Source organism: Misgurnus anguillicaudatus, chromosome 17 (assembly GCF_027580225.2).
Source record: "Misgurnus anguillicaudatus chromosome 17, ASM2758022v2, whole genome shotgun sequence".
Lineage (NCBI taxonomy): Eukaryota > Metazoa > Chordata > Actinopteri > Cypriniformes > Cobitidae > Misgurnus > Misgurnus anguillicaudatus.
In genome coordinates this window covers 36,141,614-36,285,792 of record NC_073353.2, presented here as the reverse complement: position 1 = coordinate 36,285,792, position 144,179 = coordinate 36,141,614, and the positions used below count along the sequence as shown (strand labels likewise).

General features: G+C 36.5%; 5 protein-coding genes across 9 annotated transcripts; 1 reads left to right on the top strand and 4 right to left on the bottom strand.

Annotated features, from left to right (window-relative positions):
- Positions 1–2,754: 2,754 nt before the first annotated feature.
- On the bottom strand, positions 2,755–6,041 carry twist2. The gene is made up of 2 exons (XM_055216035.2): positions 5,237–6,041; positions 2,755–3,240 (listed from the first exon to the last, which is right to left on the bottom strand). Exon 1 carries the CDS (start codon positions 5,757–5,759, stop codon positions 5,268–5,270), a length of 492 nt encoding a protein of 163 aa, XP_055072010.1. The 5' UTR covers positions 5,760–6,041; the 3' UTR covers positions 2,755–3,240; positions 5,237–5,267.
- A 12,887-nt stretch (positions 6,042–18,928) lies between these two features.
- Positions 18,929–21,656, bottom strand: LOC129452278 (uncharacterized). The gene is made up of 2 exons (XM_055216034.2): positions 20,348–21,656; positions 18,929–19,479 (listed from the first exon to the last, which is right to left on the bottom strand). Exons 1-2 carry the CDS (start codon positions 20,937–20,939, stop codon positions 19,442–19,444), a joined length of 630 nt encoding a protein of 209 aa, XP_055072009.2. The 5' UTR covers positions 20,940–21,656; the 3' UTR covers positions 18,929–19,441.
- Positions 21,657–69,947: 48,291 nt separating this feature from the next.
- Positions 69,948–90,209, bottom strand: asb1 (ankyrin repeat and SOCS box containing 1). 2 transcript variants are annotated; one of them, XR_008646955.2, is made up of 6 exons: positions 89,880–90,103; positions 88,462–88,603; positions 84,335–84,637; positions 83,833–84,215; positions 82,552–82,781; positions 69,948–70,385 (listed from the first exon to the last, which is right to left on the bottom strand). XR_008646955.2 is itself a non-coding variant. In XM_055215653.2 (6 exons), the coding sequence occupies exons 2-6, from the start codon at positions 89,968–89,970 to the stop codon at positions 82,651–82,653; spliced, it is 1,050 nt and encodes a 349-aa protein (XP_055071628.2). In that variant the 5' UTR covers positions 89,971–90,007; positions 90,114–90,209; the 3' UTR covers positions 78,282–82,650. The 2 variants fall into 2 exon arrangements, 1 of the variants encoding a protein (XP_055071628.2); XM_055215653.2 differs by lacking the exon at positions 69,948–70,385 and adding an exon at positions 90,114–90,209 and having other exon boundaries at positions 78,282–82,781; positions 89,880–90,007.
- A 7,612-nt stretch (positions 90,210–97,821) lies between these two features.
- traf3ip1 (TNF receptor-associated factor 3 interacting protein 1) lies at positions 97,822–136,923 on the bottom strand. Of its 4 annotated transcripts, none has more exons than XM_055214838.2 (17): positions 136,637–136,923; positions 134,682–134,750; positions 130,332–130,493; positions 129,743–129,871; positions 128,819–129,202; positions 126,621–126,701; positions 126,423–126,443; positions 125,596–125,619; positions 124,292–124,367; positions 122,348–122,368; positions 121,874–121,949; positions 121,288–121,377; positions 121,015–121,147; positions 120,886–120,922; positions 120,114–120,181; positions 103,986–104,209; positions 97,822–99,604 (listed from the first exon to the last, which is right to left on the bottom strand). In XM_055214838.2, the coding sequence occupies exons 1-17, from the start codon at positions 136,757–136,759 to the stop codon at positions 99,439–99,441; spliced, it is 1,884 nt and encodes a 627-aa protein (XP_055070813.2). In that variant the 5' UTR covers positions 136,760–136,923; the 3' UTR covers positions 97,822–99,438. The 4 variants fall into 4 exon arrangements, with proteins under 4 accessions (XP_055070813.2, XP_055070814.2, XP_055070815.2 ...); XM_055214839.2 differs by having other exon boundaries at positions 121,288–121,374; positions 136,637–136,922; XM_055214840.2 differs by lacking the exon at positions 126,423–126,443.
- Positions 136,924–138,609: 1,686 nt separating this feature from the next.
- On the top strand, positions 138,610–142,805 carry agr1 (anterior gradient 1). Its single transcript, XM_055214843.2, has 8 exons — positions 138,610–138,736; positions 139,371–139,490; positions 139,607–139,670; positions 139,764–139,816; positions 140,811–140,887; positions 140,999–141,062; positions 142,318–142,401; positions 142,582–142,805. Exons 2-8 carry the CDS (start codon positions 139,394–139,396, stop codon positions 142,647–142,649), a joined length of 507 nt encoding a protein of 168 aa, XP_055070818.2. The 5' UTR covers positions 138,610–138,736; positions 139,371–139,393; the 3' UTR covers positions 142,650–142,805.
- The last annotated feature ends 1,374 nt before the right edge of the window (positions 142,806–144,179 follow it).

The following is a 144,179-nucleotide window of genomic DNA, read 5'->3' as shown; positions in this document are numbered from 1 at the left end:
TCACAGACAGGGTCGCATATTTGTTATTAACAAATGAGAGGTGATTCATTGGCTGTACTGATTTACAATGATTTTACCATAAATAAAGGCGGCTAAGAGCATTACAAAAGACAACAATGATCAATTATTAGAAAATAATTAAATAAATAAAGGATAATGTATACCCAGTCAGTTGTTACTGCGAAACGAAAACTGGATGTACATTATACCACTTATTACATGGCTACTTGCCATGTGAGCAAACAATTAGACACAAAATATTGCTGCAAACGATTTTATTACTTCATTTGTAACTAATTTCAACCTGGCATGAGAAAAGAGACAGCATACATTACATTAAACAAGAAACAGACCTCGAAATATCTTGACTGACCAATCAGAATCAAGTATTCAAGAGAGCCATTTAAAAATAACCAAGAATAACCGTATCCTATACATTTATACAGTAAAAATAGACAATTCTTCAATCAAATAGGTTAATATAGATTACTATATGTAATTATATTACTATTATGAATTCCTGTAGCTCCGTTGTTAGCGCACGCTTGAACTCTTTTTGCCAAGTGAGAGAGGGCAACATATTGTGTTGACCCAAGGACAACATTTTTCTAAATAAAACCTAAACCCACCCCAAAACCCTAACCAAACCCTAAAATCAGAGGGACATGATAAGTGAAAAACAATGGTCTAGAAACAGCTAATCCTGGTTGTAAGCTTAAATTGTAAACTTATTTCTGAAATCTGATTGGTTGATTGAAATGTTGGCCCAGGATGTTCCAATGTTGCCCGCACACTGTAGAAAACAAATGCAGCACGAAGTTAAAAAACTTGTTTTAGCAAGTCAATTCAACATACTATTTAAAGTTTTGACCTGTGAATAGTTGACATAACTTATAAAAACAAGTTGAAATTGTTTAACTTAATTTTAAAGTCAAAGTAGCATAAAAAATATGTTGATTTGTCAAAAATGCTGCTTTTTAACAGTGCATAATCACACACTGATGAAAAATGTATGCGCAATGCACAGTAAGTCACTTTGGATAAAAGTGTCGATGAAATCTAACTGAAGGCTGTTTAGGGAAACAGCATCTTGGTGCATTGATTTTATTCTTATAACAGGTAGCCTAGCTTATAGTATCTAAGTTTAACAGAATGTAAAGATATAAGGTGGGAAGGAAGGAAGGAAATGTGCGGCCACCCCCACACTGTAATGTAAGCTTGGCATTAGCCTAGTTTGAACATGAAATCTTTTCTCGGTCGCATGCAGCGTAAAACTTTACTTTATCCGTTTTACTGCAAATTAAAATTTTGTTGCTTTTTCCGTCTGATTTTACGGGAAACATCTGGGGCTCGCAGAGCGCGTAACTGCGGCCCGAGGCGCTTTGGCTGCGCATAATGAGACATTATCAAACGGGCTGCCGGTGGAGACGCTGAAAACCATCAACACACACTCCGAATTTGCTTTTCCCTCTCAGCTCATTAACATTTCTATGCGAAAATCCCTTTTTCATTGTGTGTGTGTGTATTTTTTGGGAGGGGGAGATGATCTTCAGCGGTCAGGTGCGCAACGTGTTTAGGAACCACTTGCCGATGGACAGAAGCATCACGCATGAACTTTATCCCTCAGATCCTTTAAAATGTTTTACTTTGTCATTTGATTTTTTTAAACTTGTCCAGTTATACTTCTAAATGTTTAACTAGAACCTAAAGTTTTAAACTTTTAACTCGAGACAAAGGTCACAGGTTGAAAACGCGTCTGGAGACGTCTGCGGTCAGCTCGTGCGTATGCGGTTTTAGATGTTCTGCAGGTGCGTAGAATAAAGGAAAGGTTTGTGTCTGAAGGATTGGTTTTCATTTTCTCCGCAGTTTACACCACTGATTTTTTTCTTTGGTTTTCCCCATCATCACAACAGATTATTTCAGAACATTTATTTATAAACGCCAGCTGTTTCCCGTAAATTCAACCCTTAATTCCAGAAATGTACGTAAAGGTTCATGCGGATTAAGGTTCTTACCTCATCGACTAAGTTCATCAGTCGATAATCTTTATTATTTTATTAGGTTAAATTATTTATTATCTAATGCTTTACATTATAATGCAGGCTACTAATAATATAATACAAGTTTAAAATGTATGTTAAAATGAAGAAATACAAAATAAACATTATAATTGCCTCAGAAAGGCACAAAAAAATTGTGACTGACATAGTTTGTAATTCCTTAGATAGTTTGAAAGAGAACAGGTTGATCCCCTGATAAAACAGTATCTGTATCCGAAACTGTTGTCTTTAAATAGGGCCTACTTTTTTCAAAGCCTAAAAAATTATTCAAGCAAATAAATATTTTGCGAGTGTTGGTGTAGATTGAAAAACAAGACAAAATGTCTAGTTAGGGGTCTGTTTTTAAAAGCTGTATAGTAATCCGCGGTTGTTAAAGAATTTGCCTCCAGGCGTCGTACCCTAAGTGATTTCTCATTATTAAAGATTTTTATAAGCTTGGGCGAAAACTGCCTGGTCTTTCTTCTCAGATAATGAATGTTCAGTGTTTAATAACAGGTTATTTATAACCAAAAAAGGAGAAAAACTAAATGCACTTTTTCCGTACAGAGAAAGTTTTCTACACCACACGTGTCCTGCGTTTCATATGCCATTTTAAATGACTTATAAAGCTTTAGTTTTACAGATAATGCATGAGTGAGCTATTGTATCACTATTGTCCCTCATCATGTTATATGAACAAAAAAAACAGAAAATTTTCAAAAATATGTTTTAATAAATAAGCAAAATGTACAATGGACAGAATTTGAGAATGTTGCATAGAAAAAAATCACATAAATGCTTTAATCCATGCAGCGTACTTCAAGAAAGTATTGCTCTAAATTGCATTGGTCCCTTTTTCTGACAACACTCACAGGTATGTACAATAGTTTTTTGTTTTTATATATATAAACTCTTCTGTTTAGAAACATAAACAAAATATAGTTTCAGATGGCCTTCCTGCACTAACACCATGGAGACATTTAAGAATAACTTGTAAAAAATGATTAAATGTATTTGTTGATACAGGAGACGTCATCTACTTTTCTCTCTAAGTTTAAGGACATAAAATCCAATCCTTCATTTGATCCTTTCAGGATGGCCGGGTCCGTGAGTGTGATCACCGAATGTCCTTTGGCCACTGAGGTTCAGAGGTTTGTCAATAAATCCTTTGGTGTCTTCAAAATGTGTGGAAGTAAACAGTCTGCAGGGGGAAAAAAACACAAAATGTTAGTTTAAAAGATACAGAAGAACAAATAAAAAACACTTCAAAGATCTCAAAAAGGCCATATAACATTCTTCGAGAGAAATTTTCTCTGCTGGCCAAAAGCTTTAGGGTTTGTCTGTGGTTAAACACACAAATTTAGTTTAAAATGTAGAGGAATGGGAAGCTATTAATGATCCCATTATTTAATTCTGAGTGGGAGCACATGCTCGCACAGGAAAAGGCTTGGTTCAAACATCTAACACAAATCCCCTGGTGGAATTACATCATTGGAAAATAACTGTGTTTTAAATAAGGTCATATGGTTTGAAATTCAAAACCATACACCTGTCTTTCCTTGGTATTCCTTTGGTATTTTTCAGTAGCACAGATTGGTTATTACAAAAAGGTTATAAAAACAAGTAATATACACATTTTAATTTTAACACTTTTGTATAGCTGTGCACTGTCTTGTCCTGTGACCTACACAGGCTTAAACAAGACCGCCTTTTCCTTCACATCTACACCCTTAAAATTAATACATGGTACAAAGATAAATGTAGGCCTACTACTGCAAAAATCTACTGTCATCTACCATCACCATAATCCTGATATTCGTCCAATTGTAATGTTAATAGAAATAATTTACTTTTTTTTTTAAAGAGGCCTAAGCCAGGTATAAAATCGTTTGCTATCTTATGACATAAAATTAATACTGATACCAATTATCAAGAATACTTAATCAATTCTGAATGGAAAAATCGTATTAATAAACACTTTGTTATGACACTTTTGCCCAAAAACCTGAAATCATCTGTGACGTCTTAAAGATGTCAGTGTTTCTTGGTTTCTTTGCAGTTATATCACGAGCTTAAACATGATGGGTGTAGTTCACTTTGACCAGAAGGTCACAGGATTTTCTTAAACGTTATTATATGAAAAAGAAGCAAGTTTCTTTTTTAAATAAAGCGCATAACGTTTACGTGTTTGTTGTATAATATATGCAATCAAATTTTTAACTATAAATGTAAAAAATTAATACCGGAGTTTGAATCTTTAATTACATCCATAATAAAATGTTGTGGGAAACCGATTTTGAGATTTATTTCTATCGCTCATGAGAGGGATAATGACTGTGAATATAAATGACCCATGGGCTTCTCATGGTTGGGTTGTTATTTATTTTTTTAGAAGACCTTGGGACTAAATGTTAATGTTTATTTATACTGCATAATAGTCGGAAATGTTTTACCGAGCTTCATTAAAACTTAACAAGATAAAAATGAAAATTCAATGTGTTTGTTAATGATGCGCGGCAGGTTTTCTTGGTCCACAATGTTTTGCATTTTAGAAGCAAATGTATTGTTTAGCAATGTGACCAGACAATTACTAAACTAATAATGCACGTTTTGATTTCATTTTAACTCTATTATTTCACTTACAGTAAAATGGGCCTATAAAAATTAGTAAGCAAAAAACTGATGTGTCCATATAAATCTGAATTCAATGTAAACGATATTGCGGTAACACACAGGTATCAAAATATAGGAAATCACTGCATTTTTATCGATTGTGCTGTTGTTTACTTTTCTGTTAATATCTGACACCCTCGTTTATCTTAAAGAAGACTTTCTGGGCTTTTCGTTGATACCAAATATGCAAAATTATTTAATGTATATATAATGCAAATATATGGGGGTGTGGCAATAATAATAATTATTATTATTATTATTATATTAAAATATGAACAACCAAATATTAGGCATCATATTTAAAAATAGAGCATCAAAAACACCTCTGTAAAATTCTTAGATTTTTGTAGCAAACACTATAATGATGCCTAAATTCGCACGGTGAGGGCTGCATTCCTCAACTGTCAGCCTCAGTGGTCCTCACGAATTTCTTTAAGCGCAAGTCACACCATATCCACAAACAGCTCTTTCGATAAAGCAATGCTGAAACACGTCTTTAATCGACTGGCCATGTCTCTACCCACCCGTTTGGCATCACATGCACGGCTCCGGCTGCTAGTGGGAGGCGGACATCGACCACGCGCCCTCCATCCTCCACACCGAGAACGCGTAACTGAGTCTCTCGTGCGCGACGTAGCTACAGCTCGACATCTTGTTATCCATCTCGTCGCTCTGCAGCACCTGGCAGAGAAAATCAATGTACCTGGAGGCGAGCTTGAGCGTCTGTATCTTGCTGAGTTTATCCGAGGGTAGCGTGGGGATGATTTTGCGTAAAGATGAGAACGCTTCGTTGAGCGACTGAGTCCTTTGCCTCTCCCGGACGTTCGCGAGGACTCGCTGGTTTTGCAGCTCTTCGTAGGACTGTGTGGTGCTCGGACTTGGCTTTTTGTTCCGCTTGGTCACTGAACTGGGACTGCTGCTGCTGTCTGACTTTTTACTGTGTCTCCTTTTCCTCCCAAACCTTTTCTGTTGCTGTCTGTCCAGCTCCTCCTCGCTGGTCACCAGGCTATCCACTGGGGAGACTGGAGAACTGGAGCTCTCTTCCATTTCTTGCTTGAAGAAATGCAAGGGTAGAGTAAACGCGCTCTCCGCCTTTGGATCCGTGGTTGGAAAGTTATATCCGACGGGCAAGAAAGATTTTAGAGGGGTTGTTGTGCGTTTTGTCCTCCTGAAGTCCCGCGCTGTTCCGTCTCGATTTAGACTGCGACTCCAAACTGGAGCTTGGCAGAGTTTTCCTCTCGCAGGAAGTTTTTTCCAATTTTTTTGGAAACTTTATCCTAGTCTCTGATGCTAAATACTGGTGTGGATGGAGGGGGTGGAAGAGCTGAACTCTGATTGGTTGAGTAATAAACAGGGAGGACCAGTTTTAAGTTACACTGTACCTCTCCACTGGTTGTCACTCAAAATGCCACACATTTGTTACTTTACATTGCAGTTTCTAATTTTACTTTCAGATGCCACTCTCTTCGGTTTTGCATAAGGGACAATTATGACAATAAGAAGAAGATAAAATGCATTTATTTAAATTTCTAATAAATTATGCATTTTTCTAAAACCTTACTTTTCAACTTTCAATTAGTTGGCCTACTGACTAATGCTGAAATAAATATACAGCCATGCATGCAACTGTGTTTATATGACGTTAAAAGACATCCATTTAAAAATATTATAATTTATGTCATATTGTATATGGACCGTTCACAAAAAAAGTTGCATTGCCTCTTTAATGTGAGGCGACCTGTTTTTTAAACCTGTATATTTTTTCTTTTTTATTCACAGTCACATTATTAAAATAAACAAAAATCACTTGATAATCACTTAATATAAATTAAATTATGGTTTAATTAATTAAAGAAATAGGCTATATAACAAATAATGATAAAAATAAAATTTCTATAGACGTCATACAACATTCTTAACGCATAACGTCATGTATTTTACGCCTTGCATCGCGCACGTGGCTCCTATTCTCATTTAAATCAAGTGCCGCAGAAGGTCTCTGATTTTTTTGTGAATGGGCTATGTTATAGGAAAGACCTGAGCTTGTGTCGCACTACACCAGGAAATATTTTAGGTAAGGTTTATTTATTTAAGTCAATTTCTGTGTAGGAAGCACATACCTTGCTGTCTTAGCTAGAATTATTATTTTTTTAAACATTTCCGCCATTATCATGAAACAAAAATACGTACACTAAACACACGCATATTGTTTTTTAAAAACATTCTCCAACAGCGAACCTGACATAGAAAATTTTCAATAATATTTAAAGCAACCAAAATCAATGAAACGGCACAAAAAATATCATAATGAGTAACTAAAATCTGTAATTTAATTTTAATGGTATAAAACGACAATATGCTTAGAAACACCTTGTCCTGAGCACAGTTTAACCTGGTCTGATTTTATGCCAGTTTTATTTTTTTCCCAAACTTATTCTAATTTAATACAGTTTTGAACTACAATAGATGTTTGAAACTTGCTTGCAATAAAAATATAAATTTAGCACATAGGACAGTTTGACTTAAAACCTTTAGGATTCATATACCTTTGGATTTACCATTGAGCTTTAAGTGGATCGAACAACTTCATTTTTTTTCACGTATAGGGTTTTGCAAGCTGTACATTTACTAAATGCACTATAAGTCCCCACCTAGTGCCACTAGTGGAGTTCATGGCCTTTTCACTTATTGGACAGTTGTCATAGTTTTTTATTGCTATATATATGCCACAAAAGGTTTAATGTGGCACACAGTAGATGAATCTCTGTGCAGGCTTTTCTTTCAAGTCAGATGAAAGATCTCTCCCTATTGTTTTCCAGAATAAGTCCAAGGTTTCACAATACCCTAAACACATGTACAAGTCAGCCTGTTTTGAGGAACTTCTGGCAAAGCCTCAGAGACTTTCTCGCTTACACGGCCATTTGAAGGCCCGGCCTGGCCTGTCTCTTTGAATAAGACAATAATAATGCATGTCAGATTTCTTTAACCATTGTCCAGCGTTCAAAAGAGACTTTGGGATGTTTTGTATAAGGCTGCAGTTTGGTCCGATTTGTAAGGTTTTCAATTGTAAATTATGCCTTATTTCAGAAAGAAGATTTGTTTTCCTTTGATTCAAATATGTAATCCACATGTGATCGGGTGACTGACACCTGGTACGAAGCCAGTATGAAAAGCCTTGAGGATGCTCTGATGATCTCGATGTCCGCTTGGATTACACTGTGGAATTACGAATTTAGCCATTCAGGATAATGAAATTTGTCTGCTTCCTCATCAAAGATTTTTTGTTTAACACGCCACACCATTTCTATAAACAAAAGCACAGAAAGCTGTCGGATATGAGACGAACCATGCAATATCCAAATATATATCCACATTTAGAAGCGCAAGTGTTTTGATCAAATTGAATTTTATGCCTCGTCTCATCTGTCTACTCTCAAAGTCTGAATTGCATTAAAGCACCTGAATATTCTGAAATGCTTTAAAGAATACAAGATCAGGTGATTTTGAGAAGAATGAATTTCATCTCGACTGTAATTCATAGAGAAAGGATAAGAGAGATGTTGACATGTACTCGACTTTGAAGAGCGTTTCCCCACGGCCTGACCTGATCCATCAACTCTGCTGCTTTAGATAGACTCCATATGGTCCAGCATCACAATGCAGCCTCTCCGGACCCGGCCAGGTATACCATAATATCATACACATTTCACCAAAGGCCCCAGCAGGGACCGGTCTGGTACCATCTGATCCAGCAGACAGGTTCTGAAGATGACCCACATCAGATCAAAGATGCGCCGGGATATATATCACACTGCTAAGCTGACGTATTTATATCTCCTCGACACATCCAAATCAGCTCCACATGGTCTGGGTCTCTTTAATAAGGTGAAGTCTGCAGATGTTAGCAGGAGCTTATTATAGATTCAGGAACAAATAGAAAAGAAGGCACAAGACAAACTGGTGGGCTTTTACAGTCGTACTGTATGAATGATAGAGACACTCATCTGGTGTGAAATGATTCATGGTAATTGGCTGTTCTATCAAAGCCGGTGGAGATGAATTGAGTATTAAAGTCTAATGGTATTTTGTTTTCGAGATGAGATTAAATGATTTCATTGAGTTCTCAGTTAAGTGATGTTTCTCTTTACAGACACATTCATAAATAGACACAAATGAGACCGTTAAAGGATTATTGAACTTTCATAAAAAATCCTGATAATTTACTCACCCCCATGTCATCCAAGATGTTCATGTCTTTCTTTCTTCAGTGGAAAAGAAATTAATTTGGAAAACATTCCAGAATTTTTCTTCATATAGTGGACTTTAGTGGACCTCATCGGTTTGCCGTTTCAATGCAGCTTCAGAGGGCTCTAAACGATAAGTGAAACGATCGTCATTTTCTCCAAAAATGTAAGTATGTACTTTTAACCATAACTTCTCATCTCGTGTGACGCACCAGTGCGACATATTATATTATATATAATGCATTATTTATGTGATACAGACACTTGCGGACCATTTTAAACAAAAAACTGACATAAAGACTTTAATTATTGTTATTCCACATACAATAACGTCAGAACGCTCCTCTTTTTCCACACTTGTAAACACTAGAGCGGTAGTTTCGTATACGTCGAATACATCTTTCGACTTGATAACGTAATACGTAAAGTCACGCTGGCGCATCACAAGGCTAGTGCAAGATGAGAAGTTGTGGTTAAAAAGTACTCTTTTTGGCAATAAATGAAGATTGTTTTGCTGGATAAGACCCTTATTTTTAAAAACATTTTTATTTTACCTTTATTTTACCAGGTAGGCACGTTGAGAACAATTTCTCATTTAAAACAGCGACCTGGCCAAGATAAAGTGCAGAGTGTAAAAAAACAAATAGTTACACGTAAATAACAAAGGACAAAGTAACAAAACAATACAATATAGAGATCTCAGATAGCATGAACCCCAGAAAATAAGTGACTGGCTACCCTTATGCCTCGATTTGGATCATTTAGATCTCTTTGAAGCTGCATTGAAACTGTAAACTGTTAAGGTTCACTAAAGTCTACTATATGGAGAAAAATCCTGGAATGTTTTCCTAAAAAAACTTAAGTTCTTCTCCACTGAACAAAGACATCTTGGATGGCATGGGGGTGAGTAAATTATCAGAATTATTTTTTGAAAGTGGAATATTCCTTTAAACAGTACATGTATATAAAGTTAATATGAATGAAATAATAAGATAATAATAATAAGATAATTTTTTTAAAAAAGTTGACGATACCAATTGACTTCCATATTATTTGTTTTTCCTACTATGGAAGTCAAAGAATACCGTAAACTGTGTGCTTACCACCATTTATCAAAATATCTTCTTTTTCTTTAAAAAAATGATCTGAACTTTTTTATTCATATTAACTTTATAGAATACACTGTAAAAAATAATAGGCTGGATTTACTTAAATATATAGTGCATAATTTTTGCATCCATTTTTTAAAGTAAACTGTACTTGAAATTTTAAGTAATTGCATAAATTGCTTAAAATTCCGTGTAATACTTACTTTAAAAAATAAATGCAAAAATTATGCACTATATTTTTAAGTAAATCCTGCCTTTATTTTTTTCAGTGTACCTTCTTTCGTGTTCAACACAATGAAGAAACTCATACAGGTTTATAAGAACTTCAGGGTGAATAAATGATGACAGAATTGTCTTTTTTTGGATGAACTATCCCTTTAAACCCAGTTGCACACATCACTCAATGCCTATATATTTGTCTATTAGAGCCAATACATTGCGAATGTGTGTAGTGCCAAGATGAACAGATAATGCCATGCTGGGAAACACATGCAGATGTTATCCACTGATATCAGTACAGCTTATTTTATGTCTTAATAATACTGGAAAATACACAGCACTTGTTAGTTTCCTGGCCCTCGCTGAAAATCCTATACATCATCTCCAAGATGATTGTCACAGATGCCAGTTTAGTGCTTTTCTATGTAACCAATGATTCCCTTTATCTTTTCAGCAAGTAGCTGAGGATCAACAGATGCCTTGTTCTTCACTCTGCATATGTGATGTGAAGCTGGCACGCCTTGGTGAACTAAGAAAGCAAACATCTTCCTGCAAACATTGCTGTTTGCGTGTATAACCTGCTCATTGGCACTTGGAGGATCATACGGTGCAGATATCTCCAAAATACCTCAGGTCACAATTTATTATCCTTATTTTGAAAATACAGATAGTACAAAAAGTTCATGAATGTAAGCTACACTGGGTGCAAATAATAATCATTATTTTAAAGAAATAGAGTGCAGGGCCACTTTACAAACATAAGTCTATGTATAGCTCAGTGGTGGAGAATTGCAATAGTGGTGCAAAGGTTGTGGGTTTAATCCCAGCGAACACACATAATGATTATGTACTGTATATGTACATTGCTGTAAAAAATATTACAAATTAAATAAAATATTTATGATGATTATTAAATGATTATTACGCCAGAATGAGAGTATAGTTCATAGCCATATCAGCCTAGAAAATCACAACTTTTAATTTTCTGTCGGCCTTAGTACACGATGTAACTACAGAAGAGTCAAGTTTTAAATAGGAAAAATATTGAAACTCTTTGGTTATTTTTTTTAGCACGATGCTAATGGTCTAATCAGATTCAATGGATTGTGCTAAGCTATGCTATGCTAAAAGTGATACCACCAGACCCAGAGATTCAAAACAATAAAAATAAAATTTTTAACTCTAGGGGAGCTGCAAAATGAGTATATTTTCAAAAAAAGTGGAGAGTCCTTTTTAACTTGCACCTTTGCATTTTTTTACAGTGTGGATAAAAGCATCCACCAAATGTGTAAATATAAAACATTTTTCAAAAAAATTGCTGAAACACTTGGTAATATATTATGTCATGTAATGCAGTTCCAAAAGAGTAAGAAATGTGGTTTATGTGACCAAAATCGATTTAGGGTTAGTGTATATTTATTCACATTTAATTTAATTTTTACTACTATGTAGAAAAATCTGTGTTGTTTCAACAAATCCAACTGCTGGTTTAAATTAAACTACAAAAAATGTCCATATTTAAAACAACCATGCAAACAAAACAGCATTTTTTAGGGTGTAACAATGCAAAAACGGAAAAAAAAAAATACTTTAATCTGTTTCAAAGGTGTCTTTTGTCTGGTAAGACAATGAATGACAAATATACAATTAAGATGTTTAAACTTGATCCCCAGCAGAACTGCCCATGTTCAGTGTAAACCAAGGGAGCGAACGCTGCACCCCTGCGGCATTAACTTACACTCTAAAGCAGTTTGGTTGCTCATTCATCCATATGACTACTCTCAAGCAACCCCGGTGACAAGGTGTTTCCAAAATTGTATTAGAGGTCCTTCATAAATGTTTCATTAGAGAGTGTGTAGCATCTTGAAGCATTTAAGTTTGTTTTAATACGATGCAGGTTTATTCCCCCACTTTTTGTTTCAGCGCAGGTTCTTCGCAGTGGCCTCGGTCTGGGGTGTCTGGTGCCTAAGATTGCTCCTGGCTTTGATTTCATCGGAGAAAAACCAAATGAAGCAAAGCACGTCTATCAAACGCAACGGCTTGGACCCTGACAGGCAAACGCTGTTTTGTTTTAGTAGCTGTTTTCAAAAATAGCTTTGGATTCACAATGCAACGAGATGCGTGTAAAAGTTGCATATGTTTTGTATAACAATGCAGAATTCCAGTGTAAACAAGACTTCGTTTCCATCTCAAAGACATTTCTGCCACATCTTTGATCCGTCTCGGGACGTGATCTGTATCTCAGGATTTGTTTTGAAAGAAGATGTGCATTCTCTGGACCATAAAATAGATTTAAGCACATTGAAATTTACCATATTCACTAATCATTTCAATTGAAATAGACAGTTTCTTTTGCTATGTTGCAGCTATTGAAAATAGTGTAGACAATTTTAGTGATTCCAGCCAATTAGGAGTTTCAGAGTTTTGGGGTAAAATCCTGCCACCCCCCAACACAAACACACACACACACACACACACACACACACACACACACAAACAAACAGTGCAGATTAATGAGAGGTGCAGTTGTGATGTTGGTGCTAAAGTTAGTTTCAGGTTCGCAGGGGTGTGTGGGCACAGGTGGCCGGTCTCAAGGCTCTGAACTTGGGCAAACATGCTCTGTTTGCCCTGTTGATTAGTGGGAGTGAAAAGTCTGAGTGATTATTGATGTAAACACAAGAAGTACATTTACAGTAAACTGCCGTTTTTCGACTTTTTCACTTCTTAAGTAACTTTTCGTAGTATGAAAGTTAAATACTTCACTGTTAGTTGGCGTGACAAAGCGATGAATAAACAAAAAAGCAAAAACACACATCTGGTTCTTCCTGTAGGTTCTTTACTGTATTGTTTACTGATTGTCTGGATTATAAAGGAATGTAATCCATTTACAGATGTTAGCTGTGATATTTAGTAACGCAATATCCACAGACTTTGGCTTTTATTTATTCGTATGACATGTTTTTGTCATGTGTTTCCACACAGATGACATTTCACTCAAAATACAAAAATATTAACAATTAATTATTGTTGTTGTAAATAAAAGTAAAAACACATTGTGTATAGTGTGTATACACACTGTGTAGACAGTAGAGACTGTATCACCTTATGGATGCAGATTTGATCATTTAAATAATCTTTTTTGACTAAAAAAAAATTAATGATGCTGCTTTAAATGCACATTGTTTAAAACACTAAAACTGGACTACAGTAAATTAATGAACTATTATGATATAAATTATACAAATAATGAATTAATTCATTCATAAACACGTTATAATAAGTTTCGCAGCACACAATATGTGACCCTGGACCCTGAAAGCCAGTCATAAGTAGCACAAGTATATGTGTAGCAATAGCCAACAATACATTGCATTTGTATGTGTTAAAATTAGCGATTTTTTAATGCAGAAAAAAATCTTTAGGAAGTAAAGATCATGTGTCATAAAGATTTTTTAAAAATTTCCTACACTGTTAATATTTTTGCAGCTGTTTGCCAGTAACTTACTGAAGATTTAAATGTGGGCTGTCAAAAGATTAATCACGATTAATCGCATACAAAATAAAAGTTTGTTTTGGCATAATATACATGTGTGCAATGTATGTAAATACATACACATGCATGTATGCATTTAAGAAACATTAACATGTGTATATATATATATATATATATATATATATATATATATATATATATATATATATATATATATATATATATATATATATATATATATATATATATATATATATATATATATATATATATACAGTGTTGGGGAAGTTACTTTTAAAAGTAATGCATTACAATATTGAGTTACTCCCCAAAAAAGTAACTAATTGCGTTACTTAGTTACTTTTCATGGAAAGTAATCTTACATTACTTTTAAGTTACTTTTGCGTTACTTTTTCTTACTTGGCTGAGGTTTGATCTCTTTCAGGCCTTGCAGGTGTTTTTTTATGATCGCAAATGTCAAGCTCTGGCCTGCCATCTTCGTTTCTGACTCAAACTGTTCCCGCTCCGGTGCACAGAATGCGTAATTCTATGTTAATATGTTCAGTTTTATTCAGTACATTATTTTATTTTTAAATTGAACTAATTAAACTGAAAAGTAACTTGCATTACTTTTTTTAAAAAAGTAACTCAAATATTAATGTGTACATTTATAAAGTAATGCGTTACTTTACTCGTTACTTCAGAAAAGTAATATTATTACGTCATGCGCGTTACTTGTAATGCGTTACCCCCAACACCGTATATATATATATATATATATATTATATATATATATATACATATGTTTTTATACTATATATAAATAAATACATTATATAAATAAAATTTTTCTTAAATGCATGTGTGTATTTATATATACATAATAAGTACACTACACACAATATATAAACAAATATATTGTGCAAACACAAACCTTTATTTTGTATGCGATTAATCGCGATTAATCTTTTGACCTAATTTAAATGTTAAACATTAACAAGTCTTAATCTTTACAGAATAAAACTATAAAATGACGCAAAGCATTCTGGGAACCAAAATCTGAAGGCTAAAAACAGAAAAAGGTGGATGAGGATTTCTGGTTCACAGAATGCTTTGCATGGGTCTGTTTTTTTGTATTTTTATTCTGGAAAGACAAAGACTTGTTAATGTTTAAAGTTCATTTAACTAACTGTTGCTAGTAAATTACATACATTTAAATCTACTGTAAGTTACTGGCAAACAGCTGCATAACTACAGCAAATGTTTTACAGTGTACACTGAAAAAAATGATTCATTCAATTTACTAAATTTTTTTAAGGTAATTGTAATAAATTTATTTAAGCTACATTTAAACAACAAAAATTGCAACCACTTACTTTAAAAAAACTATAGTAAATTGAATGAATCATTTTTTTCAGTGTACCATAAATATATTAAAAAAATGTATTTAATAATCAATATTCTGATTTTTGCCACACTGTAAAAAAACTTTGCTGCCTTAAAATTTTTGTTGAATCAACTCGGATTTACAAGTCATTTCAACTTACTATTATTTATCTTGACTATAGATGAGTTGTTATAACTACAAGTGAGTTGTTATAACTTATAAAATTAAGTTGACTTTTCGCAACTATATTTTATAAGTTGTGACAACTCATCTCTGTTGACATGACTTGTAAATCTGAGTTGATTTAACAAAAAATTTTAAGGCAGCAAAGTTTTTTTTACAGTGCACCATACATCAATGGAAAGCTTATTTTTCATCTTTTAGATTACGTATATATCTCAATAAATAATGACCCCCTTTTTGTGGTCCCAGGTCACAACACCGGCTACAAGACTTTGGAATGTTCCATTGATTCCATTGGGAATAAGGAATGCTGTGATATCGATTGAGCATGGCTTTAAATCCTAAAGGTATTGTTAAAATGGCTCATATAACTCGGTAGTAATCAAACCTTGACATTCCCCAAAAATGGGTATTTAGGAAAAAATGCCTATCTCAGTCTTTATCTTGGTGTGTACAGGCCCAGGCCTTAAGAGGCCCATGCTAATGAGTAAAGCAGGTGTATGATTTAAAATGTGTTCCACAGCTATCGAAAATCTGCTCAGGGACCCCGGCGTACTGTACATGCACACAGATCAATTTCTCAAGCATCATGGCATCTAGATGTCTGTGTGAATGAACATTCCTTCTGCATTGCAAAAACACACTGAGCTTTTAACTCGATGTGTGATGGTGTCGGTGTTTAGGTGCCTATTCATTTGGTCCATGTTGCATGTGTCAGATTTTGCGATATTGTGATGCGTTCTGTGAATACAAAAATCGTTGGATGTATATTCTATTGCAAGCGTGCTGTTTGAGGAAGTGATGTCATAATCGTGTTTAGAGAAGTACAATAAACACACCTGCCAGGAAAACACTTTACCCCCTCACACAAGTGTGACCATCAACTTAGGTCAGAGATTACAAACAAACCCCACTGCAAAAATAAACAAGACAGAACATCATGAAGTTGCCAGGATACTGCTGTTTATTGGGCTCCAGTGTGTTTTGTTTTGTTTCATTGCTGAAATAAAGCTATAGTCCAGTCTACTTGTATGTAAAGCACTGTGAATTACTTTTGCGTATGAAATGTGCTATATAAATAAACTTGCCTTAGTTTGCAAAGAGATTGATAAGTAACAGACTTATGTTCCACACAATCCACAGTCTGTTATTGAGCACTTCACAAACTTTAAAACGATATAGTCCTTTATCTGTTTTCAAATGCTGTATTTAATGTTTAAAATGCTATAATCCAGCTCTTTAAAAGATGAAGCGTGTCATTCCCGCAGGACCAGTGTCACTTGTTCAAAAGGTTTTTTTAAACACTCATTCCTTCTGCCAAACAAATAGACCCCTGTTGGTTGAGTGCTCTTCTGGATGCTTTGAGAAATATTTTAACAGAGTTGAAATGTTTATGCTTTTTGGAGAAATCAAGTAATAAATTACTTATAAATGTCAGATGTTGAACACCAGTATACGCCAGCTTTAAAGGGACAGTTCACCCAAAAATAAAAATTCTGTGATGATTTTCTCATCCTCATTTTGTTCTGTTATGAGTTTTTTTTAATGAACACAAAAGAAGATATTTAGATAAATGACGATAAGCACACAGTTTTCCATCGTATTTGTTTTTCTTATATGGAAGTCAATGGTTACAATCAGCTGTGTGCTTACCGTCATTTATTAAAATATCTTCTTTTGTGTTCATCAGAAAAATTTAATTTATACAGGTTATAGAACAACACGAGGATGAGAAAATGATAACAGAATTTTTCATTTTTGGGTGAACTATCCCTTTAGGCAAGACAGTCTGACCACTAGGGGGAGATGACAGTGAAACTGCATTACATGCCATTAGCATTTCCATGCTGAAAATATGTGGGTTCAAATATTTGATCTCTAATTTCTGTGGAAAAAAGTTCACTTCAACAGTTAAACTAAAGTGTCCTTCGCACAGTGCAGTGTGTTAAGTGTATTTATAATCAAAAGTAAGTCTCTCTTTGCACATTATGGGGCAGTTTCCCAGACAGGGATAAAACTAATCCTAGACTAAAGGATCAGTAAGAGCTGTCCAAAACAACTTGCACTGACATATCTTAAAATACATCAGTGCCCTTTGTTTTGCCTTAAAATGCACACAGGTAATGTTTTTAGTAATGCATGTTTGTTAAAACTACTTATATTTCCTAATTAAACTAAGGCCTAGTCCAGTCTTAAAATAATCCCTGTCTGGGAAACTGCCCCAAATGATGTATCAGTGTAAGCATAACAACAAAGAATATATTACAGTATAGAGTATTACATGCATGTTCGTATATAGGCCAGGCTTAAATGCAACTGTCTGTTTTATTAATTTCTTTGCACACTTAGGAACCCCTTTAGTTAGAAAATAGTTGAAAACTCCTGAGTCAATGGTAAATCAGATCTCCACCTGTACACTTGATCTGACAGACCTCTTCTGGGTCACGAAACATGTAATAAATTGAAACTCTGGTTGTGTGCACTATAATTGAAGCTCTGTATTGCATTTTGTCATAGAGATGGATGACCGGAGCTCATTCGGGGAGTCATCACACACCTGCTGCAGCCTCCAGAGATGAAGCTGGGCTCTGGTAAGAACATCGCCCTGGATGGAGTCAGCCAAATGCATAAATGAAGTCAATACCAATCTCCAAAGACCCTTACTGCAACACTTGTGCTTTAAAACGTGTTAACCCAGTCTTTGCAGGCAAATAATGACGTAACCCTGGCTTTTTTGAGGATTTGGGACGACCCTTTAGCAACTTAACCAGGCTCTTGTAGGTCATATTTGGGCAGAAGTTTAAATGTATTGGGGCTGTCAGATAGATTATGGTAATAATTAGCTTCCCATACAATGCTTCAGTTTAATTCTATCCACTGAGAGCCATTAGCAGTCGAGAAAATGCGCACGCATGAGACAGTAAGACTTATTTTACACACCGTACCTGAAAGAGAGCAGCGTTCTAGATAGATTGCCCATGCTAGATTGTCCTCCTTTGCTCAAAGAATCTGTTGTGCTCATCTATTATGTGTTTCCTCTTCACTAATGGCTCGGTTGTAAGTGAATACAGTTTGAATGTCCCCCCGAGAGGCTTTTAAACAAAGGGGAAATGTTTAAAACAAATGTGACCCCCTTAGTAGGGGACTGCTGGGAAGCCAATTTAATGTTACCATGAGCCTCTGAATACCAGGTCAAGTCGAATAAACGAACACACATTTGTGAAATTGTAAAACTTTTAACATGAAAGATACATATCTTTTTTGATAAAAATCAACAAAAATATTTTACTGAGCAATTATATAAAAATCGGTGTTTAATCTGTCTTTTTATCTTAAACAGATTCGTGATTATTCGCTTATAATAATGATTTATATTTGAGCTGTGATTTCGCGGGAAATTTCAGTTTGACGTCATTTGACTTCAATCCACCTTAAGTAGCCTACCTAAAATAATTAATCTGCTTTTTTTGAAACAGCATTTGTAAGCAAAAAATTATGGAATGCATATTGAAAAAGTCATCGAACAACGTGCACTTTGAGTTTTTAATTTATTTCCAAAAAAGTAAAAAAAAAAAGTCAAGAGCAACATTGCGATTTCTTAATATGTACATTTTTAAATAATAATATAAACTTGATCAAACAGACAACTTAAATAAATAAATAAATACAAATTACATTAACATATAAATAGTGTTCTAGTAAACTGCATGGGTTAAAGGCGGTCTTGTCTACATACAGTAAAGGTAACAAAGTGAACGTGCTCGCCAGGCACCTTGCCAGTCTTTACCCTATCGGTTTGCTCTCAAAAGTAAAGCCCATGAAAAACATCTCATGTCTCGCACAGGGACAAGTGCATGTCTTTGTCCTGATGAGACTCGAGCTTCATTGACAACAAACAACTCGCGTCTGGATGAGCAAAAGGCAGCCTGATTCTACAAGCCACAACAAATTTGAATATAAAAAGTGTCGTGAGTGTCAGGAGAGCAAGACACGGTGAGAAGTCTGCAGATGCTGAAGAGCTGTGAACCATGGTACCATTGAAGAGGAGCGTGAGAAAGACGAGAGCACAGCATCTCTCCAGCTTCAGAGCGCTGTTAATCCCACTTTATCCAAGAGAGCCGAGCTGTCAGATCTGGAGTTAGACAACACAAAGGCAGAGCAAACATGAGTCTTTAGATACATTTTAATGACCATTTAACAAGTCGCTGGTCTAAGGCTAACAAAGGCACGCGTATTTATTAAAACACTCCCTCTTTTGGAGAGGGAATCTTGGGACTTGGTTAACAGCTCCCTTTCACCTCAGGGAAAATACTTGTGTCTGTTTAAAAACGGGATTCATTGGACAGCTGGGAATAAACTGCACAGTAAATATAAACAATAGGAACTGTTTAAGCAAAACAACGACTGTTTGAGTGACATAAGCCTCATTGAGAAGAATTAGCATATTCTCTACTAATCAACAATTAATATATCTCATTCACCTCACAAATTACGTCCAAAAAATATTTTCATCTATATTTTGGTTACGTGAAATTTAAATTAATCTAATTAAATTATTTTTGCACAAAAATATTGTTCTCGTTTTTCTGTCGTTGACTAAACGACCATGTAGATAAATATAATGCATCTTTTGATTGTCATAATTTTCATGCAAATTTAAACCAATTTTTGATTAAACCAATTCATATATTGGGGAGACCTACACCCCATGGTTCAGTTTTTAATATTGGGTTTGAAAAATTTAACTTTCGATTAGGTCACTATCAAATATTATCAAATTTGCGACATTCGCGCCAAGTTACTAAGGCTTGATTTGTCCCAAGTGAAAGCAGCTTGTATCCATGCAAGCAGCTGTAATTACACATCCATATAGGCTACTACAAACATTTTCCCCTCAAATTGTACTGCCGAATTAAAATTTGTGTGCTAAATTAAGATTTGCACTGTAGTGCATTAAAACGTTTATATTATGCTGTATATATGGTGTACTGTTTTCTTACCACTTGTATTCCAGATGGCATTGGTCTGATTCTTATATCCATTTTTCATGCATTCATCGACATATGACTTCGGGTCACAGCCCGACATGAGGATTTCTCTGAGCAGGGCGATGTATGCAATGGCCAGTCTTAACGTATCTATTTTAGAGAGACGCTTTTCGTAGGGAAACGTGGGCACGTGGCAGCGCAGCTCCTCAAATGCCGAATTGATGCTCAGCATCCTTTTCCTCTCCCGGATGTTGGCGGCGTGGCGCTGCACCTTGTACGGGTGATGAGGCGTCAAGCGAAGCTGATGCGGTCTGTGCTTGTGGATCTCGTGGGGTTCGTCCACAGAGGAGCTGTCCACTTCAGCACCGGCCTCCAACTGTGAAGATTGCGAGTCCAGGTCTGTGAAGGTCAGCTGTGCCTCGGGGAACACAGCCTGACACCCAAGAGAGGACCAGGGGGACAACTGTCCGGTCATCGCGCTGCAGTCAAGCAGCAACGTGTCCAGCTGACCCTGAAACTGAAAATTGGGGTCCATTTGGCCCCAGAAGGCAAAATCTGTGGAAGCATCATGGTCGAAATCAAAAAACAGATCCTCCATTGTCATTAAAGTGTGTCTAGGGTTAGTTAACTCGGTTGTGACTGTCTGTATAACTGGTCAGCCTTATATTTACGTCCTCTAAAGTGCGTCCTGGGGATTAAATAGCTTCGGGTCTCACTGCAGGGTGCTTGTTTCTATTCAACAGGTTTGAAAAGGAGCTCATTAGGACGCGTGCCTCCTCCTAATGATTCTTTCATTGGCATTTCAAAAGCACTAGACAACATCAGCTGATACTCAGAACACGTGTCCAATCCTAAAATTATCTTAAGCCGTTTCCTTTTCGGTTCAAGCAGCGTATTAATATTTACTGCACTAACACTGCGTACTGACGTATTTGCTTGCATTTAATTGTGAGTTTAGTCGTTTGGAGCATATGAGTGATCAAATATGTAACCACCTGTCTCATCCTTTAATGCACAAATTATTCAATCACGAAGAAAAAATATATTTTTTAAAAGTCGAAAAAGAATAATTTACTTCCAAACTGATTTTAGTTGTACAAAATAGTAGATATTCCACTTCCATGATGTTGAATGTATTAAATCCATGGTGGTTTGGATGTAACATCAACTATTTTTTAATGATCTATTTATTATTGTGGTAAACATGCATCAGAAGGGACAATCAGATATTTATTATTTTCTTATTATTATTATTACTTGTTGAAATCACTGAACAAAGAACCCTAAAATTGTTGCATTTTTTCGATGCATATTTGGGATCAAGTTGTCTAAAACATTTGTCAAGATATTTGGCTAGTTAATAAAACAAACATTTATTTAATGTCACTCACAACATATACATTAAACTGGTTAAAAGCCAAAACTTTAACGTGAGTTGGACTCTGGTTTATGGTTTCTATGTCACTGAAAGAGACTTTACATTTAAGGCAAATCAATCTAATCTCTTTGCATTTCATTTTCATTTTATATCTTAATTTTTCACATTCGTTCTATTTTTCTAAACAAACATAATATAATATTTTATATTTAATTAAGCCACAGTGTACGTCTGTCTAATAATAATAATATTTTTATAGCTTGCTTATGCGTGTTTGGATTGGACCAAGCAGAACACGTTTTTTTCTCCTTCGACATTTTTATCTATTTATCATTTTTGTTTATTAGACACAAATTTGAAAAGATACGCTTCATAATAGGCTAGACTCTTATGAAAACATTGAATCAAATATTGGATGTTAGTAAGTGGCTAGTGAAGAAAGGCTTGTCAGAACCTTCTGCTCTGCAGACAGCCCTGAAGAATACTGCTGTCAAATGCAGAGACCCAGCTATTCTCCACATCTATACACTCAACTACCAACACTTGGAAAGACCATAGAGAGCTTTAGAGTGACTATAAATCTACAATCATTTGCACAAAATTAAAATGAAGGCCAACCCAGAATTTAAATCTGTACTGGTTTAATATACTGGATTGGCTCACGTGGCTCGAGTCAGTGCACTTCCGCAAGGACTGAGAACTGAGAACATAAAGCACGAAACCATCTGCTTACCATTAGCCTCTGGTTTTGAAGTCGCCTCATCTTTGTATTTTTTTTCTTAGCATGGAAAAAACCGTTGTTTTATTTGCAATTAAAAGCAAATTCTACAGTATAATTAATTAATGTAGTATTTTTTTAACTTTAACTGTATTTACTAATATAACCTGCATTAAATTAAATTCAGTTAAATTCAAGTTCAATACCCATAAAGCGTCAATCATTACGGTGTGAAGGCTAGTATCGATATGATAATTTTATAAATTTTTATAAATCTTTCGGACTTAAATGAAATAAACCAGGGTAATGTAAGATCATGTAGAACTATTATTTAGCCTATTTAAATTCACATGGCACTTAAATTGAGAGTTTTTGCGGAGATTTTTGCAGCAAAAATTTGATTTCGTTGGTTTGATTTCGATTTGTCTCTTTAATTCATCAAAGGAATATTCTGAAATAGGTTCATAAATAAAATTTCATATTTAAGACAAAACGAAAATTAAAAAACGAAAACATTTATTTTTTCTAATTTTAAAGTTTTTCAACTTACTTGTACTTGTTAGCTACTCGTTACTGGGTTAACATACGAAACATTAGCATGCAGCCAGTGACAACAATCCATCAGTAACAGGAATCAAACAAGTACATCATGTTAAGCTTCATTCCGTTAAAACATAATTTAGTCCGATCTATTAATCTCACACTTTCTCTCTGACACACATTATTTCTTATTTTGCAAAAATACTATACTGCATTTTGAGTGCAGTTTGGACGTTTTTATTTTGATCATCATGTTAAATTAAGTGTTAAATTGAAGTCTACGAGCCAATGATATTGGACACAATTTAACGCAAATCAGTTCTGGCATTTTGAGCAGATTGCCATGGGCATCGGTTTTCAGATTTCTCACACAGTCTACATTTACACCCAAACTGACGGAAATTCGTGTTATAGTCACGAAATATTTGATTAATGCATTCGTGTTATTGACACGATTTCCGCTGTTTTTGGTGCCACTGGAGCAGGAATGTCTTTTTCATGTCACTCATCACGATTTCTATCTATAAATAGTTTTTCAAGACTTTTTTATCGTGTCATTTTATATTTTGTTATCTCATTGTTTTTTCCTACTTTTTTACCATTGTCGCTTGGGGTTGGGGTGAGAATCACTTTACGAGACATCCTAACCCCAACTCCAAGAAAAACATAGAAACCAATGCATGGAATTACATCCTAACGCAAACCCAGAACCTAACTCCAAGCGAAAATGACTTAAAAATAGGAAAACACAATGAAAAAATCAAATTAAATTACATGATAAAAAAGTCGTGCCACAGACACAAAAAACTATTTATAGATTTCGTGCTGAGTGACATGAAAAATACATATATGCTCCAGCTCCACTGGTACGAAAAACAGCGGGAAAATCGTGTCAATAACACAAATAAATTAATCAAATATTTCGTGACTATAACATGACTTGCTGTTAGATAGGGTAGGCATTAACCAATCGATTAAGTCTTGTGTGATTTAAATGAGATATTTTACTCATATTTGTTGCAGATTGTCCATAGAATTTTATAACATTTTCTAAAAATTCTGAGTTGCGGCAAATTGTGCATTATTTGCTTGATTTTCCAATCTTGCTATTGCAAAATCGCAACCAAAATTATACAGGCAAACGATATTATTGGATGCCTTTCAGTGCCATTTTTCAGGATGAACAATAAACCAAACATCCAATCAAAATTCATCCGAATTTAAAGGGCGCATTTAAAATGTGAAACTGCAGCGCACGAGCTAAAGATGTTGCAACAATTTTACCATCAGATGGTGTGAATGCTAATATAGTTATATGCTAGTTATCGTTTAGTTTAGCGCTTGCCTTTGGCCATTTTAAATTAATCCTTCAGTATTCGGTTTTCTTTGTTGTTTTTTCAATGTGTTAATTGTAGTAATTCTGATTTAGCAGCAACATTACAGTTAACAAAATAATAAAATATACGAATACACACATTGTTTAGACATTACTGAAAACAAAAACCTTTGCCTCTTCTATTGAGACAGATCATTTTGAAGGCCAAACAATCAGCAAGCCTCATGTATTTTCACATACTTAATACGTTTTTATACAGGTGTTTTTTTAGTTATTTTACAAAGATAAACTGTATTTTAAAATAATATTACTGTATAAATACAAAACAATTTAATAAAATAACTAATAAAAGCCGTATATTTACAGGGATTGACCTGAAAAGTAGTTGTATTTCATGTATTTTCACATAATTTATCTGTTTTTCTACAGTTTTATAACAATTATTAACAGTAATATTCTGTAATTCAATGAACTAGGACTGTCAAAGATTCTCTGTATTTTTACAGTTTTTGTATGTAATTTTGAAAAAAAAAATTTACCGTATTTTGACGGAATTTCTCTGGCGACTTTGCTGCCAGAGATTTACCGTTTTTTACGGATTTATTTTTACAGTGTGTCTCTGAATCCATATACTGACCCATTGAATATACTTTTTATGCAGAGTGAAAATATGCCATATAGGCCTACATCAAGAATGTATATAGTCCCAGTATGTGTTTGTGTTACAATGTTTAGTTACCTTACCAGATAGCAACTGTTAAACTGTGCTGAAATAATGGCCTTCCATGGCAAAAAACCCCAAAACCACAGAATGCAATCCTTCAGATCTGATAACACCTCCAAATAACAGCTTCAATCAGATGTCAGACATGCTCTGCTGTGTTTAAAGGACATTAGATGATCATGTCTGTTGATTGTTCCACACTGTTTACCTCTACACAATTTTGTACAATTAGTTTTATCAATACAGAGTGATTATATGCTTTTGAACTTTCCTCTAGGGATGACTGAGGCCACAGTCAACTTGGATTAGTGCAATGTTTTTGTTTACTCTTTAAATTTACAGTTTTTGTTTTGATTGTATTGCTTGGCAGTATTGGGCCATTATAAGTATGCATTGTAAACATTTGAGATACAGTCATCTTGTAATCTCTGCTTGCTAATAAGCCATAGTGTTTGGATATTGCAGCAAGCTACACGGACCATAACAAGTTATTGTGAATTTGTCTACACAATTCTCTGGTCTGGTGAACATGTATTCCTTCGGTTTATAAAACAGTGTGAAGCAAGAGTAAAATGCTGATATAGTGGTGGGCGTACCGCCTTACATTTAATAGTCTTGACCTTCCAAAACAAATTGTTGTCCACTTTCCACATAGAATGACATCAATGTGTTGGACATCAAATGCTTACAGACTTAACATGATTTCTACAGGATATTACCGAACTTTGCAGCATAAACAGCCAATGGTGAACTTTAAAGGTTTTACACAAAAGCCTTAAGAATGTTTTTAAAGGACACAAAATGAACAATAGCAGTCATGTGTTCAAACTTGTGACTCATTGTGTATGTTTTCAATTAGTTCGGAGAATCCAGCATAAGAATGTAATTCATTCCGTCTCATTGTCTCGCATAGCATTAGCAGCGTTAACTAGTTGATTGCCCAAGTCATTTGTTTGTGCTACATGTGTATGTTTGGCCTGTTGGATCAGTGCCTTGTTCTGCGCAAATAAACAAAATGTCTAAACAATCAGAGCCCCCCTTAAGTTCCAGGTGCACGTTTCAGTCAGTAATTGGGTTCAGAGCGAAAAAGGAAATCAAAAGTGTGGAGAGTTTTAGAAGAGTTTGCCTTCATAAAGCATCACAGGCGCCTGCAGGATTTTTGGGGAAAGCACAAAAACCAAATACAAAATAACCTGCTTTGATGTGACAGTCAGAAGTTTTAAATATTTAAATGCAAAATGAATACAATTCAAAGTAAGAAGAAAATTATATTTTTAGACAGACGAAAACAGAAACAGGTGTCCATTAACTGTAGGCACAACACAATCGGTCTGAACGATTATTATAGGAATGATGCACAGTAGCACTGCATCTAGTATGCATGCACCTCTCTATCTCTAATAAGTAAGCAGTCAATGCATGAAATTAAGTATGAAGTGGTGAAAGGACCCGGCATCTATTTTTATACAGGGTAGCCTGTGAACACACTCTTCCTCTCATTAAAACTGTGGGACACTTTCCCCTCTTTTCCGGCCCTTTCCATCGCTCAGCCCCGTCTGGAAAAGGCATCAGGCTCATAAAATGTTCTTGCACAAACAGTCCTCCTGTGCACAGAGGATAGATAGCAAAGCATCCGTCACCATCTTAACAATCCACGTATAATATGACAACCTCTTGGGGATTCACTCTGTGTATCACATTCACACTGCCAAACTCGGTTTACAAACCAGTAATTCTCACAAAATCCATTTCTTTTTATCCAAAGCTAATAACAAATGAGAAAACATCACAAGCTAGTTCTTCTCCCTATCTGTTTATCTCTCGCCCGTCTCTCTAATTGTTCCAGAAGATCTCTGAGCTTTTGAATGGCCTCGTGGGTTTAGGGGGTCATAGCTCTCTGGTTCTTGAGTATGTGTCGCTGAAGAAAGAAACTGACCAGACATTGAGCTTTTTCCCCTTGTGCCAAAGGGCTGAGATCCTGCTGACAGGTCATATGTGAATGGTTAGATCCCTTTATTTTTATCACTCAATAGGATAAAGACCAAATGAGTTTTGGCCACAGGTGCAGCCAATATTCTGGTTGGATATTGAGCAGGTCTCAGAAGTCACCAGATTAATAATAAAGGGAAAATGTTAGTGCTTTAAAGAATGTGTTGAGTTTTGTTTCAAGTTTTGAGAAGACAATCTGCCATTTTGAGCTTTCCTGAAAGACAAATCTTAAAACAAAGGAACTTTGACAATGACATACATAGATAAAACCTTTTGATGTTTATCATTAAGACTAGACTTAGACTAGTCTGTGCCAAAAAAATCTCCAGATCGTTCCAGCCTGATCTCACGAGAATTCTTATATATATTATATGAGTTGGCTAATTCGTATGAGTTCATACGAAGTTAATCGTGCAAAAACGTATGATATTCATGAAAAAAACAATGGTGAAACTAACCCCCGCCCCTAACCCCAACGTCAAGAGGTGAAGGCAAATCGTACAAAAACCATATGAATGTGGTCGTAAAACTAAGCCAACTTATAAAATATGTTTGAATTCTCGTAAGATTGCGTTGGCCATTCGATGGTAATTTTCAAAATGGCCATTGCCCTAAATTTAGAGAGATTTAAAGAAAGCTAAAACCAGAGGTGCCAACGCTATCTCATGGCAATTAGCAGTGTTGGGGAAAGTTACTTTTAAAAGTAATGTATTACAATATTAAGTTACTCCCCAAAAAAGTTACTGATTGCGTTACTTAGTTACTTTTCATGGAAAGTAATACTTATGTTACTTTTAAGTTACTTTTAAGTTACTTTTTGTTACTTCGCTGAGGCTTGATCTCTTTCAGGACTTGCAGGTGTTTTTTATGACTGAGAAGTTCTGCATTCAGAAATTGCATATTTCGATCACAAAAATGTCAAGCTCTGGCCTGCCATCTCCGTTTCTGACTTAAACTGTTCTCACTCATTTTTGCAAGCATAGAGTGCTTAATTCTACATGACTACGTTCAGTTTAATTTAACACATTATTTTTTAAATAGAATTAATTAATTTGAAAAGTAACTCGCATTACTTAAAAAAAAGTAACTTAAATATTTATGTGTACATTTAAAAGTAATGCGTTACTTTACTCGTTACTTTAGAAAAGTAATATTATTACGTAATTATTACGTTACTTGTAATGCGTTACCCCCAACACTGGCATTAGTATGTATTTTACGAGGTGGAAAATTTGTATTAATTCATACGATCACATTCATAGATTTTTATAGGATTTCCTTTTGCCCCTGTGATGTTAAAGTAATATTCCATTTTTTAAAAATAAAAATCCAGATAATTTACTCACCACCATGTCATCCAAAATGTTGATGTCTTTCTTTGTTCAGTTGAGAAGAAATTATGTTTTTTGAGGAAAACATTCCAGGATCTTTCTCATTTTAATGGACTTAAATAGAGTCCAACATTTAATACTTAACTCACACAGAGTTTCAAAGGACTATAAACGATCCCAAACTAGGCATAAGGGTCTTGTCTAGCGAAACGATTGTCATTTTTGACAAGAAAAATAAAAAATATGCTCTTTTAAACCACATCTTTTCGTCTAGGTCCGGTCCAGCGCGACCTAACGTAAATGCGTAGTGACGTAGAGAGGTCACGTGTTACATATATAAAACGCAAATTTGCGGACTATTGTAAACAATAAACTGACACAAAGACATTAATTAGTATCAGTTGACACACAACAACGTAGGAACAGTCCTCTTTCAACACACTTGTAAACACTGGGGCGGAGTTTCGCGTTCGTCCTCTGTGACCTCTTGACGTCATGACGTATTGCGTGGGGTCACGCTGGCGCATCACGACCGGATCTAGACGACAAGTTGTGGTCCAAAAGTGCACACCTTCCATTTCTCTTGTCAAAAACGACAATCGTTTCGCTAGACAAGACCCTTATGCCTCGTTTGGGATCGTTTATAGTCCTTTGAAACTCCGCAAAAAAACTGTCAAGTGTTGAGTTGAGTGTTGAATGTTGGGCTCTATTAAGGTCCATTAAAATGAGAAAAATCCTGCAATGTTTTCCCCAAAAAACATAATTTCCTCTCGACTGAACAAAGAAAGACATCGACATTTTGGATGACATGGTGGTGAGTGGATTGTCTGGATTTTTATTTTAAGAAAATGGAATATTCCTTTAAGATTAGGGATGGGGTTTTATTATTGATAATCATATGTTTTTGTACAATTCACTTTGTACGAATTAAAGGGGACATTTTACAAGGCTTTTTTAAGATGTCAAATAAATCTTCCTGTCCCCAGAGTATGTATGTAAAGTTTAGCTCAGAATATCATATAGGTAATTTATTATAGCATGTTAAAATTGCCACTTTGTAGGTGTGAGCAAAAATGTGCAGTTTTTGGGTGTGTCCTTTAAAATGCAAATGAGCTGATCTCTGCACTAAATGGCAGTGCTGTGGTTGGAGAGTACAGGTTAAGGGGCGGTATTATCCCCTTCTGACATCACTGGTGGAGACAAATTTTATTTACCTATTTTTTCACATGCTTTCAAAGAATGGTTTAGAAAAACTAAGTTACTAGGTTGATCTTTTTCACATTTTCTAGGTTGATAGTAAGACTCACTTATAGCGCTTAAACATGAAAAAGTCAAATTTTCGTGATATGTCCCCTTTAATAGGAATTAAAATACTAATGTAATACTAATAAAATATAATGTAAAATACGTACAAATTCTCGTGAGATCAGGCTGGAAGTGCGTTTTTTTTGCCAACTATAGCGCAAACTTGAACTGCACTTTCATTTTGACAAGTAATTGTGTGTGAAATCAGATTTGTGCTTCAGTCCTAGATCTCACTCACATGGACAAATAATATTTGGCAGTCATGTGAAAACCACAGAGGATGAGAGGAAAATAACTGCACCACATTCTCAGAGCCTTAGTATCTGAATCAAGAAGCATTAATAAAATGACTGAGACTGTGAAGTACTGCTTATATGATCCCAAACACAGTGATTAAATGACTCATTTCAGCGTTTAAATTGTTTGCTTCGTTCTCATGAATAATCATTGTATGAGTAAAAAACCCTGTGCGAGTCAACTCACAGCTTGAAAGCAACTATTTTTGTTTGTCATTTTTTTCAGGCGAAGCACAAAAACATAAGCAACAAAGTTACATTATGATTGACTCGGGACACTAAAAACATGCTGTTTCTAAAATAAAACTGATAAATGGTACACTATAAAATGTGGGTCTGGCTTTTATTTTCAAGTTGGTTATTTATTTGTTTTACTTAATACATATATTATAGGTTCATTTAGGGGTAAAATACACAAAACCATGCACTGAGTAATACAACAAATATATTCAACTCCTGTCCCATGGTATGCTTTAAAAACTCTGAGGTTATGGAGTTAAGTATCAGCTGTCATCTAAGGTTTTTGGAAGAGCTTTATAAAACAGAAAGAGGACATACATCTAAAAAATGAACTACTGCTCTTCTGACTTTAACACAGATGCCAAGTACTGCATTTAATGCTGGCATGTCTTAAATTAGTTTGAAGTATACTCACTCCACTTTTTAAAAAAGTATGCTCATTTTCCAGCTCCCCTAGTGTTAAACATTTGATTTTACAGTTTTGGAATGCATTCAGCTGCCTAAACATGGCTGCAGTAGGCACAATGATATTACGCAGCAGCCGAAAGTAGTCCCTTTGGTACCTTTCAATAGCAGGGGACTATTTTTCGGGCACTGCATAATATCATTGCGTCTTCTGCAGCCATGTTTAGGCAGCAAAGTTCTTGGGCCCTATTTCAACGATCTAACGCATTGTCCAAAGCGCACGCACAACACAATGTCTAAATGGGCATGTCCGAATACACTTTTGCTAATTTAACGATGGGAAAAATGGTTTGTGCACCGAGCGCATGGTCGAAAGGGTTGGTCGTATTTTTTTAATGAGTAATGGGAGTAATTTGGGGTAACGTGCAATAAACCAATGAGAGTCTCAGCTCTCATCCCCTTTAAAAGCCAGTTGCGCTGGCACTATGTCTAATCCCTATTTAGCAGGCTTTTAATTGCTTTAAATGTATGGCTATCCAATATCATAAAAAAATTATTTACAAGCATGTTAAAAAGTTTGTATTCTAAAAATACTTTATTTGTAACAAACAGAAGATAAAGAATTTACAAATGGCTCTCCGCACGTTTCAGCACTTGGACAGCAGTTTTTTAGCAAAGAGTTTTTTTTAAGCATTACTTAAAAATGTTTCTCATCTCACCATATCCACAGGTACAGTGTCATCATATACAATAAATCCGTGAGGTAGCATTTTAAAAAAAAACATTTAAAAACAGATGTGTTTAAAGCAAAGCATTTATTTACTTACCAGGCTACATGTGAAGCAGCTCTTTGCATCTTCTAACGTCTCATAATTAGTCCTCATTTATGTCCAAGAGCCTCAATAATAATCTTTTACATTCAATCCTTCAATCTTTCATATTTAAAAGCGTTTTTGTGCTGCTGCGCATTAATGTATGTGATAAGCAAACCCGCGTAGTGGTCCCATTTATAGGCGCATATTACTAATGCGCCCTTTAAATAACAAAAAACATATTGAGTCTATTTTAGTTGCAACGCGCCAACAATGCACCTGAACACACCTCGTTTTCAGCCAGAAATCCCATGGGCACAAAAAGGGGCGCAAATGCATTTGCTATTTAAACAACGTGGCGCTAAACGTGAAAATGATAATTGCGCAGGGTGGAAACTAGCAAAAGACACTTGCGTCGCGCATTGCGCTGCATTGCGCCGGGTGTAAGATAGAGCCCCTTGATTATTACGCCAGAATGAGAGTATAGTTCCTAGAAAATCCCAACTTCCTTCGGTCTAAGTACACGATGTAACTACAGAAGAGTCAAGTTTCTAGAGGAGTTGGAAAATGAGCATATTTTCAAAAAAAGTGGAGTGTCCCTTTAAAAATTAAGCTGCTTCAGGATGCCATAGTAGAACCATTTTTGACTGAATTGTTCCATAAAGAACTTCTAACATCTGAAGAACCTTTCTGTTTCTAGTGGTTTCTTTAGATTATAAAAAGGTATGAAAGAAATGGTTTTTCTATATGGCATCGCTGAAGAACCTTTTAAGCATTTTTAAGAGTGTAAATTTTTCTGAAGGCCTAAAACGATGCCCTAAAACATACCTATACATCTATAATAAAGAAGATTCTTGCAGCATTAAATGTATGGTAATGAATAATTCAGCTCAGAGAGAAAGAAGCCACTTTTTTAAATGTGCGCCAAGCAGACATCTGAGAGCAATTTGGAGGTCTGCATGGTTTCAGTGGAAAGGATAACTGGAGGAAGTGGCAGATCTTAGAGTGGGGTCTAGAACACACAAGGCACTGTGCCAGCGTGTTTACACTGCCATGCCTGAGATAAGGGAAAGCATTTGCCTTAAAGCAACAAATGCAGTAAGGCAAAAAATACGACAAACATCAACATTTCAGAGTGTCAACCTTACAGAATTTCTGGAACTATTCTGCAAGAAATTAAGTTGCACATAAAGGGGGAAATGAGTTAAGCTGTGCAACATTTTACTTTAGTTATATTTTGGGCATAAAGAAATGAGATAGATGTCAAATTAAAGGTGTTTTGTTATGATTCACCTAAAATTATAAGGAAACATTTACATTGTGCTAACACAGCCAAATCCGACTGATCTACATATTCGAATGTTTTTTTCGTGACACTGGCACACATTTCTATAAATAGTTTCCCGTGTCCGTGGATCAACTTTCTTTTTGGTTACATGTTATATATTGTTTTCTCATAGTTTTATTCGATATTTTCTTACCATTGTCACTTGGGGTAGGGGATAGAATCACTTTCTGTTAGGGCTGTCAGGATTATGAAATTCGGCTGACGGTTAATTGTCTAATAACTTGTGATGATTATTTAAATTAAATATTTTGCAAGGTTAAGCTGGTAGTAAATATTAATACACATAACACATATTTAAAAGTAATTATTTAATGCATATATCTTTGCTGCAAAAAATTAATTCCTTTCAGATTGTTAACAATAGCATCCTTCACTTCCCTAAATTTGGAATTGCTGTTTTGGAAATGTACGTTTTACCTGACAGTTCATACTACTGATCAAAGTTTTGCAACATTTCTTTAAATGCTGTTTTTTCACTGTATTGAATACCTTTGCAATGTATCGCTTCACACTTTAAGTTAAGGAGCGCCATCTGATACTGTCTCGTTTATACAGGCACTGCAGCTCCCCCTTGTGTTTTTTAAAGAGATGTGCAATCATTGCGGTGATCTGAAATCATCGCGATGGGGTCAAACAATCGCAAAGAGACAATTATTTAATCATTGTGACATCCCTACTTTCTGCTTTTAGACATTCTAACCCAAACCCCAACTTTAACCCTAACTCCAGGCGAGAATAGTTTTAAAAGCAGAAGAAAAACATGTAAAAAACCAATACATAAAAGTACATCCAAACCCAATCCCCAAATTTAACCCCAATTCCAAGCGACAATGATTTAAAAATATGGGGGAAAATGAGAAAACAATACATAAAATGACATGAAAGTTGTGCCACGGACTTGAGAAACTATTCATAGAAATTCATGCAAGTGTCACGAAAAAGACTTTCAAAAGCTGAATTTCGTCCCATGGACAAGAATAAATTAATCAAATTTTGCGCAACTATAACACGACTTTCCGTGAGATCATGTTGCAGCATTTCCCTGGGAATCGAACCCATGACGTTTTTGCAATTAATGCAGTGCTCTTCTGAGTGAGCTACTAGAACAGGCTATATTTATATAAAGAACAACTAACCTTACTTTCCCATAAACTACATAAAAATAAATAAAACACAATCATTATCAGAAAATTGCACACTTCATTGTTAAACCAGACTACTATATAGTTCACTTCCTTGTTTGGGTCAATAATTTGGTTCAAATAATAGTCACCACACAGACATTTTTCTACGAGACTCTAAAAGAAGGTGAACAACTTTATTTACTCATGACCGCAACCCTCCAGGTCCAGAGAAAGGTAACAGTACTTTAATTTAACTGTGTTGTGTGACAAACTACAAGCAATGCTAAATAAACTTCTGTTAGATCAATGCAGTAGAATCCAACATCTCGGACAGATCGCAACAAAAGTTTTGTTTCACTCATACGTCTAGATAAAAACTGTAGACATAAGATAATATTTTTGTGCTGATTTCAAGGCAAATTTAGTGGGATGGATTTAAACATGTTCCTATAGCTCAACTGGTGGGTGGAGCATTGTGTAAGTAACAAGGTCATGGGTTAAATGTTCGGGTAACACAAAAACTGTTTCACGAGTTCGCATTAACATGTTATCGATATGAGGAAAAAGCATATTTGCCGTGCTATACGAGGGGAGGGCTCCGAGCTCAAAATTTTAGCCCGAACCCAGAGGACTATACCCATGTGACCCCATTTTAGCTGAGAGTGAGATGATGGGGTGGAGAAGGGATGCGTTCATGGGAACGAGGTGAGGGACGGCTATTAATAGACACCTCTTTACGCTGATTGGTTGAATTACATGACCATGCTCCTCCCAAATTTATTTAAATAAACTTCATATAAAAATAAAATGTGTGTAACCATATGGATCTCTGTTTAATAATACACAAATACACAAAGTCGCACGGGTATATTTGTAGCAATAGCCAACAATACTTTGTATGGGTCAAATTTATAGATTTTTTTCTGTCAAAAACCATTATGATATTAATTATTTTCCCGCCATTGACGAGTTATCTCATCAATTAAGAGAAATCTCTTCACTGCAATGGCAATCCATATTTCTGCTAGTAGGTGGCACTTTACACTACTTATAAGACACGAAAACATTGATGGATCCAAAACAGTAAAAATTCTATGTATGTTTTGATCATCGCTCTGAATCTGATCTCTAACAAAAGTCCTTTACAAAAATGTGATGAAATGGTTTTTTTTTTATTGTTTGAAAGCAGAGGTTCTGTTCTTTCATTTAATATATATATTGTATGTTTATATATTTAAAGAAGAACATTTTCCTAGAAGGCATTAAACTTTTTTTAAAAATGCTGGTGCTGCCAAAAAAAAGTAATTGCTGGCGGGAAAGAGTTAAGTAAATATCATGTTTCATGTAGTTATTTTGTACATTTCTTATCTTTCTTATCAAAAACATATTTATCATTAATAATAAGTATGTTTTGCTAAAGACTTCATTTGGTCAACTTTATAGGCGATATATTTAGATTTTTGTTTTTGTACCCTCAGATTCCAGATTTTTAAATAGTTGTATCTCAGCCAAATACTGTATTGTCCTAACCTAACAAACCATACATCATTGGAAAGTTATTTTTTTCATATTTCAGGTGATGTATAAATCTCAATTTTAAAAAATTGAATCTTATGACTGAATTTGTGGTCCACATGGTCACAATTTTCACTGTTTATAAATCTGATCTGTACAGACATACTTGCAAATATATTTGTATATATAATATATTGCAAAATATCTTAAATAACTATTTTGTTATTTAATTTCTGTTTTACTTAACTATTTATATCATACTCATGTAGAATGCCTAAAGGATTCACATCAGGCATTTCAATGTACAAATTTTCACTGACATCTAGTGAACATGACAAATGAACTTGAACTTTTGCATCGTGTAATGTTTATGCAAAGTTGGACAGTGAAAAATTGTCTGGACAACAGCAGGCTGTGTCTGCAAACTGAAAAATAATCACAATAGCTTCATCTCATAGCTCCAGTTAAAGGAATATTCCATTTTCTTAAAAGAAAAATCCAGATAATTTACTCACCACAATGTCATCCAAAATGTTGATGTCTTTCTTTGTTCAGTCGAGAAGAAATTACTTTTTTTTTTGAGGAAAACATTGCAGGATTTTTCTCATTTTAATGGACTTTAATAGAGCCAAACATTTAATACTTAACTCAACACTTAACAGTTTTTTTAAACGGAGTTTCAAAGGACTATAAACAATCCCAAACGAGGCATAAGGGTCTTATCTAGCAAAACGATTGTCATTTTTGACAAGAAAAATAACAAATATACACTTTTAAAGCACAACTTCTCATTTAGATCCGGTCGCCATGCGCCAGCGTGACCCGACGCAATACGTCATGACGTCAAGAGGTCAAAGAGAACGAACGCGAAACTCCGCCCCAGTGTTTACAAGTGCGTTGAAAGAGGACCGTTCCTACGTTGTTGTATGTCAACTGATACTAATTAATGTCTTTGTGTCAGTTTATTGTTTATAATGGTCCGCAAATGTGCGTTTTATATATGTAACACGTGACCTCCCTACGTCACTACGCATTTACGTTAGGTCGCGCTGGACCGGACCTAGACGAAAAGTTGTGCTTTAAAAGTGTATATTTGTTATTTTTCTTGTCAAAAATGACAATCGTTTTGCTAGATAAGAACCTTATGCCTCGTTTGGGATTGTTTATAGTCATTTGAAACTCCGTTGAAAAAAAATTGTAAGTGTTGAGTTAAGTATTAAATGTTGGGCTCTATTGGAGTCCATTGAAGTGGGAAAAATCCTGCAATGTTTTCCTCAAAAAAACATAATTTCTTCTCGACTGAACAAAGAAAGACATCAACATTTTGGATGACATTGTGGTGAGTAAATTATCTGGATTTTTCTTTTAAGAAAAAGGAATATTCCTTTAACCTTCTCACTTTCGCAGAAAAAACACAGCAAAAAAAAAAAAAAATGGATAGTTCACCCAAAAATAAAAATTCTGTCATCATTCACTAACTCTCAAGTTGTTACAAACTTGTATAAATATCTTTGTTCTGATGAACACAAAGGCAGATATTTTGAGAAAGTCATTTCCATAGTAAGAAAAAAGAATACTATGGAAGTAAATGGGGTCCACGAACGGTTTAGTTACAAACATTTCGTAAAATATCTTTTATTTGTGTTCATCAGAACAAAGAAATTTGTGCAGATTTGTAACGGAGAGTGAGTAAATGATGACAGAATTTTTATTTTTGGGTGAACTATTTCTTTTAAACAGTTATTAGGTTCGGGCTAGAGGAGATGAAGCTACGGCCAAATCTTGCGAGATGTTGGGTTTATAATCAGGATAAAAACAGCGCTACTGGCTCCCTTTAAGATTAGGTTTGGGGGTATATTGAAAACAGCGAGATTTCAAGTGGTTTTGGCCGTAGCTGTCTCCCTTCTAAGCACAATGCTAACGTTAACCTGGACCAAACAACTCTGTCATCAGCGGAGGGGTAACATATTTACCTTTTCATATTTTAACATATTTATGAATGTGACCATGAAATACGACAGTAACCCAATGAAAAATAAATAAATGAACAGAAAACCATGTGCTATCCCATGTGGGGCTAATGGTGAAAACATCCCAAACTTATCTTTCTGAAGTGAGGTCTGTCAGCGCTGGAAGGTGTTTCTCTGTGTCGTGTTTCAACTGTTGCCAACATTCTCAAGCTATAATCCCACTGCACAAAACAGGGTCATTTAAGTCAAAACAACAGATTATGAGAAACAGATCGCTAAAACTAAACATTAATCAAAACGAATGAGTCATCGCGTGACGCACTGGGTGTGAGCGCGTGTCCTCGGCTTGCCGCATGCCGTCGGAAGCACGATTCCAGAGGATCTGCAGGACCGAGAAAGATCCAGGATCAGACGCACGAAAAAATCTATTTCCGTTCTGTCAAATAACATGAACTCATCTGACAATCCTTCCAGTACACTCCAGTACTTTCTGTACATCTGTGGCTGATTTTGTGTGGCGTGAGATTTGATATAATGTCTTGCCAAAAGTGTTTCTTGTAGCTTATATTGCTTAAATTCACTTTAAGTTGCTTTGGATAAGGGGTCTGCCAAATGCATGAATGTAAAAGCCCCATTCCTTTTAAAGGATGAGTTTGTATAGTAACAAAATGCTCATCCTTTGCTGGTTGTAGACTCATCCGATTCATAATTTCATGACTTTTTCACTTCATGACAAGCTCTGCTGACTGGTCAGTGGAGAATGTATGTGGGTAACCTACCATTTACTTTAATGATCACAGTTATGTCTAGTCTATAATAATTCAATCTCGAGAAGTGTATCGGAAAACAAACTCTTGAAAAGAAACCATGGGAGCAAAGAATGTTGTCGAAATGAAAATATTTGCAGTTAGAATACATCACAACAGTGACAACACAACAATATAATGAAAACCAACAACAAATGGATATTGTAGTAAAATAATGCACTTTCCATCCCTCAAATATCTCTGATATCCGAGTCAGCTGGCACAGTACAAATTTGAAAATGACTCTTTAGCCTGCATTATATCAAAGAGACAGAGATTGAAATAACACTTTACGTTGACATTTTAATGCATTTGGCAGATGCATTGAGGTGGCCGGTGACTTTTTCGAGGGCGCTCGATGCAAAGTTCGTCACAACTAGGGATGCATAACGATTAATCGTGATTAATCTATAGCAGAATAAAAGTTTTTGTTTACATCATATATGTGTGTTACATCATAAATATGCACACATGCATGTATAATTTTAATATAAATTATACATAAATATACAAATGTACATACACATGTAAACATTTCTTAAATATATACATTCATTGTCACGACTGGGATGCAGGAGTGAGGAAGTGAGGACGCAAGTGCAGAGTTCTGGTTGAATAAATAACATTTAATAAATAAACAAAACACGAGGAGTAAAAACAACAGGCAAGTAAGTAACACAGGAACATCAAACGTGGAACAAGAACAGACATGAGAGTAACGACAATCATCCGGCAAGTGCACATACAACAGGCAGGGGTATATATACAAACAGACTAACGATACACAGGTGTGATGAGGCAGGTAATTAATTAACAAGAGTCCAGGTGACGACAATCGGAACAGACATAAAACATGACACGGATCACCGTGACATAACCCCTCCCTCTACGAGTGGCTACCAGACACTCACATAAACACAAAACAAAAACAAAGTCTGGTAGCGAGAGTCCAAGGGAGGGGTGGAGGGCTTGGGGACCCTGGCGAAGCCGGCAGCCGCCGGGATGAGACCAACAGAACGGTTGGCCGGACTGCGCCAGGAGAACCGGAGCGATCGCTCCGAGAACCGAGGCAGACGAATTACCCCCCTCCTGGGAATCGTCGACGATCAGATGCCCCCGGAAATCTTCTCCCATCCCCTCGCGGAAACGGAGACCCTCGCTCGGTAGCCACCCCGGGGAAATGATCGGGCGTGGTCCGTTCCGGATCCTCCTGCGAGCAGGATGGTGGTCCTCCGAGGGACCGTCGACGACGACTCAACCGTTGGGGGACCGCCTGGGCCGATCCTCCTCCCGCAGGAGCGAGCGATCGCTCACGGTGGTCCCCAAGAGACATCGGGGCTGATGGGGAATGAACCCCGATGTCACTACTCCCCCTCGACGAAACTCCTGGGGAGCCGCCCTCCGTGAACTCGCTGCGTCCAATAATGGCCGGATGATTCTGTCACGACTGGGATGCAGGAGTGAGGAAGTGAGGACGCAAGTGCAGAGTTCTGGTTGAATAAATAACATTTAATAAATAAACAAAATACGAGGAGTAAAAACAACAGGCAAGTACTGTAAGTAACACAGGAACATCAAACGTGGAACAAGAACAGACATGAGAGTAACGACAATCATCCGGCAAGTGCACATACAACAGGCAGGGGTATATATACAAACAGACTAACGATACACAGGTGTGATGAGGCAGGTAATTAATTAACAAGAGTCCAGGTGACGACAATCGGAACAGACATAAAACATGACACGGATCACCGTGACATTCATGTTTCTGCATTTTTTTTATACAAATTTATTATACACAGTTCACACACAAATATGATGTAAACAAAAACTTTTATAGATTAATCGCGATTAATCGTTATGCATCCCTATTCACAACATGTATGTAGCCCGTCGTGTGAGGTTCGTAATTTCAAAATATGTGTTCTGCGCGTCGAGTGATCCTATGTGCATCACGTGTCTTGTCAAAATAAGTGCCTGCTGCAGATGCGTCTAAAAGGTTTATGATAAAAGAGACCTTCGCGTTTGCCAGATACTTGCATAATCTCATCTGTAATCAAAGTTTACTGTTAAGGGAGTGTCTTGTGTGTATTTTATGAGTGTGAGCGTCTCTTTTATCATAAACGGTTTTGATGTATGTGCAGGAGGCACTAATTTTGATAAAACACGTGACACACATGGTTCACATGACGCAACAAACATATTTTGAAAACACAAGCAACACACATGACACTTTGAACACTTATTTTGAATTTGCGCCCCTCGGATGAGCAGTCACGAGCTGCCACTGGCATTGATTTATATTGTATTACAAGGTATACATTTTTATCTGTAGGCCTATGTGAGTTCTCTAGGTTTGAACCCATGGCCTCTCGCACTGCTAATGCAATGATCTACCACTGAGATATACTGGAACACTTAAATCTGAAGGTTAGCCTTCCCATGATCTTAAAAATAAAAATCGTTTAAAATAAAAAAATTCTGCGTAGTGTATTAAAATTGCCTAAATACTATTTTGACTATTACCTGTGTGACGTATAGCAGCTGATAACTGAATTAAACATGCTTCAGCCCATCATTTACATCACATCCCTATTCAGGACCAAAGCTATCATCTATGATTTATTTTAATGCAGGTTTAAAAGGAAAGCCCTCCTGAGGAAGCTGAGAGGAGAGGATTCTGCAGAGCACACAGCAATGGTCCTTGGCAATGCACTGCTCTTTCGGGGGCTATGAAAAATAATTTCCTCCTGAAAGAGCAGTACAAGGGAAGACTCCTGAAGACGGGGAATATGAGCCATGCTGAAAGAATGCACACATGACTGTGACCGCCTGAATTAAATGTCAAAGACAGACAGTCATACTGCACATGCATGCCATGAAATGTTTACTTAACCTTGATTAGAATATGAACGTATTCCTCCACACCGGCCGGAACAGAGATTCATTGCACTTTAAATCTCATTGGGGCTGAAGCACAGCATGAAAATATTCAAAAAACTACAATAGACTTATAAAACAAACAGAATAAAATAGCTTCTACTTAATGTAAATGTAAACAGATAAATACATAAAGCTTAAGTGACTAACAGAGATTGCAAAATTTGTGCACACATGTCTTGTGATTTTATGTCATTTTTGGTTTCATGCCCTTTAATAATAGTTCACACCTTGTTCTCTTACCCAGTGTACGTATACAGCCATAAGTCATTGTCACAATCATATTTTAGTCTACACTCTAAAAATGGCTGGGTTATTTTTGACCCATAATGGGTAAATATTGGACAGAACACACATGCTTGGCTAAAATGACCCCATGCTGGGTCAAAAATAAACCAAATTTGGGTTGTTTTTATGCAACCATGGGGTATAATAACCCAGCATTGAGTCAAAAATAACCCAGCAATTATTAGAGTGTACTTTTCCTTAAAAAAATCTTCACTGTAAAAAGTGCATGCAAGGTTTTTTGGCAAAAACCACTTCTGATAAAAACAGACTAATCTCATGGAAAGTCATTTTATAGAGACGAAAAGCAAGAATGTCTTTATCATGTCACTCCCACAAATTTCTATAAATAGTTTGACTTTCTTTTTCGTGTCATTTCATGGATTGCTCTCCCATATTTTTTTCTATTTTCTTACCACCGTCGCCTGGGTTTGCGGTTAGAATCACTTTCTGTTACATGTTTAGACATCCTAACCCAAACCCCAACTGTAACCCCAACTCCATGCGAGAAAAGTTTTATAAGCGTAAGAAAAACATGTAGAAACCAATACATTAAAGTAACCCAAACCCCAAATCTAACCACAAGCGACAATGATTTAAAAATAGGGGAAAGATTAAAAACAATACATAAAATGGCACAAAAAAGACATTTGTCCTCAAGGCACGACAAAAAGCTAAATTTCGGGCCATGGACACAAATAAAGGAATCAAATTTTTCGTGACTATAACACGACTTGCCATGAGATCATGCTGGAAAAAAATCACTTCTTTGAACAGGACAGAGTAAAGTCACTAAAGCTACAACTAGACACATTGCAAATAATGATAGTTAGAATTCAAAATGTAAAAATTAAAAAACTGAACTACACATAAGGGGGCGCTGTGATGCATATGGCTGCTACATTCGGGCTGTATTGAGGTCCATATACTCATAAGGGACCCAAGTTTGAATGTGATCCATGGTTGTTTAAACTTCTGTGCACTTTGCTGAAAAATGGGTGTGACGTTTAACGGATTCTGCCAACAAACGGGTAATTTTGAATGGCCTGAGGCCGGGATTTAAGCAGCTTTTGAAGAGAAAGTATTTAACAATGGCAGCTCGTGACTGGTCATCCGAGGTGCGCTAATAAGTGTTCGGAGTGTCATGCGTGTTGCTTGCGTTTTCAAAATATGCGTTTGTTGCGTCATGTGAACCATGTGCATCATGTGTTTTGTCAAAATAAGTGCCTGCTGCACACGCGTCAAAACCGTTTATGATAAAAGAGATGCTCACGTTCACATATTACATGCAATACATATTACTCCCTTAACAGTAAACTTTGATTACACTGTAAAAAAATTGCATAGAAATTACAATGTTATTGCAGCTGGGTTGCCGGTAATTTACCGTATATTTAAATGTATGTTATTTACTGGCAAGAGTTTGTTCAAAGTTAAATAAATGTTAAATATTAACAAGTCTTTATCTTTACAGAATAAAACTATACAATAACAGCCTCATGCAAAGCATTCTGGGAACCAGAAATCATCATGAACCTTTTTCTGTTTTTTGATTCAGATTTTGTTTCCCAGAATGTTTTGCTTGATGCAGTTTTTTTAGTTTTACTCTGTAAAGACAAAGACTTGTAAATGTTTAATGTTCATTTAACTTTGAACAAAATGTTGCCAGTAAAAAACATACATTTAAATCTACGGTAACTTACCGGCAACCCAGCTGCAATTTCTACAGAATTTTTTTACAGGGTACGCATGAGATTATGCGAGTATCTGGCAAACGCGAGCGTCTTTTTTATCATAGATCCTTTAGATGCGTCTGCAGCAGTCACTTATTTTGACAAGATAAGTGATGCACACAAGATATCTTGATGCACAAAACACATATTTTGAAAAAAGGAACCACACACATACATGTTGTGACAACCTTCGCATCAAGCGCCCTCAAAAAAGAAGTCACTGGCCGCCACTGGTATTTAATAAATGTATAATGCATGCAGATTAATATGATTATGTCATTTTTTACAGAGGTGGCGTTTAGCAACTTTTGCATCTGAGCTCTTAATTTATTCTGCTAAATAATATTTTATGAAGTAGGAGGGGTACACAATCACATACTGTAAAAATATGCCACTAAACTCCTATTTTTATTGCTTACGGTACACTGTAAAAAAATTCAGTAGAAATTACAGTGTTGCTTGCAGCTTGTTGCCGGTGGCTTGCCGTGGATTTGAATTTGTGTTATTTACTGGCAACATTTTGTTTAAAGTTAAATGAACATTAAACATTTACAATTCTTTGTCTTTTACAGAGTAAAACTAAAATAACAGCATCAAGCAAAGCATTCTGGGAAACAAAATCTGAAGCAAAAAACAGAAAAAGGTTGATGATGATTTCTGGTTCCCAGAATGCTTTGCATGAGGCTGTTATTTTATAGTTTTATACTGTAAAGATAAAGACTTGTTGTTAATATTTAATATTTATTTAACTTTGAACAAACTCTTGCCAGTAAATAACATAAATTTAAATCTATCTACGGTAAGTTACCAGCAACCAGATGCAAGTAACACTGTAATTTCAACTGAATTTTTTTTACAGTGTATTGGTTTATGTTTCTGATGTCGATTTTTGTGTTGGAGTTAACTTACATCTATCATCTATTATTACTATCCTGAAGTTTGATCAAAGACTTTCTATCTTGTCAAGACTAAAGGTTTTTGATGTGAAGCTTTGATTTTTTTTAAATCAGGTACACACACACATATACGCCACCTGAAATTGTCATTTGAGATTCCTCTGGGAACTTGGCTGCCCTCACTCATACAGAAGAATATTAAAAGCATTGACCTCTGTCTACCTTCCCCTAAACCTCTAGCAAACACAACGCTCTCATCTCCTGGGCCGGTTGGAGGGCTATATATCTAAACTAAATGATCTTGTATGGAAAATGTGTGCCTACAACAAACCTGCTTCTGATGCTTAGTGACTTTGACAGAGCAGATCTAAATGCTATAGAGTTTAGCTCCAGTTAAAGCAGATCTTTTAATCCTGCACAAACATGTAAAGATTTATTAAGCACTCATCCACACTGTAAAAAAATTCCGTAGAAATTTCAATGTTATTGCAGCTGGGTTGCCGGTAATTTACCGTAGATTTACATTTATGTTATTTACTGGCAAGAGTTTGTTCAAAGTTAAATAAATTTTAAATAATTACAAGTCTTTATCTTTACAGAATAAAACTATTCAATAACAGCCTCATGCAAAGCATTCTGGGAATCAGAAATCATCATCAACCTTTTTCTGTTTTTTGATTCAGATTTTGTTTCCCAGAATGTTTTGCTTGATGTTGTTTTTTTAGTTTTACTCTGTAAAGACAAAGACTTGTAAATGTTTAATGTTCATTTAACTTTGAACAAACTCTTGCCAGTAAATAACATAAATGTAAATCTACAGTAAATTACCGGCAACCCAGCTGCAATTTCTACGGAATTTTTTTACAGTGCATGCTTTACAGAAGGAAAGTAGTGTATGATCAGAGCATGACTCTAAAACTCCCTCTCAATGACAGCTGATCAGTCAAGGAACGCTGCGATTTCTTAACTGTGTATGAAACTTATGAAACCATCCTGGTTTGAGCCAGCAAGACCTTGGTCTGGTAAAAACCAAGCCAACGCTCATTCTCTGAACCCGTATAACCACCACGCAACATTCCCAGGCGCTCAAACCCTTATAATGTGGTAGACTTCAAAGACGACTTGAAAGGTGTAGATATCTTTCTGACTTCAGGCCTTGCCAGGCTGGGGGAAAACAAGGCAATCTGGTTCGTATTATTCGATAAGCATCCCATTTTCATAGGCATTTTAATAGCTGAAAACTATTTCTTTTCAAGGTTGGGACGTTAACTTCATACGACTCGCAAGGAACCCCAGGCACCGTTTGCAGGGGTCACCGTATCTTTTATTATGTAACGACACCAAACCAGCAGGAAGTCTGATTGACGGTTTATGCCACTGGGATGGCCAGACAGGATCAACTTGTTTCCTTTGATAATACTGCTGGGGTTCTTTCATCAGGGTTTTTTGAATGTTTTTAAAACACACACCAATTTTTACCCCCAGTATCATTTATACTGTAATTGCCAAATTCATAGTGAACTACACTATCTTGAAGCGACCAATTAGAGAAGTCGCTGTTACCAAAACAGGAATCTCATTGAATTGGTAATAGTCTCCACACTCTTAACCAGTTTTGCAGTTAAATGTATTATAACTGAAGTCATATATTTTCTTTTTTAGGGGTCTCTGCCTCTAAATTGTGACCTTAGACGACAAAACCAGTCATAGGTTGCGCGGGTATATTTTTAGTAATAGCCAGCAATACATTGTAAGGCTCAAAAATGATCGTTCTTAGGCACAAAATCATTAGGATATTCAGGAAATATCATGTTCCATGAAGATATATAAATATAATGAATATATATAAATATATATATGTATATTAAAAAATGTATTTATCACTAGTAATGTATGTTGCTTCATCTGGAAATTAGGACTTCATTTGGACAACTTTAAAGGCAATTTTTTTTCTCTTTTTTGCACCCTTACCAAATTGCCGATTTTTAAATAGTTACAGTGAGGAAAAAAAGTATTTGAACACCCTGTTATTTTGCAAGCTCTCCCACTTAGAAATCATGGAGGGGTCTGAAATTGTCATCGTAGGTGCATGTCCACTGTGAGAGACAATCTAAAAAATAGAAATCCAGAAATCACAATGTATGATTTTTTTAACTATTTATTTGTATGATACAGCTGCAAATAAGTATTTAAACACCTGAGAAAATCAATGTTAATGGTACAGTAGCCTTTGTTTGCAACTACAGAGGTTTCCTGTAGTTTTTCACCAGGTTTGCACACACTGCAGGAGGGATTTTGGCCCACTCCTCCACATAGATCTTCTCTAGATCAGTCAGGTTTTTGGCCTGTCACTGAGAAACACGAAGTTTGAGCTCCCTCCAAAGATTCTCTATTGGGTTTAGGTCTGGAGGTGGCTAGGCCATGCCAGAACCTTGATATGCTTCTTACAGAGCCACTCCTTGGTTATCCAGGCTGTGTGCTTTGGGTCATTGTCATGTTGGAAGACCCAGCCTCGACCCAACTTTAATGCTCTGACTGAGGGAAGGAGGTTGTTCCCCAAAATCTCGCAATACATGACCCCAGTCATCCTCTCCTTAATACAGTGCCCCATGTGCAGAAAAACACCACCAAAGAATGATGCTACCACCCCCATGCTTCACAGTAGGGATGGTGTTCTGGGATGGTACTTATCATTCTTCTTCCTCCAAACGCGTTTAGTTGAATTATGACCAAAAGGTTTTATTTTGGTCTCATCTGACCACATGAGTTTCTTTCATGACTCCTCTGAATCATCCAAATGGTCATTGGCAAACTGAAGATGGGCCTGGACATGTGCTGGTTTAAGCAGGGGAACCTTCCGTGCCATGCATGATTTCAAACCACGACTTCTTAGTGTATTACCAACAGTAACCTTGGAAACGGTGGTCCCAGCTCTTTTCAGGTCATGACCAGCTCCTCCCGTGTAGTTCTGGGCTGATTTCTAACCTTTCTTAGGATCATTGAGACCCCACAAGGTGAGATCTTGCATGGAGCCCCAGTCCGAGGGAGATTGACAGTCATGTTTAGCTTCTTCCATTTTCTAATGATTGCTCCAACAGTGGACCTTTTTCACCAAGCTGCTTGGTAATTTCCCCATAGCCCTTTCCAGCCTTGTGGAGGTGTACAATTTTGTCTCTAGTGTCTTTGGAAAGCTCTTTGGTCTTGGCCATGTTAGTAATTGGATTCTTACTGATTGTATGGGGTGGACAGGTGTCTTTATGCAGCTAACGACCTCAAACAGGTGCATCTAATTTAGGATAATAAATGGAGTGGAAATGGATATTTTAAAGGCAGACTAACAGGTCTTTTTATGGTCAGAATTCTAGTTGATAGACAGGTGTTCAAATACGTATTTGCAGCTGTATCATACAAATAAATAGTTTAAAAAATCATACATTGTGTAATTTATGATGACAACATTTTATCATGTTGTCATTTATATGACAACACCCCAAACCCTATACATTCTGCTGGGTCCTTTTTAACCCAATGCTTGGTAAATGTTGGACAAAACACATGTTGGGTTATAAATAAACCTATGCTGGGTTGTTATTAACTCAACTACGAGTTGAACTTTAAAAAATAACCAGGTTTATTTAATAACTCAGCATGTTCTGTCCAATATTTATATTTACCAAGCATTGGGTTAAAAATAACACTAAATTTAGAGTAAAAACAGAAACATTAAACAGCCTGTGCACGTTTTTTTTTTATATAATAATATCAGATATATATATATATATATATATATATAGCTAATTTGGCCCTTCATGACAACTGTGAGAGGAGTTAATGTTTTTGTAACTCATCCGTTTAATTTATATTAAGCCTTAAAGTTCGGCCACTTGAGCGACAGATGAACTGCCACTGCTGTCACTACTGTCGAGCTAGACAGGCATGGTATCGGCAACCAGCCACCTCAGCGTCATCCATGTCCCGCCATTTACCCATTTTTGTTTATCCGCGAGTGATGCGCGATGATGCGCGTGGCCAACTATTGGCTTAAATAAAGATTTTCACAAACCCATGGGTGACGTCACGGACACTACATCCATATTTTTTACAGTCTATGGTTAAAACTGTGACATCATGTGCATGTGTATTACATGTTAAGACGTGTCATATCCCAAAATACTGGCCTGGCATTTATAATATATATTTGCGGATCCATGTAAACGGGGATTGTTTTGACAAAATGCACACAGTCAAAAGAAACTTTTTAAAAATACAAAACAAAAACAATAGTTATCACTGTCAGAACAAAAGTCAAAAATAGTCCCAAGCTGTCACTGGGGCGGTACGATTTAGGTACAGATTTGTAAACATTAATATGAACTTCTGAGGTATATGACCTCTTTAGGTGCAAAGCTGTACTTTTTAAAATGGTACCGCCCCAGTGACAGCTAGGGACTATTTTTTTCTGACAGTATATCATTAACAGTATTGCTCTGCCAGTGGCCTATCTTCATGCCGGCTGACACGCCTGGCTTTTCTCTTTTAACAAGACACACAAAGCGTCTTTTCTGTATACTGTTGGAAAAGGTCAGAGGATCAGATCTGTCATTCTTTGGTACAGACCACAAACCAAACATGTATACGAGGCTTTTGCTCCAAATCATCAGGCTCTGGATCATTTACCGACAACAGTTTGTTTGCTGGATGAGTTATTGACTTACCCCACGGGTACGTTCTTTGTGGTAACTGCAAAGACTTCAACTTTCTGGTTGGTGGAAACTGTCGCACACTGACTCCTTTGTGTTTAGGAAAGATTCAAAGCTTGGGAAATAAACTTGTGTCAGTTTTCAAGCAAATTCCCAGGCAAGCAAGACGACGCTGGAATATGTATTTCCCATCAGACTAATCTGTTTTTGTTAAACGTAGGGTTTGAAGATTCATCGTCCTGCTTGGAAAAACTTAAGTCATTCATGCACACATAAAGAAATCTAAATATCTTGGATCTAGTGAAATCTACTTGTGTTAAATTTAAATCAATTCCTAGCTTTGCTTACTTAATCTGTTTGATCTGTGCGTATGGCACTCTGTCTTTTACACTGAAAAGCTATTGTGAAACGCTGCAGCTGAGTGTTAAATGACAGCATTTGCAAATTAAGAGCACAGATGCATCACGTTGCAAGTATGCCATGCGTGCAAAATGTGGCTCCACCTTAGGCTTTTAAGATTTACCCAGAATCCTCTGACTGTAGCCCGGATGGACGTCTGAGACAGTAACAGAGCAAGAGCTTTCGTTGTGAAAAGACCCCACCTCTCAAAACAACGTATGTGAGGTTGCGAGCATGTGCATGTTAGTGGATTAGGTCCGCTCAGCTGTGAGGCTAAATGAAGCAGGTTATGTCAGTCCCACATGTTCTCATGCAGATGAGGGGATCACATCTGCGTGGACAAATATCCGCACAATGGTCACTGCACACCAAATGTTTTAAAGCCTTGAGAGTATTACCAGCTTCCTGGTGGCCTGCACTTTATAACGGTCCGTTTTATATAAGTGCCAACATCTGCCTTCGAGACCCCCATCCATCCATACACAAATAGACGCACATAAACACCCCCAAAAATCTCGATAAGAGTTATGAGGACAGCACTCGCTCTAAAGGAAAAAGCGTGGAAGCGCGAGGCGAGGCCTGCCAGGAGAATCGCTCCATCAATCCAGCGCAGGCACGCGCTTGCCAGTGATCCGTACCATGAGATATGTAGCTGGGATGTGGGATTTCTTTTCATTTTTTTCTTTCTTATGAAAGACTCTTTAGCCAGAAGGAACGGATTTGCAGGCCTGCTTTGATCCCTCCTTTATGATTCTTTTATTTGCTTTAGCCACATCCCCTCTCTAAGCCGCACTTGGCGAAATGTGCTTTGAATTAGAGTTGGGGGGGAAACGGGCCGTGCGACATTCTCACTCCGCCACAGGAGGCGATGTGCTGGACCGGGACGCACATTATAGCTGTGCTAAACTGATAAACAGTTAATTTATTCTATCAGATAAAATTGATGCTTTCAGTGTTTGCATACAAAGTCAACGAGAATTTGTATTTTTTTATTATTTACATGGTATAGTCAACAATTTTTGTGCATCAATTCTCTCTTAGGATTATTTCCAACCTTTAAAGTTTTTTCATAGCGATGCAACTGAAGACCAACTTTTGGTTCTTCTACGAAGCATTCAGAATTCTTAGAAAACATTTCTATCCTTTTTATAATCTGAAGAAAATGTATTTACCACAAATAATCATTTGTGAAACATCTCTGGATGTTAAAGGGCCTTTATGGCAGTGGTTCTTAAACTGGGGGGCCTGGAGATGGTGCAGGCGGGCCCAGTTTAACTCTTTCACTGCCATTGACGAGTTATCTCGTCAATTAAGAGAAAATGCTTCCCTGCCAATGACGAGTATTTCCGGCTTTCCATAATATCGCTATTATTCACCACATGGTGCTCTTCCACAACTTATACAACCCAGAAATATCACCCTAGGGCAAGCAGATGTCCATATATGTTTTGAGGATTGCTCTGCATCTAATCTCTAACAAAAGTCCTTCACGAAAATTGAGTAATCTCAGCCTTTTGCTCAAAATTGTTTTTAAAGAAACCTACCCATATATGAGAGGTGATACAAAGAGAACTAATGAACGTTATTTTGTTTGTATTTTTTTTGGAGGGGGTGGGGGGGGGTTGAAAGCAGAGGGCCTGTTTTTTTATTTGATATATTGTATGTTTATATATTTTAAAAATAACATTTTATGGAAGGCATTAAATTTTTTTGAAAATCATGAAAAATTCTGGCGCTAGAGTGGCGAAAGAGTTAATGACATTTTATAAAATACATTATTTATTATAAATTCTGTGTAATTAAACCTCAGAAAAATAAGACTGCTAAACTACTACTAAATTATACACTACATTGTATAATTTTATGTTTTGTTTAATTCAAATGTTAAGAAAAATTCAAGAAATATTTTCTTACCCCATTGGGAGATTTATTGCTTGTTTTAAACAGAAATTCACTTAAATCTGACATTTTTCGTCTGAAAATGCATCTTGATTTAAGAATTTTTAGATATTTGTACTAAAAACAAGCCAAAAATGCACATTGAAATGTTTTGGTATGTTTTATGTCATACATTTTTTGGAGGGGGGCATGAAGGAATACACCGTAGACGGGGGGGGGGGGGGGGGGGCACGCCAGAAAGGTTTGAGAATGACTAAAAAATTCAGAAGATTGTCGTCATACCTGGGAAGAAGAGGTCTGTAGTCCAAACCGGCCGTTCTACAGTCCTTGAAAAACAAATTCTGTTGAAGAAAATATATCGCTTGGCATTAAACTTTGAGCTTTATAATTTAGCAAGTAGGCCTGTAACCGCAACCTTACACACTAACTAAAGTTTGAAAAATGGGATCATGAAAAACGGCACCTTTATATTCACTTGATTCACTGTGGTTTTGTGATAATGGCTCTGTCTTCTGTACAATAAAGTTGTACATTTACATGCTTTCGTTTCATACATGTGAGGTGTGTTTGTGTTTCATCCCATCTGAGGAAGCGGTCTGCCATCACAGAGAGCGGAGCGTATGTGCATCCGCTTGAAACCGTAAACACAATTATTTCTCAACGGAAGTGAATACACTACAGACCGGAGAATAAATAAACATGTATGTATACAAAAAGTAAATAAACCTAACTGAAGAAACACACAGCGCGTCATAACATCTGCCCTTCATCTCTGGCTGGAATCCATGCTGTTTAGCGAAGGTTAAAGCGAAGCACGAACGATGTGCATCGACTTGAGGCCGGGAGGTAGTCGAGGCCTCTGTCACCCGTATTCGATTTCCTCCACAATGATGTTAGAAAAAGAAGACAAATGCCATGTGATGGGTGCTTTTATTGTGGCCCGCTGAGTCTTCGGGCTTTGATGAAGTCGTGCTTTATGATCCTGTCAAACGCAAGTGTATGCCACATTCTCCAGTGACTGAAGAGCGATCTTAATTCAAGCTCTTTTACTGTAGGCAAAGCAAATAAATGTCTCCGGCGGGGTGTAAATAAAAGCTTAAGTAGGTTCTAGTATCTCAAACATTGTGTTTCTATATTCAGGGGTACACAAACAGTGGGGACCGTTTAACAGATGTCAAAGTATGGCAGGTTTGCATGATGTCATTATAATTAACAACATACTCTACACTGTTGGACAAAATATGTACCCCAGCTGTTTCTTTAAATAGGTCCTAATATGTACCATTAGGTACAGGTATGTATACATTGGGTACCAATATTTAACTTTGAGGTACTAATATGAACTCTTTAGCAAAGCTATACGTTTTGAAAGGGTACCAACCCAGTGACAGCTGGGGTACATATTTTGACAATTTTTTCGGACATTGTAACAATCTATTTTGGTCGCAGCAATTTTGCCAAGCTGTGTCCCTAGAACAACCTTTCTGTAAAAAAAATCTGCCTTTGAGACTTTATAAAATAAAGTTGAAATAGGTTAAACAATTTCAACATTATTTTAAAAGTTTCAACAACTCATCACTAGTCAAGATAAAAAAAGAATGAGTTGAAATGACCTGTAAAGTCAAGCTGATTACTTAAAAAAATACAGTGCCAGGAGGAAACAGCATAAGATTTGACAAACTTAACCTTATTTTATGCTTATTATTATTTATTATTCTTTTTTAATTTGAGGAAAAATAGTATCTATCCTGCCATTAGTCTGACTATGCTACAACACTATTGTTAACCCAGATATTAGCCTCTTTCACACAGCAATTCCAGTAAATTACCATGAATTTAAATACAAAAATGTGCTGCAGTGACGTTTCGTCTTTTTACCAGTAATACATCACATCAGTATCAAAATACTGCGCGGCTCAGTGTTGTATTTGTAAACAATCCACGTCGTTCATATCCATGGTCCGTATTTTGCTGTTTTCACGTCTGTGGTAAACGCTGCCGGTCGCGAAGTTGCTTGTGACCAAACAACATTGCATTGCGTCTTAATCAACAGTAGGCTACTGTTTGCACATAAAGCTTCACAGAGGGTGTGCTAAGGACGTCGGCAATTCGATGGTAAGCTGTTTTAAACAACTTTGGTGAAGAAATGTGGACGTACACTTCAGGTGTGCTCGACAATCAGCGTGTGTGGTCGTGGAAACGTGCGTAAACAGCACGGGGTAAATGCGTCATCTGTATTAAAAACGGCCCGAAGCTGTCAGCGCGGTCTGACGTCGTCCGTTCTAAATGCCGGTAATCGTATGGTGTTGTCCATTATAGCTTGTTGGTCACCACAATTGCATAGAAGCAATAGATTTTGCTGTAATAAAGCTAGTGGGCTTTAGTAGCTTCTGTAGCACGAACACAATCACGTAGTCCGCCGTTATTGTTGTTGCTGTTACGTGTGACGCTTTCGACACGTGATGTGATGACGTTTTCGCTTCACAAAATATACGGATTGGCTGTACAGACGAAACCGCAAGGGTGTCTTGCGGTTTCGTCTGTACAGCTAATCCGTATATTTTGTGAAGCGAAAACGTCATCACATCACGTGTCGGAAGCGTCACATGTAACAGCAACAACAATAACGGCTGACTACGTGATTGTGTTCGTGCTACAGAAAGCTACTAAAGCCTACTAGCTTTATTACAGCAAAATCTATTGCTTCTATGCAATTGTGGTGAGCAACAGGCGATAATGGACAACACCATACGTTGGTTATGCGCATGCTCAAAGTCTTCTTCTCCGTGTATAGTGTATATCTGTGGCAGAAGTACAGCGCCCCATACTGGTCCGGCATATATACTACACCGCTTTCAGTCGGTTTCAGTGGTTTCGTCTTTACGGATTATTTTTTTAGAGCAAGGAAAAAAAATGATCAGATAGGGAATGCAGCGGCTTCGTGTGGATATAGCCTAAGAAACTATAAAAAGTCTATAAAATTCGTCAAAACTTCAGGAATCACAAGCGTATTGGTGAGAACACTAATTTAAAGGCGGAGTGCACATTGTTTGAAAAACGCTTTGGAAAAGGAGACGGGCAGACTACCAAAACACACTTATAGCCAATCAGCAGTAAGGAGCGTGTCTACTAACCGACATCCTTGCCGGGTTGTGTATGTGTGGGTACTTTAAATTGTAATGCAACGCGACATTAATTAAGCCTTTTTGGTAAAAAAAGTTATTGGGCTGTCATATAGCCTACAAAAAAAAGAACATGCACACAGTGACAAGAAATATAAATGAACACAAAAAAAACGAATACTTTTATAAATAGCCTATTAAAGTGTTTATTACAAATAAATGAGGCTACTAAATGCTTAAAATTAAACTTCTAACATCATATTCTCTTATGCAAATCACTAAAAATATATTTTCGTTCTCACATATTTAAGTTAACTTACTAAATAAAGAAAGAAAGAAAAAGGGAATTGCTAGAATAATGTTAGACTCTGAGGTTAAACGAAATGACAAATAAATAAACATTTAATTCACTTTTTGATGAGCACAAGAGCAAGCGGGTAGCCTACTTGTGAAGAGCGGAGCCGAGGAGCGCGCATATCAAACGTGAACACGAAAGGAATAATGGGTTTAATTATGCTTTCACTTCATTTCCTGACAGTTTCACTTGTTAGTGAGGATAATAATGACTGACAAGATGACGGCGAATTACATACAATATAATTACCTAACTAAATCTGAGAGAATGCAAACACATTACAATATTTTTTCCTCCGCCCAATGGGCAAGGCGCAGATACATTTTTGTAGCCCGACAGGAATTCGCCATAGCCCCGGGACGTCGGGCTAGCGGTTTTGCGAGCCCTGCATAGGTTTGTTTTTTAAAAAGACTTTCTTTAAAATGAATTTCGTTTTGTATAAATTGTATCTTAATATTAATCAATGTTTAATCAAACAATTGCCTCGATTTAATAAATAAGAAGCAAACCAAGAACGTTGGGTGTGGTGTGGATTGAAGTGAACCCACTATTTCCGCAGCCTACTTCTTTCTGCTTTTAATGCATTTCTTAAATTAATGTCTCAATTACACAGTAGGCTTATAGAAAGTTAGGCTGTTTGTTGCTTAAAGGAATAGTCTACTCATTTTCAATATTAAAATATGTTATTACCTTAACTAAGAATTGTTGATACATCCCTCTATCATCTGTGTGCATGCATGTAAGTGCTGAAGCGCGCTGCGACGCTTCGATAGCATTTAGCTTAGCCTCATTCATTCAATGGTACCATTTAGAGATAAAGTTAGAAGTGACCAAACACATCAACGTTTTTTTCTATTTAAGACGAGTAGTTATACGAGCAAGCTTGGTGGTAGAAAACAAAACGCAGCGCTTTTCTAAGCAGATTTAAAAGAGGAACTATATTTTATGGCGCAATAGCACTTTTGGGAGCACTTCGACTCGCCTGAAAAGTCCGCTCCCCTTCTCACTCTCATAATGGGAGAGGGAGGGTGTTACTGCGCCGAGTTGAAGTACTCCCAAAAGTGCTATTACGCCATAAAATATAGTTCCTCTTTTAAATCCGTTTAGAAAAGCGCTGCGTTTTATTTTGTACCACCAAACTTGCTCGTATAACTACTCGTCTTAAATAGGAAAAACGTTGATGTGTTTGGTCACTTCTAACTTTATCTCTAAATGGTACCATTGAATTAATGGGGCTATGCTAAATGCTATCGAAGCGTCGCAGTGCGCTCCAGCGCTTACGTGCACGCACACAGATGATAGAGGGATGTATCAACAATTCTTAGTTAAGGTAATAACATATTTTAATATTGAAAATGAGTAGTCTATTCCTTTAAGCAATAGGCTATATTGTATAAAGTGTAGCAATAAACGTGGCGTGACTTATAGTGCTGAGTTACAGAGCTGGTAGGCTATATCAAACAACATCACTGTGATCAGATGCTTTCTTTCTATTTTTAACACTGCTGTCATATTTGTTGTGTGTTTATGTTATTGAGAGGAAAGCGTGCAGCACATATTTATAACATGTTGTTATTCAAAATACGTTTTCCACTTGCTTGCAAAAAAGTTCTCAAAGTGATCATGGCTGAAAGCTGCTCGGGAATATTTTTCTCATTAGGACCATAATGTAACGCAACATTCAATAGCTTTATAATAGTTTTTAAATAGTTATCAGGCTTACTTATAATTTTACTGTTTTTAACATAACATGCAATAAATAAAATACACCACATAAAGTAGTATCCATGTCTAACTATACAGAGTAGTATTTTTTTTATTTCCGATTGGGCGGGCCAGCTGTCAATATGGGCAGGCCCAGGCCCGCGCATAGCTCCGCGCCTGGTTCATTTCACTTTTAAAATTCATGAAACTAAAACATTAAAGTGAAATTAACTTACAATTATCAGTACATGTTGTAAGGAATAGGCCTACCCATAATCCTTTGTGTCCTGACAGGGCTCAACTGGCAGTGGTTCAGGTTTTCACTTGCCCTGCCAAAATTTTCACTGGCTCCAATAAAAAATGTCAGTGTCACATATTTAAAAATAATAATTCAAAGTCAAATATAATTGTATACATATACAACAGACATGTTACAACGAAAAAAGGCTCCCAACTTTTCTGCTTTTCCTGTAAACTGACAGCAAACTGTGCAAAATATTGCATCGTTTTTTTCATTGTTATTTACCCAAGAAGATGTTTTCCAAGATGTTAAATAATATACATTGATGAAAATATATATTAGTGACCGAGGGTGAAGCACTGGCCCGATCGGGCAAGTGACAATACTTTTTACTGGCCCAAACGTCTCTCTCCGGGCCACAGGGCAGTCCTTTATGTTGAGCCCTGCCTAATATTTTGATTATTTATGCTTTTTCACAGAATAAGAAGAACTCATAAGAACTTTATTAATTTAAATATTTGTTTTAACAATATGTCATAGAGGTGTCAGCAAGTGACTTCTCTTCCAAGGGATGCGATATCAAAATATGTGTTCGGTGCGTCATGTGAACCTATGTGCATCATGCGTGATGTCAAAATACAAACAAGGGTTTATGATAAAAGAGACGCTCACGTTCACAGAATACTCACAAGACACTAACTTAACACTAAACTCTAATTACACATGTGATTATGCGAGTATCTGGCAAACGTGAGCGTATCTTTTATCATAAACCCTTTAGATGCGTGTGCAACAGACCCATATTTTGACATGACATGTGATGCACATGAGTTTACGTGATGCGCCAAACTCATATTTTGAAATGACGAGCCACACATATGACTGGCTAAATACATGTTGTGACGAGCTTTGCATCGTGCGCCCTCGAAAAAGAAGTCACAAATTTTGAGTTAAATGTACTCTTGTTTTAGTTCACATTACGTAACGTTCCCCCTATTTTTTAAGTAAATGTTTTTTTACAGTGATTCAGGACAATCTGTTTTTGCCGTTTTCTTTCAATAAATCGGCTTTATCATCAAAATTTTGGGTCTTAAAACTTACCGTATGTCTTCGTAGCACATCAAGCTCTTTCATGTGAAAAGATCAAGGAAGATTTGATTCCTCATGATATACCAACATCAGATGGACGATGCATAGAGCATATAAATCAGAATCAGGTTTACTGTTCTGCATTAGCTCACTGGTACAGCGCTGTCTGTTTATCCTTCAAACACGCCCATACTGAACTAATGACTGAGGGCCTGTTGGAAATGATCTGTTAAAGTACTTGAGTACCACAAAGCAGGTGCACTGCACTGCTGAGGAGCAATGAGACGAGCTGATTACTGCTGTCTGCCATCAGGATGCTCTGAGAGAGAGAGAGAGAGAGAGAGAGATTGTGTAGATCCAGACCTGAGTCTACATGTGGTATGCATTTGACACTATAAACACACAAAAGCTTTCTGGCAAACCTCCCGCCCATCAAACACCAATAAAAGAATAACATTGTGGAGTGCCCCGTTGCATGCAAAGCACCCCCACTCTTACCCACCGACTTCCTTTTATCAGAGAAACATGTCGGCTGGTTGTGGAGGATGTGGAAGTGAACTGGCATAAATAAAAGGGCATCATGAGTTGAAATGTTTATACGTGGCGTTCGGGTACTTTAGTTGGACCAGGCTGTGGCCCGCTATTCACCAAACTGTCAACTTCGGACAAAAACACACACATGCAACTGAGTCTATTAAACAAATGCAAACTAAGTCCGTCCTGTTTATCGAAGAACAGCTGAAACGAAATTTAACAGTGGCTCTGTTTCAAAGTCAAGTGAGCAGCCTTGGTAGGCAGTATTCAAATAATTGTAATTTATACATTTGTAAAATTGTAATATTAGTTATAGATTTACTTTTTTATAAATAATTGCAAATTAAGTATAGAGGGTATGCATTGACGTCACTTTTCCATGTGACCACACCGGAGCACGCTCTGTTGAGTGGCAAACGTTCATCAAAATGGGTGGTTTTCATAGCGGCTGCTGCGCAAATGACAGTAAAACTGACTTATCAGCTTAAATTTAATTTAGTTGGACTTGATAGCAGATGTGGATAATACTTAGTTACACTAGTTACATTTTCCAAGCATCTGTGCTTTATTAGGGTGTTTTACTTCACTACATTCTAAAGCATATTATCATACTGTGTATTGGTTTATATTGCATATTAAAATTTATTTAATACCTAATTACAATAAAATTTTATACTTTTACTTGAGTAAAAGTCAATTGTGCAAAAATTCCCATATAACACAAAAAGTTTTTACGCTCGCATAAGCAAGTTATTCGGAAACGGTGTAATTTCGCCAAAACTGCATTTTCAGGTCATCTGATCCAAGTAAGTCACATAATTATTATTTAAAGATAACGCAGTATGTACTAAAACCTCCCAGAAACACCTCAATACGTGCCTGCTCCCAAGTATAAGATGCTTTCCTTGCCAATAATGTTTGGATAACACTCCTACATCTCTTTTGATTTAAAAGAATGTACCATCACCTCAATAAACACCTATATACGTTGCTGCTCCTTTAAGCGGCTTTCCTTGGCTTTAATGTTAGGATAATACTCTTCGGTTAACAATAATGTCTAGTGCCGTGGATGGATGTGATATTAGTAAACCTACCAACATCAGTCGACATGATGTTTAGAATGACTTATCGCGAGAGGAAAAACTATGTTTCAGTCACATATCATCGGTTGATGGAAACGCCATTATTTTGCTATAGTCTTTTGTCGACATTTAGAAAATAATGCTGGGGCGCACATGCGCATATCATGGAGTAGTCGCCTTTTTCTGAGCTCTTCTCCGTTAACATAACATTTTGAATATTTTTGTAATTAAAGTACAGTCAATCCACTTCACAGTGGATAGACTTACTGAGAGTCAACTTTAGTAAGTTGTTTTGAATATTTAGTGAAATTTTGGTGCGTTAAGAGTAATTTTTGTTACTTCGCAGATTCATTCTGTCAGGAAAATGGTGTCTAAGAAATCTTCAAAAACAGTTGCTGCTAAGGAGGACGCCAACCCAGGTGATCCTATTTCACAGAGAAATGTGAAAGTGATACTTGCTGCAATGGGTGCCCAAGGGGAATGATTTAAAAAAGCTGATAGAGGACAAGATGACAGCATTAAGTGCTCGCTTGGATATGTTGGATGCTACGTTGGTCAACCTGCAGTCCGAACAGGCCAGCATTAAACAAAAAAAGGTGGAGATAGAAGGTGCCCTGAACAGTACTGATTTACGCCATGGAGAGGTCGAAAAGGTGTGTGAAGACTTGCGTGTGGAAAACAAATCTCTATTGGCTAAACTGAACGACTTGGAAGGACGCTCTCAAAGGCTGAATCTCAAATTTGTGGGATGGTGAAGGCGAGGAGCGGGGGCGCCCTTCAGAGTTCATTTCGGAGTTAATAACCGAACTTTGCGGCCAAGACAACTTCCCCAATCCAAGAAAATAATGCTGAAGTTTTACGCAAATATGCAATGGAAACGCAGCTACTGCCATATTTTCTCGGGGCAAGATATTTTCAGTTAAGACACCTCAACCATTCATTTTAGTCTGGGACTAGCCTTAAGATTTATCTGTGAAACCGTGCACTCATCTCATAATTAGATTATCAGACTTTCATCTGGATTTCACAGACTGTATTACTTAAAAAAAGAATATAACAACAACAAATAGAAGAGCGCTATATGAACTTCAGAGGAGTAACATGTATTACCATTACAAACCACTGAAAGCATTGCTTACAACATACTTAAATATCTACAAGGCTGGAATGTAAAGGTACGCCCAGTGGAAGTAGGTTGCAGAGGGTTCGTAGCCACCTCAACATCCAGGCTACTCCGGGAGATGGGAGTACGAGGAAAGGCACACCGGCAGGCAGTCAAAGACCTTTCCGCGGCTGCGGAAAAGGGAAGCCAATTCCTGTGGGTGAAGAGAAAAGACTCCGCCTGGGTCTTCAAGTGAGTTGATGTCACCTAGTGAGTGAACTTGGGATGCTGGGATTCACTGCTGAACCCTCTGGAGGTGTCGTGGGCCCATCAGCGAAACACCTAGGAAGGAGGGCACCCACTTGACAACCCAAAGGGTGCCATCACTCATTTGACCATCCCACGGAGTCTCAAAGGTGCCTCAGGTAAGTAGCAACATCAAGTCCAATTGTCCGGAGTTGCTGGGTAATTGCGGTAAACAGTTTGCCACCGAACCTGCATTAACGACGACAGTGGGGCCTCTGGCCTTAGTCAAACGGGTTGGCACATATGGTCGGGTCCCGGTGAGATTTAGCAGTTTTCTTGTGGTCCGGTGTTGTTGTGTATTGCGGTAGATTAGTATGCCATACAGAACCATTTGCCACTGAACCTGCATTAACGACGACAGTGGGGCTTCGGGCCTTAGTCAAACGAGTTGGTGTGTATGGTTGGGTTGTGGTGAGCTTGTGGTGTTAGAGATTGAGGTTAGGTCATGTCAAGGGTTTTCCCTGAATTACGAGAAAGGAGCAACTTCAGGAGAAGGAAGGACTGAGGAGTAGAGTGGCAGAGGGTGCCATCACTTAATTGACCATCCCACAGAGTCTCATCGGTGCCTCAAGTATGCATTAAGGGATATCAACATCAAGTCCTATAAAACAAATCTAGTGCTACATCAAACATGGCTGTCAAGCAACACACAACTCTAATTCATCACTTTAAAGGGTTCGTTTTGTGTTTCATACACAGAAAAGTTCTGCAAACACTCAAAATTGCATCAAGTCAAGCAGATACAAGCGTCTTCATGATGTGACTACGTGAACTCGCCCACTGATCATCAGCTTGATTTAGTGATAAACGAAAAGTCAGATGCTGTTTAGCCACGTCAAGGAACGTCCGAATGAGATCACAGGCCTGGGGAACACACGCAGTCCAGACTTTTGACCAGCTGTCTCTCCAGTTCAATTCAATATCAACGCTTTATTTCCTGCTGAAGCCTGTAATACAATGAGCAGACGGCACGCAGGCTGAACAAGCAAAAACAAGCAAACAAACATCTAATGTTGCATCCTCTTGAGAGGTAATCAGGGGAATTCTGTCAATCAATGCGGATGTCCTCTCGGCACGCCGGCCATAGTTCACCCTGAAAGACTCGCAATTACAAATTCACGGTATGAAAGCTCTAACGTTACATTGGAGAATAAAGACACTGCCAAAAACGACTCGCCTCGGTGGAAGTGAAAGAGATTCGGTCCATTTATGGCGCAAGTCTAGCACACGGTCATTTTCGCGATGTGATGTGCACATTGACACCTGCTTGTTTCTTTTGCTACATCCTTAAAGGTTCACAGAGTTTATGCTCATCGCCCATAAAGCTCATGCCAGAAAACGACAAGCAAAGACAGTTCAGTAAACTGGCTATCCTACCCTCTTGATGAGTAAATTACAGAGGATGTGGATAGTAATGAGCGCATGGGCTCTTGACGAAAGGAAAGCACATATCAGGATGAAACAGTGGAGGTTTGGAGAAACCGAGTCATAAAAATGGGTTGTTTGTGTCTTCATGTGCGTTTTCCCCAGGCGTATGGTGGGATACACATTTATAACCAATCCAATTCATTAATCATATGTTATGAAGCGTCTCTTACCATTTTAAGCCTTTTTGAGCCAAGATGGGTTGAGATACTAAAAGTCAGAATGCCTGTTGGGGATTTCAAGGGTACATTTACAGTCCTGTGTTTGTGTTGTAAGGGATGTGTCTCACTAAAGCTGATCTACAGCTTGATATCGGTTAAAGAGTTAATGGGATCATTTCTACAGGAAGCATTCATGTCGAATGGGCTTGGAAAGCAGGACCTGTCTCAGCGGAGAGTCACTGTGAAGGGTGACATCTGAGAATATAAATCAACAAGACTCGCCGTGACTTCAGAAACCGTCTGAAACCGCAAGAGCAAAATACTTCATGAAGGAATTCAGCGAGGACTGGATCCTAACTCTACTGTCACGCAACGCTGACAAGATCCAGCGAGACGCAGCAAATCTGCTTTCCCTACACACCTCCGAGTACCCAGAAACCACTGCGCTAAAAAAAACATTTAATGTGAAAGCAGCACTGGGATTCAAGTGTCTGATACATTCGAAAGTCACGGTGTCTGCACTTTGTATTTTGGTATACTGTCTCAAAATCGGGAAGCACTTTTACTCCAATACTTTACTTATTCTAATATTCTGAAAACTTGTCAGAAAAGATGTTAACAGAATGATCTAAGAACAAGAAAAGCAACAAAGCTCTCAAACAGAGCACTGCTCATGTAAAAATTATTTGTATTTACTAAACAGATGGCCTGATGGAGAGCATGTGTGCTTGAAACGTCACCTTTGTGAAAGTCTTTTAAAAAATTATAATTCTTAGAGCCATGGTATGCCGACCTTGCCTTGTTTAGCTTTGATATATTTAGTTGAGCTCTCATTTTGAGCATTTTCTCAGGGATATAACTCCAACTAAAATGATTTCTCTCTCTTGTTTCTCTTGCCCAATTCAATGTGAAAAACAAACCCCGGATTCAAAGGCTAGTCCTACTAAAACACATGTTTGAGCTGTCTCAACTGAAAATAACTTAAACTGACAGATCTTAAACTATGCCAGGACCATTGATTTGTTTTAAGACAACAGTAACATCTTTCTCCAAGGCATGTTTATAAAAGATGCTTAAACATGGCTTTAGCTAAACCTCGTCTGTGTGCAGGCCAAAGAGTATTTGTTGAGTGTTAATTGTTACTGACTTGGTAATCAGCAACAGTATTTTTTAATTTGATGTTGATCAATTAATGTGAAAATATAAAAAACGCTACACTTTTAAAAATAAAGGTGCTTCATGATGCCATAGAACAGGGGTACCGAAACTCGGTCCTGGAGGGCTCGGGTCTTGCAAGCTTTAATCAAACACACCTGAAGCAGGCAGGTGTGCTGAGGCAAGTAGTAGGGTGATTCTCACGAAAACTTGGTTTTAAAAATGTCAAGCATGAAAATGTAAAAATTGCTTAAATTTACTTTTTTTCCCACCAGACATTGAAAAACAAAGTCTGGAGTAAATGGGAACATTAATTTAAAAACTTTTACTTATCATTTAACACTTTTTGTAACATAATTTAAAAAATTAGTCCTAAAAAATCTCTTTACCGCAACAGTCAGAAAACATCAACACTGACATATTTTCAAAATGACATGATAAACCTGAAAGAACATAATTTGGAGATTCTGCACATGCATTTAAAATCAAAGTATTATACTTCTATTAATTAAATTAACATTTAATAAGCAACTGTTGCGGTAATGATAATCAAAATGTCGTGTAAGCATTCTGACAAGACAATATTTTAAATTAACTGTAAAAAAATGATCTTACCTGGTAGCCATCTTGAAGTAACTGGTCCATGTGCTTGGTCACTCAAAATCAAACTTTATTAAAATTCTGTATGTGTGCTTAAACTGTTCTCAAAAAGTGTTGCGGAGGATGAGAACATCAGGCATGGACACATCATTTTCCTAATTTTTCTTCATTATTATTATACATGAATATTCAGTAAATATTTTTCTGTCATCTAAAGTAGTCTAGAAAAACATCCATTTATTTTTTTTCTTAATATTTTTGTGTTAATTTGATTAAATTACAAGATTAAGCATTTTCAAACACAGCCGGACACATTGCGGTAATGAGAATTTCAGCAGAAAATGAGATAAAATTTCCAATTATAAATTCTTATGTTGAAATCACACATTGTGCAAGGTAGAACACAGTATTGTGTTAATTCTGATGCTGTTTAATGTTACTATATTACACATTTTAAAGCTAAAATCATTAGTGCCGTGGTGTTTCAATGGTTTCGTGAGAATCACCCAGCTAAACTTTGCAGGACACCGGCCCTCCAGGACCGAGTTTTTAGTACCCCTGCCATAAAAGAATCATTTTTTGCTAAATGGTTCCATAACGAACCTTAACCCTTGTGCATTGTGCAAATTCATTACCCTTTTTGTTCATGGATGAAAACATCCACTAAATTAAACGGCTGTATTATTATTATTATTATTATTATCTTTTTTTTTTGCAGAAATCTGTTAATTAACCTCCGCACCAAATGTTTACAAAAATTCCAGGAATTTAACTCTTTAATTGACAAGTTCCCAAATGACGTCACTGATTTCGGAAAAGAAATACACGATTTTTAATATAAAAAGTGATTGTGGACTGGATTTTTTTTCACAGTCTTTTTTCATGTCAAAGATTAGTAAAAACATTTAATGCATTGTTAGTTTTTGTGCGGCATCAGATTTTTTTTCTCCCTCGTTTACTGTTTGTGGCTGTTTTTGCCCCATTGACTTCCATTATAACGACATTTACATGACGATTGCAAAGCCATGACACCATATAATCATGCATTCCATGTTGGTGGTTTTTCCTTTTGCAAAGAGGTAAAATTAGTCATTTTTACTGTTGATCACCATGTGGAACCATTAACCCTTTAGTAGGCTTGTGCAAAAACAAAGCTTAATTTCTGGTTTGTACATTGATTTATATGGAGTTTAACAGCATAATATTGGCCCACAGTGTATTGTTGAGTTTTTTTTTACAGCAGTTTCATTTAGTGGATCTTTTCATGCATGAACAATTTGAAAGGATAGTATTTGCCCACAGTGTATTGTTGCGTTTTTGAAAAATTTCAAAGCATTTTCCCAAAATAGGTGTCAATATAAGATTTGTCACCAAAAATCATTCCATTTACTGAAACACAGAAAAGGTTGTGGCAAAATTAAACCCAATAGTGGACGAAAACGTCCCCAACAACCCAAAGGGTTAAACACACTTTAAATTACAAAAATGTAAGAAATAAATTGTCCTTTGAGTAAATGGTTCTTTAAGGAACCAAAAATGGTTCATATATGGCATTGCTGTAAAGAACCCTTTAAACACCTTTATTTTAAAGATTACCTTAAAATCTTGCACAGTGATATTATACCGTGTTTAACTTAACAGCACAAAAAAACAAAATGTTGGTACTCAGCCTGTAAAAATGTTATTGTGCATCTCTCCTGTGATCTTTGCACCTGTCCACCTGTCTGAAAAACATGATCCTAATGAGTTTCAGAAATCAAGCTGAGATTAAGGCAAAAATAGAAAATTTTGCAAAGTAAAACCACAGGTTTTGCTTTATTTTAAGGATAATATCAAGGTAACCTTTATTTAAAACAACATGAAAATAAAAACATTACTTGACACAGTGAGTAGAAACACAAAGATTTAGTGTGAGGGAATAGCGACAGCCAAAATCGTCCCCCACTAGAACTGATCCACTAAACGTCTCTTTCCTCTGCTTTCCTCCTCGTTGGGAGATCTGGGAAGCTCGTCTGTGCCTTCTTATCAGGGGAGGAAATGGTTGATTTGATGTGGCATTGAGCCGTGGGCTTGGATCTTTTCCCACCCTCTGTCAGAAAGGTCGTACTAGAAGAGCCGGGGGAATCATTTAAGGGCCCGATCCAGATGAGACACAAAACATCCTCACAGTCGCTGCTTCATTCAGTGTTCATTTGATCCAAATCACAGAAAGTGACACCCACAGACCTTTTTTGAAGCCTGTGAATGTGTTCAGTGTTCTATAATAGTGCGATATGGAAATCTAAAGCTAGTTGCATGAGCAATCCTGTGATCCAGCACATGACATTCGCACATGAGCCGTCTCCGACTGAGACCACTTTCCACTCGTTTCTATGCCTGCCTGCCGGTTTAAGTACAGTATTCCGGGCTTCAGGAAAACACATTTTACTGCATTCCCATAGTGGTCGTGGAATTGTTATTTCCCCTCTCGTTTTTCAGGGTTCATGCTGATGGTGTAGTCTGATGGCGGTTTGTCAGCCGGGTGACAATTTCGAGTTTAATTTCGAGAGGAAGCCCATATGCCCGCAAACATGTCCGCTGATAGCTTTGTTCCCTAGCCAAGAGCAAACGGTTGAACTCAGCTGTGGAGTTGCTCCCCAGAGCCAAAACTTCTCTGAAGTAATTAACCATGGCTAGTTTGGCTTAATGAATACTATCAATTACAAAGCCTCTGTACTTAAAGAGCTGGAAAAACTCTGGACTGTGAGGTATTTCAGAGGAAACAACTTGAAAACAAATCTAAAATCTAAAATTATTTTAGCAGTTTTGTATTGGTTGAAATTAAAGGGGTCACGTGATACGATTTCATGTTTTCCATTTTCTTTAGCATGTTATCAAGCTGTTTGTGCATGTATAAGATCAGCAATTACAAAGCTCAAAGTCTCAAAGCAAAAGATTTGATAGATCTAAATGAGAATGCGATCAAAAACATATCTACATAACTGTGCAGGAATATTTGCATAATGCCGCCCTGATCTATATGCAAAGAAAGAAGGCGTGGCTTCAGTTATCGCTGTATTGTTGACGCAGCCGCCATGTCGTAATCAGTGGTAAAATCAGTGGTAAGGTTTTCATTACCATTTAAAGCAACACTGTGTAGTTTTTTTACCTTTAAATAATGTCTCTAAAATTATTTCAGTGATAGAACAACTTTTAACTGGACAAATTGTACTGTTGCTGCAACCTGAGCAACCTCCTAGCTGCTACAAGCACACTCTGAAAGTGGCGGTGGAGGGTAGGAAACACAGCCCCACCCCTCCCCCTGCCTGCAGAAGAGTGTCTGATCCCAGGCACTGTTGCGCTTTTCAACCACATGGGGGAGCTGTAAGTCATTTTTACATGGAAACTACATAGTGTTGCTTTAACATTGACTGTTCAAAATGAATAGTTGTAAAAAGTATAGACTAACGCATGCTGTTTGTAGTTCTAATTATCACAAGAGCAGAGATGATTTTATGTCAGTGGCATATGGTGACATCTCTTTTGAGGATGCACGAATGCGTATATATGTGTTTGTTGCGTAATGTGAACCTATGTGCATCATGTGAAAATACGTGCCTGCTGCAGACGCGCTGAATGCATTTACGATAAATGATACGCTTGCGTTTGCTAAATAAATATGTGTAATCAGAGTATGCGTGTAAAGCGAGTGTCTTGCGAGTATCTTTTAAACTTGAGGGTCTCTTTTATCATAAACCCTTTTGACACGTATGCAGCAGGCACGTATTTTGACATGATGTGCAATGCACAGAGGTTCACATATCGCAACATATTTTTTTACATGATGAGCCACATGGGTCATTCTACAAAAAAGGTGGAAATGCTTGTCCCTTGCTTTTGCAGACCCCTTAATCATTTAATCTGACCCAATAATCACATAATGATATATATTTAATAAATATAGACTGTCCTCAACATGATGAGAGAGTTTATTTATGTAATTTTCTTTTTTTTCTTCGTTTTTAAACTTTTTTTTAAATGTCTAGTCCTGAAAATTGCCCTGTCCCTTTGATCATACATGAAAGTTGAACTGTGTACTTATTATTTAAAACCATGTTTTTATAAAACAAATCTAATTTACATTTAACCCTGTATGAATTTACTACAACACTGAAATGGTAAAAATACACTATTAATATGAATAATATCAAATAAATATTTGTCCCCCAAATTTATGTCATTGGTGTTACCCTACCCAAAGCACCTTTATTTTGAAGCAATGCATCAGCTTTTTGAAGTTTTTCTTGGGTCAAGAGGTCAGTGGAAGAAGTGCATTGGTGGAAGGCAAAAGGTTTGTGAGATGTCTTATTTGTCTAAAATATCATGATATATCTAAGAATTTTAAGATAAGATTTTTTGGATGTCATTAGTGTTACTCTTTTTTTATAACTGGGAGTGTTAAGATCTTTACATACAAATACATTATACTGAATAAGTATGTGATTGTTACATCTCTGATGAAATAGCACATGGCAAATGGCAGCCATTTTGTTAAAATGTTTGTTTTTTCTGTAAATTGTCATTGGTGTTACCGTCATTGGTTTTACCGTCTTCTCTAATGAGTACTTCCTAAGCACTATTCCTTTAACTGACCAACATAAAAGCATACAAACAAAAACAAGATGGAAAAATGTTTAAGTTTATAAGTTTTATCATAATCATTATCTATTATTATATTCTCATTTTGTCAGGTATTGAAGATACAACGTCATGGATTCTTTATTGAAATGTATTAAAAATTAAACATAGATTAAGCTCCCCGTTTTGCTAATTAATGCTATTAAAGAAGTTTTGGGTGTTTTGAAAGAAGTTCATTTAAGCAGATTTCCATCACCCGAATTCCACCTTTTCTGTAGAATGACCCACATACGACATGCCAAACACATATTTTGCATTTCTGCCTTCTTGAAAAAAGTATCAGTATGCCACTGTTTTATGTTTACATGGTATCTTCTGTTCTTTGCTTACAACTGGCGGTGAAAAGACAACAAGATAAGAAATATCCCACTTATACCATGGCCATTTGTCAAGTTAAAAACAAGTTAAGGCTGTTTTTTGGAGTGCAATTTTTAATCAAATGGGTAAAAAATATGGTTATTTTTAGATCTGCCACTCTCTCATATGGTAATACTGACAACATTATTAACAGTCATTAAAATGGCTTTGGAAGCTGCGGTTTATGATTATGGCAATGGGCGTAACTTTCCATCACAGGCTTGAGGTATTTTGCCAATCACAATGTAGCTGGCCAATCAAAGCAAACTTCAATTTCCAGAACAATGAGCTTTGTAAAAATCAACGCATTTTAGAAAGTCTGGCCAAAGAGGGGCTACAGTGTAAAATATAAAGTTTTTTATCTTAACCCGTTAACTGGCACAATATTTTTCATGTAAATGTTAATCACGACAAACTATATATTGTTGGAATGTAGTTTTCATATTTCAAAACCTTTTGGCAGTAATAATAATGCAGTGACTGTAATTTATTAATTTGTGACAAGAGTATGCAGCAAACATCACAGCAAACCACAAACACAAACTTTAAAATAATTGTATGTATAAAATTATACTATATTGCATTATTTTTTTATTTATTACAGTAAATTTAAATTGCCATAACAATTTTTGATTATATTATAATTTTAACCCCATACACTTCCATTACAAACTTTTAAGTGTCTTCTTTAAAACAAGACCAAATTAAGCTTCTACACCAAAAAATGCCTAAAAAATGAGTTATATTCATTTGAAGGGGTACATCACCTTTTCACCCCCCACTCAAAAAGGGCTGTGCCAGGTAAAGGGTTAAACCATGTTAACACATTATATTACACCAAATACATTTTTTTTTTTTAAATACATTATACTACCACTTTAATGTTGAGTCATAAAGCAACCATCATTTTCTAATCCAGTGGTTCTCAAACTTTTCGCAGTGCCGCCCCGTTTGTGAAGGGTGCATCCCTTTGTGCCCCCCCAAAAAAATTAAAAACAAAAAACATCTCAAACTTAAAATCTGAATAAAACAAAACATATTAAATTATACAATGCCTGGTTATACCTAAATTTTTCTGAGGTTTGATTACACTGATTTTTATGATAAATACGATTTAAAAAAATGTAATAAAACTGGGGCCCCTAGCATCATCTTGTGCCCTCCAGTTTGGAAACCCCTAATCTAATCTACACAATATATAAATCAAAGGTAGACTAAATAAATACAAACTCACTGCTACAAGACTGCTGACCTGCAATACGACTTCTTGCACAAACGCCACCACTGGTATCAATCATCTTTTGACTTTTTAGTAATTTGGGATTTATGTTTGCCTTCTTTGCAAATGTAGGCCTATTTCTTATCTGAAATGTTCAAGGGCAGAGATTCTGGAACATTCACTAGCGATTCTATCTTCTGCCGGTCACCGCACTTCACTGCCAAGGCTTCTGGAAAAAAGTCAAATTGAGAGCCATTAAGCAATTTTGGTTTCCTAATTAAAACAAAAAAAATTTATTGGTACATTTTTTTCCATTCAATATTTCCTGCCTTAAACTCAGCCACAGACTTAAATGTCGTTTTCCTTTACTGTTAATAGCACATCACACACTGAGATCTGACACGCGAACGACCGCTTGAACTGCACCGGAAATACTGCGGTAATTGATTGTGCGTGTGCATGACAAAAAAATGAAAAATTACCGACACTTATTTAATTGTTACCCACCAATCTTTCCTGTTATATTGACCCAGCACAAAAACTAACAAAAACACTGTTTTACTTGGACCGTATATCAATAGGCTTTAATTTCTTGACGTCTAGTGTGTTTTTCTGGCAGGAACAGCAGAGCTTAAATATTACCTGATCTAAATCACATGTGATCTACAAATTATCCACAAAAAAAGCTTTCATGTCTTGTTTTCATTCTGTCCTTTTTGTCAAACACCCAGCAGTATGAGAGGAAATAAAAAAAAAATATTTAAAGTATGAGGTCTCCGTTCCAAAAAACGTGTTACAATTAAAAGGCAACATACAATGAGTTCGCAAGTGCAAATGACTCAGACAGGAGAGATACCAGATTAAACTCAACTAAACAACATGCAGCTGGCTGTTATTCAGTTGTAACAAAAGGGAAATAAGTGATTTTATACCCGACACAAATGCACATGCACTTTTATAAGCCCATATAAAATGCTAAGATGTAGTTAATTGAGTTTCCGTTAAAACCAAAATTAAATACATGAGGAAATTGTCTGTGGTTGGAAACCAAGATTAATACATTTATGAGACAAAAATGCAATTTGGGGCATCATAAAACTACAGAAAAACATAATAATCTACACCTGATGGAAAAACAACATGACAGATGAAAAGCATGTATTACTTTATATTCGACAAGACACACCAGCAAATTTTTTATTATATAGCCTGCTTGGATGATCTAAAAAATAAAAAATAAGTGTGCACAAAAGTGTTTAATATTTAGTGAAACTTACATTTGCAAATGTGAAATAGTTCAGTGTTGTTGACAAAAACAGAGAACAGATACACAAAAGACCCATTTTGTCCTTACATTTTTCTTTTGAGATGTGGGTTCACATGAAGACAGTGCCATCTAGAGCAAACATCACACTCATAAGACTGACAATAAACTTAAACTGACAGCTGCTGCAAAGATCATTTCAAAGACAAATATTATTTTAATCATCTTCTGTTCAATACAAGCACATTGTTAATATTTCAGATATAACTGAAATGATCTGGTTATAGCTTTGAAATGTGCAAGACTTTTTTTATAAGTCTTTAGACATTAACCCTTAAATACATGAATGTTTCACCAATTATTATTATTATTATTTGTATATATGCCAAATGTAATAAATATGTAATATCAGTGTGTGTTGCCAGGGTTCAAACCCATGACATTTTGTATTGATATTGCAATGCTCTACCACTGAGCTATACATACAATGTATAAAACGGTCCTACTATTTAAAAATGATAAAATAAGGCATATTGGCAATTCCAGTGTAATGCATGTGGTCAAAACTTAAAATATAAATTCTCAGAGAATTCATTTATTACCAATATATTGAACCAATATATTGTTTATATCTTCCTAAACCCCTGACGATAGAGTTCAGACATAAAAAAAATCTGTCTATAAGCATGTTTTCTATTATAGAGGGAAACATGCATGGGTGATTCTCGCGAAATTAGACTTATGAGGTGTCATGAAACATTTTTATAAAAAAGTAAATTCAAAGTAATAGTATAAAAATAAGAAGCATACAGTTATAAACATCTTTTCATGTACTATTTTGCACGTGATTTCAAATGACATCATACAAACCAATTCTTTTCACATTTAAGGGGAAAATTTTCATTACCGCAATGTGTCCATGACTGGATTTTGGTTCTTTGACATGAAAATATTTATAATTAAAACGTCTAAAAAATCAAAAGCTTCAGTGCATGTTATATAAACATTAACAGTAAAGAAACATGTGGTATTTGGTGATCAGACAAGGAATATGAATGTCCAAGAAAAAATTTCTCATCCTCTGAGTCTGCAACAATTTCTAATCATTGTTTAAGCCCTCAATTAACTAACATTTAAAAAAAATTTGTTGGAAGAGACATAATTGACTGTAACACTCAAGATGGCTACCAGGTAAGCAGTTCTTATTTTTTCTCTCCAAATAAGAGTTGAAATATTGTTTGTCATAGTACCTAGACGACTTTTTAGTTCTCATTACCGAAACATGAGTTCGTAAATGCGTATATTTATTGCAATATCATGTTGCGGTAATGATAATTTTTGATAATGATAATCTAAAAAATTTAAATAATTCTATAGGAAATATTTTTTAAATCCTCTAAAAATAATGGTTAGAGTAAGTTCAGACCATAATCTTATATGTGCAAAAAAATCCTCCAATGGCTTATAAAAAAACCTGATGCTGGACACCTTTTAAGTCTGGATTTCGTGAGAATCAACCGCATGGGTTATGGATGTGACAAAAAAGACACACGTTTTTGGGAGACAACATCTGCAGTAATTTTGTGAATAATAAATGAAGATGGGAGGGCTATTCAAAGAACATTTAATATTTATTTTAATAAAAATGTTGTATACAGATTTATAAGGAAAAAAAACAACGTCGTTATAGATGTGATCATTTTTTAAATCTGCACTTAACTAACTATGGAAAATAGTTTTAAAAATGCTTTAAAAACTTTAACCAAGACTTTGCATGGGTATTTAAACCACCAACACTGAAAAAACCCGACAAGTTCAGAGTAATCAAACTTTTGTTCAAACTGAAGGTACATCCAAATTTTTAAGTAAACCAACTTTTTTTAAACCAAAATTTTTACGTAAAGAATATTTATAAATTACAATTAATCCAAACTTAAAAGTTTACATTTTATTTTATTTAATATTTAAGTACACTATATTTAAAACTGTTATACTGCATTTATTTATATTACAACTACAATTTTACTGGGGCTGGGCAAAAAAAATTCGATTTTTCGATTAATCTGGGTTTTTTTACATGGCCGATTCAAAATTGATTCTCAAAGGCCACGAATCGATTTCTTCTCCACTAGACTGTTCTGACTTTTTTCAGCATATATTTTTCATTTTGCATCAAAATTGTATTGTATTTAACATAATTGTATGCATTTGAAAATTAAAGATGTGTTCCGTTTTAATGTACCCAAGTGTACCTAAAATATAAGAGTTTAATATACAGGTTTGTGGCTCTTAATTTCTTTTTATTAATTACCCTTGTAAACGTATGTTCACTGTTCTTTTTTATAAATATGGTATTTGTATTAAATCTATATTCATTAAGTTGAATCGAGAATCGAGTATAAAAATCCGCAGGAGTATCGGAATCGAGAATCTAATCGATTTGATAGCTTGTGAATCGAAATCGAATCGATCCTGTTTTCAGATTGTTTATGATGAAATAGAACGGTTTGACTGAAATTTGGACATATGCTTGCTGGCCTGAGAATTTTCGAATGTTTGTTGTATCACCTCCAAACTCTACAATGGGTGCATAGGTGCACAAGAACAATCCTTCCTAAAATGCATTAAACTTTCGTTTACAAAGACGTGAAACTCAGCGAGTGGTCAGGGGTGTTCACTGATATGCTCACAGAAAAATTGCTGCAAAAGACGCATTCCAACAGGTTTTATTGTAGTTTTTGTCCAACTCCATTGACTTGTATTAGATGTGCTGTGAGGTACAGTATTACTCCGCGCCGGGAACGTTTGTATTCTTGCAATTGGCAAAGACGAATTATCGCCACCAACTGGGCTGGAGTGTTTATTATTCAAGCTCTCAACGGAAGGATGTACGGGTGTGAGGCGTTTGGAAAAATAGGTCCACAAGTTTACAACGAATGCTAAAACACCTGTTGGAAAGCATCTTTTGCAGCGATTTTTGTGTGGGCATATCGGTGAACACCCCTGGCCACTCGGTGGGTTTCACGTCTTTGTAAACAAAAGTTTAAAGGGGTGGTTCAATGGTATTTCAAGCATTCTGACTTATTAACACAGTTATAGAGTTGTTTCCTCATGCTAAACGTACGCAAAGTGTCAAAAAAGCAGTTGGACGTGTTACAGAGTATTTCTGTGGCAAATGCACTTCGTCAGGGTTCGTACAAGTTTCGGAAAGTTTTTTTCGATTACAGGGTCCAACTGATGTTTCAGGGGTTTCTATACGTATCACTTCTTTATATGGGCACCCCGGAAAACCCCGCCCACCCGTCAATCAGCAGGAGACGCTAGAACTTACAAACATCACATCACGCGACAGCTTTGTTTAATTTCAAAACTCAACAATGGCACGAATGAAGAAGTGTGTTTTTGGATGTAAGGACAAGAAATCCAGCCTTATGAAAACAATGGATATACTTTATTATCCGAGGTAGCAGCGGAGTTTTGCGTGTGTGTTTGATGCGCTGGATTTTCCCAACCGGGTCACGAGTTGCACGCGGTAAGTAAGACTGAATTCTGTCTTATGTTGGAAATAGGCGCGTGCATATTATATAAATGACACGAACATGTAGTGAATCATAAGTTAAAACAGTGTTGTATAGTGTTGCATGACTCGTACTCGCTCCACCTGCGGTAGTTACTCCTCCTCCTTCTTCATTATTTCGTACGTTATCGGAAAAATTAGCTAAAGCTAATCTTTCTATTATAAATCTGATTAAACTAAAGACTCTTTGGAGATATAAAGGATGTCATACTACTCTATAGGTACTCCAGATTAACATCAGAAATGCAGAAACAGCGTGTGTTATGTGAGCTTTAATGCATTTTTAGGAAGGATTGTTCCAGTGCACCTATGCAGCCATTGCGGAGGTGGGAGGTGATGCAATAGATACCTGAAGGTTCTCGGGCCAGCATCATGTGTCCGGGTTTCAGTCAAAACTGTTTTATTTCATCATAAACAATCTGAAAACAGGGCTTTAAGTGTAAAATACCGAACTTGTCCTTTAAGAAACTTTTTCACAGGTTTGATCACAGTTCACTCATTTTAAATGAGTACATTATACTTTTTGGGTTTACAGTGAAGTGTTGACATCTAAGATATGAGTGTGGTAAAAAACGTGACTTTTCTTGATAAGGTTGACATTTGCGCGAAATTGCACATATGTCATTTTAATTTATTTTGTAATTAAACAGATGCCAAAAAATACAATGTTAAATTGTGCAATAATGCCATTATTGGTCTCTAAAGACCCAAGATGTGCATTTAAGGGTTAAACCAAGGATGTTAAAGGTCCCGCCCCTGACATTGGCCGATCAAAGCATAACATTTTGGGGTGCACCTGTTTAAAAACCCTGTGGTAAAGACGACTGCTGCTGCTAACATACAGATACTGGCTATTTGAGCATTATTTAATGTTTGATTGCTGTAAAAACAGCAAAAATACACTGCGAGAAAATGACAAGTAACTCAAGAGTGCACTTAAAAGTGTGTGAACCCGTTATTGAATTGAATTTCCCCCAGATACAGATACAAGGATTGCAGTTCTCTACGAGTCCATTGGTAATTTGTTGGCAGATTTCAGGCTTTCCCAGGCTTTGCATTTTCCACAGTTTGTGGTTTGAATGTCAAAGCACAGTTAAGTTATTGTTTGACAAGGAAAACTGCATTTAAACCCAATGACTGATGAAGCCTGGGAAATCTGTGCTTATCAGGAGCCATTATATGATGGTGAGATATGATAGCACAGCATGATATCTACAGTACTAAGGCCACCACTGCATGAGAAACTTTAGTACAGATCACTTCCTGTGCCGAATGATAATTACGTTTATACAGTATGTATATATATTAATAACCCAAATGTTGAGAGGAAAAAGACAATGTGCCCATAATAGCCCCTAAGGGTAAATCAGAAACCATGAGGCTAAATACTAACAACAAACAAACCAGTAAGACCAGAGATCAGGTTTTTCCAAATGCAGTTTTTAGTATTGAAATGAAACAATACGGGGATAATTTAAGGCAATTTCAGCAGCATATTAACGTGTGGGAATATCACTCACTTCATATCAAAAAGCACTGATATCATCAAATTTTCAATAAACTTGAAATATTAAAGCTGCAACAACCCAAGCAAAATTAAAAGTATGACTGTACAGTAAATCTCTAATAAGGGCTGTTTTATTACAACATTAACAGTGGGTTAAAGCACACTGAATTACCATCAATGATTTTCGCCAGCACCACAACACCACACAGCCCAGATGTTTAGCCTAAAGTGCCTTCATATAAAAGCTCACAGGTGTGAATTATATAGGAAAATTTTGGTTTGATTTAGCAACTACAGGTTTCACTTTTAAAATACGAGCATTCTTCAGCATTCACGTTCATTAAAGCAATATGACACAGAAGTGCGTTACAGTGATTTCATTACAGGTAAAACGTGTTACAAAGCAGAGTATTTACAATCCTTTTACATTCAATAAATAAGTACAATTATTAATAGTAACAACTAGGATAAACAAATCTATGGCCAGGTAATGTAGTTCTAATGAAGGCTGTTGAAATAAAAATGTTTTTTAATTTATTTTCAAAGCCATGCCAGCTTTAATGTTGAGGACAACAAAATGGTTTAAAGTGCAGAAACAACAACAGACTTTTGATCTCCAGAGACTTTAAGAGTAGGGGTGAGCAGGGCACAAACTACCGCCGGTTTAATTTTAACACGGCTTCTTTGCATAGTTAAACAGGGCCAAAAAGTTTGTGCTTTTGGTCTTTTTATCTTACTGTCTCAAAATGATCTCCTTTGAATTTGTGAAAAGTTTTGATTTGTTTTCGTTTAGGTGTTGAGTGTTTTGGAGACATAAAAGTACATTTCCTTATCTTAGTTTTTTTTTTATTTCTTAGTTGAGTCACTAAATTCAACCTTATATTATTTTGCAACATATTCTCACTTCCCAAGGCGTCAAAATCTGAAGCATGCTCAAACGCCCTCAGCGTCAGCACGAAGACGTGAAGGGCGCCCCCACGCGCCACCACATCGACGAAATGGGAACTCCGTTGCTTTCATGCTAATCCCTCAGCGTCAGATATAGACGAAAGGGAATCCTGAAAGGTGATGCCCTCACATTATGCGACGATCGGCAGGATCATGCCACTTCTGGATGGTAACTACTCAATTTTTTTACAATTTTTAAACCATTGTCGCTTGGGGTTGGGGTTAGACTTGGGGTTTGGATGTCAGTTGGTTTATACTTTTTGTCTTCTGATTTTTAAGCCACTGTTGCTTGGGGTTAGAGTTCGGGTTTGGGTTAGGATCTCTGTATTGGTTTATACTTTTTGTCTTCTGTTTTTTAAACCATTGTCGCTTGGGGTTAGAGTTGGGTTAGGATGTAATTTTATGTAACAGAAAGTTGTTCTAACCCCAACCCCAAGCGACAATGGTAAAAAATTTGGAACAAAAATTGAGTAGTTACCGTCCAGAAGGGCATGATCCCGCCGATCGTCGCACAACGCGACGGCACCACCCTCCGGGATTCCCTTTCGTCTATATCCGACGCTGAGGGATTAGCATGAAAGCAACGGAGTTCCCATTTCGTCGATATAGTGAAGCATAGGGGCACCTTTCATGTCTTCATACTGACGCTGAAGGCGTTTGAACATGCTTCCGATTTTGACGCCCTGGGGAGTGAGAATGGGCTGTATTTTCTTGTTCATTTTGAAACATGTCAGCAACTCCTAGTGACTGATAGCTGAAGACATTTTTACACAGCGGGGTTAGTTGTCAAATGTCATCACCAGTGTTGGGTAAGTTACTCAAAAAAATGTATTCATTACTAGTTACTAATTACATCTTCAATCATGTAATTAGATTACTTTACAAATGACTCTCTCCAAAAAGTATTTAATTACTTATTACTAATTACTTTCTAAATCATATTAGTACATGATACAAGAATAGGCTTGAAATGGCTCGAAAAAAAAATATATAAAAGTACATCAATTATTCTGGTCCCACTTTAGGGTCCAATTCTCTCTATTAACTAACTTTTAACTACTTTTGCCTCATTATACTCCAACTACTGATTATTAATAAAAAAGAAGTTAATTTTAAGTATTGGTAGAAATGGGGAGGGTTAATAAGGATGTAGAATAAGGTTTTGCAGAATCAGGCATTAATATGTGCTATTAAGTAGTGATGCACCGATGTATCGGCCGCCAATATTTATCGGCCAATTTTTGATGAATTTGAAACCATCGGCATATCGGCAACAGCACGAGAAAGGCCGATACCGACTGTTTATTAATTAACTGCATAAAGAAATCCATTAAATGTAAAAAACGAGTTAATGTTGTTTATCAAATAAATGCTGAATAGCAAAAACCACCTTTGAAGGTTGTCATGCTGTTTATTATATTTGTTTTAGCTTAATTTGTGCCTCTCTTATTATGTTGGTCAGTTGACTGTTAATTAGATCCAATCCATGTTCAGTAAAAATAATTTGATGCAGAAATAAACTAGCTAATAGACCAACTGTATAGTATTGTATACAAGTGTTTAATATCGGTATCGGCATCGGTATCGGCCAGAAGTTGTCTGTTTAAATCGGCATCGGTATCGGCCCAAACAAATCCTATCGGTGCATCCCTACTATTAAGTATTAATAAACAGCCAACATCTCATTAATATTAATGCTAATAATCAACCAGTTTATAGTGAGAATTGTAAACTTAAACCATGTTAAATCCACTATTGTATTATAGTATTAAGTTACATCAGAAGTAACTATAATTAGATACAAGAAAAATAAGAGTAATCCCTTACTTTACTTTTTCAAGGGAAAAGTAATTAAACTACAGTAACTAATTACTTAGTAACTAGTTACACCCAACACTGGTTGTCACACAGTGTTACCATTAAAGGGACATTCCACTTTTTTTGAAAATATGTCCGAAATGCACTGCCCGAAAATAGTCCCCTTGGTTACTTTCAATAGCAGGGGACTATTTTCGGGCAGTGCGTAATATCACTATGCCTGCTGCAGCCATGTTACAGCAGAAAAGTCCTTGATTATTACACCAGAATGACAGTATAGCCATATCTGCTTAAAAAATCACAACTTTTAATTTTCTGTCGGTCTTAATCGGGGTTTTTTCGGTTTCATCGGACGCACGTGCGGTCACGCGATTGCGCGTCTGGTCAGAACTTTACTTCAGGTTTCTGTTTGTTTATTGGTCTGACTAGTTGCTAAACTAAACTCTTAAACAAATACCACGTCGGAAACAACAAATGTTTTGGTTTCCTAGGTAATCTACGTGTTGTTTATTTTGCTTGTTACAGAAATAAACTACTTTAAAAGGACTTTGTTGTTATTTATTCTTAGCGAAGTTTACCGTAAGTTACGTGATGACCACGAAAGCTGCTTGTTCATGTTATTACTGCTAAAACTGATTATAAGCCGCGTTTTTTTCATAACTTGGCTGGTGCTGCGTCTTATAGTCAGGTGCAGCTTGTAAGTCAGTATGAATTAATTTTAACATTTATGAGGCAAGAGACATCATTACCGTCTACAGCAGCGAGAGTCCGCCATATGCTGCTCCTGTATTTATGTAATTCAATGAATTCAGTGATGTGGAATGACGAGTATGCGAACTTCACACTAATTGGCTTATTTGGTTAATTTAGCCTATTCAACCTTTCAGGTGTGTTCTGTATGCTATGGTTTATGGTTTAAAGCATAACTAAACCCCAGGTCAGAGCCTGACTCCACCCACTGGCAATATTTGAAAAATGCAAGAAAAGTGGGCAGATCCCAGCAGAGATAGAGGGGACGAACTAAGCTCGTACCAAGTGTGTGGTGAGATCGTAACAAGGGCGTAGTGAGCTTGAACCTGCTTACGTCACGAGTCATTTTTTGGACCCAACATCCAATAGGAAAATTCAACTGCAGTAGCCACCGTTCAACCTGAAGAGGGCAGCACTCAGACGTTTTTCAGTCCTTCCAGAAAAACACAGAGTTTTTTTGTGATTGTTGCGGGCAAAAATCCTCGATTTTGCGGCACGTTTTCTTAAAAAATGCGATGGAATATGCGGGATATTTATGCAATTTATGCGATGGAATTGCGGGAATTTGCGAAAATTGCGGAACTTGCAAAAACTGTGGAAACTTGCAAAAGCTGCAATGATGTTCACGTCACATAATAAAGTCACTTCATAACGTTGCCATGGGAATAGAGGACACGGCTGCGCTTTTGGGAAGTAAATGCAACATTTTTCAACTTTCTGCTAATGTATATGTGACTTTTTGCTACGAAAATGCGGAGATTATGAAATCATGCAAGCCCCGCATATTTTGTGCGCGGAAATATGTAATTAATGGGGCGAAAGTGCGTCGTATTTGGAAAAAATGCAGCCCCGCATAAATATGCAGACTTTGGCTGATTATGCAATATATCGCGCGATCACACAATCGCGTTTTTCTGGAGGGACTGGTTTTTACACCATATATTGTAGTATTGAAACACTTTATATCCAAATGACAAAAAACTTACTAGAATCAATGAACAGCACTAATAAACCATCATTCTTGCAGATCAGTAACTAAAAAAAGTTGGATTCGGGTTTAGTTACTCTTTAAATAACTGATAATATTATTTTAACGTACAGACATCTATTCAGCCTGCTGTTCTGTCTGCTAATGTTTAGTTGAATAACTTGCCTTTCCAGATTAAATGTCTGTTCTTCGGCTTGGATTTTGTGAAATAATTTTCTAAATAAACGCGACGTATAGTCCACTGTGACTTATATATGTTTTTCGTCTTCATGCCGCATTTTTTAAAGATGCAGCTTATATTTCGGTGCAGCTTATAGTCCGGAAAGTACGGTATATGAATTGATGAATAACATTGTCATACTCAAAATTGTAGTCAGAATTTGAATCTGATACCGCTCCATTGGGCTGTGATTATGGGCCGTGTTTCAACCGAACCAGGACAAAAAATGCCTCTGCACTCAATTGGATAGACCTACAACCAATCAGAGCAACCGAGTGTGCGACGTATGTTGAAATGGCATCTGTCCTTTTGCAGCTTGACCTGAACTGCTAGTTATTTCGCTACAATGAGACTAACATTATAATTGTAGTAAAGCTGAGTTAGCGAACGTACATCGACACTTACTATGTTTACAACATTTCATTCTTATCATGACATTGTGAGTTATGTACTAAGTCATACAGACTATACTATCTCTTACCATTTGTAAGTTAGATGAACTTCATCCACGGGCTTCCGAAAAGGAGCTGGCAACGACCGCTAGTTATATCCACCTTGTTGATATCTTCTAGAACAGACTAAATGGCAGAATCTTCACATCTCAATTCTCCAGCGGCAGCCGTCTTTGTTGTAAACGGATTCAACACAAGCGCTCTATGGTGACGTGGTTGATTACGTTACTGTTGATCATCTGTTCATCATCGTATGAAGCTTTTTCTAATCATTTGATTGGTTCGAGCAGCTTTGGTTCGAGCATAGTTGCACCACAACGGACCGAATTTCCCGACCTGAAATGTTGTGGGCGGGGCTTAGTTCGTCTGGCACCCATGCTACAAGAACGGTAGGTCCCACAAACAAAAGTGTTAATTTGTAGCAGAAATATGTGCGTTACTTTGTGCCCCGCTCTCCCTTACTAATAAAATTCCTTACTTATAAAATTTTGTGATTTTTACATGTTTATGAATGTAGTTGGAGTATGTCCGATGCCACACTGTCGGAAAAAAAGGTATACGAGCTGTCACTCCGACATTTAAAATGTCCTAACATGTACCATTTAGGTAGAGATACAGTATGTATTAGAACCTCTGAGGTATTAAAATAAAACCTTTGAGGGGCAAAGGTGTACTTTTTGAAAAGGTACCAGCACTGCCCCAGTGACAGCTTTTGTACCTTTATTAATGAGAATGTACCATTACAAATACATCACTGTCTTTCAGTTCAATAGATTTCATTTTATCATATTTAAATTCATTCCCCCAAAATCAGTGCAGTTAATGAGAATAAAGTTTTCAGATTCAAGGCCTTCCCATCACCTTCAGTTACCTGCCATATGTCTGTCTGTCTGTCTGTCGGTGCTGGAAGTAAGTGTCCACACTCACACCTGTGAGTTAAATACTGTTTGAATGAAGCAGCAGATCCACCTCATTCCTTGTGGAGAAGAAAGTTCTTAATGGTGTCCGGCAACGGAAGAGATGAGATGCGTGACAAGCGATGCTTCCCCATGACCCTCCGGATCTCAATACGACACATATGCGTCAATTTCCTTGAGCGTCCTGTGTGAGAATATGTTAGGTATGTTAAAGGGAAACACCACCGTTTTTTCAATATTTTACTATGTTCTTACCTCAAATTAGACAAATTAATACATGCCTGTCTTTTTTCAATGTGTACACTTAATTTTTGTACAGTGCATCGTTAATGTGTTAGCATTTAGCCTAGCCCCATTCATTCCTTAGGATCCAAACAGGGATGAATTTAGAAGCCAAACACTTTTTTATGTTTTCCCTACTTAAAGACGCAGTAATATTGACGGAAGTTTGAGAGAGAGGGGGAACAGTCAGGAGTGATAATGTTACTGCGCACCGAGGTCAAAGTGGTGCAAACTAAGTGCTCTTCCGCCATACAATATAGTTCTCATTTTGTATCCGCTTAAAAATCCCCACGTTTTATTTTGTGCCACCTTACTTACTCGTGTAACTTCTCATGTCTTTAAATAGGGAAAACATGGAAGTGCTTGGTAGCTTCTAAATTCATCCTTGTTTGGATCCTAAGGAATGAATGGGGCTAGGCTATGTGCATCATGCGTTTTATTAAAATACGTGGTTGCTGCACCACCAGATGTAGCCATTAAACCAAATATTGAATTCATACAAAGAAATCAGAACATTTAAGTATACAAGTTGAGTCATAATAAATAAAGTGAAATGTTGTATGAATTCAATATTTGGCTTGATGGCTACATCTGGTGAAAATTTTGTGTCAATAGCCCACTTAAAAATTCCCTTACTGATAAAAATGCTGATGTGTCAAATACTTATTTTCCCCGCTGTAGGTTTACATGACGCAAGGAAAACATATTTTGACATGAAGAGCCACACACGACACTCTGAACACATGATTACCGAACAACTTCATAAAATAACATTCCTCTTATAAAGCACACTTACAACATAAAGAACATTGCCAAAATACTTCACGCATTGACCATTTTTTTTAAATAGTGTGTTTATTATCCTATCCAATACATAAAGGATGACGCAAAAAAATCCCACAGTGTAGGAACAACCCATCATGGGTCACAATGACATTAAAAACAAGACTTACTTCTGGCCTCCTGGTAGATGCAGAGGGCTTCAGGATTGACCCGTACACGACCCATAGCATCGGAATCAGGCTCGTCCCACGGGACCAGCCACGGGTCAGCGCCGTGATCCAGCAGCAAGCTTACAAATGCAGGTTCGCAGCCGTGTCTCAGGACCGCATCCAGAAGACATGAAGCCAGGCCTCTGGTCAGCGCCTCTCTGCTCACGGGGCCGGTGTAGTTATAGTCTGGGTTGGCACCAGCCTGTAGAAGCATCCGGAAACAATGGAGGTGGTGATATGCAGCGCTGATGTACAGCGGACAGACCACCAGAGTAGTCAGAATGCGGGCACTAAACAAGGGTCTGGGGCCCAGCTGGTGGTCTACATCGACATCAGCATTAAACCTGTGTGTATGACAGGGCACATAGCAGCTAATGAACCATAGTGATGATACCCAAGTAAATACAAAAAACGGTGAGGTTTGCATTAACAGGAAAAAGGTGTAATTATAGATTTTTCCCACCTGATCAGCTCTTGTAGGATGTCCACCCGACCCACGCGTGCGGCGTGGTATAAAGGGGTACTTCGGTGATGTCTGCTGCCATTCGGATCAGCGCCAGCTTCCAAAAGGATCTTCACACAGTCCAAATGGCCATTAACCACAGCCACATACAGAGCGGTCTGTCCCTTCACGTCTACCAAATCTACATCGGCTCCCTGAGAGATCAGGAAATGCACACACTCGCTGTGACCGGCCGTGGCAGCGATACGCAGGGGTGTGCAGGGCAGCCACCCGCAGCACCATACTGACTTTTCATTGATCCGCCTAAAACACAATTCAGTGTGATTTACACAAGCCAGTACACTAAAGAGAGCTCAATCAATAGGGAACACAACAAAAAAGACCTGTGAACTCAGTGAAACCCATCGCTTTGCCTCTAAAGACATTTAAAGGGATCATTCCACTTTTTTGAAAATATTCTCATTTTCCAGCTCCCCTAGAGTTAAACATTTAATTTTTACAGTTTTGGAATCCATTCAGCTGATCTCCGGGTATGGCGGTACCACTTTAACATAGCTTAGCATAATCCATTGAATCTGATTAGACCATTAGCATCGCGCCTAAAAAATGACCAAAGAGTTTCAATATTTTTCCTTTTTAAAACTTGACTTTTCTGTAGTTACATCGTGTACTAAGACCGACGGAAAATTAAAAGTTGAGATATGGCTAGGACTATACTTTCATTCCGGCGTAATAATCAAGGACTTTGCTGCCGTACCATGGCTGCAGGAGGCGCAATGATATTATGCAGCGCCTGAAATTGTCCCCTTGGTTACTTTCAATAGCAGGGGACTATTTTCAGGCGCTGCGTAATATTTTTATGTCTGCTGCATTTATTATTAAAGTGGAGTGTCCCTTTAATAACCGCATGGATTCATTTTTTGAAGCTAAAAAAATGGGGCACTATCCAATGCCATTATAAAGCTGAAAATTTTCAGGATATAATTTAACTCTTTCCCCGCCAGCGTTTTACATAGTTGCAAGTCAGCGCCAGCATTTTTTATGATTTTCACAAAAGTTTAATGCCTTCTAGAAAATGTTCTTCTTTAAAGTGACACCATGTAATTTTTCAACCTTCATAATAAATTTTCAAGACCCTTGTGATAGTACATCGACTTTAAATAGGTTGAATGACATGTCTACCATAGCCTGACGGGGTCTGTATCACTTTTACTCGTATTTTAAAGACACACCATGCAGTTATTTTACCTTAATATAACAGCTTCAAAGTCATTTCGATGGTAAACGACGTCATAGTATGGCGAATCATCCCCCTGTTGAAGCTCGGGAAGGACGCCGCTACCAGAACCAGCAATGCAAGCTTGAGAGAACCGCCCCTGACAAATCTCACGAGAATCACGACTTGCTTTACGGCAACGACGTCACACACGTTAGGCTTGTTCGACTTTGTGCAGCGCTGCAAGAACCGGCAGTCGGATGATGTAAAAGTACCGCGAGAAGAATGATCCGAGACGGCACTTTGACGTCATCCGGCTGTCGGTTCCTGCAGCGCTGCATGAAGTCAAACAAGCCTGTAACAACAACTGCACGCCTGCATTTGAGACGTGATGCTCGATGAGGGAAACAGCTAAGAAAACCCGTTCGGAAGAGAGTAGAAAGCGAAAAAGAGAATCTGACCGAGTTAGGAACCGGACAAGAGTCCCACTCGGTCAGGTTTTTACTCGTTGGCGTGAGCTAATAGACAGCCCTGGATGCAAAAGGGATGCTGATCTGGCGATCTTGTTGATGGACAAGTAAGTAAATCTCTTATTTGTAAATTTGTTTGCGGTCTATGTTGTATGTGGTTGCGCTTGCTTGTAGTGTGTATTTTTTTACTAAGCTGTTCATTCATCCAGTGTTGATAATAACACCAGTAAAATAACTTCAACAAGGGTCTAGCTAGCTTACGATCATAAGAGCATTTAGCAGACCTGCTAAAAAACACTCGTTTCTCTTACATGTTTTTTTTTTGGCCATCTAAACTCAAGTGTTGTGTTGTGATGTGTACGTAGTCATTTGTCTAATTTCGATTTCTTATGGCCTACGAATAACGGCCAATGTTATGAAATAATGCAACGTATACAATTAACTTTGTCAATGCATTTTGTAATGTTTACATTACAATTGAAAAACAAATACAACTATACAGTAGACATAACGTTAGACTATAGACTGTTTACTTGTGATTAAGCTGCAATCTTGTAAAAACGTAATAAGCCAGCAAACGCGGTAGGCTACTTTATTATTATATGCCTACTCTACACTTGGCATAAACTTCTTATTATCCTATTACCATCATCTGTAGTTTAGTAGACATGCAGTAGCCTAATATTTGTATGAAATTGTGAAACATTCCCTGGTCATTATCTTCGGAGTCCATCTCACGCCCAACACTATCCTTACAGGTACGTACAGAGTGGGCGTGCGAAATTACGACAGTTGCAAGTTTTCCCCAGTGACTCTAGGGGTCGCTGTTTGACAAAAACGTCAAACTGCATGGAATGCCTTTAAAACTTAGGGTTTGTGGTAGTAACCAGAGCACCAAAAAAAACTACAAAATTTGACTGCTTTACGGCATACGTCACTTCCTCCACACAATTTGTTTTTAACGTGAATTTTGCTGGAGGCTACTTAAGGAGTGTAGAGAGCAGTTTCTATTATGTGACTCTGTGGCACAGTCTTTAGTGTCACGGACCTATGACACGGGCGACCCGGGTTCGATTCCCCTTTAAGGCAATTTTTTATATAAACTGTTGATTCATACATAAATGCGATGTTCTTTATAAATTACGGCGATTATATTGCATATAGTTCCCTGTATTCAGATGCTGTGTTCACGTATTTACCTTTCTTTTACTGTGTCTATGATATTTACATTACAATCCAGGATGCTATAGCACTCAAACTTGCTCACAGTGTAAAACCAAACTCTATTCATTCACCAATCAGATCCGAGCGTTTCTCTCTTCTCTCTTCCTCATTTGCTGCGTTCCGCTGTCACTCGCGTGACGTATTACAAAGCGGCAGACCTAAACGCATCGGTTTACTTGGATTTTGAGCGATTTTCACACAAAAAAGAGGAATAACGAGCGCCATTGCGGAAAATCCTGGTGGCGAGGGAGAGAGAGAGGATGCAACAATATTTGTTTCGAAAAAGGCAAGGAAATACGTCTGGTCATTTCTGAATTGGAAGGCTGCAGCCTCCGGAGGTCAAATATGCAGGCTGCACACGTCATCAAGCCTGGTTTATTAAGGTAAACTGAGCATTACATTCGCAAGTCATAAGCATACTGCAACAATTTACGATTAACTAAGTATAATAGTCAACTTTGTAATTGTTAATATTGTGAAATAAGACAGTCTTGATGACGTATACAGCTTAGAAATAAGACATCCGGAGGCTGCAACCTTCAGAATGAGAAATTGCTTCTGCCACGACGAGTTCCTCATCAGAAAGTTGTAACATGACTGCGTTTCTCCCTGTTGTCTCAAAATGTTGATCGTTTAGCATTTTAAGTGTTTAGTTTTTAGTTTAGTTTTAAGGTTGGCCAGTTCCTTTCCTTTGCGACAGTGCTGAGGCGCTTGTGGGCTCTAGGGGCGCTAGAAGTGAAAAATACGTGTCTAGCACCCCCTAGTGGCCAAAAAGTTTCATGGTGTCCCTTTAAATATATAAACATACAAAATACAGAACACACCCTCTGCTTTCAAACAAAAACGTTTCATCCTACCTTCATTTGTGCTCTTTTTTCACCCCTTAAAATATGGGTAGGTTTCTTCAAAAATACCACATTTTGAGCAAAAGGCTGAGATAGTTGCATTTTTGTAAAGAACTTTTGATAGAGATCAGATTCAGAGCGATCATTAAAACATACACAGAGTTCTTACTGTTTCCCCTAAGGGGTTGCTTCTGGGTTTCACAAGTTGGATAATAGCAGAAATATGGATTGCCGGAAAAACTTGTCAACGGCAGGGAAGCGTTTTCTCTTAATTCAGCTAAAATGAAGAAAGTCATACACCTAGGATGGCTTGAGGGGGGGCTATTTTTTATTTTGAGGCGAAATACTTCTTTAATCACACTGAAGTCTCACTGTTTAAAGCTGTCTTCTCGCAGGAGGGTCCTTATAGTCTCCAAATCTCCCACATAGGCAGCGTTATGTAGACGCATGTCCTCACACTGTTCCAAGGGTTTATCACAGAACTGCTCCTGGAGCCATTCCTTCAGGTTACGCCCTGAGATCACATCAGATACATAAGCTTCATCAGTACAATACAATACATGTGTGATTCTCACGAAACCATTGAAACACCATGGCACTAATGATTTTAGCTTTAAAATGTGTAATATAGTAACATTAAAAAGCATCAGAATTAACACAATACTGTGTTCTAGCTTGCACAATGTGTGATTTCAACATAAGAATTTATAATTGTAAATTTTATCTCATTTTCTGCTGAAATTCTCATTACCGCAATGTGTCCGGCTGTGTTTGAACATGCGTTATGTTGTAATTTAATCAAATTAACACAAAAATATTAAATGGATGTTTTGCTAGACTACTTTAAATGACAGAAAAAATATTTACTGAATATTCATGTATAACAATAATGAAGAAAAATTAGGAAAATGATGTGTCCATGCCTGATGTTCTCATCCTCCGCAACACTTTTTGAGAACAGTTTAAGCACACATACAGATTTTAATAAAGTTTGATTTTGAGTGACCAAGCACATGGACCAGTTACTTCAAGATGGCTACCAGGTAAGATAATTTTTTTAAAGTTAATTTGAAATATTGTCTTGTCAGAATGCTTACACAGCATTTTGATTATCATTACCGCAACAGATGCTTATTAAATGTTAATTTAATTAATAGAAGCATAATACTTTGATTTTAAATGCATGTGCAGAATCTCCAAATTATGTTCTTTCAGGTTTATCATGTCATTTTGAAAATATGTCAGTGTTGATGTTTTCTGACTGTTGGGGTAATGAGATTTTTTAGGATTAATTTTTTAAAATTATGTTACAAAAAGTGTTAAGTAAAAGTTTTTAAATTAATGTTCCCATTTACTCCAGACTTTGTTTTTCAATGTCTGGTGGGGAAAAAAGTAAATTTAAGCAATTTTTACATTTTCATGCTTGACATTTTTAAAACCAAGTTTTCGTGAGAATCACCCAGGAAAACCCTACTGAAAAATCCAGCTAAGACGACCATAAGCTGGAAGCTGGTTTTAGCTAGTTTAAGGTGGCAGTAGCTGATCCTCCCAGCCTGGCAAATCTGGCGGGTCAGCTGGTCCAGCTAGAACATCTTAAATTGTGACCAAAACACAGCTAGACCAGCTTGCTACACCAGCTAAAACCAGATCACCAGCTTATGTTTTATTTTTTTAGTAGGGAAAGAAAAATTAACACTGATAAACGAGGCTGAAAAGCTATGAATACATGAATACTCTGCCTACTTTTCACAATGTTTAACATTATGTTTATTCTGCTAATAGTGACATACCAGCTGCGGTAGTGTTTGGGAGATGTGACACAGTCACCAGTGGGCAGCTCATACTGGGTGGATCATCAACATCATCTCCAGCATCAGCCATTATCTGTTCCTCAAATTTCCTCTCAGCGTGACATAAACTACAATAAAACACCAAAATTAAACACGAGGTAAGACTTAAACTACCGCGACTGTCTGTACACAACTAACTGTTATCATCGTTATATTTTTAGCAGCATCATGTACCTGCGGAATTGCGTTCTGTTTGGGCTCTTCTGATTGGACCTGAGAGCTACGGCTCTGTTTGGGCTGCTCTGATTGGACCTGAGGGCTACGGCTCTGTTTGGGCTCCTCTGATTGGATCATTTTGCTCTTCCTGGTTAAGGCTCGTCTGCTCTTAAAATGATAGGAGCATCAATACCGAATTACGAAAATTTTGTAATTTTTGCGTGAAATACCCGTTTAATTGTGTCTAGATTTGTTGTTATACAATATTTTTGATATTTTATGAATATTTTATGATCATTTTTAATGATTAGTTTATGTTAAAATTCTGTAATAGGCCTACAATGTTTTTTTTCCAATTTAAATATACAGAGGCAGTAAACTTTACACTGCAATAATGCATGCTTTGTTCATTATGGCAAGGAGGATCCCTAAATGTGATTACCTTTTGCATAGGAACCTTTCTTAAAAAAAGACATATAATGTATATACTTTGTTCTGTTGAATTATTAAGATATATTTAAACTGTATAGATAAATAGTCATTTGTGATATTACAAAAACATCATGTTGTTTCCAAACTTAAAGAATTGGCTACTTAAATCATTTTTATTAAATTTTTTTGGACCCCAGTTTGAAAAACCCTGCTCTACATACATCCAACCAACTGTATGTAGACTTTCCCGCATATTACACACCTTCTTGACTACATAATTGGACACACAGTATTGATCATTTCATTTGTAACAAATTGTGTGAGAAAAGAGACTGTGGAGTGATACATTAAATTAGGGCTGTCAAAAGCAGTGGTGGCTCGTGACTGCTCATCCGAGGGGCGCAAATTCAAAATAAGTGTTCCGAGTGACATGTGTGTTGCTCGTGTTTTCAAAATATGTGTTTGTTGCGTGATGAACCATGTTCTACACATGTTTTGTCAAAATAAATGCCTGCTGCACACTGATCAAAACCGTTTATGATAAAAGAGACGCTAACGTTCACAAAATACACGCAAGACACTCCCTTAACAGTAAACTCTGATTACACATGAGATTATGCGAGTATCTGGCAAACCCGAACGTCTCTTTTATCATAAACCCTTTAGACGCATCTGCAGCAGGCACTTATTTTGACAAGACACGTGATGCACAAAGGATCACTCAACGGGCAGAACACATATTTTGAAATTACGAACCACACACATGACAGGCTACATACATGTTGTCACGAACTTTGCATCGAATGCCCTCGAAAAAAGAAGTCAACGGCCGCCACTGGTCAAAAGATTAATTGCGATTAATCGCATAATCGTAACGTTTGTGTTTGCATAATATATTTGTGTGTGTAATTATTATGTATATATAAATACACACATACATGTATACATTTAAGAAAAAGTTTATTTATATATTTTTAATTTATATAATATAAAAAATATCAAAATCTAAATAAATAAATATATGCATGTAAATGTTAAATACATGCATGCATGTGTGTGTATTTATATACAAAATAATTACATACAGTGCGCAAACATATGGGTGATTCTCACGAAACCATTGAAACACCACGGCACTAATGATTTTAGCTTTAAAATGTGTAATATAGTAACATTAAAAAGCATCAGAATTAACACAATACTGTGTTCTACCTTGCACAATGTGTGATTTCAACATAAGAATTTATAATTGGAAATTTTATCTCATTTTCTGCTGAAATTCTCATTACCGCAATGTGTCCGGCTGTGTTTGAACATGCGTTATGTTGTAGTTTAATCAAATTAACACAAAAATATTAAGAAAAAAAATAAATGGATGTTTTGCTAGACTACTTTAGATGACAGAAAAAATATTTACTGAATATTCATGTATAATAATAATGAAGAAAAATTAGGAAAATGATGTGTCCATGCCTGATGTTCTCATCCTCCGCAACACTTTTTGAGAACAGTTTAAGCACACATACAGAATTTTAATAAAGTTTGATTTTGAGTGACCAAGCACATGGACCAGTTACTTCAAGATGGCTACCAGGTAAGATCATTTTTTAGTTAATTTGAAATATTGTCTTGTCAGAATGCTTACACGACATTTTGATTATCATTACCGCAACAGATGCTTATTAAATGTTAATTTAATTAATAGAAGCATAATACTTTGATTTTAAATGCATGTGCAGAATCTCCAAATTATGTTCTTTCAGGTTTGTCATGTCATTTTGAAAATATGTCAGTGTTGATGTTTTCTGACTGTTGCAGTAGTGAGATTTTTTAGGACTAATTTTTTAAATTATGTTACAAAAAGTGTTAAATGATAAGTAAAAGTTTTTAAATTAATGTTCCCATTTACTCCAGACTTTGTTTTTCAAAAAAAAAAAAAACTTGCATGCGATTAATCGCAATTAATCTTTGACAGCTCTACATTAAATATATGTTTTATATAAACTTTAAAAAAGCAATTTGTACTTAAAATATTAGCTACATTATAGACGCTTCCACAATTATTAACCATGAAAAACAAGTATTTCAGAGAGCTGTGTAATAAAATTTCAATATTACACTGTAAAAAGTTTAATTAACTTTTAAAATTACTTCAATTGGTAACACTTTAAAAACACTAAAGTGAAATTTAAAGTTGAAAAAAGTACATTCTTTAAGTGTTACTAATTAAAGTAATTTCTTACGTTGATCCAACTTTTTACAGTGTATTTTAATAGAAAGTGAGTTTTTTGTGTCACAGTAATAAGAATATAGGCGTTAAACATATTTTCTATACACATTTATGCTTTTGGCAGACACTTTTATCCAAATTGACTTACAGCGCATTACAAGGTGTACATTTTTATCATCACAGGCGTGTTCCCTAGGTTTGAACACATGATCTTTTGAGCTAGTACTAACACAAAACAGTCAACAGCAAACTAATGAAACATTAAATTTTGGCATGCACCCTTGCTGGTAGGCAAGATGTGTTTCATTGGCAAAGAAAATAACATTACAACACAAAATATGACAAGGACCCCAAATAGGCCTTTTTTAAGCAAAATTAACTCTTTATTTTATTTTATTTTTGTGGTGAAAATGATCCTTACACATTCCTATACAAGTTACCCATATAGTGCTTTAGATATACTGATCCTGTTGCTTTAATAATCAGACACAAGGAGCCCTGAAACTGGCCGTTCAAGAGCTCAGCCCAGCATCATGTGAAGTTTGTGGTTATACGCAAAGCTCGATTCTCTTTAACTGTGGTAGGTGACTTGAGTTCTGTCATTGTTGAAAGTTTATTTCGAAGAGCCGCAGACGTATGCCTTATTGCTGCGTAACGACAGCTGAACCATGCACACTGGGCTACGGGCTCGTGTTCAAATAAACAGGGGACCTGACAGCCCCATGTGTCTCTGGAGAGAACTGGACTATAGGGAACTTTCTAAACACAACTTACTCTACAAAATGGGAGACATCAGTCAGAGAGCGGCCTCATTCGGCAAAAGCCATTCAGTTATTTGGTTTAACTATGACTTTGTCCTGAAATAAGTCTCTTCACACTAAAGCAACAGTAGATTTTTAACTTTTCATTAAGAAAATACATGTGTGTGATTAACATTGTTTTAATGACCGTCTGGCTCATTTTCATCTCTGGTCATTGAGCGTTTGACACTTCTAAACAAGCTGAAGAGTTCTCAATATAAAAGCATAAAAAACAAAGAATTGATTTTAATGGCTGTTTAATGCATTAAAACTCAAGAACAGGAAAACTGAATGTCCACCTGTTCACTGGCTAAAGGAACACAATGATTTCTGACAGATCCAAGGACCCTCAGATTTGTGTTTTCTCCAGAGCCCGTGCACAGCAGGCGAACACATGGACGTTAGAGGCCACGGGGCCCACGGCCTGTTCGTTCTGACCTAACGTTCACTTAGACGTCTTAGAAGTCTCTCAGGCAGGTGCCCAAGTTTTCAATTGTTCCAAATCCTGATCCGAAACAGCCTGGTCAACTTTTGCTTTTTGCACATCAGCTTAGTCGCATCTGTTTTGCCCAAACAAACATGATGTGGTTATACCGACTTGTTGTTTAAAGGTTATTCAGTGTTTTTGCTTTGTCCTACTGGGTCACATACATAAAATTATGCATATGACATGACAGGTCTTCTATTAAATAATAAAAAAAATATAAATGTAGTGCATTTATTATGGCTCTTAAATGCGACTGCAAACGGTAATTAAAATGGCACAATGTTTACTTAAAAAGTACACTGCAAAAATGACTTTCTTACTTAGTATTTTGTCTTGTTTTCAGTACAAATATCCAAAAATTCTCAGTTTAAGTATTGCTTGATGAGCAAAACGGCCCAAGAAAACATGCCTAGTTTCCAGACAAAAAGACAAAAATACTAAGAATTTTTTTCTTGAAAAACATTTTTTTGCAGTGTGTCTTTTTGTTTGGTGGCACAGAAGTTACACTGCAAAAAATGATTTTCAAGAAAAATAATCAAGCAAAAAATCTGCCAATGTTTTTCTTAAACACTAAATTCAAGACAAATTCAAGAAAAATTTGCTTACCCCATTGGCAGATTTTTTTGCTTGTTTTATGCACAAAATCACTTAAATTTGATATTTTTGGTGTAAAAACTAGACTTATTTTCTTGGATCGTCTTGCTCATCAAGAAAAAAGATCTTAATTTAAGAATGTTTAGATATTTTTACTGAAAACAAGACAAAAATAAAAAAATTCTTAAATCTTTTTTTGCAGTGTACAGTGTACACTCTCAGAAATAAAGGTACAAAAGTTTTCACTTAGACCGTACCCTTTTAAAAAAAATACTTTTTCAACTCGGATTTACAAAACATTTCAACTTCCTATTATTTATCTTGACTAGAGATAAGTTGTTATAACTACAGATGAGTTGTTATAATTAAGTTTACTTTTCTCAACTATATTTTATAAGTTGTGACAACTCATTTCTGTTGACATGACTTGTAAATCTGAGTTGATTTAAGAAAAAATTTTAAGGCAGCAAAGAATTTTTTACATAGTTTGTATCCAAAGAGTGCATATTAGTACCTCAACGGCACACATTGGCAGTTCAAAGATACATATTTGTACCTAAATGGCAGGCTTGTGCACAATTCAGAATTGAATTGAGAATGACTCCTAAATTCCGATTCAATTCTTGAATTTGAATTGAATTTGAATTGATGTCAAAAACAGGATCTAGAATTACAATTCGAATTTGAATTAAAGGAAGCAGAATTGCAATTCAATAGAAATTTAAAGAAATTCATATACACATTATACAGTAAGTGAAGTGTTAAAAATGAATCTTTTAGTATAATAGTCAGATATGATTGCATTATATATTCTATAAATTATATTTGTTTTAAATACTTGTACAGATTACATTAACAGGAAATGTTTTCCCCCGGCAATTAATGTTAAAATCTCTATCCACAAAACAAATAATTAAGTTAGATTTTTTTGTAATGACTTCATTTCCCAGAATGCTTTACTTTAATCAAGAACTATTCAAAATGGTTACTAAACAATTTTCCAAAGTTACCTTCCTAAACTGAATGTATGTAAGATTCTTTCTGTTTTTTGACTGTGGAATTTCTTTGAATTGCCATGAATTTAATTCCACTTCCTGTCATTCCAATTCCAATTCAAATTCAACTTCCTGTAGGGCGGAGTTAATTCAACTCAAATTCCAATTCATGAATTGAATGGAGGCCAATTCTGAAATTCTGAATTGTGCACAAGCCTGCTAAATGGTACATATTAGTACCTTTTTTAAAGGGAACTGCCCCAGTGACAGCTTTGTACCTTTATTTTTGACAGTGTACCCTTTAAAAAGCTCCTATAAATTTGCAGCATTTTTGTTAAATGAACACGTTTTTATGTTACTTTAAAAGGTATAGCGGAAGATTTTCCCAAATTTTTTAAAAGAACCACCCTTCCACTTTTTAAAAAAAAATGCACATGCGCAACACTCTATCTGCTCCAGAGAGGGAACACCTATTAACGTGTGCACAAAAAAGCACGCACAAGCCTAGTTCTTCTCTTCGCTCTGTTTACAAGTTGCTGCCGGCATGACTCATACATTGAGATGTTTACGTTGTCTGCGCGGTTCGTGACTTGTGCATGGGCTAGCATCGCTAATCAAAGCTTACATCAATTTTTACTAGCAGTGATTTTAAAAGAATTTCTCAGAATAGCATACCAAACTTTACCTGTCGAGTAGAAACTTCGCGACTGAGGCATCAGTGGGAAGCCCAACCTGTGTGAAAAATTCTCCCAAAAACACTCTCGTCTTGTTTCTTTCTTCAGAGGGCTTTCTCTTCTTGTCATACAATTCGTAAACACTTTTTCTCTTGCGACCCTCAGACATTTTGGAAAAATACTGTGAAAATGCGAGCTTCAATGAATGGCTGCAGGGCCAGAGTGGGGCCACTTTTCAGCTCGGGAGTTTCAGGCCCAAGACCGGCCCACTTTTTCCATAGTGTTATTCCAAATTAGCACTTTTTTCAAATTGGATAAATAAAGCAACAGTTCAGCTCTTACTATAGTTTTTATTATGGTTCAACAAATAAGGTAAAAGCTACATAATATTTCACTTAAGATGAGAAGTTAACAAAAATATTCCTCTACACTCTGGGTTATTTTTGACCCATAATGGGTAAATATTGGACAGAACAAATGCTGGGTTAAAAATAACCCAATGTTGGATTGTTGTTATGCAACCATGGATTATAATAACCCAACAGTTGGGTTAAAACAATCCAGCATTGGGTCAATTTTAACCCAGCAGCGTGTTCTGTCCAATATTTACCCATTATGGGTCAAAAATAACCCAGCCCTGTTTAGAGTCTATTCCACAAGGAAAGGTTGATAAATTATTAGCATTGCTAATGCTATGAGGCCTAATCAGATGCAAATAGAAATATAAAACCCAATGTGAAACGTGTGAAGTGTCATTTAAGAGAAGACAGACTCACTAACGTGACAAATGTAAAAAAAAAAAAAAACTCGACCGGCCCAAAAGTGAAGCGGCCCACCGGGAATCCTCCCGGTTCCCCCGATTACCCACTCCGGGCCTGAATGGCTGAAACCGTAGCTCACCATACATATACACCTGAAAGTGTGTATACATATACACCTCAGAAAGCGAACCTAGAGACGAGTATGTATGACGGCCTTACGTAAACATATCATCAGAATAATTGACAACTGGGATGACCAATAGTCTGGATGATCCACCGGGAAAAAGAAAATCTTCCGCTATACCTTTAACTTAAAAAAAATAAGTTTTAACTTGAATTTTTAAGTTATGTCAACTTTTTTAAGACAAAACTTAAAATAGTATGTTGAATTGACTTGCAAAACCAAGTTGTCTTAACTTTTTGCTGCATTTTATCCAAATGTATACACATCTGTACACTGCAAAAAAAATTACAGTGTACAGATAACTGGATAAAATGTACCAATGTGTGCATTTGAGGTACTAATATGCACTCTTTGATACCAAAATGTACCTCTTTATACTAGAAACTGTAAATTTGTACTTTTTGAAAAAAATCGCACCGATGACAGCTAGGGACACATTTTTGACTATTTCTTCTGACAGTGTATATACAAGTATAGTTATGTATATTATATTGCATTCCGTACAGGAGATCCTTCTAAAAGTTACACACTGCACCTTTAACTTCACCAATCAATACACATCACCATGATTAACAGAAATTTAACAGTTTATTACACTTCACTACAAAATTAATATTTATTTGTGAACTATGATACAAACCACATATACACATGTACAGCAAAAAGTATGAATGTGGTAAAAATCGTTTACAGTGTCAATGGTCGGCTCTTTTAAAAAATAAAAGATATTTTTCTCGAAGATTCTTAAGAAGTAGATTTACTCAAAATAAATACCAAACTGTATATTGTGTGGAGGTGTATAGCTAATAATACTGCTGAAGTATATAATCTGTATATTATAGTCTGATTCCACAAATCACTACAAGACTTTCTCGCTGTGCGGCAAATTTAAAGAGATAGTTCACCCAAAAATTAAAATTCTGTTAGCACTTACTAACCCACATGTTAATTATTTTGATGAACACATAAAAGATATTTTGATACATGATGGTAAGCACACAGCTGCCTTGTCATTGACTTCCATAGTAGAAAAAAAAAAATATTATGGAAGTATTGTGATAAATGATAAAGATATTTTGATAAAAGATGGTACGCACAGTTGATGGTTCCCAATGAATACCATCGTATTTGTTTTTCCTACTATGGAAGTCAATGGTTCTGAAAAAAATCAAACAAGTTTAAGAACAACATAAGTTTTTGGGTGAACTATCCCTTTAAATTCTTCTAGAAAAGTAAAACTTCACGACAGTATCCATATAGCGTGACAACACAGACATGCGATGCATTTCTAAAGATCATGTGCATGACCAACGTTTGACAGATTGGACCCATTATTGCTTTATCTAACACAGTTTCCAAACATTTCATGCTAATCAAAATAGATCTTTGTATAAATGTTATAATTGCTTTATGGATCTCAGTCTGCAGTAGAAAAAGTTCTCGCAAGCCTTTCAACAAAATATGATGCTTAAATTCAGCAAATGGTAAAATTACCATCACTTACAGTAATGGCAAAATTACCCTCTAAAAAGCGTTCTGTAAGACGTCCGAAATGAAACGCCAGGACATGATTTGATACACACGCAGTACATTTGATCAAAGCACATTCTTGATGTAGGTTATAAATCTAGTTACAAGTTATTTCTTTGATCATATATTCTGCTACTTGAGAAGTTTTCCATGTGTACGGTTAAATGTTTAATATTACGGTCTCATTCATCAAAGTGCAGAGGTGCTTGTGTGGTGTGTCTCCATATTTTGGCAATTCCTATGCTCATGACAGCTCTATTGCTTTCCGATTCACTCTAGAAACATTATGATATCGCCAATGCTTTCTTTGGAGAGAAAACACCTGCCAATGTGGAAACAACAGGCAAACGAACAAGCTAGTCGGTTTTCCTAAAAGAATACGGAGATGAATTAAAGTCACAGGACACATCAATATGGTGACCACACAGATTTATCTCTCAAGCAAGCAAGAAGTGCAAGAAGTTTGGGTTTGCTTTTCCTCACACTGCTATCCACCACTAATCGATCCTAGGACTTGCAGAAGGCACCTTACATGGAAGGGGTTTGAAGACGGTGATCACACCTTCTAAATGTTCTTCAGTACCTGCTCGAAGTCATCTGGGCTGAGATGATTTCGACGGTCAGTGCTTTAGGTTTCATTCGGGGTGTGCTGTATTTCACGTCTGTGAGGAGAAGCTAATGCTGGAAACCATCTTCTGGATCTTCTCCTCGTTTTTCAGGATGTTGGACTTGACGGCGCAGATCTTGTCTTGTTGGTCTTTGATGGACTGCTCCAGTTCAGCGAGTTCGACCATCAGAGGTTCCACAATGCCGTCCGTGATTCTGTAACGGATTAGAGAAGATTACAATAGGAACGTTTACATGCAACCAAATAATGGCTCAATCGGATGCAAATTTTAGTTGTATTGAATGAGGTGGTGTAATCCATTCTGATTATCAGGAGAAAAGTATGCATATAAAAATGTGAATCAGTATTTTCTCAATCGGCTGCAGAAATACCTTGTGCACATGCGCAGAACAATTGTCTTATATTTCCTCTTATTTGCATATCACATGATTCTAGTCACAAAAACATGCAATAGCAAGGCAATAGCAACCTGCCTTTTTAACTCTTTCGCTGCCATTGACGAGATATCTCGTCAATTAAGAGAAAACGCTTCCCCGCCAATGACAAGATTTACCGTCTTTACGCAATTCCGCAACTTATACAACCCGGAAGTAGCGCCTCACGTGAAAGAGAAAGAACTCTGTGTATGTTTTAAAGATCGCTCTGCATCTGATCTCTATTCAAAAGTCCTTCGCAAAAATGGAATTATCTCAACGTTTTGCTCAAAATTGGGTGTTTTTGAAGAACCCTACCCATGTTTGAGAGGTGATTACAAGGAGAACTAATGAAGGTAGGATGAAACGGTTTTTTTTTTTTTTTTTGAAAGCAGAGGGTCTGTTCTTTCATCTGATATATTGTTTGCTTATATATTTAAAGAAGAACATTTTCTGGAAGGCATTAAACTTTTGTGAAAATCATGAAAAATGCTGGCGCTGGATGGCAACTTTTTTTTAAAACGCTGGCGGGAAAGAGTTAAGGTAATGGGGTCATGGACTGTATATTCTGCAGGGTTCAATAAAATAGCGTTGTGTCTTTTTGAAAAGTGTGCATTCTTTGCCTATATCTGAAAACTTTCTCCAACTCAACTTTGACTTTACACATTTATCCAGAGATAAAAACTCGACGAGAGATACTGTGCACTGCGTTGCCAGGTCCTCTGCTTAAGATTTGGGCTACTTTCAAATTGCTTCTGTGAGTTGATTTTTTCTGCAGGTTAAAGGGATAGTTCACCCAAAAATGAAAATAATGTCATTACTGACTCACACATATGTCGTTCCAAACTCGTAAGACCTCCGTTCATCTTCTGAACACAGTTAAAGATGTTTTACATCTAGTCTGAGAGCTTGTTGACCCTTCCTTGAAAATCCATATACAGTACACTGCTCATGTCCAGAAAGGCAACAAAAACATCATCAAAGTAGTTCATGTCACATCTGTGGGTCAGTTAGAATGTGATGAAACATTGAAAATACAGTTTGGTCCAAAAATAACTTTATTCAGCATTGTCTTCTCTTCCGCATCTGTTGTGAAGCGCATGAGCGAGACTAATGTCATGTGATTAAAGTGACGCGAATGACGTGTTATCCAGACATGTCTGCGAAGTTTTTTTTTTTCAAACTTACAGTGTGCGTCTCCCTCAGACTGTAAACAAAGCCCGGGCGCACAAAAAAAAAACAGCTGGGGTGCACCAGATAACACATCAGCCGCGCTGTACATCATCCGCGTCACTGCAGTCACGTGACTTTAGTCTCACGCATGTGCTTCACAACAGACGCGGAAGAGAAGACAATGCTAAATAAAGTCGTAATTTCGTTATTTTCAATGTTTCAACACATTCTAACTGACCCACTGGCGTCACATGGACTACTTTGATTATGTTTTTATTACCTTTTTGGACATGGACAGTATACCGTACGTAGATTTTCAATGAAGCTCTCCGACTAAATATAAAACATCTTAGGGCCGATTCACACCGGTTGCCTGGCGTGTGCGTCTCAGCTGCGTGGCGTGTCCGTTTTTATTTAGGCTCCCATGTTAGCAGGTTTGACAGTTCACACCGCCTGCATGACACGCACTTCTCATGCTAGGAGCGCGTGCATGTTAGGAATAGGACTGACGCCTATTTTTCACACCACACGCAAGCGTCTTGGAAGCGTTTCCAGGCAAAATATATGTCACCTATAGCAACAGCAGTGCGTCAGCACTGCGTCAGGCACGCTTCTGGTATGTACAGACACAGAAAACGAGACGCAGCCGCCACGCAACTGAAACGCAACAAATACGCCACGCAGCCGGTGTGAATCGGCTCTTAAACTGTGCTCCGAAGATGAACGGAGGTCTTACGAGTTTGGAACGACATGAGGGTGAGTCATTAATGACATTATTTTCATTTTTGGGTGAACTATCCCTTTAAGATGAAAGGATTTGGTTGATAAGTTATTGGTATTTGGGCAGGATGGCTATATAATCTATAGCAGAATAAAAGTTTTTGTTTACATCATATATGTATGTGAACTGTGTATAATAACTTTGTATAGACAAATGCACACACATGGATGTATATTTGAGAAAAGTTTACGTGTGTATATACATTTGTAAATGTATGTATAATTTATATTATATATAAATATAAATACTTAATATATAAATATATATTTTTTCTTAAAATTATACATGCATGTGTGCATATTTATATTATTATAATTATTATACACAGTTCACACACACATATATGATGTAAACAAAAACTTTTATTCTGCTATAGATTAATCGCGATTAATTGTTAGCCATCCCAAAGGATGCATTTGGGCAAATTTTAAATGACCATTGGGCTGGTTTTGATACAGGAATATGGCAACCCTGGCTTTGTGCTTGCACAGATGATTAGATTGGGTTATATGGAATGTACATATGTGACCCGATCCAGCAAAATGAGTCACAGTGACCCAAATTTCAAAATTGAGATTTTGGTATCAATGAAAAGAGGAGACCATAAGCTTTCAAATGATATCCTAGTCAAAGTCATACCTTGAATGGTTTTAAAGATATAGACATTTGAATTAAGGTTGTCTGTCCTCTTTTTCCAACTGAAAACCTGAGAAAAACGCCTTTAAAGTTTTTTGCCCGTTTTTTGTAGATATCTTTCAAAATCCATTGCATTTTTAAAGGGATAAACGATTTATTTTACAGCTTAATTTGACCAAAGACATTAATATAAATGCCATTACAGTAAACCAGGAAACTAGCTGGTTTACTGAAACAGAATCATGTTTATTGAAAATGTGAAGTAACAGAAAGGTTTTTGTGATGGTTTGAGTTAGGGGAAGGGAATAGAACATTACGTCTATGGAATGTCCCCACAAAACAATGTGTGTTTGTGTGTGTGTGTGTGTGCGTGTGTGTGTGTGTGTGTGTGTGTGTGTGTGTGTGCGTGCGTGCGTGTGTTCGCGCACGTGTGTGTGTGTTCGCGTGTGCGCGCGCGCGCGTTCGCGTGTGAGAGAAATTGAGAGGCAGAGAGACAAGCAAAAAGAAAACAATAATGCTTGCCTATGTAATCATATCTTTGTGTAGGTTAGTTGACAATAACACTGTAACCAATTCAAAAAGTAGTTAAATAGGAGAGGAGAGTGCTGTGATTATGACAGGAGGATGGCTGGACCAATCGCGTGCCCCGGGGTTTCCCATTGACAAATGATCAGCCTTTATGAAGATTTCTGATTGGCTCTAAAACAACGTGTAACACCATATTTGGAGAGATAGTGACGTTTCAGGGGATCCCCCGAAATGCTCGGAGGTGACGAGAGGATTTAAGAGAAGCAATGTTCATTTCCAGCGAATTTAGTAAAACTGTTTCAACTTTAATAGTCATTTAAACACCTTTACTCAATTATTTGGACTACGAAACTTTGGGAGATTATTTTTTAATGTCTGTTCTTTAATATTAGCTAAAAAATTTTTTTTTGATAATTTCATTGTTTTTCCACATTATCGGCTCATATCTTAAAACGGAACGTTGCGACTTCCGACTCATTTTGCCAGAGCGGGTCACATATAAACGAATATTTTATTAAGATTGCAAAGTTAAGGGTACATGTAAACTGCATTGTTGCACTGCAAAAAATGAATTTCAAGAAAAAAATTCTTAGTATTTTTGTCTTGTTTTCAGTAAAAATATCTAACATTTTTTAAATTAAGATGCCTTTTCTTGATGAGCAAAACGACCCGAGAAAAATCTGCCAATGGGGTAAGCAAAAAAATCTTGAACATTTTTCTTAAACACTAAATCAAGAAAAATTTGCTTACCCCAATGGCAGATTTTTTTGCTTGTTTTATGCACAAAATCACATAAATTTGATATTTTTGGTCTAAAAACTAGACGTATTTTTAGATATTTTTACTGAAAACAAGATAAAAATACTAAGAATTTTTTTTCTTAAAATTAATTTTTTTTGCAGTGTAGCCCTAAATGAACAAACTGCTCTATAGCTGTGGACTGACCCATTGATTGCAATTCACAATCTCACAGCTAAAAATCTACACAGTGCACATTTAAATTACTTTTACGGAAAAACGTGTGTGTGTGAGCGTTTTGGGTACCTTTGTTCCTGTAACAGAGCCTGTGCATTCTCTTTGTTTTCCTTGTGCCAAGTCTGCAATTCATTCTGCATGGAGTCCATATCTTCCTGGATGTAGTCCATGATCTTGCCCAAGGGCAGAGCGCTGCGGCACACCGTCTGTATAGAGGATCGCAGGCGATCGATTTCCTTCGCCACCAGTTCACGTTCCTTCCTACGAGACGCCTCTGACACCGATGTCCGATCCTGCCGAGAGGAACCACAGGGAAAATATCAGCCATCGTTGGGCCTTTGAGTCTCGGAAACCGCTGGAGCCTCACACAAGTGCAAAGTGGGCATCCCGCCAGCCATGTCGAAACAACTCTCTTCCATCTGTGGTCTGTCACACTGGTGGTCTGACAGGCTAAACAACATGCAATCTTAGAGAAAATGTACAAAGCTATGCTTTAAAAGGTCCTAATATGTACCATTTAGGTACTGATATGTATACATTTGGTAGCAAAATGAGGTACTAATATGTGCTCTTTAGACACAAATGTGTACTTTTTAAAATGGTACACTGCAAAAAAATGACTAAGATGCATTTTCTTGATGAGCAATATGACCTGAGAAAATAAGTTTAGTTTTTAGATAAAAAACATTAAAAAGTGTATTTGTGCTTAAAACAAGCAAAAAATCTAACAATGGGGTAAGAAAAAAACTTCTTAAAAAAATCTTTAAAACTTTTTTCTTACCCCATTGGCAGATTTTTTGCTTGTTTTAAGCACAAATTCATTTAAATTGTATTTTGTTTTAAGAATTGTACACTGTAAAAAATGACTTTCTTACTTAGTATTTTTGTCTGGTTTTCAGTAGAAATATCAAAAAATTCTTAAATCAAGATGTATTTTCATGATGAGCAAATGACCTAAGAAAATAAGTCTAGTTTTTAGACAAAACATATCAAATTTAAGCAAATTTTTGCTTAAAACAATCAAAAAAATCTGCCATTGGAATGAGACATTTTAAATTCAAGAAAAAAATTCTTATTCCATTGCCAGATTTTTTGCTTTTTTGATATGTTTTGTCTAAAAATTAGACATATTTTCTTATGTTCAATTGTTCATTTTTGTGATAAGTTTAATTTTAGCTAGTAAATTGTTGCTATAGAAAAAGAGCGTGTCGTTATAATTGGCGTGGTTGAATTAGGTGCGCCAGCCATTAGGCGGATGTTTGATACCGCGGCTTTGTCTCCGGTTCCACGGACGATTGCTTCTGCACATGCCCTGGCTCCAAACTGACATTTTTACGTAACATGGCAGAGTAACATTTTTTTTTAAAATTCTGGGCAGGAATTAATAAAACTGTATATCCTATAGCCTATGACTCATTAATAAGGTATATACACAGCAAAAAATTATTTTCAAGAAAAAAAATTCTTAGTATTTTTGTCTTGTTTTCAGTAACAATATCTAAAAATTCTTAAATTAAAATCCTTTTTCTTGATGAGCAAAACGACCCAAGAAAATAAGTCTAGTTTTTTAACAAAAAATATCAAATTTAAGTGATTTTGTGCATAAAACAAGCAAAAACAATCTGCCAATGGGGTAAGAAAAATTCTTATTTGCTTGGGTCGTTTTGCTCATCAAGAATAAAGCATCTTAATTTAAGAATTTTAAGATATTTTTACTGAAAACAAGACAAAAATACTAAGATTTTTTTCTTGAAAATAATTTTTTTTTAGTCTTGTTTTTAGACCAAACATATCAAATTTAAGCTAATTTTTGCTTAAAACAATCAAAAAAATCTGCCATTGGAATAAGACATTTTTAATTCAAGAAAAAAATTCTTTTTCCATTGGCAGATTTTTTTGCTTGTTTTATGCATCAAATCACTTATATTTAATGTGTTTTGTCTAAAAACTAGACTTATTTTCCTAGGTCATTTTGCTCATCAACAAAAAGCATCTTAATTTAAGCATTTTTAAATATTTTTACTGAAAACAAGACAAAAATACTAAGATTTTTTTCTTGAAAATAATTTTTTTTTCAGTCTAGTTTTTAGACAAAACATCAAATTTAAGCTAATTTTTGCATAAAACAATCAAAAAATCTGCCATTGCAATAAGACATTTTTAATTCAAGAAAAAAATTCTTATTCCATTGGCAGATTTTTTTGTTTGTTTTATGCACAAAATCACTTATATTTGATATGTTTTGTCTAAAAACTAGACTTATTTTCCTAGGTCATTTTGCTCATTAACAAAAAGCATCTTATTTTAAGCATTTTTAGATATTTTTACTGAAAACAAGATAAAAATACTAAGAGTTTTTTCTTGAAAATAATTTTTACAATGTACTGCAAAAATGACTTACTTTCTTAGTATTTTTGTCTTGTTTTCAGTAGAAATATCTAAAAATTCTTAAATCAAGATGTATTTTCTTAATGAGCAAATGACTTAAAAAAATAAGTGTAGTTTTTAGACAAAACATATCAAATATAAGTGATTTTGTGCATAAAACAAGCAAAAAAATCTGCCAATGGAATAAGATTTTTTTCTTGAATTAAAAATGTCTTATTCCAATGACAGATTTTTTGATTGTTTTAAGCAAAAATAGCTTAAATTTGATATGTTTTGTCTAAAAACTAGACTGAAAAAAAATGATTTTCAAGAAAAAAAATCGTAGTATTTTTGTCTTGCTTTCAGTAAAAATTCTTAAATTAAGATGCTTTATTCTTGATGAGCAAAATGACCCAAGCAAATAAGAATTTTTCTTACCCCATTGGCAGATTTTTTTGCTTGTTTTATGCAGAAATCACTTAAATTTGATACTTTTGGTCTAAAAACTAGACTTATTTTCTGCGGTCGTTTTGCTCATCAAGAAAAAGCATCTTAATTTAAGAATTTTTAGATATTTTTACTGAAAACAAGATAAAAATACTTAGAATTTTTTAATTGCACTGTATTGATGTGTTAAGTTGCATTAAGCGTCACGTTAATGTCCCAGTGGCTTTAATGAAATTCTGGGTATAAATTAATAAAATGTGCCCACCACGATTTAGCCTAAATGAGAACACAAATTAATTTCTTTCTTGCATGTCAGGTCCTGGGCTCGGTAGAAATCAGCCTATTTGGAGATAATTTGACCATGCCAATGTGTTTATCGAATCATATACAGCATATGCTCATTTGCAACAACAAGGTGTGCAGTTAGTAAAAACACTCTTCTGCATCCACTTTTATATTGCATTAGTGAATTACTTTTAGGACACATTCACCAATCAATTAGTAATGGCGGCCCTTCATGTGACAAAAAAAATTGGCTGACGAAAAGACTAATGGTACACCGTCCAAAGTAACTCCCAGCACAGAGGATTTCAGATGAATGAGGTTAGAGGAAATCTATAGCAACCAACAATATAGTTTAAAAAAACACCAGGGAGAAGTCTGCATTTAGTGGTTTTCAATGTCAAGGCTACAAATGTTTAGAATTTCAAGGCAGGAATTATACAAACCTTGCAATGTATATAAAGATCAAAACGAAAGAGACATGGGATCTATAATGTGAGAGAGCGGTTACTGAAGGACTTCTCTGTATGCTGTGTGGTTGGGGGGTCTCGGTCCGCTCCAGTCACCCTTCAGTCTGACACAAGAGTGCCCCCCCGGCACACAGGGCCCACGACTGTTTACTCAGCTGGGGCCACAGGCTGTGTGTGGCAGTAGGCCAAACCGGCCTTATTCACACTCCCGCTCAGACACACGAGCGCACACCCTCACGTGAGACATGACTTTGTTTGTTTTAGTAACAGACTATGGCAGTGAAGTTATTTTACAACGGTATTCGGTAACAACTACTTCACATTTACCTCTTTTCAGGCTTAACTCCTCAACCAATTCATGTCATTCTGGCCAGAGACACCAACACTTCCTTATGGGGAATGTCAAACTATTATACAGTACATTTGCTATTTGAAGTCACACTGTAATGAATGATACATTAAAATACATACATAATTTATTTATCCTTTTTAGGGCAGTTCAGAGCAAAAATGGGGTAAAGCAAATTTTTCTTGAATTTAGTGTTTAAGAATTTTTTTTTTGCTTACCCCATTGGCAGATTTTTTTGCTTGTTTTATTCACAAAATCACTTAAATTTGATATTTTTGGTCTAAAAACTAGACTTATTTTCTTGGGTCATTTTGCTCTTCAAGAAAAAGCATCTTAATTTAAGAATTTTTAGATACTTTTACTAACAAAAAGACAAAAATACTACGATTTTTTTTCTTGAAAATAATTTTTTGCATTGTGGTTCCCAAACTAGGGGGCGCAAGATGGTGCCAGGGGCCCCCCAAGTTTTATGACATTTGTGCAAGTAACCCTTAAAAAAAAAAGTCTAAAAAAAAACAGGGAAAATATTGTACTGTTTAAAGGAATAGTCTACCCTTTTGCCATATTAAACCATGTTATTACCTCAACTTAGACGAATTAATACATATTTATCTTTTTCCAATACGTGCACTGTACAGCGCGTTGTGAATGTGTTAGCATTTAGCCTAGACCCATTCTTATGGTACCAAAAAAATGTTTTATATTGTGGCACCATACTTACTGGTATAACTCCTCGTAACAGTCTTAAAAAAAGGGAAAACACGGAAGTGTTTGGTGGCTTCCCTGTTTGGTACCATAGGAATGAATGGGTCTAGGCTAAAAACACATTCACGACACGCTGTACAGTGCACGTATTGAAAAAAGATAAATATGTATTAATTCATCTAAGTTGAGATAATAACATAGTTTAATATGGCAAAAGAGTAGACTATTCCTTTAAGATTGTTTTATATTATGAATTCTTTTGGAGGGGGCGAATGGAGGCACCCTACACAAAGGGGTCAAAGTGCTGCAAACGAAGTGCTCTTCCACCATACAATATAGTTCTCATTTTTATCCGTATAAAAAAAATCGCCAAGTTTTATTTTTTGTGCGCACATACTTACTTGTGTAACTCATGTAACAGTCTTTTAATAGGGAAAACATGGAAGTGATTGGTGGCTTCTAAATTCATCCTTGTTTGGATCCTAATGCTGCGTTCAGACCAGCCACGGTAGAGGCATCAAGCGCGAGCGATTTCAATGTTAAGTCAATGTAAAGATGCTTGATGCAGGCCTAGAGGTCTCGCGGCGTGAATGAGGTGTTAAGTGTGGTGCGGTACACACGATTCCGCCTCATTCGAGTGTCTAATTCATGCGAATGCCGCAAATTGAGCGTTGCCGTGGCAAACGCACGAGTTGAAAAATGTGAACTTTGGCGGAGAAATGCGCCACATTAACCAATCAGGAGCTTGCTCTAGTAGTGACTTGATTACAGGAAGCGAGAGGAGTCGCAGAAGCCCCTCCCATGACGCGAATTTCTGCGTAAATGTCTTGATGACTAAAATTTCACGCGCGAATGAAGGGAGTAAACTCAAAATGTTCAAGGGGCAAACTAGACACGCTAGACGCGAATTTGACGCCTCAAATGCGGCTGGTGTGAACCCACGGTAAGGAATGAGTGGGGGCTAGGCTAAATGCCAACACACTCACAACACGCTGCACAAAGACTAAGTGGACGCACTGAATAAAGATAGGTATGTATTAATTTGTCTAAGTTGAGGTAAAAACATAGTAAAATATTGAAAAACAGTGGTGTTTTCCTTTAAGATGCAATTTAGTGTTACACATGCGTTTTCTTTTTCAGCCGTTTACTGTCTCTTAAGACCCTAAATGGTCATATTTATGAAGATATTTACAAAGGTGGCAATTTCGACGAATGTGTGTATTTAAGGCTAATAAAGCGACAAAAATGCTCAATAAGCAGCGGATGCACGCCTTGCACGTTCCTCTCACATAGAAACAGTGCGCGCATATAGCACTGTTTCACTGGCTAAGAAACACTTGTTTTAAAAACTGTGAGGTTAAATAAGTGTACAAACGTTACGTTTTTGTGACAATGCGCACAGTAATGTGAAGTGGGCGCATAACCCCGATTGAAAAAATACTATGAGTTAAGTATGTGAGCTCAATCTGCAAAACTGTTTAAAATTCGGCAGCAAAAAAGGTGACTATAAATTGTAAAACATAACCTGCCAAACTGGTTAGTGATTTGACATCATTACCACAATGGAAAAGATTTTCATAATCTTATTCACTGCGACCCTGTCGCAGACACCGCCTCACCCCTCATTTTCAAAACCTAGATGAATCACATGCAAAACAACAAATTTCAGCGAAAGGTGACAAGTTCGCATCGCTGTCAAACAGCCCTGGTTAGATATACAGTAGGTCAAATGCTATTAATAGGGAAAAAAAGAAGTCTGTAAATATTTTTGTAAAGAGCCAGCCTCTAATCATCTGTGTTTTGAAACCAAAGTTTATTGTTACAATCTAAATTATCTAGTTACATCTATATCTAAATCTATTACAGGTATAGTTCACCCAAAATTGAAAATTCTGATCACTGATCAAGTTGTTTCACACCTGTATACATTATTCTGTTCACTGAAAAAAATTATTCATTCAATGTACTCAATTTTTTAAAGGTAAGTGGTTGCAATCAATTTATTAAAGCTACATTTAAACGTTTTTTGTTTTGTTTTTCTAATTTTTTGTTTAAAGGAATTAATTGTGACCAAATTTTGTAAATGAATCATGAAATTAATCTTTTTTTGTGTGTTTTGGTGAACAAAAATGAATATGTTTTGAAGAATTGTAACCAAACAGATCAGGGGCACCATTCATAGGATTATTTTTTACTATTGTGTAAATTAGGGTTGCATAGCGATTGGTCGCGATTGGTTTGTTGCAGAGTGGGGGTTTTTGTTTGCATCGTGTGTGTGTGTGTACTGTGAATAATAATTATGTATATACTGTATAAATGTGCACACGTGCATGTATAATTTTAAGGGGAAAAAATTATATATTAAGCATTTATATTTATATATAATATAAATTATACATAAATATACAAATGTATATACACACACACACGTTAACATTTCTTAAATATATACATGCATGCGTGTGTATTTATTTATACAACGGTATTATACACAGTACACACACATATATGATGTAAACAAAAACCTTTATTCTGCAATAGATTAATTGTGATAAATCGTTATGCAACCCTTATGGAAATCAATGCTGCCCACATTCTTCAAAATATCTTCTTTTGTGTTCAGCAGATCAAAGTTATTTTTACAGGTTTGAAACAACCTGAGGGTGAGTAAATGATATCAGAATTTCAATTTTTCAAAGTTTCAGATCTCACAAGTGTCACCCACAAGTGTGATCCTAAAAAGGTCTGAGAATCACTGGTACAGAAAATATTGTCAAACGGCTATAAAAAGACACTGGCAGAACAAACACACATCTATACGTTATATCAAACAGCCCTAGTTAGATATACAGTAGGTCAAACGCTATTAAGAGTGAAAAAGAGAAATCTGTAAATATTTTTGTAAAGAGCCAGCCTCTAATCATCTGTGTTTTGAAACCAAAGTTTATTGTTACAACTTTACCAAGTTCAGTAACTATACTGCAAATACATCAAAGGTTAACTACGCCGCTTTGCTCGAGAAATCAAACAAAACAGTTGAGAAGAAAGACTAAATTCATTTTTTTCTCCCTTTCTGTGGTTTACAACTGTGTTCGGATTGAAATGTCTAATAGTTAACTGCAATGTGGGTGGTTTCTTCAGCCCCTTAACACCCCCTCTACACAAACACCAGCCAGCCCATTCGGCCCACCGTCCGTGGAGCACGAAGGCCAGGCCGGATTCGCTCTGTTTGCCGTCCTCCTGCACCTAAAAAAACCCTCCTGCTTTCTGTCTCTTAGGATGTAAATCAATCGTTCACATGGGCTCTCATTTTCCTTTCTCTTCAGTCGCACCCAAGAAAAATACGTTTTGAGGACAGTTTTTCCCATTATCTCAGACAGTGACAGAAGTGGAGTCTGTGTGCTGCCGGGGCAGGTGGCTTCTAAAGACTCTGAGCTCTGAACTCACTGGAGTCGGGATCAGAGCCTCTCGAGTCAGGACGCTTCATTACCTCTCAGTTTCAAGCTTAATTTGCTTAATGAAGAAATGCATGAGAAATGCATGATTCATAGAGTGCTGCTGAAAACAGAAGCAGAGCTCTGAGAGAGAAAAATCACTGCCATTGAAATCTCTAAAATCTTACAATCCTCCCGAGGATTACTAATTAGAGAATTAATTTGCTTCTGGGAAGCAGGGTGACACTTGTGAGATCTGAAACTTAAAAATTTAAATTCTGATATTATTTACTCATCCTCAGGTTGTTCCAAACATATAAACATACTTTGTTCTGCTGGCAGGGTTCCCACACCATAGTTACCTTCAAATTCAAGGACATTTCAAGGACTTTCCAGGTCCAATACTCTCAAATTCAAGGACTAAATGTGGGGACACATTTCAAGTGTGAGCAAGGTTACATCGTGTTACCTTTTAAGATATATTGTTACAGTTCCCTTTCGAGGGAACTTGCACTGCGTCACACTTCGGTGACACTTTAGGGACGCCTCCAGGTGTAAGTGTGTCTGAATGTGAATATCAAATTCAACCAATGGTGAGGCTAAACAACAAAGACAGGGTGACGCGGGAGCCAGGAAGTATATCGCTATACGGAACTTGACTGTAAATTTCGTCACCACCCCTTTTTGGGGGAAAACAGACTAAACCCTCCACTGACCTCCACTCAAAACAGCGGAACAAAGCAACGTTTTTACACAGCCGGCAGGCATAAATAACTTGTGAGATCACTCGGATTGAACATGTTGAGTAGTTGTCTGTCCACCCTGCCCGCCATAGAGCGCGAAAGACACACTTAATTTGGTCAACATAAAAACATGCCCCCCTCATTCTCACAGCGTCAAATTTGTGCAACAACGCTATCCAGTGATTGCTGGAAAATCACTTAGGCTAGTTGTATGGCTGGACGGAAAAGTGCACTCAGTACTCTAAATATAAAGACATAATATATAAATACGAAGTAACTTTCAAATACGAAGTAAAATCATTCACTTGCTTCCCTGTTGACTCGATGAGGTACAAGTAAATGTCCGGGTAAGACACCTCTGGCCAATAGGGAGCGTTGTTACACAAATTTGACGCTTGGGAGAATGAAAGGGACATGTTTTAATATTGACCAAATCAAATATGTTAATGTATCTTTCGGGCTCTATGGCAGGCAGGGTGGACAGATAATTACTCAACATGTTTAATCTGAGTGATTTCATAAGTTAATTACGCCTGCCGGCTGTGTACGAGCGTTGCTTTGTTCCGCTATTTTGAATGGAAGTCAATGGAAGGTCTAGTCTGTTTCCCCCAAAAAATGGGCGTGAACCTGTTCAGAGACATTCTATGACGTTGCTCCGGTTGTGCGTATCTGAAATATTGCCAAAGACGGCGTTACAGGGACGCAGGAAGTATGGCAAGTGACACGCAGAGTCTCGTTCCCTTCTCAGGAGACAGTTACATACTATGCAAGAAAGCATTTTGGTATGAATTAACATTTGCATACAGAAGATATAAGCATTTAAAGCCAACAGTCTAGAATTTTTATGAAATTATCCTACACTACACAGGGATATGGATTTTTCCCCCAGAAAACTTCTTACATAAAATAGATTCAAGCACTTTCAATGACCTGTATCTATGTATGTATATTTTCAAAAACTTCCCAGGGCCTTTAATTTTTTCCTCCAGATTCACAAACTTTCAAGGATTTCAAGGACTTGTGGGAACCTTGTGCTGAACACAAAAGAAGATATTTTGAAGAATGTGGGGCACCATTGACTTTCACAGTAGTAAAAAATAATCCTATGGAAGTGAATGGTGCCTCTAATCTGTTTGGTTCATTCTTCAATAAATTTTATACAGAGTTCAGACTGCATGATTTTCAAACTTGTCGGATCACAGATCTTTTCACACTGCATGACTATCTGGGGTAGCATTCAGTCGCTGCTGTTTTCACACTGCATGATGGATCGGCGACAGGGGGTTTCACACTGCATGACTTTACCATAGGAAGAATCACCAACAACTTTGTCGCAAACTACGTCTCACAACCACACGCACACGAGAAGTAAAAAAGAAACAACGCGTGCAAGACAGGAGTTCTCACGTGAGACTGGGATCATAACTTCTACCCAAATTTCCAGCTGTCCTGTATGTTGCTTTCTCATTGGCTGTAGGTCATCGTCGATGTTATTTTCAGTCAGAAGACATTTGACACGGCATGATTTTAAACCATCGACTAGCATGCCAGATATCTCACAGGTGTCGGCGACTCATCAGCGATTCTCTCAGATCGCGTCTTTGATAATTCACACGGTTTGATTGCCACTTGCGTGAGCGAGCACCAATTTGCCTATGATTTCAAAGCTATCTCACGAGAATTCGTACATATTTTACGAGTTGGCTAACTTGTATTCATTTATACGATCATATTCGTAAGTTTTTGTACTACTTGCATTGACCCCTGTGACATTAGGGGTTAGGGGTTCGGTTTTGTCGTTGTTGTTTTTTTGTACCATTTTGCACTATTAACATCACAAGAATTCATACGGATTGGCCAACTCGTAAAATGTGTTCGATTTCTTGTGAGATCAGGCTGGTAATTTCGGGCATATGTATTCGATTTCTCAAAACCATGTCGGCTAGTCAAAATCGGGGCTAAAATCATGCAGTCTGAACACAGCATTCATGTATAAAAGTAATTTCTATAGGTGTGGAACAGCTTGACAGTGCAAAAATAAATCAGATTTGGGTGAACTATCCCTTTAATGGATATAGATGTAACTAGATCATGTGGGTGATTCTCGCGAAATTAGACTTATGAGGTGTCATAAAACATTTTGATAAAAAAAGTAAATGCAAACTAAGAGTATCAAAATAAGAAGCATACAGTTACAAACATCTCTTCATGTACTATTTTGCATATGATTTCAAATTACAAATTATTTTTTTCCACATTTAAGGGGAAAATTTCATTACCGCAATGTGTCCATGACTGGATTTGGGTTTTTTGGAAATTTATAATTAAAAAATCTAAAAATTAAAAAGCTTCAGTGCATGTTATACTATAAACATTTGCTATTTGGTGATCATTAGTACATGTAGAGACAATAATAAGAAATAAAGATGTGTCCAAGACCAATTTTCTCATCCTCCAGAACAATTTTCAATCATTGTTTAAGCCCTCAAAGAACTTACATTTTCAAAAAAAAAAAAAAAATTAGTTGGAAGGGACATAATTGACTGTGACACTCAAGATGGCTACCAGGTAAGCAGTTCTTATTTTTTCTCTCCAGATAAAAGTTGAAATTTTGTTTGTAATAGTACCTAGACAACTTTTTAGTTCTCATTACCGAAACACGAGTTTGTAAATGAATATATTTAATGTAATATCATGTTGCGGTAATGATAATTTTTGATAATGATAATCTAAAAAAAAATGTAAATAATTCTATAAGAAATTTTTTTAATCCTCTAAAAATAATGGTTATAGTAAGTTCAGACCTTAATCTTATACGTGCAAAAAATTGGCTTCAAGGGCTTTTTAAAAATTCTGATGCTGGACACCTTCTAAATCTGGATTTCGTGAGAATCGCCCATTTAGGTTGAACTTAAAGTGAAAAGCATTATTTTTGACTGCAAAAATACTGTTATAATGACACACTTAAAGCTTATATGCCATTGTTCAGCCAAAAATACAATCTTACACAAAACTAAGCTGATTTCAGAGCCTTTAAACAAACACAGTAAATGCACCACTTTAACTTTCTCAACTTTAACTCCTATTAAAGCCCTTTTGTAATCGTCTATAATGCTGCCTGCACAACCTTATAACAAATGCATTATTTAAGCTACTGAGCAATAGTATCAAACCCTGATAGTTTAGACAGACACGAAGGGTCTGAGGTCGCTGCCCCTGATGTTTATATGCTACTGGTATAAAGCTCCATGGTGGGTCTTTGGCTCCATCACTGGGCTCATAGGGGACAAGATTAATTGTTTAGCAATGTTTAGGGGTTTCCTCCTCTGGGAAAACACGATCCCCGTCCAGCAACATCATAAAAATAGCTAGGATGAAGTGATGTGCAAAAAGGGGGGTCATGTGCACAGGACGGAAAGGTCGGTGTGGCCCCATGGGAGTCACTGTTGGGATCTCTGCTCTTTACTTGCGTGCAAAGCAAACGGCCACAGAGCCGAACAACAATAGTATTGTGTGTGACAGTTCGACTTATGAGAACCAGGCAGTGGTTACGAGAGACTGAAAAAATAGGCTAAAACATAACCAATTATGCTATCCGACTTCAGAGACTCGAGCGGGTATTTTACCGTAACCCTGAGGTCATTCTGTACGGATGTCAATCGTCTCTCCGTGAGGGCACGACGTTTGGAGGAATGCAAGGAGTCATTTCCTTTACATTTCCAATGAAAAGGTAGATGTTTACAAAGACACGGGCCTAAAGGGACGACTATTTATTTTCCTGCCTGTTCTGCCGAGAGCGCGCTGGCGTGGCGTTCACTCAACAGCAATCCATTTGTGTGCCATGGGGTTTATTTATACATCGCAAACCTTCATCAAGGCTAATTTGATGGCGAAAAAGAGGGAAAAGGAAAGAGAAAAAAATGCTTATGAAAACGCAGCTGCTGTCAGGGGCCAGTACTCTCAAAACAAAAAGACGACCTACAAGAAGTATCTTACGATAATATACACGTGATCTGGAAGGTCGCGGCCTGTGAACGTATAGCAAATTCTTCAGTGAAATGCACAGTGAGAGGAAACGATGCTTTGTAGAAAAATTTTGTTTCTTTAGTAAAACGACAAAATAATGGTACAAAAGATTGTAATAAATGAAGTTCTGTTGACCCTGCCGGGGTAAATCTTTACTTATGAAGCGGAACGGAAAACTCATGCTAATAAAACTGAGGAATGAGTCACAGGCTCTGTTTCATTTTAAGAATTACTATTAGTCAAAACTCGGAATTTTGTGGTCGTTCCGAAGAAACGGTTGATGCGCGGGGATCTCCGTAAACTTCAAATCTAATCATGAAAGCTCATATTGGCGGGGTGAGTTATAAGTGCTGTAACTTCAGACCTGTCAGGATGGGATAAGGAAGCTCAAAACTTACATTTTAAAACCTAGATGCTAAACTGTGATTACAGGAGAGCAGGCGCTTTATTGCGTTGACCTTCGCCCTCTTTCAAGTCAGGAAGGAAGTCATTACAGGTTTTTTGTGTACAGCTGACTAGACAGAAGAGGTTGCAGTGTGCCGGTTAACACGTCGCCCCTTGTTAGCGTTCGGTGCCCTGGATAACGCACCTCACAATAAAGGAAGAGAATGTACAAAGCTGATGAGCTTAAATGAAGTCAATTAGGAGACAGCACCAGGCAGCTCTCAAGTTCCAGCTCGGTGCCGGCCTGCGTCTGATGGGGGGAAATCTAATTTGATTATTTGGGATTGAAAGGAAATCCAGACTGATTGTTTTGAAATCAAGAATATAGGAGGGAGAAACACCCGCTGTGGACGCCAGCTGGGAGCAGCCAAACGCGATTACTTTGGTGGTTTATGCCCGTTTGCTGACCAGGTTTAAGAATTAGGAATCCATTATTAAACCAGGATCCATATTTCAGAAATACCTAAATTAATGAATGAAGAATTCATTGGCATTGTGATAAAGGAATAGTTCAGCTAAAAATTGATATCTGCCATCAACTCAACCATATGTTTATATAGTTACACCAAAAACTGCATGCATCTTCCATGGTTCACATCCAAAGCAATCAGCTGTAGATTTCGGATTACATTAATAAAGTCTCAGAAATAATATCCCAGAAATGTCAGACTTTGGCCCGGTTTCACAGACTAGGCTTATCTTAAGCCAGGACTACACACTGCAAAAAATATTTTTCAAGAAAAAAAATTCTTAGTATTTTTGTCTTGTTTTCAGTAAAAATATCTTAAAATTCTTAAATTAAGATACTTTTTCTTGATGAGCAAAACGACCCAAGAAAATAAGTCTAGTTTTTAGACCAAAAATATCAAATTTAAGTGATTTTGTGCATAAAACAAGCAAAAAAAAAAAAAAAAGGGGGCCAATGGGGTAAGCAAAAAAATCTTGAACATTTTTTTTTAAACACTAAATTCAAGAAATATTCAAGAAAAATTTGATATTTTTACTGAAAACAAGACAAAAATACTAAGAATTTTTTTTCTTGAAAATAATTTTTTGCAGTTTATGCCTTAGGATATTTAAGTCACTTTTATAAAAATGCCTTAGAAAAAAAAACATTACTGGTGCACATCTTAAGGTCAATACAAAGACACTGACATATCTTAAAGGAATAGTCTACTCATTTTCAATATTAAAATATGTTATTACCTTAACTAAGAATTGTTGATACATCCCTCTATCATCTGTGTGCGTGCACGTAAGTGCTGGAGCGCGCTGCGACGCTTCGATAGCATTTAGCTTAATCCCATTCATTCAATGGTACCATTTAGAGATAAAGTTAGAAGTGACCAAACACATCAACGTTTTTCCTATTTAAGACGAGTAGTTGTACGAGCAAGTTTGGTGGTACAAAATTTTCTGAGCGGATTTGGGAGAGGAACTGTATTTTGTGGCGTGATGGCACTTTTGGGAGTACTTCGACTTGGCGCAGTAACACCCTCCCTCTCCCATTATGAGAGTGAGAAGGGGAGCGGACTTTTCAGGCGAGTCGGAGTGCTCCCAAAAGTGCTATTACGCCATAAAATATAGTTCCTCTTTTAAATCCGCTTAAAATAGCGCTACGTTTTATTTTGTAGCACCAAACTTGCTCGTATAACTACTCGTCTAAAATAGGAAAAACGTTGATGTGTTTGGTCACTTCTGGCTTTGTCTCTGGATGGTGCCATTGAATGAATGGGGCTGGGCTGGATGCTGTCGAAGCGTCGCAGCGCGCTCCAGTGCTTGCGTGCACACACACAGATGATAGAGGGATGTATCAACAATTCTTAGTTAAGGTAATAACATTTTAATATTAAAAATGAGTAGACTATTCCTTTAAGATACATTTCAAGTTATTTTTTAGTTAAGACATTAATTTTAGTTTGGACTAGCCTTAAGCCTTGTCCGGAAACTGGGCATTTGTGTACTATAAATCTGTTTTAAAATTCAGTGATCCTTCCTTTGTGAAATTGTTTTATATTATTTTATGGGAACAAAATACTATCCTTATTATTATTCTTTGGTTTGCGATCCTCAAACTCTAACGTTTACACTGATATGGGCTGAAGAGCTCAAGGGATTTAAACTGAAATTATTATTTTTTTTAAATCAGTGTTTAACAACAAAACATTGCTAAACATTCTGCTTTTTTGTAACTCAGTAACAACCAACAAAATATACAAACATCCCACAGTTGTTAAAAATCTCAGTGGGACACAAAGTAACAAATATTTAATTGGTAAGAACGCTGCCATTGTTTTGCCATAAATGTTTAAGCTTCACTAAGCAGAACAACACTTCACTAGGGACCACAATTACTTTTCTCCACTTCATTTACTGAGATGCTTTGCAGTGAACTGATGGTGCACTGGGTCAGGCTTTGAAATAAAAAAGACAACACATCCCTGAGGTATTGTTTACAAGCCAAAAAATGTTGATTCCCGTGTTAAAGAGATTTTGAAATGTGTTTATGTGACCCTGGAGCACAAATCCAGTTATAAGTCACACGGGTATATTTGTGGCACTAGCCAACAATACATTTGTTTGATGCATTGAGATATTTATGAATGTCCTACCGTAAATACATATAAAAAATGTATTTATCATTAGTAAAATGTGTTGCTAAAAACTTAACTGGGACAACTTTAGAGACGCTTTTCACAATATATTAGATTTTTTGCACCCTCACATTACAGATAGTTGTATTTCAGCCAAATATTGTCCTATCTTAACAAACCATACATCAATGGAAATCAATTTCAAATGGTTTTGTGTAATCCTGTTATGAAAGACAAAACTTGGAAGGTAAGAGTAAGATGTAACAGTGCTGCCACCTAGTGCTTATGATTGAAATCCAAGGACTTTTATGTCATCTAAAAGTAAGCATATCACACCTGTTCCTTTGACTTCGGAGATGATTCGTAATCCTTCTTAGTCTCCAGAATTTTTTTGACAAGTCCACCTATAAACCAATGATAATAATTCATGAATCATAATAACCAAACACACAAATACAATTAACAACACAAAACCATAAACTGTCAACATTTACTTATCAGCATCTTTCTAAGACTTTTTCTCAAATTTCTAAGATTTGATATGAATGACATGATAGCGTGTTGAGGAACAGACTGAGATACTTATTGATGACACTTTTATCAATGAAATTTTGCTACTATGAAAAGTCACACAAGTTTGAAAGAATAAAAGAATTAAATGAAAATCTGACTTTTTCCATGTTTAAGTGTTATAATTGGGTCCCCAGTGCATCTATCAACCTAGAAAATGTGAGACAGAACAACCCAATAACTTATTTTTGGTAAACCATTCTCTGCAAGCATGTGAAAAAATAGGTCATTAAAATTTGTCTCCCCTTGTGATGTCAGAAGCAGATAATACTGCCCCTTAATCTGTACTATCCAACCACGGCACTGCCATTTAGTGCAGAGATCAGCTAATTTGCATTTAAAAGGACACCCAAAAACGGCACAGATTGTAAGTGTCAATTTTAACATGCTATAATCAATTATCTATATGGTATTTTGAGCTAGAACTTTACATGCATACTCTGGGGACACAAAAGATTTATTTTACATCTTAAAAAAAATCTTGTGAAATGTCACCTTTAAGGTAAAAACATCCTCTAAATGCTAGCACATGACTCACCGTGTTTGTCTCCTGCTTTCAGTTCAAGTGAATTGTGCTGTAAACGAAAAATAAGTCAGTTAGTCTAAACCCTTCTGGGGTTTTCTTGTAAAAACAGCATGCATATAAGTAACAGAGATGCCACACTACCTGCATCTCAGCTATGTCAGTGGGAGGCAGAGCTGCCTCCTCCACCACAAACTGTCCATCTTCATCATCCTCATCTTCAGAAAGCTTCTTCCCATCCATGATGACCGCTGTGAGGGGCTTGCCACTGCCCTGTCTGAGAAAATAAAATTTTTTGCTTAAATATGATCAGGTAATTTTGTGACATCACTTATTAAATCAACTGAAAGCATCCCCTATCTGTTTGTTAACATACAGATATATAAAGAAGACATTTGATGATGAGAAATCTCTCACCTCTCTGTTGGGGTCACATCAGCGTAGCTCTCCTGTCGCTTCACGCGTGGGGCTGCCGGTCGGGCGCTGCTGGGCCGCGCTAATCTTCTACTTACAAAAACATTGAAGGGAATAAATAAACACGAAATTCAAGTTTGCTCAGATATGCATGTGAATTTGTGCGTGGGGAGTTTTTAGCAACAGCTAGTTTTTACAAGGGGAAAATCACAAAAACAGTGCAATGGTCTAGCTGAGAGTGATACTGTATCTTGTGGTTTGACATTAAGTACATGTTTTTATATCTTTGTAAGTCGCTTTGGATAAAAGCGCATGCTAAATGCCTAAATGTAAAATGGAGGATTCGCATGAGAGAGTTTCACTGCCAAGCAATCTCTCATGGGAGCTTATATGATACACTCCATCCACCCACAAAACACCACACCACATTATCACATTCTGTTACTCTTGTTATCACTGGGTGGAAATTTACCAAATGTTTAAAAGAAAGGATCATTGAGAAAGAAAAAGACATGCAAACAGACACAAAAAAAAGAAAAGACAAAAGAAAGAAGGAACAAAAAATGACAAAAAGAAAGAAAAGCATTACCTGTTTGTTGTATGAGATGGCACAGAATCTGTCACGTCCCCATTCACTACTGGTTTTTCTGCTAAAGGTGTTTCCCCTTAAAATAAATTTGATAAATGTTATATATATATATAAATGTTATACTCTGAATTATTATTTTTTATAATTCTTTTGAGTGTTATAACAACGCACTGCAGCATAAAACTAAGCTACACTGCAAAAAATTATTTTCAAGAAAAAAAAATATCTACAAATTCTTAAATTAAGATGCTTTTTCTTGATGAGCAAAACAACCCAAAAAAAATAAGTCTAGTTTTTAGAGCAAAAACATAAAATTTAAGTGATTTTGTGCATAAAACTAGCAAAAATATCTGCCAATGGGGTAAGCAAAAATATTAACATTTTTTCTTAAACACTAAATTCAAGAAAAATTTGCTTACCCCATTGGCAGATTTTTAAATCATATTAATGATTACTTTAGACAATTTTGCTCACCTCCTTCACTGTCAGACTCATCTGAAAGAGAGGACCACAAATTATGTTATTTCAAACAAACATGTGCTGGATACATTGCAGGGCTCGGCATTAATGCTTTTCTTGTCCAGGACAAGTGAATGTTGTGGATGGGCAAGTACAAATCCCGACCGGACAAAAACAAATGAAATTTAAACTGACGGCAACAAATAGATTTTTGCACACCACGTTTTTCACTACCTCTCTCTCATGACAGGTTCTTTACACACACCTGTGACGTCAGTCACTCTGCTTCGACTCTGACCTCATTAAAGCCCGATTATACAGATTTTTATTTTCGGTGCGGAGCCATGTGCAAAGTTAAAAAAATGCTGTGCACACCCCCACGCGCACCAAGCGTGCACGTCAGCCCACTCCCCACGCACACAAATGCAGATGTGCGCACTCAGTGCGCATGTCAGTGTACACGCCATTCTTGCAACTTGAGTGTGGCTCTGCGTCCTACCCATTATTCACCCATCACCATCGATGTGCCAACACAAATACACTGTAAATCTGTGGGAAAACTAAAATGTCAATACAAAAAAAAATAACTATACCAATGTTTTATACCAGAGGTGCCCAAACTAGGGCCTTCAAGCCAAAGTTGGCCCGCAATGACCTTAATTTTGTCCCGTCATGCCACGTGAGATAAGGAAAAAGGATAACTGTCATTGACACAGATGTTCAAATTTCTAATTAAACATTTTCTAAAATGTAAAATTTTTGTTTTATTTGTACATTTCAAAATTGTAAATTAAGAATTAAATGCAAGGAATTAAAGTGAATAGATTTTTTTTAATGTACATGCATACTTGAAGGTGTATAGCATGCATCACGAAACTCAACAAACTTAGACACTATAGGCTAATAATAGAGAGGTCGAGGCAGTGGCACACAAACAAAAGGACATTTTAAAAAGATTGGCAAAATTAGGTGTTAACTTTAAAAATAAAACTGCATTAGTTATGCATAAACAGAGTAATATTCACTTATTTTTTAAATATTAGAAAATTATAAATTAGGAGAATTAGGGCAACTTTAATTTTAATATAACACAGCATCATTTACTTTATTTTTGGCCCTTGGTATGAAAAAGTTTGGGCACCTTGTTCTGTACCAATCAGTTACTACCAAATTGACTGGCAGAAATGTCTTTTTTTATCTCCAGGCAAGTCACTTTTTTACTTGGACAAGTGAATGACAAATCTACTTGTCCAAAAGACAACCACTGGACAATGCCTAATGTCAAGCCCTGCATTGTTTTAAAACAAGATTAATAAAATGTCTGTTCATAATTGTACACCTTAAGGGGCCAGTCACACCAAAAAGGCAGTGCGTCGCGCCTTTCGTTTGCAAGCGTTTAAAGCGCTTTTGGTGTGACTGGCCCCTAACTCTTTTCCCGGCTTTAAGAGAAAACGCTTCCCTGCCAATGACATGTTTTTACGACAATCCATATATCCGCTATTATCAAAAGACTTAAGTATCCATGGATTCAAAAACAGTTAAAACTCTGTGTATGTTTTAATGATCGCTCTGAATCTGATCTCTAACAAAATTCCTTAACAAAAATGCAATTATCTCAGCTTTTTGCTCAAAACTTTTTATTTTTTAAGAAACCTACCCATATTTAAGAGCTGATAAAAAGAGAACAATGAAGGTAGAATGAAACATTTTTGTTTGAAAGCAGAAGGTCTGTTCTTTCATTTGATATATTGTATGTTTATATATTTAAAGAAGAACATTTTCTGGAAGGCATTAAACTTTTGTGAAAATTATAAAAAACTTTTTTTAAATGCTGGCGGGTAAAGAGTTAACAAATGCTAGCATTACATAAAATTGTCCAGATGTCGATCATATCAATATAAATAGGAATATCACACACTAAATTTTAAATGGAAGGCAGTATAAAGTCGTTTTCTGTACCTTGACCGCCTGTTGTGGGCAACCGACGCTGCCCTTTAGCTGACGAAGGCCTTGGGATCCGGGGAGGACTTTCGGCCTGCAGGGAATGAGGAAAGAAATCAAATCATTAAAAAACTCCTTTCCACTAAAGAACTCTGTCCAAACCCTCAATACACAAACCAGGGTTCCCACACCTTAGTTAACTTCAAATTCAAGAACCTTTCAAGGACTTTCCAGGTGCAATACCCTCAAATTCAAGGACTAAATGTGGGGACACATTTCAAGTTAGAGCAAGGTTACATCGTGTTACCTTTTAAGATACATTGTTACAGTTCCCTTTTAAGGGAACTTGCGCTGCATCGTTGCGGTGACACTTTGGGGACGCTTCGAGGGGTAAGTGTGTCTGAATGTGTGAATCAAATTCAACCAATGGTGAGGCTGAACGACAAAGACAGGGTGATGCGGGAGTCAGGAAGTATATTTATCTGAAATAAGTATAAGTATCTGAAATATTACCAAAGACGGCGTTACAGGGACGCAGGAAGTATGGCAAGGGAGATGCAGCGTCTCGTTCCCTTAGGGAACAACAGTTACATTACCCAAGACGTTTTCATGTGTCAAACACAACTATGCAAAAAAGCAATTTGGTATGAATTAGCATTCACATACAGAGGATATAAGCATTTAAAGTGAACAGTTTAGCACGTGTGCTTAAAAATCTAAAATCTTAATGATATCATCCTACACTACACAGGGAATTATATGGATTTTTTCCCAGAAAACTTCTTGCATAAAATAGATTCAAGCACTTTCAATGACCTGTATCTATGTATGTAAATTTTCAAAAACTTCCCAGGGCCTTGAATTTCCCCCCCAGATTCACAAATTTTCAAGGATTTCAAGGACCCGTGGGAACCCTGACAAACATACTTCTAGCCCGTTGCAGACACTAAATATTATCTCTCATGAAATATACTGTAAAAAAAAATTGCTGTAGGTCTGCAGCTGTGTGCCAGTAACTTACTGTAGATTTAAATGTATTGCAAAACTTTGTTTAAAGTTAAAATGAACATTAAACATTAACAAGTCTTTGTCTTTATAGAATAAAACTATAAAATAACAGCCTCATGCAAAGCATTCTGGGAACCCGAAATCCTTGTTCATGTTTAATGCTCATTTAACTTTAATCAAACTGTTGCCAGTAAATAACATAAAAATAAATCGACATTAAGTTACTGGCAAATATTTTTAACAGTGTAACATAGTTGTACATTCAGCAAATGAAACTGAGCAAATGAATTTCACCTGAGAAAAACAGGCATTACCTGAATTTCAGAGAGATCTGCGGGCTACATAAAGACAAAACAGAACGTAGAGATACTTAAATGGAAAATGTAGATAGACTTAAAGACAGAGCTGTTAAAAACACTCAAAACACATTAAACATTACATGTTCATCTGCACTTGCTTTGAAAAGCCAAACCAGCAAAGCTCACTACTGCAAAAAGAATGAAAGTTTTTACAGGAACTAAAAGTGCACCATATTACTAAAGCCACATAAACATAGTCAACTTCAGAGGAGCAACTCCTGACCCACAAAACCAGTTAAGCAGATTGAAACACCACATTTCAAAGCCACAAAATCATTATTAAGTCAAAGTTAGTACGGCAAGCCTAGCTATCACTTTCAGTTTTAGGGATCTAAATAAGGGATATAATAAAAGACACTTGGTGGAGGGCTCTTTTAACTTGGACTATTAAACAACCGGTTAGCAACCATCCATAAAACCACGGCCACCTACAAAGCAATGGGCTTAAAGTATGTCCAGGTTAATCCTGCCATTATGGTGTGGCAAGTTTTGACATGTTTTTCTGGTTGGCAGTTTGTATGCATTTTCATTTAAATCATTTTAGATTTTCGTCATCACTTCAACATATATAGTATATTATGTTTCAGTTGCTAGTAACTTAGTTTTACACCTGTCCTCTAATGGCTCGACTCACCAACTCTTAGCTGGCACTTGACAAATGTTTATTTCACAACAACCTTCACCTCACAACCATCCCTGCACAACCAGAATGAATACGCAAAGCTATTATTCTAAAGTGAAGCGAAGCAGCCTTAAAAATGACATTGGGGCTAGACTTGTACCTCCAGTTCACCACCCCCAGGCTACAGGTTTGAACAACACAAAAGACACGAAGAAAGAACTATGAGGAATGTTGCGTCAAAAAGCTTTGTAGATATAAAAGCATGTGATCTTAACATGTTCCACCCGTCTTTATATACCACACGTGAAGGGAGTAAACAGACAGGCTGCACAGGGTTATAGACGAAAGATCAATGTACCTCTTCTGGTTGAGCTTCAAGGGGTTTACTGGCTTCTTTTGGGTGAGGCTTTGACTTGCTGATCTCCTCTGCTGCCCGGATCTAGAGTAAATGTTGAGTTATTTACATCAGTGTACTGCAAGCTGAGAAAGGAAATCTGGATGGTACATAAAGTAATAAAGGAATAAATGTGTCAATGTAGCTATAATGTTTATAGCGGCGCATTGGGAAGCTGTATTCATAATTAATTTGCGCAATGTTATTATGCAGTAGGGGTGGCATGGTTTACAAAGCCCACGGTTCGATTCGTATCATGGTTTTAGGGTCACAGTTTTCGGTTCTGTACATTTCTTGTTGTTGTTTTTTTCTTTTAATTGTTGACACTCCAGAAATGTACTTCAGCATATGATATATAGTTTAATTAGGATACAATTTAGGATACAGTATTAACAAAATTGTTATCTCATGTAATCATGCAATCATTGACTTTAAAGGAATAGTCTACTCATTTTCAATAATAAAATATGTTATTACCTTAACTAAGAATTGTTGATACATCCCTCTATCATCTGTGTGCGTGCACGTAAGCACTGGAGCGCGCTGGGACACTTCGATAGCATTTAGCTTAGCCCCATTCATTCAATGGTACCATTTAGAGATAAAGTTAGAAGTGACCAAACACATCAACGTTTTTCCTATTTAAGACGAGTAGTTATACGAGCAAGTAGTTATACGAGCAAGTAGTTATACGCTTTTCTAAGCGGATTTAAAAGAGGAACTATATTGTATGGCGTAATAGCACTTATGGGAGTACTTCGACTCGGCGCAGTAACACCCTCCCTCTCCCATTATGAGAGGGAGAAGGGGGGCGGACTTTTCAGGCGAGTCGAAGTACTCCCAAAAGTGCTATTACGCCATAAAATATAGTTCCTCTTTTGAATCCGCTTGGAAAGGCGCTACGTTTTGTTTTGTACCACGAGACTTGCTCGTATAACTACTCGTCTTAAATAGGAAAAACGTTGATGTGTTTGGTCACTTCTAACTTTATCTCTAAATGGTACCATTGAATGAATGGGGCTAAGCTAAATGCTATCGAAGCGTCGCAGCGCGCTCCAGCGCTTACGTGCACGCACACAGATGATAGAGGGATGTATCAACAATTCTTAGTTAAGGTGATAACATATTTTAATATTGAAAATGAGTAGACAATTCCTTTAAGCACATTATTGGGACCATCTCTGAGGAAAGCTAGGTGAGATTTTGATACATCAAGAGAGAAGACAATGATGACATGACATCATTCATTTATTTGGCTAAAAAAGGAAAATGTGTTTTGCTATCTCTACAGAAAATATGTGTCTTTTTAGCATACAAAGATTGAACTTGAAGCACACAAAGACTAAACTGAAGATTAACTTGAATCTGTTAAACTGCCAACTTCAGTGTAGCTTTAAACCTTGTCTATAATCGACGCATCCACACGAGCACGAGGGTGCGCGTGACAAAAATGAAGTCAATGCGGAGTGGGCGGTAGTGCGCGAGATCCCAGTAAAAACACCTCCCCAAATGGACAACTTGCGTGCGCAGTCAGCGGACGCTAGCGCTGTGGAGCCAGACCAAAGTATACAAGGCTTCAGGTAACATACGGGCACGAGGCTACATTGTGCATGCGAGGAACCGTGCGACACACACAAGCTCCAAACCGAGACAAGCGAACCGAACGGTTCGGATGTTTCTTCATGTACCGTGCCTGAAAATAGTCCCCTGTTATTGAAAGTTACTAAGGGGACTATTTTCGGCTGCTGCGTAATATCATTGTGCCTCTTGCAGCCATGTTACGGCAGTAAGTCCTTGATTATTACGCCAGAATGAGAGTATAGTTCCTAGCCATATCTGCCTAGAAAATTGCAACTTAAAATTTTCTGCCAGTCTTAGTACACGATGTAACTACAGAAGAGTCAAGTTTTAAATAGGAAAAATATCAAAACTCTTTGGTTAATTTTAAGCATGATGCTAAATTGTCTAATCAGATTCAATGGATTATGCTAAGCTATGCTAAAAGTGGTACCGCCAGACCGGAAGATCGGCTGAATGGATTCCAAAACGACAAAAATTTAATATTTAACTCTAGGGGAGCTGGAAAATGAGTACATTTTCAAAAAAAGTGAAGTGTCCCTTTGAAGTGAGTAAATTCAGGAGGGCAAACTGAAATGTCAGACCTTTCTATCGGCTCTATCCTTCAGCTTCTCCTCTGTCTCTCCGTTTCGTTCTTTCTCTTTTTCTCTCTCCCGTCGTTTCTCGCGCTCACGATCTCGGTCTTTATGAGATTCCCGTTCCTTCTTCTTATCTCTTTCTTTCTCTTTCTCTCTCTCCTTCTCCCTGTTGCGTTCTTTGTCACGCTCTTTCTCCCTGGTCTTGTCTTTTTCCCGATCACGGCTCTTGTCTTTGTCTCTGTCTTTCGCCTGGTCTCTTTCACGTCCCTTGTCGGGCCTCTCAGCGTCCCGCCGTCTATCTTTATCATCCCTCCGGCTCTCTTGATCTTTTGGTTGATCTGAATGGTTTTGCTCTCGGCTTCCACTGCTCTCCTTGATCCCTTTCTTGTCCTGGACAAAGCAGGGACAACATCTTATCATCTCTTTCATAACAAGACAGAATGGTTATAAACACAACATAAAATTGATTTTTCTAATCATTTTGATGGTTTTGTATGAACGTGTCACACTTTAAGTTGTTAAAATACTGATAAACGTATATATTAATGTGCAAACTTGCAACTCTAAACACCTTAAGACAGTGTCTTACCTAGACGTGACAAAAATATTTAACCACAGAATGCTCCGATTGATCAGAATCAAGTTTCAGGAAGCTGTAATCAAGCATTCCCGTCACTCTCAAACCCGTAATTACAAGTTGCAAACTCAAATTTTCTAAATATCGATGGCTTGAATTAACAAAGAAAGCAACTTCTACACATATTACTGTTTGATGTACTATTTTTAAAAGTCAGTGTTGCGTGTCTTCAATATTTTGCTGTCATAGCCAATAAAGAAACCTCAAGGGAAGCAGCTGAGGAATGAGTATTGATTTAAGACAACAGAAAAGTCTGGTTTGACTGAACCTGTCAGTGCAGAATGAAGTCTCACCTCTCGATCTCTGTGGCGTTCCCGGCCCTCTCTGTTCTCCTTGTCTTGAGATCTGGAGGTGCTTGGCTTCCCCTTCAGGTCCAACTTTTCTCCTCCTAGCACCCTTTTAACAGCGTCATCACTGGAGAGCTGAGATAGAGACAGAGAACTCAGCACAAGCCCAAAAATTTCGCACAAAGACAAAATTTTGACAATCTCAGTGATTTTCCACTCCATGGGTTGCTATGTATTCTTTGTGTCATTAACCATTCATCTATCACCACTGTACCATACCATGTCTTTATGTCTTTTCTCTAGCAGTCTCGTAAAATATCCCACACATAAGAAAAAACATTACTCAGCAAAACGTTCACACCTGTTATTTGCCCTACAAGCATCACTGGGTTCACTTGACAATTCCACTGGCGATGTTCTGTCACTTCTTAACTTTCAAAAAAGCTCAAGGGTGCAATTAAACCAACATGGCTATAAATAACACCTCACTCGGACATCATCATTAGTCTTGAGTCATTCACTGGTTAAATGGCTTTGAGTGAATCCTACAGGACAGGAGTACAATAGCCGAGTGCTCTTTAATGGGAGGACTGACCTTGTTGAGGCAGCACTTAGCGATGGCTTGCAGAAGCTCGTTGGTCTTCTCTGGTTCATGTCCGGCTATGATCCGAGCGGGTTTAGCAGCCAAGGGCTCTCCACTGACCAGCATCACCACATCGATAGCTTTCTGGAGGAAGGCTATTTTTGAGTCTTTATCCTGCAGGATACATTAAAAGAAACTGAATTTTAAAGAGCTGAATGTAACTGCAAAAATAATGATTGCTTTCATCACTTTAACATGACAACATTACTCCACCTTTAAACTAGGAATGCACGATCGGTGCCAATACCAATATTCCATTACGTAGAATGAGATCCATCCATACAGATAGATACCGGCAGTTTTGCTTCTTGTTTCAAATCATGTCATTATTATTTCATAAAATCCTAGAAGTGCAAAGTGTATAATCTGCAATCCTGTTATCATTAAGACCCAATTCAAAATAATAACACAGTTTGAGTACCGATGCATTTTTCCGTCCCTTTTGATTGCTAGGATATAGTCTGCCCTGATCATTGGCTGTTTTTAAAGTGCACCTATCGCCATCGTTTACTTTGGGATTTGTACCTTTTAGCATATCATTAACATGTACTAATTAACACACCAAAGGGAATGTAAAATCGTGATACTTAAAGAGTTTGGTTTCAAAACGCAATAAACGCCATTTAAATAAAATTTGTTACCACCAAAATCAGTATTGTATCAGGTCAGTATTAAAAAGTAAATTCTTAATTTTACAGAAAACGGATATCCGCTGTTATTCTGTCATCTTTTCCCCTTTTTTCCCAAAATGCGATAAACGCCAGTCCTTCTTCTCTGTAGAATGCAATAAATCATCTAACCAAATCACAGCGCACCATTCCACGCATTGTAAACAACAATGGTGGCGCCGAATACACACGGAATCCAAGTTTTCCTCATCTACTTTGTACTTCGTGATCAACAAACAAACAAAAACAAAATAATAATTTTATGGCATTGATAAGTCTGTGGTGCTTTTCTGTGACGGGGAAGAAACGTAAGCCACTCTGGCACACAGGCAAAGGAAAAATGCCGGCTGTTGCTTCTCACACGACAGCATCAAGCTTCTGTCATGCTAACACATTGACCCCAGGGGATCTTATGAAAAACTTTCTATTATTTTACTCGAAGTCAACGAAAATCGGGCAGGACCAAAACATTGTACAGCTGATCGCTGTCAAAAAAGTTCAGCGATGATGTCCCAAGGATGACAGCAGCAATGGCAGTGTTCTTAATATACAAAGAAAGTGTTTTGATTAATGCCATTAATGTTATTTTTTTAATCAGTGTATACCACTAGTCAACTAAATGAATATAACATGGCAAAGATGGATTCAAATTTATATATTGATTCATTAGATTTATAGCATTTTGGAAAAAAATCTGCATTTTGCGAAAAAATAATCATTTTTATAATAATTCTTTGAAAATGAAATTATTTGAATTTTTAATATTATTATAACCTTAAGATGCTATGTGAAAGTTTGTAAAAGAATATAGTGGTTTTCATCTCGTCACTTTCTTGGTATACAAAACACATTTTTACCCAAATTAGTCAAAATGGATTTATTGCGTTTTGAAACCAAACTCTTCACTTGCTCTTTAAAAAAAAATCGGCTAATGTCCAATAGTGGAAAAACAGCTTTTATCTGCCATTGCCATTTTAGGCCAATATATCAGTGCATCCCTACTTTTACATCACAACAAATCATGTTTTAGGAACATAAATCAATCAGAACCTTTAATAGTTTTTTTTTTGTTGCTTTAGGCTTAATTGCACTGATGTATTTGTACAAAAAGTAGTCCTTGTGCTTTAAATAAAACTACGTACATATATCATCAATCATCAACGGAAGCTTGATCATGTGTCCCCTTCATTAAACTCCCATTTGTTTCTGTGTTTCTGCTTTGCTGGTTCTAATGAAGTGTAACTCTCCATGTTGCCATTTAATGTGTTTTATTCTTGGTGAGGTAATAATGAGCTCCCAGAGGCAATACAACCTGAGTGCCAATGTGGGCTGATGTGATTTTACACATTCAGCAGTGTTTAATATCCATCTACAAGCGACACTTACACTGTATGCAGTGACAAGGCGTTTACATAAAGCTAAAGGTTTGACTCTCACAAAGTAAATTAAATAAGCCATTTTATGACATTTATTATTTCCCCACAAATTCCCTTTGCATCTGGATGTTTTTTGTCTACCTCCCATGTAATATATTTTTCCATAATACAGTATTATGATAAAAAAATTGTAATTCATTATAATTTATTGTAATAAAAATATAAGTTCTTCAAATACAACTTAAATTAGTGATTTTCTGCATTACTATCATGAATTCACAAAACAATGTGCATAATAATAACAATTATTAACCCCAATGGTAAAGCAGGTTGTCTGTTATTTAAATAGATTTCATTTTTTTATATTGGAGTGAAATACTGTTTGTGAGACTCAACCAAAGTCTGCAAAAATATAATATTCTGTTTAACATGTATACATCTGTGATGAATACCCCAAACAAACTCTGGACCAGGCACAGGTTTACACAGGTGTGGAAAGGGCATTTATTATGCATGTTAGGACATCAAAAGCCACAGCTCTCTGAGACTGGCCAGCATTTGGAGAAGGATCAGACGTGCCCTCCTCATTTTACCCACACAGTTACCTGCTTCTCTTACAGGGTCACAGTGACACTGATACGAGTGTAGCTAGTTAAAGGCCCTATAAGCATTTAGCTGGAAGGTTTATCACACCCCATGTCTCACTGATATGTGGGACTTTGGCACGCTAACTAAATGGAGAGTGTTGAGTTACACTTGTGTATCTAATTGATGTCAACACCTGAACAGCACAAACACACAGAGACTTTCTGACATGATAAATATCTTAGGTTAGGATAAGGAAAAGAGGTTAGATATGAATCCAGGGATAATACTTTTGTAAAAGTGGTACCAATGTAAAAGGTATCAGTATGAAAGTCAAAGAAATAAGAGCCAGCAAAACAAAAATCTACTTAAGCCCTTTTCACACAAATTTTTGGTTCATTCATACTGCCAATAATTTTCCAGAATCCGTAAAGATACATAAAGACATGTGACATATTAAAGTCCTGCACTTGGTAGGTTTTTTCCACAGCGTCTGAAGTTCGCTAATTATCTGTGACCACACGCGTGCATTTTTGATAATGACAAGAACATAAGGGTGCGCGTGATGCGCTGTTCTGTCTCTGCTTCACTCCAGTTTGCCGACATTTCTCATCGTAAATGTTGATCTGCGTTTAAATCCCTGTGTCAAAGAGCTGAACCATAACCTCTTGTTGCGATGACACACACGTCCTCACTACAGCACGCCCCTTACGGCATTGTTTGTGCCTCTTGTGGCGCTTTTCCATTGCATAGTACCCCACGGTTTGGTTTAGTTTGGGTCAGCTTGCTTTTGGGAGCTTTTCCACTGGGTGCAGTACGTAGTACCCAATTACCAAAAGTGACGCGAAAACACAGTAGATCACTGATTGGTATGAGAGAATCATCACTACGCGTCATCGCTATACTGTAATGTACAGATTAGCTTTACCTCAGCTTGCACTCGAGCAAACATGTCATCTGTGCTCTCCTATAAGTTCACAAACTCCCTTTTAGCGATGAAAAACATCCATATGTTGAGAATCAGGGACACCATACCAGTTTTATTTCCAAACTTGCAGTTTGTGGCGGAACATTCGCAATGAGCATGTCAGCATTATATGCTTAAACGCAACTTTAATGAGGCTCAGCGGAGTGCATCAACTACTGGTGTTTGAACAGAAACTGTCATGTGAGATAGAGGTAACGTTAGTGATAAACGCGATCAGCAAACATCTATTTGTGGTGCCCAATTTTAATTTTGTGGTGGACTGATAAATAAATAAATGGGAATTTACAACGACGCTCTCACTTGTATGATGTCACAGCAGTAGGCAGCGCAAATATAACGACACGTCTATAATCCCTCCCACTGCGACCTGATACCAAACTCGATGGAAAAGCTAACCACGCCAAAGTAAGGTGAGCTTACACGCCCCAAGCTAAACTAAACCGTGGGGTACTATGCAGTGGAAAAGCGCCATTGTTCACACAGAATGCTTTCCGTGAATGTTACTAGGTCCTATTTACGGGAGCGATCCCAGAACATTTAGGGGACGTGTTTGTGTTCACACAGAAGCCTCTCTTTCAATTTTACAGAAATGTTCTAGGACCAAAGTGCTGTGTGAATGGGGTTTTAGTGCACCTTGAAGTCCTAAACGTTTCCCTTTATAACAATTTGTTTGAAGATAGCTTACCTTCACATTATCTGACTTCATCTCTGCGTCTTCATAAAGGCCCTTCATAAAGCCTGTGGTACGAATTACCTGGAAAAATTGAAAACATGATTTTACTGCCAACTCCTGGAAATCTTTAAGAACCCAAAACTATTTAGACACATTTTAAAAAATGAAGACACACACACACTCAAATCACATTCATGTGTATTTCATCAGTAATGTGTGTCAAAGCACACAAGTTCCCTTACAAAAATTAACCATGGTTTTACTACAGTTAAAACCAAAAAAACATGGTTACTGTAGTAAAACCATGGTTACCACAAAATATCCATAGTTACACCATGGTTACTGTAGTAAAACCATGGTTTTGCTGATAGTAATCAATACACCAAAAAAAAAAAAAACATGGTTACTACACTTTTACCACAAAAAAACATGGTTAATTTCCATAAGGGTTGTTTAACAAAGCCATGATAAACTATAAACTATGTTAATAGTTTGAGTTTGACATAGTACAGTAGCCTGTTTTACTGTGAAGGAGTACATTTTCATTTACTTTTAGTTGATCACACATCATTTCGCTTTTCACATTTACACATAAATGGACATAATATTAATCTGAGTTTAAATTAGGACGATACTGAAGAAAAATGTGAACATGTGAAAACTTGCAAAATAATGTGATAAACAATATGAAATACGATAATGTTTTAAGTTTGTAAAATCTATTTTACTTTTTTAAATATGTTTAAATATCATAATTATATAACAAACAAACATACATGTTTTACATACTTTCTTCTGCTAATAATTTTTAGACCATACCATACACAAGCACTCATTCATGAGCCAGTCTCTTTGCTAAAACTTTGAGTCTTTGACTACTAGTTGAAAATAATCAATTTTAAAATTATTCCGATTATTGCAACTATTACACTATGCATAATATATCGCGTGCACATCTGCGGAATTTCTGTAATTTTGATATGTTTTGTAGCCCCAGTTTAATGACATGAGAGAGACTGGAGTAATATACGAGACATAAAACTAGCACAGCTGTTAGAAGTTTGTTGTCTGAACAGGATAACATTAAATGACAGTAAGTTGTCCTTAATTTAAAACTACAGAAGATGACAAGTATGATGACATCGGTGGGTACGCTGTCCATGGAGGAATGGTGTGACCTTTAGGGAGTGTGATGATTGTGCCTGTTTATTTAATCTCACCTAAACCTCAAACACAGCCTCCTCACCTGTCTTCTTCTCTGACCGAACCATCTCTAATCTTACTTTATTTTAAAAAATAGATTTAAAGTTGAATATTATACTTTATCCTATTTCAAAATCAAAAGTAATGTTTTTTTAATATATTACAACAGACATTTTACAATTTGCACACCAGTTATCTGATATTCTGCCACCGGTATGTCATCATGTTATCTGGATATGTCAGTATGAGACTGATGATCTATGCTCATGTTATCCTGGACACCCAGACTGGAAACCCTCGAGTTTTGTTTGCATAACCATGTGGACAACACATGCCTAGTTACCAGGTAAACATCTCAATGACTCAACAACAGCTATGAATTTAACTATTATTAACCACATTAAATCCCTGTCTTTAGGAGAAAATAATAACACTGTTTCATTGCAAGAAGTGTTATTTTTATTTGCAACTTCGCCATCATCAACATCACTGATCAGCTAAACCCTGACACTAATTCAAACCCCTTGACTTCACATGAAAGCTCATTTCTTCTAAATGTGAGACAGTTCAGAGACCTGACACAAACAGACTGATATATCATAAAGTACATTATTTCTTTCAAGATGTGGACATTATGAGCAGGCTACCTAGCAAGCTAGCACGTTCTGGTAAACCCTAAAATGTTAAGCATCTAGGGTTGAAAATAAAGATAGCTAGTTAAATAAAATAGCGATTATATAATAAAAACGCATTTGATAACTCACCTCACTGAATATGTCGTGCAGGTATCGAAACGGAGGTTTACCGAGGAGTTTTTCTGTCAGTGGAGGTTTTTTGATCACTTTTCCCAACGTCTCCTGGGTCTTTTTGGCCACTGAATCGTTCATGGCAACAAAGTGAAACGGTATTTGGTTGAAATGATGTTTCTTAACGGAATTATTTCGGTTAGTGTTATGCTAGCTGCAGATTTCCGGTCGCTAAACTCTGCTGTTGCCTTGACGATCGCTTTCTGTCCCACAATCCACCGCTACGCTGCTTCTGCGCTTGCGCGAAACCCGGGCCGACGTCATGGGCTATAGGTCACCAAGGCAACAACTAACAACTGGAGAGAAATGTTTTCTGTCCAACAAATTTATGCCAGGCCTTTCTTTTCTTTTGTTTCGTTATCTGTTTTTGTACCCAGACCAAAACTGGAATATATTTTATATCGCTACCTGTCACAGACCCAGACAGGCCCATAAAAGTCGAATGAATTAATAACTAAAGCAAAATAAATAAAGTAGGCTATACAAATTTCTTATGCAAAGTTGTTTTATATACTACAAAGCCATCCTGTTTTTCTATATGGTTATTCGGTTTTTTTCTAATAAATTAATATATTAATATTAACATTTTTACAAAGTTAAATAGTTTGAAAGCGGCTTTACATTAAATATGAAGAAAATTATGAAGGAAAATTATGAAATATATAATATATTTAATAGAGTATTGCTAAATTTATTGTCCATAAAAGGGTTACAAACTACTGAACTAATATATACATTCTTCAACTTTTGATTTTTTCCAATTAATAACCGTTAAAGGAAAACACCACTGTTTTTCAATATTTAACTATGTTCTTACCTTAACTTAGACAAATTAACGTACCTATCTTTTTTTCAATGCGTGCACTTTTAATCTTTGTTTAGCGCTTCGTGAATGTGTTAGCATTTAGCCTAGCCCGATTCATTCCTATGGCTCCAAACAGGGATGAATTTAGAAGCCACCAAACACTTCCATGTTTTCCTTATTTAAAGACTGTTACATGAGTAGTTAACACGAGTAAGTATGGTGGCACAAAATAAAACTTTTGTTTGGAGCCATAGGAATGAATGGGACTAGGGTAAATGCTAACAGATTCAAGAAGCGCTGTTCAAAGATGAAAAGTGCACGCATTAAAAAGAGATAGGTATGTATTAATTCATCTAAGTTGAGGTAAAAACATAGTATAATATTGAAAACGGTGGTGTTTTCCTTTAAGAGCACCACACACCTACAATATTGACATGGTAATGTTTTTAAGATTTTAGCCTAACCATTACAATACTGTAAATGCTATATTAACAAAAATTACATAATGAATACATTAGTGATTTTTATGTACATTGTAAAAAGTGAAAGTTGTATCTACTTAAAAAAAGGACTTCAATTTGTAACACTTTAAGTGAAAAATATAAAGTAAAAAACTTTAAATCTAAAAAAACTTTTAATCTAAAAAAGTAAGCTTTTTCACTTACATTTTTTTACTTGCAGTGACTAACCAATTGAAGTAATTTTTTACTTTAATCCAACTTTCACTTTTTACAAAATAAAGGATATATTTTCAATACAAGACACCTCCCACAAATGGATTTAGAGAGAATAAAACAAATGTCAGAGCATTTTATCAGCCTGATAACACAGGGCCTCCACCCAAAATAGCTTAAAATAAAGAGAATACAGATACAGATCATTCTAGACATTTTCCATGTAGGTCTCCACCTAAAACCAACAGGTTTTGAGCTTGTTGCACGACTGCTTGTGTGAAACCACAACATGGAAAAGTAGCAAAAGTTGTATAAAATATTAATTTGCCAAATAAATGAAATAAATTAAGAGACCATACAGGTCTTCAGTTGACAAAACCTGCTGACATAGTCCACTGCCTCATGAGCTTCTGTGATTGGCTCCAGAAATGAACTGGAGTGGAATTCAGATTTTCCTAAATGCCAAACCGGTTTGGGAGGAGTGTGACTATAAGAATGCCTACCATTCAGATCAAAGTTACTGTCAGTGTAGTCAGTGGGACAGTGCAGCAGGATACTGGTTCATCTGTTTCATACCCGGTAGGTTCTTTCTTACTAATTAAATATTTAACACACGGTTGCAACATAAAGTTGATATTGTTTACAGTATGTTGTACAGGAAAAACATCACAAGAATTGGTTTAAGGTCGAATTTAAATTGTAGTGCCCCTCTAAAATGTATAGGGACTACAGGTGAAAATTAGACAGACTGGCTAAATTTAGCACATTTACATAGGAGACTTGTTTCTTGTGTTGATAAATGTGTATTGTCCTCTTTTAAAAAAGCAAAATAAATAAATAAATAAAAACAATAATAATATTTAAATGTGCTCCAGTATAGCTCAGTGCTAGAGCATTGCATTATGTATACCTTGTAATCCACTGTATTTGCATAAATTTAATGTTAATGTAAAATCGGGGTAAAAATGAATTATTGATTGTGGTTCAGTGTTTTTTATAAAGTAAAAAAAATCGTTTATAAAGCACAATACCAAGTGCCACTTGTCACTGTGAACAATAACTCGAAAGCAAGTTAGTCCTGTTCACCTGCTCTGTTCATTTATTTCAGAGTATGGTATGCAGCGTCAGTAGTACATTGACCCACCCTTAAAACATCTAATATGCAAAGCATTCGTCAAGTTTACTTAACTTTTTCTTCTGGCTTTTACCTCAGTTTGCCCAATACATACTATCATCATGAAGTACTGGCCGGCATATATCTTTCTCTTATGTCTGACCTTCCACGATGTCTCTACTCAACGCAAGAAAAAGTCAGTCCAAACTCTAGCAAGAGGTAATACTGAATTTTATCATTTCAGATACAAATCTGAAATAAAACATGTAATTGTAAAAATCGTATACTATTTAAAATGTTTCACAATACAATAAATAGTTTCTTTGTTCATTTAGGCTGGGGTGATGACATCACCTGGGTTCAGACATATGAGGAGGGATTGGACAAAATGAAGGAAAGGTATGATTATACTACACTGTACTATATTCTCACCTGTACTGTTTGTTATGTATGAGCAGATTAAAAACACACAGTATCTCTGTTTTACCTCAGTAAGAAGCCTCTGATGATCATTCACCATTTAGAGGATTGTCCACACAGTAAAGGTTTGCATCTTTGTTGTTGTCCACTTCTAATTTGTAAGGAAATATAAATGTAGATTTTATCTGATGAACAATTTTACCAGTGCCATAGATACACAAAAAAGTGTTTAAAGCAACAATCAGAAAATAAATGTAACCCATCTCACCCGTCTTGTGTATCCAAACGTGTGTGCTGTTTGTGATTTTTGTCTCTAATGATGCTAAAATCTTTTTTGTTGTAAACTGAACAATAACAGCATGCAGGGTTGTAACCAGTGGCGTAGCGTCTGGGCATGCAGGGTATGCATGTGCAAATGGGCCCGGGCCAATAGGGGCCCAGCCCTGGGCCCGCCCCAGCTTTTAATTAATTTTTTTTTTCAATTTAATTTTTATTTGTGGCCGCAAGAAATATATTTTTGTATGCATATCATGTGTAATGATTTCTTATTTCTCCGTAATGTCTAATTTCTCTGTCATTTCTTGTTTGCGTTTATAAATTTTTTTTGCACTCCACGGCTGCCGTAGACTGCTATGCAATCATTTTTTACATGACGCATCGCCGCGCCAAAAAAAAAGAAAACACAGTGTGAGAGGTTACTATAGCGGCTATCTACATGAACATTAAGGATGGACAAATATAAACATAAAAGTGGGGCCTTAAAGAGAAAAGAGAAGGCGGAGAAGTTCACGAGTCAAAAACTACCCAAAACATTTAGTTTTTCTTTATTTAAATCTACCCTTTAGTAAAAAAGTAAAGTAAAAATATTTGACTACCTTATTAAAAGTATATGTTGACCTGCGCGCCACAGTTAACAGTGGCAACGGGCAAGGTTGGGGGGGCTTTGGCTTAAGGGGGCCCGTAATTTTTTTTGCATATGGGCCCGGGACTGACTTGCTACGCCACTGGTTGTAACAAGATGAGAGTGAATACATAAAGACTTCATTCATAAACTATATCAAGCCTTTGCTTGCATTAAAGTATATCAGTTTATGAATCTCTCTGTGCTCTCTCGTGCAGCTTTGAAAGCGGCTTTTTCTGAACACCAGGCTATTCAACGAATGGCCAAAAAAGATTTCATCATGCTCAACTTAGTGGTATAGTACAAATATTATAAACTAGTCTAAAGTCAACAGACATTACGGTGAGATATAATAAAAGCTAGAATATTATCAGACCTTTACCCAAACCTTTATTATGATTTCCAGCATGAGACCCCTGATCCAAACTTGGCCCCTGACGGCTCATATGTACCCAGAATCCTGTTTGTTGGTAAGTTATTATTAAACACAATTGAAAATCAATAGCTCAATTAAATGGCAAACACAAATAAATAAACACCAGCTACAGTACAGTACGTACAGATTGCTCAGCCTGATCTTATAGGAATTTGTATGTATTTATGGCTAATTCATATGAATTCGTACGAAGTGAAACTTATAAAACATATGATAATTAGAAAAAACAATAAAGAAACCCCAACCCTTACAAAAATGTCCATGTTTTTTTGTGGTAAAAGTGTAGTAATTTGGTGTATTGATTACTATTAGCAAAACCATGGTTATTTTGTGTTAACCATAGTTTTACTGCAGTAACCATGGTTTTTTGGTGTAGTAAAACCATGGTTACTGTCAAAGCGGCGAAAGCCAATCGTACAAAAATGTCAGAATGCGGTCGAATTTATATAAAGTAGTCACTTATAAAATATGTATTGCCATGGTGTTGGATTTCTGTATGAACATAAAAGGGGTTATGAAAAAAATATCTCTGGGGCATTTGCAGCAAAACCAAAAGATAGAAATAAAAGAAAAACTTTATTTTACCAGTGTTAGGGGGTAAGGTGTTACAAGTAACGTGCATTACGTGATAATATTACTTTCTGAAGTAACGAATAAAGTAACGCATTACTTTATAAATGTATATTTGAGTTACTTTTTTAAAAAAGTAATGCGAGTTACTTTTCAGTTTATTTAATTCAATTTAAAAATAAAATAATGTACTGAATTAAACTGAACATATTAACGTAGAATTAAGCTGTGTAAGCAAAGAGTAACACAAAAGTAACTTAAAGTATAGCGTAAGCATTACTTTCCATGAAAAGTAACTAAGTAACGCAATTAGTTACTTTTTTGGCAGTAACTTAAAAATGTAATGCATTACTTTTAAAAGTAACTTTCCCCAACACTGAAGTTTATTATATGATTTTCATTACTGCAATTTAAAAAATATCTTTAATTGTAAAGTAAAAACAAAATTGTACACCTATTAAAAATAATAAGTTAAAAACATCTTAATGGTCTTAAAAAAATGCATTAACATTTTTACATTTTATCTGAAGCGATTAGTGCCTCCACATTTTTATTCAGTATGTATTTTCCCTGGGAATCAAACCCATGGCCTTTGTGTTGCTAACACAATGCTCAAATTTTTTTACTTTTAATTTTGTATTGAAATATAACCTATGAAATACAAATGTTTTTATGAGACTATTTTCCTTCCAGTCGTAACTTATCTCTGCCCCATACAGATCCCTCGCTGACTGTGCGAGCCGATATTGTGGGAAAGTATGGCAACAGCATGTACACTTATGAACCAACCGACATGGACTTCTGTGAGTGTCTTTTGCAGTCTTATAAACTCATATGGCTGAGTTTGAGGTTTCAGACTCTGAAGGGCTCCTCCATTTGTGTATTCAAGCTCATCTGTAATGCATACAGCCCTGCAAAAGTTGATGTTAATGTCTGATTTAAGAGTTAAACATTCATTAATGCCCACATCTGTTTGTGTGTAGTGGCCGAGAACATGATAAAGGCCAAGATCCTGCTGAAGGAGGGACACGATGATCATGATGATCTGTGATGAGTAGAAAACCTGATGATGACAGCCTACACTTTTTTCAGACAGGACAAGACTTTCAATGGAAACTTGTAAACAGTATACAGGTGCTTCTGTGCAAGGAGCAATTTTCAAATTAAATCCGGAAACTTTGAATAAAGTCCTTTGTCACCTTAAAAATGGCTCCGGGTGCTTAACCTTTTAGGAATGCAAGCAACAATAAAGAGAAGGAATGAATTGTTGTGTACTTTAGTAATCAAATGTGCATGAGAAGCACCCTTTGGGTTTATTTGAGCTATTTGGAAACAGGTGTAACAAGGCCATGCACTTGAGCCAAAATGAGCAGGTAAACCAATGACAGTTTTTGTTGTATGAGGATTAAGACGCATATAAGTGGTTTCTGGAAAAGACCCAGGAAGCAAAATAAGAATTATAATGAGAGGGAGTTTGCAATAACACAAAGTTTCCACTAGATGGCACAGCACACTATCTACACACAAGTCAAACTTTGCAGTTTAGTGTTGGTTATTGCATACAAGCTCAATAACTAGGTTATTAAGCTTTATAGTACTTTAGTGTTGTATAAGAGTAACTTATGAATATAAATGAAAAAAAATATAGAGTTGAGGCTTTTGCCCATAAATATTTAATAGTGTGATAGTTTTTGTATTTGTTTGTATCTGCAATTTCCATATATTTTCCCATTCATTTTCACTAAAGGCTTTTTTATATACTGTAATTCCACTAGACTGCATAACTCATTACTACAGTACTCATCCCATGAATGACATTAAATGTAACTCAACCATAAAGGACAGAACAATTTAAACCATAGACCATAACTCATAAATCAGTTTTATACTGTCAGAAAAGGTACAAAATTGTTAATGGGACAGTATCCTTTAAAAAGGTCTTAATATGTACCATTTATTTACACATTATGTACCTTTGAGCTGGCAATGCCTCAGAGGTACTATTATGCACCCTTTAGGGTACAAAAGTGTACTTTTGAAAGGATACTGTCCCAGGCAGCGTTTATATCTTTATTTCTAAAAGTGTGCAGAAGCACATACTATTACGTTAACATCTTCATGGTTGATCTATATGTACAATAAAAACCTTATTTCTACCGTATAAAGCAAATGTCTTAGATACACTTACAAAAATAAAAGGCTGTCACTGGTATTGCATTATTTTAAAAGCGTAAATATTTAGGAACACATACACACCCTAGTTACAGCTTTTGTACCTTTATTTTAGATATAAAGGGGACTTTTAGTACAACTTTAAAGTCTTCCTGTAGTCAAGAACAGTGTTTGGGGTAATGCATTACAAGTAACGTGCATTAATAATATTACTTTTCTGAAGTAATGAGTAACACATTACTTTATAAATGTACACATTAAAATTTAAGTTACTTTTTAAAAAGGTAATGCAAGTTACTTTTCAGTTTAGTTTAAAAGTTTAAAAGTGGTTTTCTTTCAGTCATGTAAGCAAAAATAGCAGGCTTTTAATTGCTGTAAATGTATGGATACATGATCAGTGTACTCACAA

Excerpts from the sequence above, each read along its gene's own strand:
- twist2 (XM_055216035.2), bottom strand. The coding sequence starts at position 5,759 with ATGGAAGAGAGCTCCAGTTCTCCAGTCTCCCCAGTGGATAGCCTGGTG.
- LOC129452278 (XM_055216034.2), bottom strand. The coding sequence starts at position 20,939 with ATGACAATGGAGGATCTGTTTTTTGATTTCGACCATGATGCTTCCACA. Across the intron at positions 19,480-20,347 it reads TGCCATCTGGAATACAAGTG|ATCTGACAGCTCGGCTCTCT; the intron begins GTAAGAAAACAG and ends GTCTAACTCCAG.
- asb1 (XM_055215653.2), bottom strand. The coding sequence starts at position 89,970 with ATGGCTGATGCTGGAGATGATGTTGATGATCCACCCAGTATGAGCTGC. Across the intron at positions 84,638-88,461 it reads CGAGAAGACAGCTTTAAACA|GCGGATCAATGAAAAGTCAG; the intron begins GTGAGACTTCAG and ends ATTGTGTTTTAG. Across the intron at positions 82,782-83,832 it reads CATCTACCAGGAGGCCAGAA|GACGCTCAAGGAAATTGACG; the intron begins GTAAGTCTTGTT and ends ATTCTCACACAG.
- traf3ip1 (XM_055214838.2), bottom strand. The coding sequence starts at position 136,759 with ATGAACGATTCAGTGGCCAAAAAGACCCAGGAGACGTTGGGAAAAGTG. Across the intron at positions 124,368-125,595 it reads CAGATCTCTCTGAAATTCAG|GCCGAAAGTCCTCCCCGGAT; the intron begins GTAATGCCTGTT and ends CATTCCCTGCAG. Across the intron at positions 122,369-124,291 it reads GCCCACAACAGGCGGTCAAG|ATGAGTCTGACAGTGAAGGA; the intron begins GTACAGAAAACG and ends CCTCTCTTTCAG.
- agr1 (XM_055214843.2), top strand. The coding sequence starts at position 139,394 with ATGAAGTACTGGCCGGCATATATCTTTCTCTTATGTCTGACCTTCCAC. Across the intron at positions 139,491-139,606 it reads AGTCCAAACTCTAGCAAGAG|GCTGGGGTGATGACATCACC; the intron begins GTAATACTGAAT and ends TTGTTCATTTAG. Across the intron at positions 139,671-139,763 it reads TTGGACAAAATGAAGGAAAG|TAAGAAGCCTCTGATGATCA; the intron begins GTATGATTATAC and ends GTTTTACCTCAG.